Raw genomic sequence first — 144,179 nt, 5'->3', positions numbered from 1 at the left:
CTTCCTTTTGTTTGTTTTAAACCTGCTGCCTATTTATTTCATTAGGTGATCCCTAGTTTGTGTGTTATGAGAAGGAGTACTTTCTCCACACCAGTCATGATTTTATAGACCTCTATCATATCCCCCCTTAGTCGTCTCTTTTCCAAGCTGAAAAGTCCCAGTCTTATTAATCTCTCCTCATACGGAAGCCATTCCATACCCCTAATCCTTTTTGTTACCCTTTTCTGAACCTTTTCCAAGTCCAATATATCTTTTTTTAGATGGGGCGACCACATCTGCATGCAGTATTCAAGATGTGGGCATACCATGGATTTATATAGAGGCAATATGATATTTTCTGTCTTATTATTTATCCCTTTCTTAACAATTCCCAACATTCTGTTAGCTTTTTTTGACGGCCACTGAACACTGAGTGAATGTTTTCAGAGAACTATCCACAATGACTTCAAGATCTCTTTCTTGAGTGGTAACAGGTAATTTAGACCCCATCATTTTATATGTATAGTTGGGATTATGTTTTTCAATGTGCATTACTTTGCATTTATCAACATTGAATTTCATCTGCCATTTTGTTGCCCAGTTACCCAGTTTTGAGAGATCCTTTTTGTAGTTCTTCGGATTCTGCTTAGGCCTTAACTATCTTGAGTAGTTTTGTATCATCTGCAAATTTTGCCATCTAACTGTTTACCCCTTTTCCCAGATCATTTATGAATAGGACTGGGCCCAGCCCAGACCCCTTGGGGACACCACTATTTACCTCTCTCCTTTCTGAAAACTTGACCATTTATTCCTATCCTTTGTTTCCTATCTTTTAACCAGTTACCAGTCCATGAGAGGACCTTCCCTCTTATCCCATGACAGCTTAGAGCCTTGTAGGAAAAACACTATGAGAATGAAAAGTATAATTTACCTTGTGTACATGGTGCTTTCTAGAACACCTTAGACTTAAGCTCCTTGGGGCAGTCTACTACTCTGTGTTTGTACAGTACCAACCACAATGTGGCCCCCATCTTGGTTGGTCCCTAGGAACTACCATCATAAACATCAGTAACACAGCTGGTAGAAAAATTTCCGATGGAAGAGTTTTCCATCAGAAAATGCTGATTCAGCAAAATCAAAACATTTTGCAAGAATGTATCGATTTCGTCAACATTTTCATGGGAAATTACCAAAACGTTTTATTTTGACTATTATATCTAAAGTTGAAAAAGTCAAAGTGAAACGTCTCAGCCTTATTGAAACAAAATGTTTTGGCCTCATTGAAATTAATGTTTTCACTTTATTGCATTTCATGAAAAATTCTGAGATTTCGACTTTTCATCCCCATTTGAGAAGAAACCAAGTTCTGAAGGCTCGGAATTTCCCATGGGATGGAAACTGTGAATTTCAAACAGCTCTAGTCATTAATAATAATAATTTAACAATCAAGATCTCTGCCTGCCATGTGACCAAGACATGAGCAGTCAAGAGGAGTGGTTGAAGCAGAAGCTGGGTCTCATGGTCAGAGCAGGAGCCCATAGCCAGGAATTGGTGCCCAAGGTCTGAACTGGCGTCAGAGGACAGAGCTAAGGGTGAAAGCCGAAGTCAGAGGCCAGGAATCAGAGCTGAGCATCAAAACTGCATTACCTTGAGTGATACAAGGCTAGCACAGGGCTGGAACAAGGCTGGAGTCTAGCAGGCAAAGGATCTATCGCAAACATGGGCAAATGCTTGGCGCAGCCACTAAACGGCTGGTTGAAGAGCTGGTCTGCTGATCCTTCCAACCAGGAGGTGTAGCCCATTTGGAAGCTTACTACAGACCAGCTGAGCTTGTTAGGTTGTGCAGAAACTGGCTCTGCTGCAGATCCCCAATACCTGACATTGCCTGGAAGGATTTACAGTGTAACAGCCAAATCCAGCAGCTTCCCGGCTCTATCCTCCTATGTGTTGTCTCCTGGAAAACACAGAAGACCCTGAAGTCCAGACAACTTCAGTCGGAATAGAGAGCATTCGCTTGGCGTGCTGTAGGAAGCACTCAGCACCACACAGGATCAAATATCATAGAAACGGGACAACAGTGAGGCCACACGTAGATGAGATTATAGGAAGGCAGTAGGAATCCAAGACCTGATTTCCTGAACTCTTTCTCAGCTGTAGGGAGCACCTCAGGGCTGTGGTATTTCTGTCTCACAGGGTTAATGACAGGTCACCTTGAAGCAAATGGGAAGAGGTCGGTGCTGATATTTTTTTTGCGGCTGGAGGACATGATTGAAATTTTCTGCCAGTGAAGCAAGATAATTATCTTAACAAGATACTTTTTTTGTGCGTGTGTGCATGTGGGGGGGTGGGTAGGCTTTATTTTATAAACTGCATTTAGATCCTAATCTTATGGCAAACAAGCCACGGCAATTAAAAATAAGGTATTATGGGGAAATCAATATTGATTATTAGGAGCAAAAATGCTGTGTATGAGGCAGCGGAAGCCCTTTTAAGATCCAGGGGAAAAAATAGGATGCTTAAACACTAATAAAATAGGATAACATTGACGATAAAACACAATACTGTAGTTTAATCACTGAGTCAATAGAATGTTTGGGTGACATTTATAGCATTGTCCTATAAACAAACACATACCATTGACAGAACGTTTCCAGGACCTTAGCGAGGGACAGAGATTCAACTTTTTGAATCTGTGGCATCTAAGCCTTTGTAACAGCCTTGCGCATGAATCATCAGGGGTTCGAATCCCAGATTTTGAGCTCCATACTACAGCTCTCCATCCCTTGAGCAAAAGGAGTAACTCCATCAGCTGGTAGCAGCAGTAGACTGCTATCCCTGATATGGACCAACCACTGGTAGAAGACATCACATCACACACACTGCAGTTGTGTTACATCTGTTGAGCCAGATGCAAAAGTGATGAGCCAAACCCAGCCCTGGTTGTCATCTGACTGCAATAACTCAAGGGAGATGCAGCTTCCAATATCCCTATCTTTCAATATGCCACATCCCTTATAGGACATTCTCTCTGCAATCTGACAGTCCCATGTAGGTATGTAGTGGTTGGTGTAATCATGCTGGTCCCAGGATATTAGAGAGACCAGGTCGGTGAGGTAATATCTTTTATTGGACCAACTTCTGTTGGTCTGAACCTTGTCTCGCTAAGTCCCACGTAGGTGCATCCTAAACGAGCTACAGCAGAATTCTAACACCCCTTCCACTCCCCCCGAGCGGTGGAAGAATGGAGCGCCCTCTGCCTGCCCCCGACACTCATTACATTTGTATCAATGGCCTTCCACCTCCCCGCTATCCTGCGAAGATTCAAAGGCACGGACCTTTGCAGCACGAGCGAATGGGTTTTGTCACTATTCAGTGTGTTACAGGAGAAAGCATAATACATTCTGGCAGTCAATCGAATATGACATGATAATGAATGTTAACATCATGTGCGCCCCTTTGCCAACAGAGGGGAAAGTCATGTTAGATTACAGCTAAACACGGCGGCGGTGTGAATTCCATTTGCCTGCCTCTCTCTCTCGCCTCCTCTGCTGCTCCCCACCTCAGCATTTACTCACTTCTCAGTTTGAGATACAGTCACTGCTGTCAGGGAATCATAAACCCAGCACCCACCTGCAGGGAACCATTAGCGTTTGCTGAGCTGCTTTCTGTTGGGCCACTTGGTGCTCCAAGAAAACAAGAGATGGGCCAAAAACAGAACCTTGCAGTAGAGTTCCTCTGAATTTGGGGGGAAGAGGGGGAATCGAATCCCTGGTTTTGGGTCTGGGTTGGATCCAAATCTCTTTTCTGGTTCTGATGGGGCTGAAATCATGGAAGGAACTTTCCTTGACTCAGCTTGCTGCTTCCCTGATAAACCAATGCTACAGTTCTCTGCAGGAATGGCCCTAAAGTACCGGAGCACACGATACTGCCTCTATAGCATAAGAGGCTATTACAGAAAAATGCTGTGAGGTAGCATTTATAGGAAGGTTGGCAGTCTCCCCTCCTGGACCTGACCACGCCTGAACCTGCCTAGTTTAGGAGCTGTGAAGAAAGCATGGGAAGGTGATCTTATTTAAGAGAAAGGTGCCTGTTTACTGAAATAAGCACTAACCCTGAAAAGATGGCGGGGGGCGAGAGACCCTAGTGAGCCATCAGCTCCTGCATACGTTATGGAACATGGATGCTTTATGGGGTGATCTGCATAATATGATCTATTATTGGGGAGATAGGTTCAAAAGCCCTCTGGTAAAATACCCTGCACCCTGTATTTCAGACTTGTTTCTCTTCAAGCAATAAAGGAGAAAGGAAAGCAAAAAGTCCTTCCATCTGGTTAGAGCCAGGCATGTAAAAGTGTTTTATGTGACACTCCAGTTTACGAGGTAGCTGCAGAGACCCCCCAGATCTACTTCAGAAACCCACCAAATCCCCAGACTCGCTGCAGAGACACACTACTCCCATAGCAAAGCCCCTGTTGCAGGGACAACAGGCCCTCAACAGCGCATCTGGGTAGGATGGTCCCCAAACCCAACTCTGAACATTCCTATTGAGGCCGGGAGATTGAAATCCAAACCCAGATCTGAATTTTGCAACCAACCCTAACTGTAGAATGAATTAAACCAATCCCCCTCCCGTCCCTGTTCCTCTGACCCCACACTTTGGGATGTTTGAAATCCAGTTCCTCACTTGGCAGCTGGAGCCCATCTCTCTAAAAGCAGGAGTGTGGGCTCAAGAGGCGTTTAATGTTGGGAGCTTTCTCCAGCCCCATCCCAGCCACCGCTTGCAACTCAGAGCTGATTCACTGTGACAACTGAGTGCTCCAAACCTGTCCCTTTGCACCTGTGCAGCGCTGGGCGGGGACGGGGGGGGGAGGGGGACGCATGCTGGGCTGTGCAGTGCTGAGAGTGAGGAGAGCCAGGAGTCTCTTTGCACAGCCTGTCAGCCACACCTGTGCTTGCTTTATTTATCACTGTCTTGTTCTGGCCTCCTGCAGTTATATTTAGGGCACGTTAAAGAAGCAGCTGAGACAATACAACAAACAGCAGCAATCAAGTGGCTGTAATGCAAGCACTGTTCCAGGCTCTGAGCTGATGAGGCTCAGCACTTAACCACTAATCGGGGACGGTTGCTTTAAAGGATGGGATCACAGTCCACGATCACAATGAGACACTCCAGCACGGAAGCCGCAGGCCCGATTCTGATTGCACTCACCCTGGTGGGAACCAGGAGGTGTTCTGCCGACAGCCACCAAGTCACGACAGCTTAAAAGCAAGGCTAGCAAGAGCAGCAGCCGGCCCTAATTCACTCCTAGCAGCTGTAGAGATGCTCATGGTGTGGCTTGGTGCCTCACAGAGCTCGTTATGGTGTAAAAGGCCTGATCCAATGCCCACTGAGGTGAAGAGAAAGATGCCCCCCGAATTCAACATGCTTTGGATCAGGCCCTAAAAAAGGGCAAAATCCAACTGTGCTGTGATTGCATTAGGGCCTGCAAGCTAAGCAGAGCTGCGCAGGATCAAAAGGGAAACGGCCACCCAGGGAAAGATGTGCTGTCGATAGCAGAAACTCCCATGTTGGAAACCCTCCCTCATCTCCTCTTTGCTCTCTGTGCCCGCTCTCTTCTGCTTCCTGGGCCGCGATTCCCCCACCTGTAAAACGGAGTATATTATTTGTACGGTGGCAGCACTGGGAGGCCCGGTCACAGACCCCATTGTGCAAGGCACTCGTACAGATGCAGAACTGAGTGACAGGCTCCGCCTCAAAGAACTCACAATCTTCGGTGCGAGACAAGAGATAACAGGTGGAGACAGTTCGGGAGGAGCACAAGGAAGCAATGTGACACAAACCCAGCTCAACCCTACTTTGGAAGGGTCCGTTGAGATGTAAGCGCTTGTCTACCTGGGGAAATCTACCAGCATACTGATACCACTAGAGTTAGACCAGTACAGACCACTCTTATTCCAGAATAAAAGCGTCCACACGAGGAATTATAGCAGTTTAATTAGACCAGTATCATTATGCTGATATGTTTCCCCATGCAGGCAAGCCCTGATGCTGGCGGGTGAGAAGGAAGACTTCTCTGCTGGGGTCTCCTCCTGCTTCTCCATGGTTAGCATTAGCTCTTCCTACCGATTCCTCGTCTCCAGCTGGGTTATTTGTTTGGTGCCCAGGGTGGGGTCCAGGCAGCCCAGAGAGAGTACCGAGCCTTCTGTATAGTACAGATAAGTCCACCACTTGCTTCTTCACCAGCAGATCTCAAAGCGCGTCGTGCCCTTTTGAGTACTTGTCAACTGCCCTCTAGCATTCCCCAGACCCCCAAGCCTCAAGGGTAACATGTAGGAGAGACTTCCCCTAGGAGCACATCTGCTGGGCTGCCAGCCTGGGAGCAGCTGATGCCTCCCAGAGAACTCTGTCAGACGGCTGTGTTCGGGGACGGCCCACGCCAGATGTGTTGTGTACTGCCAGCTGCTCCTTCCTCTCATTTTTATGGATAGATAAATTTGCAAGATAACTAGAGATGGGCCTGAAGCAAAACCCCAACCACAAACAGCCTGAACTCCGCCGGTGAGCACACAGATTGCATCGCTCCCCATTCTCCACGCCTGGTGCAAAGACAAACGGGTCCCAGGGGGCACACTGCCACTGCAGGGGCCCATTAATAACCACTCGTAGGCAACCCACTCGTCTCACTGCAGACGCATTGATTGTGTTACAGACCCATTACAGAGACGTGCTGCTCACATTGCAGTGACGTCATCCGCACTGATCCCTTCGCAGAGACATACCAGTACGGTGCCGGATCTCAGGACAGTCAGCTAGTCTCATGAGGGCACTTTGCCCCCCACATCAAATTGGTGATCCCTCAGGCTTCCTCCAGCATTTTTTGGTGAGTGGGGTGGGTCTGGCCAGCTCCATCCTTCTTTATCCCTGGGTAGGGATCATGCCTGCAAAGGGCTACCTCAGCTAAGAGTAGCGACCCTGCTTAGCAGCAGGAGGCACTGAGCTCACTCTGGGCTCTTCTCCTGCCTTCCATGTGACATGGCACGTCCCTCCCCCTTCAGAAACCGAGACATGGATGGTCAGGTCTATGGTCAGAGGTTACAGCAGTGGAAGTCAGGCCTAGTGGTCAGCGAGGTGGCATTTGGGCCAGGAACCGGAGCCGGAGGTCAAAACCAGCATCAGGAGTCAAGAGTGGGATCAGAGCAAGGCAAGCACAGGGGTGGGAGGTAGGCTGGAGCTGCAGCAGGCTAAGGCTTGGGAAGTCTGTCGCTACCATCAGGCAGGAAAGAGTTCCCTGCCATGAAGTCACACTGGGCAAACTGAGCTGTTGCGTTGCCTGTGAGGCTTATATACCTGCCCTGAGAGTCACCAGACCAGCTCCTTGCTTGTGGATTGGCTGGAGCTCAGCACAGGAATGACTCATCACAGCATGGGGCTTAACCAGGCTCTAGTTCTGGGGTGACTCAATACCTCACACCCTGCCGAATTCGAGCAGCAGCAGCCACTGTGGTCCATGGGCCAGATTCTGCAGTAGAGTGACTCCATTCCAGCCAGTGCTCTCCCTGCATGCCATCTTGGGAGACTCCAGCCCAAAGCCCTTATCACCTTATCATTGTCTAAAGACAAATTAGCTCCTCCCATAAGTCCATCCACTTCTGTGCTACAGGAGAGACAACAGAAGGGCTCTGCATCTCCAAGGCTAGTTAATTAGACTGTGGGGACGAGGCTAGTATGAATCTTTAGGGAGCAAAGCTGAAGGTGACTTGGACCCGTTCTGGATGTGCGCTGGGACTTGGGCCCAGGTAGAATCATATGATCTCCTGGATCACTTTCCAACGTGCCCTAAGTTCCCAGACACCTAAATGCTCTCACAGGAGCTTGGGCAGGAGGTCACAGTCGGTCTTGATTGGCTCAGACCGCTCCAGGGTTGGACCCCAATAGCGTTGGTCCTGCTGTCCCAGGCCTAAACCCACCACCCTCCGACATCTCTGCCAATGCGCCTCAGTCCTGACCTGCAGCAAACTCTTTTATTCCTCTCCTGGCCCTGCCAATACATCCACGTCCCATCCTGTGGAACCCACTGCTGTTCCAGTCCCGAACCTCTGCCCCACGCCCTCACCAAGCTCTGCCAGTGTATTTAGTTCTGCCCTGCTGCACCACTTACGATTCCATCCCTGACACCCCCAGGGCTCTGTCCAGGCATCTCAATCCTGTCAGGTAGTTCTCTGCCCTCCCCCTTTTTGTTTTTTCAGTGAGCAACAATCCTGCCTGCTGCTATTGTAATCCAAAAGCAGTCCCCCGCCCACAGCCACCTTTCTCAATAGGCACACCTCAGCCCTGTCCTGCAGCACCTCCTGCTATCCTTCCCGGGCAGTGCACACAGCTCTGCTAATGCCTCTTAGTCCTGCCCAGTAGGATCTCCTGGGCTGTTTAGCTTTCTGCCCAAAGACCACCATGTTTTTCAGGGAACCTTGACCCTGACCTGCTTTTATTCTCGTCCTGAGACCACCCCCTTCCCCAACACACACACCTTCCTCCCGCCCATGTGTGCGCATGCACATCCTGTTCTTCCCACGTGCACCCACACAATCTGCTCCCCCACACGTGTGCGCATGCACATCCTGTTCTTCCCACGTGCACCCACACAATCTGCTCCCCCACACATGTGCGCATGCACATCCTGTTCTTCCCACGTGCACCAACACAATCTGCTCCCCCACACATGTGCGCATGCACATCCTGTTCTTCCCACGTGCACCCACACAATCTGCTCCCCCACACGTGTGCGCATGCACATCCTGTTCTTCCCACGTGCACCCACACAATCTGCTCCCCCACACATGTGCGCATGCACATCCTGTTCTTCCCACGTGCACCAACACAATCTGCTCCCCCACACATGTGCGCATGCACATCCTGTTCTTCCCACATGCACCAACACAATCTGCTCCCCCACACGTGTGCGCATGCACATCCTGTTCTTCCCACGTGCACCCACACAATCTGCTCCCCCACACGTGTGCGCATGCACATCCTGTTCTTCCCACGTGCACCCACACAATCTGCTCCCCCACACGTGTGCGCATGCACATCCTGTTCTTCCCATGTGCACCCACACAATCTGCTCCCCCACATGTGTGCGCATGCACATCCTGTTCTTCCCATGTGCACCCACACAATCTGCTCCCCCACACGTGTGCGCATGCACATCCTGTTCTTCCCATGTGCACCCACACAATCTGCTCCCCCACACGTGTGCGCATGCACATCCTGTTCTTCCCATGTGCTCCCACACAATCTGCTCCCCCACACATGTGCACACACACACACAAACATAACCTGGCCTCCCCACATCCAAAGAGACACCCCCACGCTGCTCCCCTTCATACACACACACTTCCGCTTTGAGACTCTGGACACGCCAGGCTACACCAAGGGAGTGGAAGATTAAGTTTTACTCAAGCTGCCATCAGACCACACATGACAACCCGCCTGCCCTGCCAGGCCAGCACTGGAGTCCACCTGTGCTTGCCGGCTCAGCCGGCGTGAAGGGGCCGCATGGAATATAAATGGACTCGTTCACTTAGCAGGAGGCAGGTAATTTCTTTTGTCCCCACTGATGCATTATTGATTGTGATGAATGTCAGAGCAGGAGCCTGTTCCAAAAGCCATTAAACAATAATTTCATCTCCGGAGGGTAATTGATTGTCAGAGGGAGCAGGGTTGCCAGTTACAGGGTGGCGGTGATGGGGAATGTTTGCGTTTGGGTGGGGATAGGGGGAGCACTGGGGAAACGTCATGATTTATTCATCACCTATCGAGAGCACTTTTCAGGAGGAAAGCACTGGTAATGAGAGGCTGACCTCTGCCGAGCCGCTGGGCAAGGCCAGGGCAGCCAGAATCAGCCTGGTCTAGGCTTGGGCTGGGTGATACACCTCAGTCGTGCCCTGCAGGACATCCCAGAGACTCCAATCTTGGGCACCACTCAGCTCTGCTGAGGCACATCAGTCCTGCCCTGCAGCTGCCCTTGTTATTCCAGTCCGTGGTCCACACACTAAATTGCTTTTCAGATACATCTTATATCCTGGGCTTCTGCTCTGTTAATGCGCCTCGCGCCTGACCTGCGGTAACATTTCTCGGCTAGTCCATTCTTAGTCTCCCCACACAGCTCTGACAGTGCACTTTATTCCTGACCTGCCACTGCTCTACAACTCCTGTCCGATGTGCTCCATGCTGCTCTGCTAATACATCTCCTGCTTGATCTATAACCCTTCTAGTTCTTGGCCTTCCCTTAGCGGAGACTGCTAGTTAATGCCAAATAGGGTGGTAGTTATTATCATCTCCATTTATAATTTGCATTGCGGTGGCTCCCACCAGCTCCAGCACTCTCCTGTGCTAGGCGCTGTACAAACACAGGACAAAAAGGTGCTCCCTACCCCAAGGAGTTTACAGTCTAAGCAAAGGACTGCGATGAAGTTTAACCATTACGACACTAACCGGCCTCTCCTTTTGGATCGCTCTGTTTTTGGGTGCCTAACTGGTGACACGTTGATTTGCAAAGGTGCTGAGCGCCCACAGATTTCAGTTAAAGCCGCCGGTGCTCAGCACCTCTGCAAAGAAGTCCCAAGATGCCAAAAATCGAGGCACCCAAATTACAGACCACTTGGATGCCATACATTAGATTTGAGGCCAGGACTCAGGGGCCTCCGGCTAGTGAATGAGCCCCTTAGTAGCCCCTTTTAAATGAGACGATCTAAAACAAATTGACCAGTACAGTGCTTGAAGGTTGATGTAGCCATTTTAACATATCCAAATATTTCCCCCGAATCACTGCCACTGCCTGCTTTGGAATGAACAGCTAGAGTCAGACGCACAGGGTTATCATGTATCCTGCAGTAGCACCCACACTGTGCGAGAGGCTGTCTAGATCTATACGAAGGCACAGTCCTTGCCTCAAAAGAGCTTACGGTCTAATGTCCTGACGCAAGATTCGGGAGAGCAACTGGTGCATGCACAGGATAAACTCAACTGAAAGAGATTGGATCTGGGGCGCCACGTCTGGAATATTGCGTTCAGTTTTGGGCCCCCCACTACAGAAGGGATGTGGACAAATTGGAGAGAGTCCAGCAGAGGGCGACGAAAATGATCAAGGGGCTGGGGCACATGACTTATGAGGAGAGGCTGAGGGAACTGGGCTTGTTTAGTCTGCAGAAGAGAAGAGTGAGGAGGGATTTGATAGCAGCCTTCAACTACCTGAAGGGGGGTTCCAAAGAGGATGGAGCTTGGCTGTTCTCAGGGGTGGCAGATGACAGAACAAGGAGCAATGGTCTCAAGTTGCAGTGGGGAAGGTCTGGGTTGGATATTAGGAAAAGCTATTTCACTAGGAGGGTGGTGAAGCACTGGAATGGGTTACCTAGGGAGGTGATGGAATCTCCATCCTTAGAGGTTTTTAATGCCTGGCTTGACAAAGCCCTGGCTGGGATGATTTAGTTGGGGTTGGTCCTGCTTTGAGCAGGGGGTTGCGCTAGATGGCCTCCTGAGGTCTCTTCCAACCCTAATCTTCTATGATTTTATGATTGGGCCCATCTCTAATCATTCATAATAAATAATCATCTTGAAGTCCTTCCTCTCTTTTGCCACAGGCTGAATTCCCACTGAGGTCAAAGGGATCACTGCCTAGGTGAGAAATTCAGCAACAAAGAGCATCAACTACATGAGCAATCTGGAGAGGATGCCCGCTGGGAGTAACTCCACCCACCAAAGCAAAGTAGCCATTTAAGAGTGTCACACCATCAGACCAAACTGCCATTGGCTGATCGATCGTGAGGGCTTGACATGGTTACTTAGCAACCTCGGAGAGATGATTAATCCTTTCATGGGATTCAGTACTGCGGGGGACTGATCAGCTTTCACTTTCCTGTTCATACTCTGTGACAGAGCATATAGGGGGCGGCGTGTATGCTGTGCAGAATGTGTGCGTGTGTGCACGTGTGCATGTGTGTACTGATGCCAGAAAAGGGCAGCAAAGAGCGAACTGGGGAATAAAGGCAGCCCGATGTCTTTTTCAATGAACTTGGAGAGAAACCCCCTCTGTCTGAGAGAGAGAGCAAGTTTATCTGTCCCTCTACACGGTGCGTGAAAGGTGGATTTATCATGGGTTTCTCTCTTTCTCCTTCTCTCTCCCTTTCTTTATTTGGCAGTTCATTATCTTGTCAGCTGGCTCCTCCAGAACTCTCCATCACTCCCCTCCTGTCATCTCCAGCACATACTGATGGATTCCAGAGCCGTCAGTAAACCATTGGGAGATCTGTGCCTGCCCATCTCCAGTATTTTACACACTGTCTCTGTCTGAAAGACACATCTAATAAGGATTCTGATGGGTGCCAGCTGCAGCCTCCCGCAATGGGGTCTATATGTTCCAGTTCCGAGGAGCCCCTTGTATAAGGGGTTTAACAATGCAACAATTGGGCCTTTGTCTTCTGTGTGCTGTTAGAGACAGGTGGCCATTTTGTGTGTAGTTCCGTGCAGATTGTTAGAGAAGGCATGAACTCACACACAGAAACGCAGTGCTCTTCAATGGAGACTTCACTTTGGTTCTTTCTTGAGTTGTCTGCTCTTTTAATCTAAATATAAGGTTGTTCTGGGTGAAAATTTTTGCTTGTTATTTGTGCATCGAAAACCCCCACAGTATTGCCAACACCAAGCATTCAAGAATCATGGATTTGGCTCCCAAAATCATGAGACTGGCTTCAAAATCATGAGAATTTTAAAAATAACATCGGGGTTGTTTTTATTTGCCTTTTGGCATGATAGCTTTTAGAGTTCACACTTTCAAGGTTCCCTCTGCAACTATGAGGCCTGGAAACCTACTTCTTTTTTTAAATGAAAGCCGAGCGAGTGTCTCCTAACCACATGACTCTGGGCGCTGGAGCTTTAAGAGATGCACCAGATATCAGGAGTCTCACAATTACATCAAGAGAGTTGGCAACTGTGACACTGGCAGACCAGGTGCCAGCTCATGCCAAGCATCACTGAACACTTACAACTGCATAGCTGGAAACCAGTCTCGCTTACCCGTGTGTTAGCATTCTCAAAATAAATATTAGATATTAAGTTGATAAGAATGTGCTTAGTGTTTTATAAAATGCCTGTAGGATGCTGCATGTATTGTTCTCACTCAACTCTACCCCAGGTTATCATATAAAAGCAAACATTTGCATTGTATATACCCCTTGCAACTAAGTAACCCATCAAACCAGAAAGAAGCCTTGTGTAGTGCACATGATGGTCTCGAACAAGAAGATGTTAAATCCTGTTAATTAAAAGCAAATAAGCCATTGTGCAAGATCTAGGATCAAAGATTTTAGGATCAAAGCATTCCTTCCCATGTACCCCCGTTCCCCAAGAAGCAGAGACCAGTGTAGGAACTGTTGCTGTCAGCTTGGTTTCTGTGAGAAGCTATAAATATGGACACAAGAAAAAAATCTTCATCTCTGGACCGTTTGGATTCTAACAGGCAGAATAACCAAACGAGAAGATGGAGATCCCCAGAGTTACTATGGGTAGCCCTAAAAGACTTCTGGGAAACTGGCAGATCACTTCATCTCTGTTACCTTGTGAAATTATAGACTGTGACCCACCTGTACATATATTTTACCTGCTTTAACTTCTCAATAACTCTCATTCCTTTTTCTTAGCGAATAAATCTTTCGTTAATTTACTATACAATTGGCTACCAACATTGTCTTTCGTATGAGATCTGGGCTGCAAACCAATCTGGGTGAGTGACTGGTCTCTTGGGACTGGGCGTAACCTGAATGTTTTGTGATTTTTGGTCTAAGTGACCATCTATCTAATAGTTCAGCTTGCCTGAGTGGCAAGATAAACTGGAGTGTCTAAGGGGACTGCCTATGATTCCATTACGAGACTATAGTCGTATTTTGAGAGTTCACATTTATTACTGGGTTGATGAACGCTAATTTGACCACACCACCAGTTGGGGTGTTTGCCCTGCTTTTTGACAGTCTGCCCTGAGGTCGGCACTCATGGTCACTTGCTGCCCAAGACAGCAGAACAGCAACGTTGAAAATATCTTTTAAAAAAATCACGATCCTTTGTTAAAATAGCCCAACAGTCAGCTGTAGTGGATTGGATCATTAACCAACACATGATACAGGAAATTTGGCTCAGATGTTTTAAAATAACTGTTATGTTATTTGCACTACAATCCAAATCAGGGCCCCATTGTGCCAGGCTCTGCATAGACACATGGGAGAAGACAGTCCCTGCCTGAAAGGGCTAACCATCTAACAAGGCTGGGGGATAGGGAGCATTATTATCCCCATTTTACACATGGGGAACTGAGACACAAATGGTGGAATCTTAGCTCCACTGGAGTCAAGAGCAACATTCGTCTTGATGTCAATGCAGCCAAGATTTCACCCAGCAAAATTAAGTGACTGTTCAAGGTCTGTGGCCTAGCCAGGAATCACGAGCTCTAGGCCATGTCTTTAACCACGAGATGCTCTGGTCTCTCTCCTATTTATCTTGCTAAACACCAAGAAGGTGCAGATTAGATCTTATGAAATGTCTTGGCTGCAGATGGACAGTTACTGGTTTTTAATTTAATTTTTCGTTACATTTCCAAGGATCAACATAGCCATTTGAATAAACGATACAATATGTAAAACAACGGACACCGTACAAAGAATACCAGTAGCAGAACATACGGTGCCTTGAAGCTACACCATCCATGCAGGAATGAGTAAACTAGGGGAGCAAGAGGTCATCAAAACCAGGATATAAACGCATTGCTAAGCCATACTCCATAAGGGTTGTGGAAAGCAACTTTCGAATAAAGAAAGAGGAAAAGAATCCCAACTTCAAAGCCTTTTCTGTTTTCAAAGCGCTGTATGAACAATAACCGATTCACCCCACAACACCCCCTTCCTGATAGGTCCCAGTATGATTTGTATTATAGTCACAACAGTATTACAGCAGGTTAAAGCTAGCTCCGCTATCTCAGCTCAAGCTGCCATCACACCCTGTGATTACAGGAGAGAAATGCCCAGAAAGAGAGGGAGATTTCTTTGACCCAAAGAACTTACAATCTCAATAGACAAGAAAAAGAGTGGGAGAAAGGAAGGATTATTATCCACCTGTCACAGATATGGAAACTGAGGCACAGAGTGATGCGGGACTCAGCGCACTAAACCGGGGCTTGATTTCCAAAAATCATGCATGGCCATAAGTGTTACAATTGGAGCTGCTGAGTACTTGAAACTCCAGCTCTGAATGACTTGCCCAAGGTCTCACGGGCACTCTGTGGCAGAGTCAGGCATCTAATCCAGATCTCCCGAGTCCAAGTCCAGAGCATTAACCACAAGGCCATGCTTCTATCCCCATTTTACAAAGCATGCGGATAATACCACAAACCAATGCCCCAATTCCCCACTACCTTGCATCGTTTACCCCCATGCAAGTGAATACCTGGCAATGGAAGCAAGTGGAGACTTCTGATCAGGTAGCACTTGGCATCCACTTTGCACAGGACTAACAGATCACACAAGGGAGTGGAAAGTAAAGACCCGAACCAAAGGCAAAGCTGAGAATACAACTCTTCAGTCACTGTCTGCCAGGCTGGTGCTCAGTCTATATACATTTCCTACGTACTCACCTCTCCAAGAATGGACACAGCCTGCTGCTTGGTTTAAGAAATCAAAGCTTGAGGTGTCGCTAGGGTGTAGCCTTCATGGGTGCTTCTAACAAACTATCTGATGTTGTTCTTTCTCTCTCCTCCTTTCTGCACCACTGGAGAGGTGTTTCTGAAATGAGTAAAGATCAAGCCAAGCGCCGGCTCCTTTCTAAAAGATGAGGAGATACATTCCCACCGACATTCGGCGCTATCAACATTTTATGAGCTTTGGAATCCAGTTAGTTACTCAATATTTTACTTAGCTCCGTGTTAGATTTAAAAACCTTGACCTTCTCTGACCATGTATCTGTGTTACATTTTATTCAGATCTAGTCGGCAGAGCGTGCCAAGCGCCGGGTTATTTATCTCCCTGTTTTTATTGTGAAACTATTCTTTCTCATCTGTACTATTCAAAATCAATGAGAAGATGGGGCTCCTTTAAATAGAAGCTCATGGGCATTAGTTCAGATCACTGAGAAGCAGCCACACATATATAAGGCAATAGAAAGCCTCTCTTACCCAGCAGAACTGCTGCAAATCAGGACAGGAAAATGAACCTGCTCCTGCTCCTGTTTAAATGTAATAGCAAAATTCCCTAAAGAATACTAAGTTGCTTTTCATTTGTATTATTATTGTAGCACTTACGAACCCCAATCTTGGACCTGTTGTGCTAGGAGCTGTACTCAAAACACTGTAGGAAGTAAGATCAGTATCATTGCGTTCATTTTACAGATGGGAAAACTGAGGCACATGGGGTGAAGTGACTTGCCCAAGGTCAGTGCTGGGAACTGAGATCTCCTGACTCTCATTCCAAAACCCTAGCCAGGAGCCCACACTATCTGCCAATATGCTTAGGTACTATGAACAGAACAAGGTTCTGAAGGGAGAGGGAGCTGTCAAATGAACCAGTTGAAATGGTTCAAGAGATATTTGGGGGAAAGAAGGGATGCTACCGGATGGGATAGTCCCATGGTCCTAGGGTCTGGTTCACAACCTGCAGGCCAGCTGTAGAGGCCTGAATCCATCGCATAGATTTTAAGGCCAGAAGGGATCAGTGTGATCATCTAGTCTGACCTCCTGTATAGCACAGGCCAGAGAACTTCCTGAAATAATTCCTAGAGCAGATTTTTTAAAAGAACATCCAAGCTTGATTTTAAAATTGCCAGTGATGGAGAATCCACCACAACCCTGAGCCACTATTCCCATAGTTAATTACTCTCACTGTTAAAAATGAACACTTTTCCCCAGTCTGAATTTGTCTAGCGTCAACTTCCAGCCATCGGACCATGTTATACCTCCTCTGCTGGACTGAAGAGCCCATTATTAAAGATGTGTTCCCCATGAAGGTACTTATAGACTATGATCAATCACTCCTTAACCTTCTCTTTGCTAAACTGAATAGATTGAACTTTTTGAGTCTATCACTGTAAGTCCTGTTTTCTAATCCCTTAATCATTCTCATGGCTCTTCTCTGAACCTTCTTCAATTTATCAACATCCTTCTTTAATTGCAGACACCAGAATTTGACACAGGATTCCAACAGCAGATGCACCAATGCCAAATATAGAGGTAAAATAACCTCTCTACTCCAACTCAAGATTCCCCTGTTCATGCATCCAAGGTTTGCATTAGCCCTCATGGCCACGGCATTACACTGGCAGCTCATGTTCAGCCACCGTGATCCCCAAATCTTTTTTGGAGTCATGGCTTCCCAGGATAAAGTCCCCCATCCTGTGAGCATGGCCTATATCCTTTGCTACCAAAGCATTCTCAGGCATCAGAACACTGCATCCATCAATGCACCGTGGCAACATAGTGAGATGGTGCATGAAGACACAGGGAGATGATTCTGCTACCCCCTCCATGCAGATACAAATATGATAGTAAACACTAATTAATCCTCCTTGACACTAAGAGAGTTGGCTGGGCGTGTGGTTTCCAAAACGAATGAGTTTCCGCTCTTCATTTGTTAGCGTCACACACACAACACATACAGCAACACACATCATTCACACACTCACCGTACACACACCCCCTCAACACACTCACAGTAGACAGCACTCACACACAAACAGAAGAACGGGGTTCTATTTCAATTCCCTCTTTGTGCTTATGTGCAGTTTCACACACAAACACCACACGCTACTCAAACAAAAGGCCTTCTTTGCACCTACACATAACTGTAAAGAAGGTGCAATTCTCTCCTATGCACAGGGCTAGCACACACCACCCCACAATGCTCACAAAAACACATACATAACTAGAGCTGGGTGAAATTTTTCAGCTAAAACTTTTTTCAGTGACACCAAAACCAAAACATTCACAAATTCATGTCGGTTTTGTCAAATTGTTTCAGTAAAAAAAGAAAACCACCCTAAAATAAACTTCCAAACAAAAATTTAAAAACATTTTGTTTTGACATTTTTTAAACACAAAGTTTCAAATTTTGGGTTCGAAATGCCTTTTTGTTCCAAATTCCCTTTAATTTAATTTTTTTTTAAATAAAAAAACATTAAAAATGGTCAAAATTGAAACAAAATGTTTGGATTTTGTTGAAACAAAATATTTCAGGCATTTCATTCACGCAGTTCGTTATATATATGTAGATATATATAATTTCGATTGGCCAAAAATTTCAAAACAAATTGTTTTTGGTTCGACCCAAAATGATGGTTTTTTAGCTTTCTCAGAACGGCTAGTGAACTGAAAAATCTGTTCTTTGCGCAACTCTCCACAGAAGTCCACACCACTCAGACCTACACCCACAAGAGTCGCGCAGTTCTACCATGGAGCTGCTTTGGAACATGATCTGAGCTGTTACAAGGCTTCCAGACCTGAGGCCCCAGTTAAATCTCTCAGTATTCCTCAGGCAAGCCCTGGGAAATACAGAGAATGCTCATCTTAGCCCCAACCTGCTTCCTCCCCTCTGCTCCTACTTAAAGTAGTAATAGCTAGAGTGACTGTGTTCTAATAAAGAAAATTGATTTACCTCTTTTTGTCCTTTAACAAACACACAGGCACACCTATCGCGAATGATTCATGCCCACAATTTGCAAAATTATTTCTCTATTGATTGCCATGGATGGGTTTGTTTTCTTGGAGGTTTCTAATTGAAAGACTACCACTCAGGTGGGCAAATTAATCAGTCTTGTAAGATTGGCTCCCCTACAAAGGGATGTCGGCTAATGCACAAGAACATACAGGGATCCTGGACTGGATTCAACCTCCTTCCCCCCATCTATGAACATTGAGTAACCTTCCCCAAGCATAGAATTCGCCTCTGAGCAGAAGGGCCATCACCTCTTCAGTGCCACTAAGCCCTAGAGGTTTGATTTTCAGAGTTTCTGAGCATGCACCAATCTGACTGACATCAATGCCATTTATGAGCAAACTCCTGCAAGATTTTGGTGCTGTAAATTCCAAACCCAGCTCATCTTCTCAAACCCTCTCTTGAACTCCAGCCTGGAACAAATCTAGACTCAAACAGCACATCCGCCACCCTTCCTAAGTCAGGATCTTTGGTTGTGTGTCTCATCTGAAAGATGGAACATCCAGCAAGGGTGACTTCAATGAAACAAAGGACAAGCTATACAAACAAACAAATAAATAAACACAGAGAGAGAGAGAGAGAGAGAGAGAGAGAGAGGCTTTAAAACATTTTCCTATCCTGAATCAGGATGAAAAATCGAAATCTGAAAACATTTTGCGAAACAAAAAGCCAATTTTTTTTATTTGGGTCAATCGAAATGTTTCATTGGATAATTTTGACACATTTCATTTCATGTTAGTCTCTAAGGTGCCACAAGTACTCCTTGTTCTTTTTGCTGCTACAGACTAACACGGCTACCACTCTGAAACATTTCATTTCAAGTTCAACCATTTCTTTTTACTCTAATTAGCTTAAATTTGGAAATGAAAAGTGGTATTTTTTTTGCTGAGAAAAGGGCAAAATGGGACATTTTAATACAGTCAACATTTTTTTTCTAAACAGAAATTCAATTTAATGGACCCTTTCCGGCAAAAATTCAGTTTTGATGAATAGACATTTTTCAGCTAAAAATGTTATGTCCAAAAATTTCCCAGTCAGCTCTACTTATAACACATAGGACAGCATCCTACCCTGTAATACTCGTGACACAAAATCATACACAGGACAGCAAGGATGTGGGACTCCTAACATAGGGTTGTGATCCTCTGAGTGGTTACTGCTGCAATATGGCACAAAGTGAGCCCTGTATGGACTGGACACAGGATGTGGGACATTAGGTACCAAATAAGGGATCATCCTCCAAATAAAGGACGTCTCAGCAATGTAAGCAGTAGGTTGTTACCCTTTACATTAAAGGAAATTGTCTTTGATCTCTATACCTGCAGCATTACAATGAAGATTTCAGTCCCTCTAACCACAACAAAACCCCTCATTTAAGCTCCAGACCTTCCCAGCCACCCCGCAGTCACATCCTTTCCAGCACCCATTGTGCTCTATATTGAATTCCCCTTCAGCAAAGGGGACGTTCTCCCCGAGACACAGATTGATCATCTGTCATCAGAAACAGGGACGTCTAAGGCACAGACCATCCAGAATCCAGATTTCATGGGCTCATGCCGTCCCTTAAACCCCTCCTTCCCATCCACCCCCTTGGGGTGCCATCAGGGTCAGAACCGGAGTTATGGGAGGAAAGTACAAGGGTCCTATTCTCCCTGGATGAAATTCCGCCTTGGGCAGAAGGGTTTGCACAAAGCCCAGCCTCACTTTGACCCAATTTTGAAGACAGAGGTGGCGCATCACAGGAATTGGTGGTACCAGAGGTAAAGTTCACCTCCTATGCAGGATAGGAACTCAGTGATGGCCTTCAAAGGGCCCCAGTGTTTTCCTTACTGAAGTCTTATGTGGCCAGTCTGAGATGTCCTGTATGTTTGTCCCAGGTCCCTGGGAGCCTGAAATAAATACTCTAAGCCAGTGGTTCTCAACCTTTTCCATATGGGAACACTCCTATCTAGCCAGAACACACACACACCGGCCTATTTAACAATATGGGAAGGGTAGGAAGGCCACAACCGCCTGAGACCTGCTCCTCTAGGAGTCATCGCCCCTGGGTAAGAACCCGTGCCCTAAATCTTATCAGTATAAAGCCACTAGTGGCTTCAGTGACCATATGGCATCCAACTGGGCATGTAGAACTGATTGAAGCACCCAAGGTGTAATGGTCTCAAGTTGCAGTGGGGGAGGTCTAGGTTGGATATTAGGGAAAACTTTTTCACTAGGAGGGTGGTGAAGCACTGGAATGGGTTACCTAGGGAGGTGGTGGAATCTCCATCCTTAGGGGTTTTTAAGGTCAGGCTTGACAAAGCCCTGGCTGGGATGATTTAGTTGGGGATTGGTCCTGCTTTGAGCAGGGGGTTGGACTAGATGACCTCCTGAGGTTCCTTCCAACCCTGATATTCTATGATTCTATGGTCCTGTCCCAGGATGATCGTGGGGCAGGTTATTCATGAGTGGCCTGTACTCACTGTGATTGTTTCTGAAGTCCTGGTCAGGCGTGCAGTGGGAGCAGGATCTTTATCTATAGAAGACACATTTGTTTGTCAGCAATTTAATTGATGAAACTCCTGCAGGTGTCCAGTGGTCCTAGCCCCGCACCCTGCCCCTCACACCCACAGATATTCACAGATTACACCTGTTAACACCCTGGACACCCTCTCCTCATCGCGGGTGTCTTTGGCTGCCACCAGATTGGGGCCCTTTGCTGGTAAAGCCGGAACGTGCCTCCATGGCTTGTAGCATGGGCTGCTGACCTACACTGGAGATGTCACCTTCGTGTGTGCCTCCCTGCAAATTGGGCTCATTCATGCACCAGCCTGGTTCCCACTGCTCCCTTGGAGAGCAGAAGGAGACAGATTGCCTTGGCTAATCCCGCTGGGGATAGCAGCCACTGGCAACGACACACACGCAGTTCTGCTTCTCACCGTGGGCAGCATGCCCTGTGACAGGCAGGCAGCCCCTGCTGTGGTGAAGGCCAGCATGGACATTCCTCTCCTTGCTAAGGGACTGGCCCGGCGCCCATCCAAGTCAGCGGAAAGACGGATGCTGGACGAGGTCTTAGAGCAGCTTTTAGAATCACAAAGGAGCTCTGCAACGGATTTAGGGCACCCAGTCTCTATTCACAGCCTGAGCAGTGTCTCCTGCTCTTGACCCCTCACCCCTACCCCTCATATGCCTAGGTATCTAGTGCTCTAGTAAGACGGGGACCCTAGGAGACACAGGGTGTGACCTTCCCCTTCAGCCTGCACACACGCTACCGACTCCCCGCCCCTTCCCTGAGGCCTTTTCTTTCTTGAATGAGATATGCACACAGCGATGAGATATTCAATTACAAAACAAATAATGGGATGGCTTTTATTTGAGCGCCAAACGCTGGCCGCTATCAGAGAGGAGACACCAGGCTCCATGGCCCATCGGGCTGTTCCGCTCCGGCAGTTCCTATCTAACCTGTAAAAATCCAGGAAATTGGATCGGTAATGGGATCAGGAGCCTTTCACCTTTAGAACAGCCGTTCAAATCCAGCCTGGGCTGGCAAGGGAAAGTCATTACCAATCCGATGGCTGTTTGGCAGCCCGTGTGAAATGAGTTGGTGGGTTCATGATGACAGGGTATGTGGGCAGCTGGTATGTAGGGACTCTAGGCAGCACAGCCGAGAGCGAGGGAGCCAGAGGGAAACCCAGGGTCTGCCTGAGTCCGGCAGCCTCACTACAGAATCTCCTTTAAATTCACGACAACTGAGTCCTGCCTCTTCTTCTGCTAGGACGGATGCTACAACGTGGCACTGTCAGCCCGAGGGGTCTGATTCTGACCTCACCTGTCAGGGTACAGGGCTAGCTGTTCGTCTCTGGGTGCACCGCCTTGTGCCTTTTGCGCTCCTCGAATGGAATTCTACAATTCTCTCTCTCTCTCGGACCAGGGCCTGGCCTACAGCACCCTGACTCAGCAGGTCCAACAGGGGTCAGCACCTGCCATTCTTCCCTATGGGAGTCAACTCTGACCTCTCTGGAAAGAGAAAGTCTGTTTTATCAAGGGCTGTCTTTTTGTTCTGTGTCCGTACAGTGCCTAGCACAATGGAGTGCTGGCCCCGGACTGGGGCTCCTAGGTGCTACGATAATATTATTAATATTAATATCCAGCCAGAGTTTGTTTGTTCTCATCTGTTCCTGGGCCCTGCTTGTCAAACCATCTGGCAAGTTACCCAAGTGGTCAAACCAGACTCCTCAGAGCCAACTCCTCAGTTGCCATTGTCCCATAACACCCCGCAAGAGTTGGCAGAGCGCTGGCTTACCTTGAGCTATTCTCCTTCCTTATTGCTTGTTAGCCCCCTGTTAAACTAGACCAACGTATTCATACAGTAAATGTCCAGATAACCAGATCAACATGCCGTATTTGTAAATGACTGCAGCGCAGCTCCACGGCCGTCACGCCACCTACACAAGTTTTACAAGTACTCCATTGAGTTCAGTGGTGCTAGCCATGGTTTCACCATTGGAATGGAGAGCAGAATCAGGCCCTATGCCTTCACTGCTGGATGAGAAGCGGGAAATGAGATGGTTTGAGCGGCAATGTCTCCTACGGGGAGTAGAGAATATTTTAACACTGGCAGAAAGGTGACTAGATTCATGGGAAATTCTGATGCACTTTACATTTTCCCTTAGGGCTTGTGTGCACAGGAAAGTTAATCCGAATTAACACAAGGTATGAATTTGTCCTCCCTCTGTGGATGCTATTATTCAGCATTAAAGTGGTCTTAATTCGGTTTGGCTTAACTCACTTTGGAAGAGAATTCAGATCAACCGAATTAAGGATATGTCTATGCGGCAATAAAAGACTCGCAGTGTGATTACGACTGGCCCAGATCAGCTGACTCAGGCTCGTGGGGCTCAGGCGAGGGGGCTATAAAATGGCAGAGTAGGTGTTTAGGCTTGGTCTGAAGCCCGGGCTCTGAAATGCCACAAGAGGGGAGAGTCCCATAGCCCGGGCTCCAGCCCGAGCCTGAACGGCTACACTGCAGTTTTATCGCCCCACAAGCCCAAGGCAGCCGACCTACGCTCTGCATCTCGGTGCCATGGGCTTTTGTATCACACTGCATACATACCCTAAGGCAACTTTAATTCAGAATGAGGGTGTTCATACAGGGGTTTAATGAGGCATAGCTAATCCATTTTAAATTCACACCTTCAGTTAATTCAGATTTACTCTATGTCTAGATGTAGACAAGCCCTCAGTGTGCAAATTCCAAGCATTTCAGTACATCAGATGCTTCCAGTGTGAACCTCTTTATGATCTGGAATTAAATATACTGGGTAGTCATATGGTCCCTGTCATCATGGTATCTGAGTGGCTCCCAGATATTTATGGATTTATCCATACCTTTATGCAAGTTCTGGAGTTCTGTAACCTTCTTCATTCTGCAGAGAGCACTGAGGCACATAGATATTAAGGGCAACTTTTCAAATGTAGCTAAGTGACTTAGGAGCCTACATCTGATTTTCAAAGGTGACTTAGACCAGTGATTCTACAACTTTTGTCCTTTCAAACAGCAAGCCTCTGAGTGCAAACCCCCTTATCAATTAAAAACACTTTTTAATAGATTTAACACCATTATAAATGCTGGAGGCAAAGCGGGGCTTGGGGTGGAGGCTGACAGCTCGCGACCCCCCATGTAATAACCTCATGACCCCCTAAGTTTGAGAACCCCTGATTTAGACACTCAGAAGCCTAAGTCTTATTGTCACAGGGAATTTGGCCTAAGGGCTAGTCTACACTAGAATCGCTACGGGGCGCAGCTGGACCGATGTAGCGGCGCTGTATGAAGCTAGGACAGACACTCTATGCCAAGGGGAGACAGCTCTCCCCGTTAGCATAATTACTCCACCTCCCCTAGCAGCAGTAGCTGTGTCGGCAGGAGAACTTTGCCCGCTGATCCAGCGCTGTCCACACCGGCGCTTAGATCGGTGTAACTTCCATCACTCAGGGGGTGGCTTTTTCACACCCCTGAGCGATTTTAAGTTATACTTAAGTAAGTGCTAATGTGTATAAGCCCTAAGTCACTTTTGAACAGGGAACCTGGGGTCACATTGAAAAACTGTCCCTAAATGAGTTGCCTAGTCACACAGGGAGTCTGTGGCAGAACCAGGAATTGAACCCAAAGCTCCCGAGCTCCAACCCAGGGCTTTGATCACAAGTCCAACCTCCTTCCTACACCTCTCTGTGCACACAAAGGGCTGAGGCGAATAATGACTAAGGTAATGGAGAAGAATGACAGTGTGGCCCTGACCGTGTTTCAATGAAGATGTAAATTGCGAGGAGCCAGCTCCGTGCCATTGTTCCTGTGCACAATACGGTAATCCACATAGCTCCTGTTCTGGCGCTCGCAGCTGCATGCTCTACTTCCAGTCTGTGAGGCTTATTTGTTAACAGCTTTGTTCTCCCTTGGGAATGGGGTCGTCGGTCACAGAAGATTGATTAAGCTCTAGGTGAATCAACATTAATGAAAATCAACACTGCCTAATGAGTGTTTTTTTTTATGGCAGCCCCATAAAAAAGCATTAGGAAAGACAAACAAACAAAAAATTAGCTGGGAGCCCAACATCTTTCCCCTCTCCTCACCCCACTCCTTGGCGGGAAGGTTGGTGGAGCAGCTGCTAGAGATGGGAGACCTTCCAAAGGTTCACTCCAAAAATCAGATGCTTCTCGAGGATGATCTGAACCTTTCCTTGAGTCTACAGAACCGGGCTGGGATTGCCATGGAGAGGGTCTGGTCTTGTGATATCTCCAGCACTTCTGCTTCAAGACCCACAAGGAGATACCCTCCTGCCGTATACTGACACAGAGACCACCTGAGTTCAGTTCTACACCTAGATGAAGTTTCTGGGGCGATGACTGCGATCCTGGCCCTTTAAAACTCCTTCTGCCCTGCAGGATGCATTCTATTGGATGAATTTTTTAAAAAAAGACACGTCCTTCTTGCAAAACAGAAGACATTTTAAAGGGACAGGACTGCATTTTCTTCCTGAACCTGTTCACTCAGTACTGGAGCCATATAACTTGCTGCTTCTGGCGGTGGTATCAGTGGTGCAGCCTCATGGCTTCAGGGCTGGAATTTCCCTGCCCCTAATATACTCATTTGTTTCCTCCCAGGGTACTTCAGCATTCCAATCCAGATTTTCTGATCAAGCCTCTAGAGGCCTGATCTAATGTGAATAGTTCTAGGTGGTTTCTGATTTCCTGCTATGAGATGTCATTAAAAATAATCTGTGTGACTGAGCTGCAGTCAGCAGGTGTGTCCTCATCAGGGCCAGGAAAGCGGGTCTGTGCAGGGGGAATGATCTCGGATAGCAAGACCATCCTATTAAAAATAATTTGCCCTCTCCTACAGAGCCATCAAATTGCAGGAAATCTTGGCACCTGTTTCTGGGCTTCCTCTTCCTCCTTATCCCTTAATCTGTGTTTGAATATTTGAGCATGAAAATCAGCTCTCATACCACTGTCCTATTAAAAAAACAGACATACCGCAGTGTTTCCAACTTTCATGATGTGATTATTAATCTTGTGATAGATTTTTTTTCTTAAAGCATCAGCTCCAGGATTCATGTTATTACAGAAGAACTTCAGTTGTTTTTTTTTTTTTAAGTAAGTTTCTAGCCCTCATGGTTGTGGAGAAAAACTTGAAAACGTGATTCCCTCAAGGATCAAAAAACAGAAGCAAATGAAAAGGGCCCAACATTTATTATGTAAAGTCTCATGATTTATAAGCCAATCTCATGATTTTGCAAGGGGGCTGACTCATGATTATTGAATGCTTGGCAATACTGTCTATAGATAGAGGTATTCCATAGGCACACCAGCTCCTTTTGTTCAGTCAATAAAGGCTAAGGAGATGCTTTTTCAGCCAATTAGAGTGTTTGGATGGAGTCATCTGCAGTTTTATTGGTTACTGCTGAGAGTGTTGTGTTAGCGTAGAGATCTTTCCTGCTTCATCTGCTTGAGTAGTTGAATCAATCTCCGAATGAAAACCAATGGTTATTTTTATTTCCCAGTTCTCCTCTCAGATATGTTTAATGCAAACGCAACAGGGCTGGGTCTCACTTGCTCCATTCTGCCTGTCTCTTCTCTACCACTAGGCCATCATCATCATTCCCTGTTGTCACTGAGAGCTGCCTGGTGGTCGAGCATGCAGCTCTCCAAAAGCGGCTTTGTCCATTCTCTGCAATTTCAGGGCTGGTGGTCTGCCCCATTTATTGCTGGAAATGATTCCCAGCCAAACCAGCAAGTCACAGAAAAGAGGGGACGGGGAATGCTATTTTGGCTAAAGAAATTAATCCCATGACAGTTCAAAGCAGGGTTAACATAACTGACATTTCCTGGGCTAATGCTCTGAGAACCCAGCTGGAGGGGGACACAGGGCTTCTGAATCTTATTCTCCTCTGTGCCACTGAGTCACTGTGGGACCTTAAACAACTCACTTTGTCTCTCTGTGACTCAGTTTCCTTATCTGCAGAAGGAAGGCTAGTAATAACTGCAGCACAGGTGTGTTATGGCTAATTAGTTAACTGAAGATGCCAAGCGATGTTATTTGAAGCTCTCTGTCCTACTGTTTTCTTGCATACCTGGTTTGGGGGGGTTATTCTCTTCCATCCTTGCTGGGAGAAGAGTAAGGGAAGATGCTTGTAGAGAACCAGGTGGCATCTGCATGGAAAGAGGAATGTTAGCAAAAAGAAAAAAAAATAAAGCAACACGTCGCAGACAATATAGAACAAAAAATATTCTAATACCCCAGAATACAATAGAAGCGAAATCTCCTGGCAGCAAACATTCATGCACTTGACTGCCAAGAAAAAAGGACCTTACAGAAGATGAGACATGAAAGGAATTTCTGCACAAAACTAAAGTCGAAACACAATAGTATATATTCCAGGCATATGAAAAGGAAGTGCGGCGGTAATACTAAGGAGACAAGATATCTAACAGAATGGGGAGCGTGGGGTGCTGGGGGTGGGGGAGAAGAAAAGCAGAAAGGGAACCAGCAGCTACTCAGGCTGCATAGAGAATGCAGCTCTTTGAACAGATCCAAGTCCTTTAAAAAATCCTGTTTATATATATATATAGAGAGAGAGAGAGAGAGAGAGGAATTAATCTTTATCAAGTTTCCTTTGCTTGTACGGGAACAAGAGAGCACATGAATAATACATTGCTAAGACCAAAAGATACAAGGGTCGGTCCTTATTGGGATCTGACAGTACTGATAGAATATTACACCACATAAGTATCCTACAGTTTACTTCCAGTGGTAATAAAGTTTGCATGGGATCGAATTAGAGGCAGGCCAACTTCTTAGCAGAACCCAGTAAGTTGTCTACTGTCCTGTGGACTGTTATGGGGGGAGTGCGTGCTCAGATAGGGTGAAATTAGTGCAGAAAGCGGGCCCATGGCCTAAATGCCATATAGGTCACACACAAAGGGCCCTGCTCTCCTCTCTGCCTACAAGCTCTGTCACTCTCCAGCTCCCATCTAGCTAGCTGGCGTCTGACAGTGAGTAACAGTTTCCTTTAGCAATGTCCTGCTGGAAGCATCTCCCATGGGGATGTTGCAGGATGGACCTTCCTACCGGGACATCCTTTGTTGCTTGTGCTGTGTTAATTTAAGGTGAGCTTTCTCATTCTGAAAGCAGGGGAGTGATTGCCCATTCTTGCTCCAGGCAGAAGGAATGCAGTCGGTTCTGTCAGAGCAGAGTCTTAACTCACAGATTCATTGTCTAGAGCTGGGCAAATTATGGATATTCTGGTTCACTGGCTATTCAAAACAAATTGCTTCAGGTGAAACCGAAAACAATTTTTTTTCAATTTTCAACAAATCAAAAGTTTTAAAAAATATATTTTTGGATCAAACTGAATGTTTAGTTCAACTGTTCAAAATGTTTAATTTTGGTTTGATTTTGAACATTTACAATTTTTATGATTATTATTTTTTTTAACAAAAAATCGTTTCCAACCAAAAAATCAAAACGTTTTGTTTCAAAAATGTCAACACTTGGGGCGGGAGGTAGATTTTTATTTTATTTTAGGGGCGTAGGGGTGGTGGTTGTTTTGGTTTTCTTTTTTTTTACCAAAACAACTGAGTGAAACCGATGTGAAATTTGCAAAAAGTTTTGGTGTCACTGAACCTGCATTTTTTGCCGAAAAAAGGGTCAGATGAACCATTTCACCAGCTCTAGGCTAAACTACACTGTGGCTTAATGGAGCATTGTGTTTTTCTCCTAGGTCTTCAAAGTCTGGTCATGCACTTCAGCTGGACCCTATTCCATCCCAGTCCCAACTCCTTCCCCTTCATGCCCCACAAACCCACAAATTTGCCCCCACACCTACATCCCTGCTATACCAGTTCTGAGCCAACGCACAGCTCTGCCAATACACCTCAGTCCTGTCCTGCATCGGCCACTACCTATCCAGCCCTGCACCCCAAATTCAATCATCAAATGCTCAGCGATCTTCTGATGCACACATCCTCCAAAGATGGATGCTGAGGTCACCAAACTTGCACCACTGGTGGCAATAAATATAACAGAGTGGGGAGGATCACAAAAAGTTGAATGGGTTTGTTTTCTCTTCCCTCCACCATCCCTGAGACATCTGAAATCATGCCCAGGTCCCCCGCTAACATGCTTCCTATCAGGCTTTCTGATCAGGATCAATATTCATTGAAAAATCTCTTTCTCCCTTTTCCCATTTGTTCTCTGGGCCCTTTTCTCTGCTCTTTGACTAATTACAGTTTATTAGTTGTTATGGCAACTATGGATTGCTCTCGGCCTCCAACTCTCGTGATATGGCTGCAAATTGAGACATTTGAAGAATACAGACTGGTATTAATCCCCCCCGCCCCCGAGTTAAAGCCCAAACAAAAAAGCCATCCAGTTCAGTTCTTCAAGTTCTTATTGTTCAATGAACCACAGAGACAGAAGCAAAGACTCTTCTGCCTTAGCATTTTCAGCTTCCATCCTTGGAGGACGTATGCATCAAGATCACCAAATGTTTGGCTCTGGGCTGGGGATGCTGCAGGACAGGACTGAGGAGCATTGGCTCAGAAATGGAAGAGCAGGAGGCGCTCCTGCTATTTGTTTCCAGCCTGGGGTGTCTCGTCCCTCCATGGGCAGCTATTGTGATTCAAAATAATAATGGGTAAAAGACCAAATAAGCCAAAATGGGACACTCTGGGCGATAATGGTCAATATTCTTCATCCTGTTCTTGCAGCTTCTGCGTAGGGCACTTTGCAGCCATTCACAGATTAAGTCTCAAAGTCCCCTGCTTCCACCCAGAGGGAGGCAAATATCACTCTCAGAGCTCTGCCCCTGACCTCCTACTATAAGTCACTGCAGCTCCCTGATCTGCAGGGACCATCTCTAGGGAAGGGATTCAAATTCACTGTGTCTTTGGGTCCTCTCTTGAGGCTGCCACTCAGCATGGAGACCCCTGTCCCATTGGAAGGTGGACCAAGAACCCACCAGATCATGTTACATAGGTCCACCAAGCAACCCAACAGATATTAGCCTCCCTGAATTGGGCTGGATTTGAACTGCTGGCTTAGGAGAGAAGGACCACGGTGCACAATGGGGTCCCGGACTGAAGCCTCTAGATGCTACCCTCTGCTAATTACAGCTGTAAAAGGTATCCATTGAATAAATGATGTGATGAATGCAGGTGAGACTTATTGAATAAGCTATGGACTTCATAGCATTCAACCAGCTTTACATTTCTAATTGTTGCCCAGACTCTCTCTCATCCATTCGGCATGGGAGATAGCTATGTATTTGTATCCCCATTTCACAGGGCGCCCGAGGCGAAGCGACTTGCCTGTGAGAGTAGCCTTTAGAATCAGCAGGTGCTGCCCCCTGTCATGTAAGGGGGGTATTGCCCTTCTGCAGTCTTGGCCCATGCCCTGTGGACAGCGGCAGCTCCGGGCACCAGCGCTCCAAGTGCGTGCCTGGGGCGGCAAGCCGCAGGGGGCGCCCTGCCGGTCCCTGCGAGGGCGGCAGTCAGGCAGCCTTCGGCGGCATGCCTGCGGGAGGTCCGCTGGTCCCACGGATTCGGCAGGAATTCGGCTGCGGGTACGCCGAAGCCGCGGGACCGGGGACCTCCCGCAGGCATGCCGCCGAAAGCAGCTTGCCTGCCGTGCTTGGGGTGGCAAAAAATCTAGAGCCGCCCCTGCCTGTGGATGAGGCCAGGGGGGAAAAATCAGTGGCTTACCAGCATGTCATACCCTTATCACGTTGCCCGAGGTAACATGGCAATCTAGGCATTGAACCCAGGAGTCCTGTCAAGGTCTGTGCAATCCTGACACTCGGGAAAGGTCTTGGGAGGCTTACAGCCCTTTTTAGCCAGTCCCAGGACTGAGGTTCAGGGAATTGGTTTGGCTCTTTAGAGACAGAGACAGCTGCGATCTTCCAACCTGATTCTGAATGTCCCCACTGCTGGGGTGCATCTGGATTTGGAGCATGGCAAACCCCAATAAACACCATGCTTGGCATTTCTAGTATAGAAAACCAATGAGCCAGCTAGCTCTGCAAAGGGCCAGCCAGGAAGAAGAGCTGCCTGCATCCCAGAGTACAGACCACCAAGGGGTCTAAATCCAGTGTATTGTTAATGTCATGAAAGCCAATACTGCCCCTCCCCATCTACCTGTTATCCATCTCCACTCTAGCTATGTGATGCAGTTCATGTAGGGTGCCCACCCGATCCCTTATTTTAAGGGACCATCCCTTATTTTCTGCAGAAATGGACCTAGAGGTTACAGTGGACAAGAAGCTGGATACGAGTCAACAGTGTGCCCTTGTTGCCAAGAAGGCTAATGGCATTTTGGGCTGTATAAGTAGGGCCATTGCCAGCAGATCAAGGGACGTGATCATTCCCCTCTATTCGGTATTGGTGAGGCCTCATCTGGAGAACTGTGTCCAGTTTTGGGCCCCACACTATAAGGAGGATATGGAAAAATTGGAAAGAGTCCAGCGGAGGGCAACAAAAATGATTAGCGGGCTGGAGCATATGACTTATGAGTAGAGGCTGAGGGAACTGGGATTCTTTAGTCTCCAGAAGAGAAGAATGAGGGGGGATTTGATAACTGCTTTCAACTACCTGAAAGGGGGTTCCAAAGAGGATGGAGCTAGGCCGTTCTCAGCGGTAGCAGATGATAGAACAAGGAGTTATGGTCTCAAGTTGCAGTGGGAGAGGGTTAGGTTGGATATTAGGAAAAACATTTTCACTAGGAGGGTGGTGAAGCACTGGAATGGGTTACCTAGGGAGGTGGTGGAATCTCCATCCTTAGAGGTTTTTAAGGTCAGGCTTGACAAAGCCCTGGCTGGGATGATTTAGTTGGGGATTGGTCCTGCTTTGAGCAGGGGGTTGGACTAGATGACCTCCTGAGGTCCCTTCCAACCCTGATATTCTATGATTCTATGATTTAATTGATTTGGCCCTTAGGGTGGTCACCCATCCCTTATTTCACAGGACAGCCCTTATTTCCTTGATTTGTCGAATGAGCAAGAGAAGGCTGAATCAAATCTTTGCAGAGCAGCTCTAAGCAATGCAGCAGTTGATTAAACCGTGTCTGCAGTATAGAATTCAGTGGCAAGAAACAAATCTTTTCACAAAAACTAACCTCAAAGCTTTCGAAACAATTTCTCTGTTTGTGTGGTCCTAGGACTGCACCAAATTGTCGCACCTGAAATGAAATTCATGGATGTGGCTTCTTGTTTGAACACCTGATATTAAATAAAAGTTTCTCCACCCCCAGGCCTGTTTTGCACTTGTAACGCAGGTAGGGAAATGTTGGGGAGAATTTAGAAAACTACTGGAAAGGGAAAGGTTCATTAATGGCTAAGTAAGCAGCAAATGCTTGCACATAGGGACACTGGGATGTCTGATGTCAAAGAAGGTTCAATGAGCACTGTGTGAAGGGGTCAGGTTTTCAAACGCAGTAGCCAGCTCTTCTTCCTCCCAATTTCTTAAAACTTGTGGGATTTCTTATGTCCACTCCTACCTCCAACGCAGCGAAAGGAACATTTTCCTTACGTCCACCGACTTGGACAGATTGCAGCGGCCTGCTAAATATTGATTCTATTAAGGCTGAGCTCCAAATTAAAGCTAATTTCAGTTGTACGTGTAAAGAGTTTTATGAATTGATTTCAGAGAAACAAAGATGTGTGGAAATGTATTAACACTGGTAAGTACCATTTTAAGCAACAACTTGAAGCTTATGATAATTGCACTGAATACATAAAAGCAGTAGAAACATACACTGGAAAGAAAAATACATGATATGCCAAGGGAAACAGTGTTTCCCTAAAATGCCCCTCAAAATTGCGTGTTGTCCCTTATTTTTCATGTGTTTTTCTCTTATTTCTATTCAACAAATGCCGTCCCCTTAAGTGCATGCCTCACCTGCTCAGTCACATGATCCTTTCAAACACTGGATGCTTCAGGAAGGAAACAAACCTTGCGATTGCTCTGTTTCTCAGTTAACAGGGAATTCATTGGACTCAGTTGCCTTGCAGCCTTACAAGGTGTGTTGCCTTCTGCTGGACAAAATCAGAACTGCATGCAGTGGCCATTCATTTCAGCCACTGCTTTAACATTCTGATTTGTGTTTATTTTTACCTCTGAGATGGCAGGAATGAGAGACTGGAGAGAATGACTTTGATTTCATCGGGGTGCATTCACTTAGATCCCCTCTGCTGTTGGAGGAAGGGGAGGGGCTCCCTAATTTCTCCACCTGGACGGGCATGGGAGCATTCTGCGCAGAGGTTGCAAATTCTTTCCCCCCTGCTGCCATTTTAAGTGCAGCTGATGTATCATGTGGCTGCGCATTATTACAGCCCTGTGCCTGGCTGTGGGTTCAAACCCCTGGTACCTTGCACTGATTTTATGATTGAGTGCCTGATTTCCCCCCTACCCAGGACACAGAGGGTTTTATGGGACGTACTAAGTGACTCACTAGAAATCACCTTTAAGTTCCTCCAAGAGAAGCCAGTTTGTGCAGCTGACTCATAAGGGTTCTATTCTCCACTCCCAGTGTGTACAATTGATACAGTAATTGGGCCTGTTTGTAGCACATGGGCTCTTTACACTCTGGACGGTGCAGGGAAGGGATGCACTGCTTGGAGTGGTACAGGACTGCTATCTGCTGGACAGAAGAGGTTAGATCCACTCACGTGTTGATCAGCAGGGCTTGTTTATGGAGCTGTTGTGGTAGCTCTGGGCATACAGAGACATGGATCTCAGTGTGTATATATGGGGGGGGTGATGTAATTGCATTTCCCCATCCTATAGCACACTTTAAGATGCCACCGGACTCCTCGTTGTTTTTGTGGATACAGACTAACACGGCTACCCCCTGATACTCTCTAAAAGGGGTGCATGTCCATTAAACAGCACATCAATTGCAATCCGGCCCCTATAATATGTAATGGCCCTTGATCCAATCCACTGATCTGCATCTAGATCCTCAGAAGGACCAGAATCGTCTATAGCCACAGGTGGCTAGAAGCCATTTGCACCCTCTCTCAGATCATTTGCAGAGACAATGCTGACCCGAGGAAAGGGGCATGCTAGGTGCAGGTCTGTCATCACTGCATCTGCATCCTGCTTTTGCCCTTGCATGGGTGGGGGTTTCTGCAGCTATGCTGGCTGGCTTTCCCAGGTGAGGCTGCTTTGCCTATATTCTGCCATGTGGTACAATCAGACTGTGCCTGCCTATAGTTTGTCCCTGTTGGCTGTGTGGGTGGTTCTTTTCAGGGCTGTGTTTTGAACTTCAGTACAAATTTAATGCAATGGAAATTACAAACTTTCAAAGCAATTGGGGGTGGGGGTGAACAAATCTGACTTTCAGTTGTTAGGAAAGGGGAAAACAGCTTTCCAATGGCCGCAGTAATCAATAAATCACCCACTCACTTACCTCTGCTCAGCATGGGCAACTAATGATGGTGAAAACACCCTTCGTGCAGCTGGTGACCCCTCCCCTGGAAGCATCTGCTCCACTGGCTCATTGAGGATCATGCTATGGGATCATCTAGTGATTTTCACAGGCAGCTCCTCAAATCACTTTGCGAAAGGGGGAGACCATTCTTAGCTCGTTGTACGGCTGAGGAACTATAGGCAGGGAGTCAACATGGTTTTAGAAGTGTCCATGTTTCAGATGTGTCAGTCTGTAGGGGTTTCACTGGGGATGCCGAGGGCCAGATTGCCAGACATGCTCAGTACTCCCCCTGGCTATAATTATTTTCACCCCCACAACCCCAGGGGGGCTGCAGGTGCTCAGCAGAGCTGAGGATCAGGCCCAGTGTAGCTTCAGCTGGGTACCCAAACTCCATTGGCATAAGCGACTTGCCCAAGGCCCCAGGGTGAATGAATGGCAGAGTTCAGAGCAGAACTCAGTGTCCCAGGCTCCCACTCTACTGCCTTAATCACTTGTCTGTTCGCTATGAACGCGCTTAAGAACAGCGTTGCTCAGTCACAAGCAAACCCACCCCCAGACGGCCGTGCAAGTGCCGCTTTGTAAGTACCTCATTGGAGCGTTTGGAAAGCAGAGCCTCGAGCACAGAGATTAGTCCAAACTGGAGCTGCTGAATTATGGGAGCGGGGATGAAGTTGAACCCAGATCTGAATGGCCTCTGTTTTCGGAAACACCAGTGACCCAAATGACTCTCAGACCCCCTGCCTTCCATATGCATTTTGAAGAAATGGCACAAAATCGGAGCCACTTCAACTCCTATCCTGGGGATGTGTAAATGAGAGAGGAATGGTGCAGCTTGGGTACTACTCCCCAAGGTTTTGGAGAAATACTTGCACTGGGGTTTTGCCATCTCCCCTTAGGCATAAAGGGCAGCATTTCCCCCAAAGCACCAATGATTTTAGGCTGCCCTCTTCAAACGCCTTGGGCCTGATTTTCACTGCTGAGCAGCCACAGCTCAAGAAGAAGCAGTGGGAGCAGCATTTCAGCACCTCTGAGAACGCAAGCTGAGTTCTTTAGGTTCTCCCCACCACTCAAAACTAGCAGCTGAAATCCTTACAGTACAGTACCTGGCAGAGGGATGTACAGCTGCCTAGATTTGTGTGGGGAAAGGCTGCCATCTTGTGGTTAGTGAGAAGAATCACAGGCTTGTCTAACCTCCACCCTGTGGATTCTCTTGGTGCTTATATATCCCATTATATAACCTAGGGCGTTTATCCCAAATCAGCGCGATAGCCGCTCCACAGTGCAGTCACCTCCCTTCAGGGCTCTAACCACTTGGTTATATATTTAAATGCATAATTTATAGGCCAGTATCAAATATTAAACAGCAGAGTTAGACACATTGTCGACGCAAGAATGTTTCCCTGGGGAAATTGCTCCCCCCTTTAAAAAAAAAAAATCTGTTTCCAAGGCAGCCTCAGGGCTTGCCTGTGCATCTTGCTGTTCAATGGAGCATCTCCACACACCTGTACTCCCTCTTCTGATGAGCAGGGAGAGACTCCTTGGTTTGGTTTGGTCACTGCTCTCAAAACTTCCTGCGGGGGGAGTGGGTTTAGGGTTTCTCCAGACTCACAACTTCTGTTCCACCTGTTACCACCTTTTTGCCTACGGTCCCTTCCCGGCCTGCTTGGCCTAGGCCCAGACTTTGGGAGACTCTCAAGGGCAGGGCCGGCTCCAGGCACCAGCCCACCAAGCATGTGCTTGGGGCGGCGCCTGGAGGGGGGCGGCGCCTGGAGCGGGGCAGCGCCTGGAGCGGGGCAGCGCGGCGGGGCGCTCTGGTCCGAGAGCGGGGCCGCGACTGGGCTCGCCGCCCTCCCCCCGGCGCTCCTGCCGGTCGGGGAGAGCGGGGCCCCGGGCTCGCCGCCCTCCCCCCGGCGCTCCGGCCGGTCGGGGAGAGCGGGGCCCCGGCTGGGCTCGCCGCCCTCCTCCCGGCCCTCTGGCCGCCAGGGGCTCTCCGCCCTCCCCCTGGTGCTCTGGCCGCCGGGGAGAGCGGAGAGCCCCGGCCGGGCTCTCCGCCCTCCTCCCAGCGCTCTGGCCGCCGAGGGGAGAGCGGAGAGTCCCGGCCAGGCTCGGCGCCCTCCCCCCGGTGCTCCGGCTGGTCGGGGATTGCGGGCCCGCGGCCGGGCTCGGCGCCCTCCCCCTGGCGCTCCGGCCGGTCGCGGATTGCGGGCCCGCGGCCGGGCTCGGCACCCTCCCCTGCCGCGCTGGGGGGGCGGGAGGCGGCGGGTGGCTTTTTTGCCTAGGGCGGCAAAAAAGCCAGAGCCGGCCCTGCTCAAGGGTCACTGGGCACCACAGGCTGCCAGCAAGTCTGGGGGCCGACAAGCCCGAGAGATTCGCAGATGGTGTCCAGCCGCCTCACTAGAGAATCCCCTTTATATTCCTTCTCACTGAGTCCATCCTCTTCTCTACATGAGAGACACTGCACTGCCTGGCAGCAGCTAGGTCCTCAGCCCCCACCGTCGCCCCACATGGAGGATCTGACTGTGGAAGTACCTGAGTACAGCCCAGCCTCCTCAAGCCTCTTCCAGGTGTAGCCCATTGGTCAGTGGATGTTATGCATCCTTCCTTCCCACGCCCTGTGCCCAGTCCACCAAGGATCCGAGGGTTACAGCCCCTACTGTGGTGCCTGGCTCTTCAGCTCAAGCCGTCGGGACTCACATTCCCAGCTCTGGAGGGCCCCACTTCAACCCCTGGTGCCATTTAAAATGGAAGCCCTACTGCTGCCAACTCAGGCTGTTTAGGGCTTCCTGTGTTTCCGCAGACTGGCGCTTGCCTCCTGCTTCTCCAGCCACCGGCTGAAGCTTCCAGAGAAGAGGAAGAAGAAAGGGAATACATGAAAACGCCAGGCATCATTTCCACGAGAATCTGCAATGCAGATGGGCTTGGGGAAGCTGGTTCTGTAGGAATATCCCCTGCTCTAGGCTCCGAGGCTGCGGATCCAGATGGCGGCATCTCTATTCCCACCAGGGCAGCCGGGGATGAGCTGCTGAGGCTGGGAAGAAAGAGGATGGAAGGATGCCAGAGGCACAGGCTGGCGCACAGCTTTCCTCCTGCACTGGAACAAAGGGAGAGTGGTTTCTCTGGGCCAAGGAAGAGGGAGGACCCAGGTCCTCCGAACTCACTCTTGGCCCACCTCTCTGCAGGGACTTCTCTGCCATGATCAGCATGATGTCTTCACTGGCGGGCAGCAGAAGAGATGAGACTTGGCTGTAATGAACATAAAGGGCCCTATTCTCATTTCATCTAGGGCCCTTTACACTGCCAGAGCAATATAAAGGGGGCCTGGGAGCAAAGGAATATAAGGCCCAGCGGGGTTCCTTGGCTGAGGTTGCCGGACTTGGGACAGACCCTGTGGTTCACTAGCACGCCAACTCCTGCACTAGGGGTATGTCTCCACTGCAAAGCCACACCCGAGTTATAGGGTGCTCGCTGATGCTGTGCTCACCCATGCATGTCACTAGGGCACCTGGAGCACGTCCCAGCCTTCTTTACACTGCAGTGAGCTGAGCCGCTCTAGGATTCGTCCCTAGCGAGTTAAGGGAGAATTGTCTGTCCTTCTGAGCACCCGGGGCGGTGGGGCACTGTGGGAAGGTAATGGAGGATTGGCAGCTGTCGGGTGGATGCGCCTGCATCCTCACCGCCACGAGGGCGGGTTCCAAGCAGTGTGAAAGCAGCACCCCTGGTCTAAGCCACAACCCCAGCTGTGGGGTTGTGGCTTAGACCGGGTTTAAAGCACCAACCTCGGCGGAGAGGCGCGGGAATGGGAAGGCCGGCTGGGGTACCACCAAGATCAGAGCCCCAGTTAATTCTACAGTGAAGACATTCCCTGACCAATCACGTTAGGGGAGGTCTACAAGATCTGCACAATGCCCTCACAATGGGGGTTACTGTCTGCACTGCTGACAGGGCTACTCTTTGTGGTGCACGGGTTCGAAGAAATATACAAGAAGAGGTGCTGTTACCATGTCATCAAGCCGCAGGGGTGCAGTACAACTTGGCCTCAGCTCACAAGCTAGAGCCCATGAGCAATTTACAGATTTCTTGACTATGTGCTGAATTTTTACAAGTAATTGTTGGTCCATAGCTAGTGAGTTGCAAAGCTTCACTAATAGAGCTGTTTCGATTGGATGCATTGATCACATGGCATCATATCTGCTCTTTGATTAGATGGGAATAAAAGGCAAGTTTCCTCCATGACCATTCTGTTCAAAGTTCACTGTCCAGCAAATAGGGCACTGGATTGGGAGCCAGGACTCCTGGGTTCCATTTCCAGCTCTGCCACTGACTCAACTGCAGAAGCTTGGGCAAGTCACTTCACCTCTATGCCTGTTTCCCCATTGGCAATGTGGGGATAACAACATCCACTCCTGCAAAGCGCCTGGATTTCTTCTGGCTTGAGAGCACTATACAAAAGCATTAAGGCTGCAATGGTCAGCGCGATTGGCCGAGATTTTCAATGCTCCCCTTGGGATATTTAACCACACAGCTCCCATTAATTTCAGTGGGAACAGGGGGTTTAAATCCTCCAATTGACTTTGAAAAATGTCAACCATTATTTTGATGCAATTGAATTTGTCTGTTTCTATGAGCCTTCCTTAAAGTGACCTGGCTTGCTAGAAGTACAGGAAAGGGCACCAATTCAACTACAGCGAGTTAGCTTCCGCATTTCAGATAGCAGGAAATGTTTGGCTGAATTCCTCTAGCTCTAACATTAAACTTACCTACTGCTCATTGGGCCATTCAGGCCCAGAAAATGCTCCATTATGGACGTGAGGCTGGGGCGGGTGGAGATGCAGCATTAAACCACTTATCAGAACATTAAAGTTCCCCCAAGCTCCCGAGTTAATCCCTCAAACACCCTTTCAAAGCGCAAGATAAACACAATCGAAGGCATCTCTGCTCCCCTGACTCCCACGTCTTTAGCCAGGCAAAGAGATAACATTTAATACAGATGGAGACAGTTTAAGCAAAGGTTGCAGACTAACCATTCAGCAAGGGCTGTTCTTTGGCAGCACAGCATCACGCTCCCACTTCATTCCCTGCGCCTGTTGGAAGGAAACAGGATGATAACCACGGGGAGACCTGATAGGCAAACACACTGCCAACCCAGGAAATGTACATAGGCTCCCCACAGATTATTACATGAAGATACACTACAAAACCTGTGTGCGGGGAGGTAAAAGACATCTGTTGTCATTTGCCCACCACTGTCAGCTGAAGCTGTTAGTCTGGGTCCAGAGCAAAAATATAGTTTGTGTATTTACAGTACTGAGGGCTCCCTGCTGGGAGGATGTTTATCAGCTCCAGGAAGGAGGCAGGGGAAAACTAGTCCTGACACTTGGAGATGTTCTTATTATCACTGTATGATCCCTACAAGGCCCATGTGAGGACAGGGCCCTACTGTGCTACCTCCACTTAGTCAGAGTGCCACCGATCTGAATGGACAAGACAGATGGAGAGTGGGAGGTAAGCGGTATTGCTACCCCTGTTTTACAGCGGGGAACCAAGGCATAGAGAGATGAAGGGACTTGCCCAAGGGCAAAATCCACTCTCAGCTCGCTCAGCACCCCCGGGGCCAATACTTCCCCTCCCAGCCTTAGTCTGGGTTGTCTGCTAAGAAGAGGGGCTATGTCTCTCTCTCTGTATGTACAGCACCTAGCACTAGGTGGCCCTGATCTCCGTGGAGCCCTCTAGGCACTGCTGTAATATAAGCGACAGGGAAGCTGTGGCCGAGCCAAAGTTGAATCCTGCTCTCTTGAATCACAGCCCACTGCCATAACCCCAAGACCAACCTCCCCTTTGTGGTTTGCAGGCCAGTCCCATAGCTGGGCCCACCCGCGGTGCGTCTCTCTCAAGGAGACTTGACTTTTGGTTTTTGCCTTAATCTAGCTGTGTGCCCAGGTGCCTTTTGGACCGAAGTGTTATAGCTGCTCTGTACCAGGGACCCACCCTGTCTGGTTTCAGACCCATCTGCTGCCTCAGTGTCCCCTCTCTCAGAAGGGTCCCCAACTCCAGCGCTGTCAGGTTACTGTGGTGACTCAGCCCTCCAGCCAAGTCAAAGAAATCCACCGCTTCAAGAATCCAAAGGAAAACAACAGTCTTCCAGCCCGGACCCTCGTTGGTTCCAGCCCTTCCCCCATGGGCCTGTCCTGGTTCCCAGCAGCCTTTAGCCTGTCTGTTAGGTCCAACTTCCAGCTCTCCTAGGCTCCAATCAGTTCCTTCCTCACTACCACCCTCAGGCTAGCCAGGAACCCACCCCCACCCTCCACTATGGGTTCCAGCCCTGGGAGCCTATCAGTCGGCACCCACGCCCTTTTAACAGGGCACTGGCTCCAGATCCGGTCTCCCTGGAGACTCGCCCCGAACTGATCACAGCTGCCCTTTATCTCCCCTCACCCCGGCACTCATTGCCTCCACCTGGGGAGGTGAGCCAGACCTGGCTCCCACCAACCCCTTGGAACCAGCTTCGATGAACCAGCTCCACCCTTTACCTCAGGGCACAAGACCCCTGTTCCGCTGACAGGAACCCACTGCTGTCCTCACCCCATCAGGAGTCTGAGGCTCATGGGAATGTTGTCCGAGCTGCTTCCCATGCCCTGAACTTCCCTGGGTGTTCCTGGTGCCCTGAATGCGCCTGCCGTCAGTCTCGGCCCAACCGGTGCAACCTGCTGCTGGGGAGCTCGCAAACCCCTCCAGTCGAGCAGCTCAGCATGTGGTGTCTCATGTCGTGGTGCATGCATGGCAGGATCTCCCCTACGGCGGAGCAGCACCTTTGAGAGGAAATAGTGTCCATAGGTTAAAGTCCAGGCCTGAGGGCCAGGACGCTGGGCTCCATCTCCAGCCCTGCTGCTGATTCGCTGTCTGACCCTGAGCAAGTCACTTTGCCTCAGCTGACGATAATACCCATCCACCTCCCAGGAGGGCATGTCGGGAGGTTGTCAGGATATGAGGGATGGGATTTTTTCAAAGGAGCATGAGGGAACCAGGCATTCAGCTCCTACTGGAAATCGATGGGAGTTGGGTGCTGAGCTCCCTTCGTCCTTGTCTTCACCAGGAGAAAAGGGCATCTGCTCAGTCTTCTCCACACGGGTTAGCTGACTTGGGGTGAGAAGTGAGTGACGACAAGACAGCTTGTAGTTTTAACATGAGAGCGGGTAATGGGGACAGGCAACATTCTGTATAACAATCCGCTCCCCTTCCTCTGCACCTCAGCTTAACCCCTTGCGGAAGCCAGAGTTCAGAAAACACTACACAGAGTTAAACCTCAGGACTATTGTATGTAAACCCCTGACAAATAGATGTTAAGAGCCCCCAGTCAATTTCAAAGAGAGACGCCATACACGTCCTCAGTAAAACAAACACGTCGTGCACCCAAAACACACTGTAAATAGTATAAAATATTGTAAACAGCGTTTGGAATGCTATGAATAACTTTTCGACAAAAGCAGCAAAACCAGTAAATCTCTGGTGTTCCTCGTGCAGATTTTCCCTTTTGTTTCTGTTACAAACATTCAAATAGAAGGTTTCAGCATCACATTTTCTATGCTTCAGCACACACATCTAAACACGTCCCCTCTGATCTTCTCTCAGAGGTGACTGCTCAGTCTTTATGGCCAGACCCTAGTACCTAGGGTGTGTCACCTGGACTTCTCAGTGCTTGAAGCAGCGTCTCAGTCCTTTCACACACCCCAGAACCCCGTCAGCAAACAAACAGGCTGGGATCCCCACAGCTAGCAGCATTCCAGCCTGTGGTTTAACAGCGCACCGTCCTCTCGGTTGATAGTGAAACAAAAATCTGCAGCTTGTATCCAAAGTGGTACAGGGATTGGGACCCAGATCTCAGCTGCCGAGTCCCGGGGCTGCCTGTCTTTAGCTCCTGTGATTAGAACCTTTCCCCTGCTAGCGCTCGGTTCAGCTGAGTTCTCAGAGCGTGACAAAGGTATCTCCTGCCAGGTGAGTTGCCCACAGTGAAAACTTCCCATAGGGCCTCAGAGCAGTTCAGGTAATGGGCACCCCCTGTTCTGGAAGCTTCTGGGTCTTTCAAAGTTACCCTGCCCTGTTCTCTGCAGACCTTTGCAAGCTAACCCAAACCCAACAAGACCCAACTACAAGTGTTGGGTTCAGGTCAGTTAATTTGCCCCATGCTGCCCGCTCTCCCCTGTGCAGATGGAGCTGGCCGTGGACGGGTCCACTGATGCTGCAGGGGCATGCCGCTTCTCTGTACGCTGGGTGGCTGGTTCTAGCAGGGAGGGGGCCTGGGAGTAGAGCAGCCGTGGCACAAGGAGGGGGCAGAGTGGACGACTCGTAGAAAGCACTAGGGAGTAGGGCTGAGCCCACAGGGGCTCCCAGCGCCCAGGCCATGAGAACTGGCTGAGCCCTAGGTACGGCCAGCGGCAGGTAGCTAATCCCAGGGGCACGAGCTCTGTGCACCAGGGAGAGGCGGCTCTCAACCCAACCCAAACCTGACAGGACACACTACAAGCGGCGGGTTTGGATTATCTGTGGTGGAGTCGGGTTCACATCAGGCTTTACAATTAGGCCCGAGCAGACCTCTAGCTTTCTGCACGTGGGCAGAGTATCCAGCTAAGCTCCAAGTCTCCTCCCTACTGCTTCTCTCTGGCTGGAGAAAAAGTCAATTGCTGCGCTATAAAGCATGGGGTTACCCTAGCAGGGCGAGGTCCACCCTAGGCTCCCCCATAGACTTTACCTCAACCTGCTAAGACATAAGAAAACAACAAGCTGATTTTCTTCACTAGGGCTTTCCTCCCTCACCCTATGGTAGCTGCCCCATGTTAGCTAGCACGAGGAAGGACACATCTTCTTTGCCCATAGTGAAGACAAGGCCTAAGGCTCTTCTGAACTCCTCAGCTTGCTCTCCGGCCTCGCTGGAAGTGACCAATAAATAAGGCTGCTCATTCTTCACCTCAGGACCAGAAATGGGCCCCAGTTGCAAATTGTCAAACCTAGATCAATCAACTCCCAGGGGATCTGTATGCTGGGATTTGGTCTGGCCCATTATGGGAACAAAGGCCCACTGGAGCGAGGCACCTAAATACTTTGAGGATCTGGGCTTAGCAGCCAACAGTGACGTTTGGATCCCTATCTGACCCTGGAGGGTTTGTCTGTGGAGGACTGTCTCTGGCCTCTCTCTACTTCAGTGGTTCTCAACCTATTTACCATTGTGGGCCACATCCAATACTACCTGTATGGCCCTGAGGATGTCACATGGGCCACAGTTGTCTGCTGATTGGGCCACAAGCAGCCCACGGGCCGCAGGCTGAGAACCACTGCTCTACTTAGTGGTGAGCGTCTACGATAGAATCCAACGCTGTCCAGCATAGGAGAAGGCTCCTGTCGCATCAGAACTAGATCCAGCCCCGATCTGCACAGCTCAGATCCAGATTTCAAGCCTTCCAAAGCTCAGAGTGGTTTGGGACAATGGCTGACAGGTCCCCTCCGTTGGCTGGTGAAAGATCAATCTGCAGCCTGTATCCAAAGTGGTGCAGGATTGGGACCCAGCTCCCACAGCGGACACATCTCTTGGTCCTGTGTGGATCAGCTGCTGAGTCCACAGTCCCATTAGAGAGGTCACTGAGCCCCCCTCTCTAATGCTCACCTTTCTTTTTCGCCTGGGGATAGCAGAAAGTGCAAAGCACCAATTTCCTACATTGCCGACCCTGCAAACACGCTTCTTTCCTTGGCCCCACAATCCTCGAAGGCAGCGTCAGCTCCTCAATGAAGTGGGGAATGGCTCAGAACCCATAGTTGCCAAAGGGACGGGGGGGAGGGGGGAATGCTGGCAAATGACAAGGCCCTTATCTTAATTACAGGCTTATTTGCATTTAAATGAAGGTTATTCTATAATTACCATCGAATGTTTTGTGTCGGAGCTGAAATACCTCTCCATGGGCTGTCAGTTCCTTTCCATTTTCATTTTCTCTCACCATTCTTCTGCTTTGTAATCGGCAGGCACACACAGAGAAAGGCATTTACACTCCATTCCTCCACCGCAGACAGAGCCAACTAATCGCTTTTCCTTATGGATGGAGGGCCCCATGGTGCCGGCATGGCTGTAGCGTCTCTCCTGGTGAAGAAGAGAAAGGACTTGGTTGTGACGAATATCAGTGGGATTCTTTCTAGAGGCTGCTGGGCATGGACGGAGGACCCACAAGGGCCCTCTCTGGCTCTCCAGCAACTGGACTAACAGTCTTGGCTGCCTTGCGTTTCATTAAGTCCTGTTTGTACTCTGGATGTGAACGCAGCTGATCAGAAGAGGATTGGGCTAAAACCAGGCCAACCATGGTACTTGCATTGAATGAAGCAGGGGTCCCATGGAGAAAAATAGTAGGTGATTGTGTCATTCATTAAAGACAGTCATAAAGCAAACGCACCGGGGGGTGAACTGCTGTGATTCTTCGTCCCCGCCCTGCCCCAGAATCTATAATAGCTATCAGTTTGCAATGTACCTTGAGCCCCATGTCCAGACAGCCATCTAGCAGGGTGCTATTCATGCTGCCTGATTGGCCAAGTAGCTTTGGAACACTCCCAGGAGTGCCAGAATTTAGGGACCCATTTTCCCTCCATACGACAGAGTAAAAATAAAACATCTGCTAAATACTGGTGGCATGAGACTGGACTGGTGAGGCTGTGCCAGAGAGTCATTTAAAGTCCTTCTGCTCTTACAACCCACATGGACAATCCAGCGATTTGTGCAGGGCTCAGCCAGGGTAGTTTAGAGATAGCAGAAGAGATCCAGCCAGCGACAATCCCCAAGAGAGCGTAGTGGCAAATCCAGACCCAGGCAGGGAATCAGCAGCAGGCAGGCCAATCTCAAAAGACTCAGATACAGATGCTTCTCCTAGCCAACCCAGAGTGCTTTGGCCTGCACGGATGCTTGGATAGCCTTAAGTCTATGCTACTCGCATCGCTGCACAAAGCCAGGTTATTCCGGGGGCCTCACAGCTGCACACCACACTCTCCAGCCACAGGCCAAGTTATAGTGGAGAAGCCACGCGGAGCCTGCGTTGTCTAGGGCCCTGAACAGCTAGCAGGAACAGGCTTCCTGACATGGATCCCGTGTTCCCACTCCTGGTGAGGAATCCAGAAAGACCAGGCTTCTTATGTAGTATTTGGGCATCTCAGCTGGGACTCAGAGCCCAGGGGCACTTGCTCCCTCAGCCTCTTACTCTCTCCTCCTTAGAGTTGCCATCTCTCCCCATTTTCCCAGCATTGTCCCATTATTAAGGACATCTGTAAGTCTTCCCGGGACATTAAAAGTCCTGGGTTTTGTCAGTCACGTCCATGCTGGCCCCCCAGCCCCTAATGTCTGCAGTGGGCGGGGCAGTGGGGCACAGGGAACAGGTCACAGGGGCACCACTGTGCAGATCCTAGCTGCGGAGGTCACTGCCAGGTGGGAGCTGGGTGGATGCGGCCAGTGCCATGTCCTGGCTTGGTAAGGTTGGTGGCTGTAGCAGCCCTGGGAGCCCATGGGGCTGGTGCCTTCTCCCAGTGTCCTGGGGACAGATTGTACCCAGGGGTGTATGTGGTAGGGTCTGGGGGACAAGCAGATGTCCCACTATTTTGTACCTCAGAAGTAGCAACCCTAACTTTCCTCCTTCCTTCCTGCTCTCCCTCACTATTCTCCATTGCTCTCCTCTGCCCACTTGTGTCTCTCTGTCTCGCTCTCTCAGCATCTCCGGCTCTGTCATTCTCTCTCACTATAGTCCTCCTTCGGGATGGCCTGTTGACCAGGAATGAGTCAGTATCACCAGGCTGGGGGAAGCAGCCTAACCAGGGCCATGCAAAATTGCAGAGAGAAGTCTGTGTGAACTTTGCTGCCGTTCCATCCCATGAGATGCTGCGGGGTTTGTTATTTATTTATTTATTATTATTATTTTTGCAAAATCTGCAAATGGAAACCAGCAAAAGCAGAGAATCTGAGAGAGTCTGGAGCAGGCAAACACTGAAAGAGATTCATCGCCCCACCTCCAGCAGCAAGCTGCATGTTTTCATAAATTCATAGATTCTTCTAGGACTGGAAGGGACCTCGAGGGACCTGCACTGCACTTCTCCTTGCTGCACTGGCAGAAGGCAACCCTATGGACTTCCTTATCTTCCTGGGAGCAGCACGCCCACTCCCCCCCCCCCCCACACACACACCTTGCCAGCGAAGCTGGAGGGGGATTCCACACAGATGTCGGGGAAGTTTCATTTAATGACTGCCTTGGATGCAGCCACAGGGCGCAGGGATCAGAGCCTTAATTAAGTAATAACATCCCCCTGGTGCAGCGTGGCCTCGGGAAGCTGGGACAACAGTGACCTGGAATTAAACGGAGAGCACTAATGGAGCAATTTGAGGGAGACAGGGCCTGCTTCAGAAGATATTACTGACATTGGAAAGCATAATGCGACTGAAACAAGATTTGTCCGTGATCCCTCACTGTGCCACGTTTGAGTACAGTCCTTGGGCATGTGCCGAGGAGCAAGTCCGAGAGCCCGGCATCGGCTCCCTGTCTAATTATTGCTAATTGAAAAGCAAACACCAAAGAGGAACAGAACAACCAGAGAAAGTAGCAGATTTCTCGTCTCCAGAGCCGGGATGGGTTCCCATCTCTCTCCCTTCCCATTCCCTTAAGCCTCCATCTCCCCTTTCCCTAATCCTGCCCTCCCCCCCCCCCACTCTGGTTTCAGGATCCCCTCTGAGCGTTTTCCTTACACATGTGCCTGAGATGCACAGTTCAAACCAGGGCTGGTTGGGTGGTGAAAAAGGGCGGCCAGCCAGCTGGGAAATCTGCATTCCGGCTTAGATTCCCAACCGGCCCCAAAGTTTGGAGGTGAAGTTGGACTGGTGAATTCCACATGGCTGGGGTTGCAATTGGTTTAATACTGGAGAGAACAGAAGAAAGACCCCCTTTCTGCCACACCCTTCCACCGGCCAATTCCTAGAGGATGGCCCAAAACATAATTCTAGACCCTAAGCTGGCTTTAAAGAAGTGTTTGTGCCAGGTTTATCACTCATTTGTAGCCTCTTCCATGGTGATCCTCCGCAAACTCTCAGAGCACCTCAAATACACAAAGTATAATTCCCATTTCACAGATGGGGAAACTGAGGCCAAGGGATGCAAAGCGACCTGCAGCCAGTCCACACTCTGGGGAACACCCACAGCATTCATTTCAATGGAACTATGACAATTCACACCAGCGGAGGATCTGCCCCTCCAGGTGTAAATCAGGAGCGTTCCATAGCGTAAAAGGGAGGAGAACTGATTACCAAGAGTCTATGGCACAGCTTGAGTTCCAGATTTGAACCTTAGCTGCAAGACCACGCTTCTTCCCTGAGTTGGATCCGGGCTTGCATTCAGGCCATCCTAGAGATAAGGGCTATTTACGGATTTCAGCTCCGGGTTCTGCCTCTGAGCTCCCTTCCTTCCAACGGCCAGGGATGTTCAGATCCGGGATTTTGCTTCTGACTCATCTCTACAATTTGCCATTTCCCCCATCCAGACCAATTTTGCATTTCAGTGGCTGTCTTTGAGTTCCGACACCTGGGTCTAGCGCTCCAGGACTGGCTCCATGTTTTGAGTTTGGAGATTTCCACTGTTGTGTTCTCCTGTTTTCTGGCCAGGGATTTAAACACAAAATGAAACTCTCCGCTGAGTTTCCAATCTAGTTAAAAATCTTTTCTGACTCTTCCCCGCGGCTCCCCTCCCATCCACTCCTTCAAGTGTTCCTTGGAGTGTCTCAGCAGAATAACGTTTCTCTGCAGAGAGTGCCGTCTTTAGTTAATAACGTCAAGACCATTGAGCGTCCCTAATGAAAGAGACACAACATAAACTGTCATTTTAAACAAACATGCAATCAGGGTACCAGCAGCTCTGAAAATATTATCTTCCCAATTTTACGGGACTCATGCAGGAAATAGGCAGCTTTCATGGAGATTCTGATGCAGAACTCAAATTCACAGGATTTGGAGCGGGGGGAGATGGGGGCTCACTAGAGCCAAGGAACTGGCAGGTCTGTGAAGAAGGAATTGTTTTAACAGCTGGAGCCGAGGAGGACAAATAACGGGGTGCTTATATCGTCACTGCTCATCATAACCAATGCACTAGGCAGGTTGTAATTATACTGTGAAGTTTTGAAAGTGAAGACTTTCCACATGGGATTAGACACAGTACATTCCCATTTGCTGCAAAGCTCCGGAGTGCTTGCGTCTAGCCAATCCCGAGGCTTTCAAGTACAGAAAACAAAACTCAGGCCAATCCCGTCCAAACAGGGAGGCCAACGTTCTAGCCAATCTCCTCTAAACACAGAAACCTATGGATTTGCAAGGAGGCCGTGGGAAACTTGGGTTCTTTCCAGTCCAAACTCTTTTGAATTTCCAGGCCTGCAAACCCATGTGAACTGAAATGGGCATCACTCCTTTGAAGTCCTTTATGTTCAAGTTAAGCAAACCCTTTGGTTTCCCTCAGAAGAGACAGACATCTGTTCTTATACTGAGCCCATCACCTCAATATCTGAGCTCACCAAAGGGGAGCGGGCTACAAGCACTAGTATGCAGGGAACCTGCCCAGTGGTTACTAGTGAAATTCCCTCTCCCTGACACAAGAGTAGTGTCCCTCTGTCTGTTCATATGCCAGGAACCTGCATGGGTTTTCTGTGCCTATCTGAAAGGAACTCCACATACAGACCCTTGGGAGAGAAAAACCTGGACTTTATCTCCATGTCTCCTAGAATGAACTTTGCGTGGAGCCTTTGGGATCACTAGGCCTACCTGGAATGGATGTTAGTTACCATCCCTGGGAGAAAAACATAGAATGGATTCAGCTTGCAGCCCTGAGGGACTGTAGAGGGGGTACTGTATTTACATACCTGTCTGGAATGCAGGAGTAGCCCTAGCCATTGTATCCACCAGGGCAGAAAACATGTTCCTCCCCTGACCTCCACCCAGTGGCCAAGCACAGCTGCCAATCAGAGCGGAGGGGAAGAAAAAAGCAGAATGGTGCAGCAACACGACTGACCTGTTCACCTGCCTCTAGAACTGACTTTGCTGCAATGACCTTAATTCCCAAAGAGAAGGAAATCATTTAATCCCCTTAGCTTTGGCAGCATGAATTCCTGCAAAGAGAATGGGACAACGGGTGGAGATGGAGCTCAGACTGCTTCTACTTGCTCTGACTCTGCCCTTTTTCGGTGCATCATTAGTGATCGCTCTAGGGAGTGCTGCTTTGAAGACAAACCCCGCCTTCTGTTCCACACCATGGAGTCACCGATATGGGAAATGGAGCAGAGCGCAGACTGGAAATGAAGAGAGTCCCCATGGTTAAATTAGTTTCATGTTGTTTGCAAGGACAGGGCTGGAGGGATTAGAAGGGGAGGAAGTTTCCCTTATGAAATAATATTTATTGTAAGCCTTGAGTTGAACTGAGGCCATCAAGAACAAACCCAGAGCTCCTTGCACCATCTTGAATGCTAACACCTTTCAGAACATACAGCAGGTCAGGTCACCTGTGCATCCCACAGCCTCTCAGCACTGCCAGACCTTGTACCATTGGAGGATTTCTACCAGTGTCTCCTCTGCCCAGGGGACTCAGCGGCACTGCCATGGAGCTGGTCATATTATTCCTTGTGAATAATAATAGTTGGGAATTCAGGCCACGATTTGGTCTTGCACTGTACTTGGTCCCTACAAACACCGCTGCCATATAGTTCTTGCACACAAATTTTGGCCTATGAGGTGTTCTCCCTGAGAGAAGTTCCTTCCAACTCCAGTTGGTGATTTATTCGTACCCTCAACTGATTCAGTGCATGGAAGTCTCAGAGACAGAAGAAGTTCTGGACAGGCCATGGAAACAGAATCCTCCAATCGCCAATTGGTCCCTGCAGGCTGAGTTTGAGGCACATTGACAGGTCATTAGGGGAGGCTTGTACCCTTGCTTCCCACACTGCCCTTATCCTCCAGTCTCTTCAGAACTATTCACTAGCATTAGGAAGGAAACCTTCTCCCCAGAGCCCAGTGCAAGTAGCTCAGCCAAGTGCTGGGGAGCAGCAGAGAGAGAATTAGTACAGGACTCAGGACAGCACCTGCAGAAGGGAGGCGAGGATTTGCTTTAAAAGTTTATATTATTTAACTAGAGAGAGATGCATTATTTGTATTACAGTAGCAGGTAGACACCCCAACCAACATCAGGTCCCCACTGTGCTAGGCGCTGTACATATGTTTAGTGGGAGGCAGCCCCTGCCCCAAAGAGCTTACAATGTAAATAGATAAGACTAAGAAGGGAAACAGAGGCACATAGGGGATAAGTGACTTGCCCAAGGTCGCACAGAAGGTCAGTGGCAGAGCCAGGAATACAGCGCGGGTCTCCTAATTCCCAGCCCAGCTGTCTATCCACTGGATCATACCTATTCTCCCATGTGTGCATTCAGGCCCACAGACAGACACCCTCAGCACTTTTTTGACAATCAGATCCTTGTAAGGCACCTCAATTCAAGCATCTGAAAAAAAAAATCAGGATTCCTCTCCTCACTGGTCCCTTTTGAAAACCGTGGCCATCACCGCAGTAAAGTGACAAGTGGTAAGGCAAGTCCCTCGCTAAACCTGAACTGAGCCATCCAGAACAGGAGCGCTGCTCTTCAGGAAGGGAAATCAAAGACAAAAGCTCCCTTGTAAATAAAACATAAAACAGAGGGATGGTTCACTCCCCCTTTTTAATAGACTAGTGAGTGTCAACAGAATGGCAGACAGATCTCATTGGAAAGGAGGGGAAGAGGTGACAGAGCTGTAAGGGGAGGCTTGGTAGGAGAATTCAAATGAAGTTTAAAAACTCTTTTGACATTTAAGAAAAATCAACAACATCTAAAGTGATGAGGGCCCCAGGAAGATAACTGGCTGAATGTCACATTGAAAGCTAGACAGATAGCAGCTGCTTTATCTCCTGGAGCAGGTGGTTTTTGAGCAGTAAATACGGCACCGTGGGCCGGACTCTGATCTGATTTAAACCTGTGTCACTTCACTGACTCTAATAGAGTTAGCCCTGTTTTACACCAGTGTGACAGAGAAGCAGAATCAGGCCTGCAGAGTCTATTAAACTTTAATACTTGGGAGAACAACAAAAAGAATGAGACCAGTACCTCTCCCATGAACCTAAATATCTCTCAGGCTGATCCTCAGCTGATGTAAATTGGTGTAGCTTCATTGATTTCAGTGGGGCAATTCCAGCTGGGGATCTGGCCCATACATAGATAGAAACAAACAACATTTTAAATGCTTACACTTTTGTTCTCCGTTCTTTGTGTTCTGACTTCATTACATTATCTTTCCCCATTATCTTGGCTTCTTTATGAAAATGACTCACAGTAACGAGTGGAAGAATCTAATGTAATTAATGACCTGGAAACTCTATAACAATCATTTCTACCCACAGACGGTCTTCCCCATCCTATGAATACACTAGAAATAAGCAATTTATTTCAACTCGTATAAGGACGAGACCAGTTTGACCTTTTGAGATTTTCCTTTATATTTTTAAAAGTTTTTTTGAGGGGAGGATTGGTTTTCTTTACAATCGTAATTACAAAAGATTAGGGTTTTTAAAAAAAAATTATAGAAGTTTAGGGAGGATCTTTTTAAATGTGATGTAGGAAATGAAAAATCATAATGAAAAGCTCTGGAAGAGACTGTTAACAAATGTACAGCTTGAGTCAATTAGGGGATAGAATTGAGGATTCCCAAGAAGTCTCTTTGATCTCTTATGACCATGGCCCCAATCCTCCAAACACATGTGTAACTTTACTCATGTGAGTAGCCCCTTTGAAGTTCTGCCTGTGCTTAAATGTTTGCTGGATTGGGGTCGGAAGTTCTAAATTAGAATGATCACAAAGGATCAGGGTGAACCCTTTACAGTGACTTCCCTGGACTACTTATGGGAGTAAATGCTCTCTGTTGCAAGTAAGGGGTTTATAATGTGGCCTAAAATAATACGTTGCAATACTGCAGCTTTCATCTAAGGATGTCAAAGCACCCTGCAAACAGCCTTTAATTACGCCTCCGTGCACCAATTTCACAGATGGCAGAATGGAGACACTGAGGATCTGTTTACACTGCAAAGAAAAACCCGTGGCACTTAGTCCCAGAGCCCAGGTCAATTGATTCAGGCTCATGGGGCTCAAGCCAGCGGTGCTGGAACTAGGGATGTTGGGGGTGCTGCCAAACCCCCTGGCATGAAGTAGTTTCCATCATACGCAGGATTTACAGTTTGGTTCCATGGCTCTTTGTTCCAGCATCCCTGACTCAAGCTGCAGGACTAAAAATAGCAATGTAGATGTTTGAGCTGGAGTCCCACGCTCTGAGACCCTCTCCCCTCACCAGGTTTTAGAGCTTTGCTCCAGCCCAAGCCCAAGCATCTACACTGCATTTTCAGCCCCACAGCCCAAGCCCTGCGAGTCCAAGTCAATTCACTGAGGCTTTGAGTCTCACTGCCACTGTTTTTTTCTTTGCAGTGTGGACATATCCTGAGAGAGGTTAATCTCTTGGGCATTTGTTGATGCCTGGGGGGCATTGTCTGGGGTACTGTTGAAAGCTGCTGAAAAATGCCACTAATTTTTCATGGGAAATTTAATTTAAAAAAAAAAATTCTTTTTAACTTTTCACTAAAAAAAAAAAAAAAAATCAGAATTTTAGATGAAAAATTGTGGGAAACTATGGTTTTGTAAAAAAAACATTTAGTGAAAATGTTCAGTTTTTTACTTTTAAAAAAAAAATTAGTTTTCACAATCTGAGAAACCAAAAATATTTACCCAAACTGAGTATTTTTACTGAAATATTTTTGGATCTTTAGTCTTTCTTTTATATTTTGGTCTAAGAGCCATTCCTTATCAAAAATGTTTCAGTGAAGTATTTTGACTGGCTGTAGTACAGATGGTAGAGGGCCAGATTCTGATACTCCTGCGGGCACTTAGCAGCCTCTTCAGTGGGCTATTTGTGATGTGAAGTACCTATCCACAATTATTATTTGAATTATGATAGCATCTGGAAGCTGTAACCAAGATCAGGGCCACTTTGTGCTAGGTGCTGTACATACACATAGCAAGTGACAATTCCTACCCCAAATAGCTTACAGTCTAATTGGGCAAGAGAGAGACCAAGGTCACCCAGCAAATCAATGGCAGAGCTGGGAATAGAAGCCAGATCTCCTGAGTTCCAGTCCAGTGCTCCACCCACTGGACCATACTGCCTCTCCAGTGAGTAGGTATCAGAATCTGGCCCTCCATTTTTGTAGACCCGACTGAAATCACCAGCCTCTACTGCCACGCTTCAAGCTTACAATGCACAGGGAAGTCATTAACACACTGTCACCCAGCTGCCTCTGATTTTGTCCTTGCTAGTTTGAACACGTCCCTTTATCTCTGCTCCTCAGCCAAGGTGAAGCTGCATAGACCCTTATATCAATGTGGCTCATATTCAGATTCAGGTAAAGAGTGATTTACTGCCAAGAGGCTATTGGTAAATTGTTAGTTTTATGTTCACTGTGATAGTTTCATATTTGCTTTTATCGTTTGCAGTAAAACCTTTATTCTTTCCATTTTCTGAGTGCATCTCGCCTGCCTCTGCATTCCCAGCTCGCCCCTTGTTTGCCATTTCTCATTTGATCTGGCCCATGCTTCCCCTTCAATATCTGTCAGTTCCCTGACTCAGTCACCAGGGGAATCAAACTGGAATCAGATTTAAGCTGCAGCTGGGTTCAAATTACTGGGGTTCTTTTCAAAGGCTTTAGAATACTCAGGACAGGTCTGGAATGGGATCAAGTTGCTTCACGTTGGGTTAGAAGTCACAAGGGTGCCTTCAGATTATGTAGCCCAGTGATAACCAGGCTTTGAAACAGCACAGACTGTTTTGATACCTTTCCAAGAGCTTCCACGATGCCCCTATGCAATGAAATGTGCCAAGTAAGTGAAGGGATAATCTGGCCCAGAAAGATAAAGCTGATCAGAAAAACTTTGATGGCACCATTTTCCACTGGAGAATGCAGATCCATCCAAATCAGAATGCTTTGCAAAACTGCAATGATTTCATCAAAATTTCACGTAAGGGAAAATCTGGGAGGAAATAGTTCTGACAATGTTGAAATGTTTTGACATTTCCAGAATGAAATGTATGGATTTTTTCTTCATTTTGAAATGACTTTTCACTTTGAAATTGTTTACATTTTGTATTATGAGTGATAACATATAACAGAACACAGAATCATTTAAAAAAAAAAAGTTGAAATGGAAACAAAATGAAATCATCTGCAAAAAGCACTTCCAAAAAAAAATAGTTTGGGATCAAAATGTTTTATTTAGACAAAATAAAAATAAAACATTGATAGAGCCAAAACTATATATTGTTTTTATTTTCCTGCAGAAAAAAAATTAAAGTGGAGGGAGGGGTATTCTGATTATGAACATCAAATTTTGAAATATTTAATTAAATGGAATTTCCATCCTCCCTGCAGTTCTGCTTAAATGACTTGACCAATGCTGCACAGTCAATCAGTGGCAAAACTGGGAGTGGAATTTGGTAGTTCCTAGTTCATCCTGGCTCCATTAGATCAATGGCTCTCAACCTTTCCAGATGACTGTACCCCTTTCAGGAGCCTGATTTGTCTTGCGTACCCAAGTTTCACCTCATTTAAAAACGACTTGCTTACAAAATCAGACATAAAAATACAAAAAAGTGTCCCAGCGCACTATTACTGAAAAATTGCTTCCTTTCTCATTTTTACCATCTAACTATAAAATAAATCAATTGGAATATAAATATTGTACTTGCGTTTCAGTGTATGATATATAGAGCAGTATAAACAATTCATTGTCTGTATGAAATTTTAGTTCGTACTGACTTCGCTAGTGCTTTTTATGTAGCCTGCTGTAAAACTAGGTAAATATCTAGATGAGTGGACATATGCCCTGGAAGACCTCTGAGTATCCCCAGCGGTACACCTACCCCTGGTTGAAAACCACTCTTAGATCACGAGGCCTCTCTGCTTTACATCCAGATTCCATTTTTAATCAAAAATAAATGTGTGCAGCCATCATATTTTCTTGCCTCTTTATCTTAATTGATAGATGACACGAGCATCTGTGAATTTGAAGTTCACTGGCAAAGAAAAATCCAACCATAATTCTTGCATTTCATCAGCTCTTCCTTCACCCTCCAATATCTCTGTGAGGGTCGGACGCGTTAGGCTGGGTTTGTAGAGGGGGGAACTGAGAAACAGAAATCTCGTCTATGCGGAGTCCTGAAATTCTCCCACCAGTGCTCTACCATTGGGGCAGCTCTGCTGGCAACAGAAACAGTGGTAGTGTTAGCACAGAATGGGCTTGGCTTTTTATCACCTGATCATCTAGTCTTGCTCATTGACAATGAATCCAGAGAGGTCAAGTGACATGTTCAAGGTCACCCAGCCACTGTTGGATCCCGGAAGAGTCAGTCCTGTAATTTAACCCCAAGACTAGCCATCGTGAGAGGAGCCTTGCATTTTGTTAGCAGTAACATGCGGGAGGAGTTTGGAAACTCTCCATCTCTCTCTGGCTTGCTGCTGCCAGCGGGTCCCCCAAACTGTCTGAAAGTCTGACTGGCTCGGCACACACCACAGTTGGTTTCTACTGCTCAGCTGCCACATCTACCATCCATTCTCCAAGCTGCCACAGCGAAAGCTGTGATGCTGATGTTACACTGTGAGGGTAACACAAGGTACAGTCGGATGGGCCAACCTGGCTGATTGAAAAAATGCCTTGGAGATACAGCTGAGAGGAACTCAGGTCATGGGGAATCAGTGCAAACCTGTCTCCTCCTCCCAGGAGTTCACTCCACCAGGGCTGTGCTTGGAGCTCCATGGGGAAACTGGAAGGGGAAATCAGGTGGAACAAGTTCTTCTTCCATCTACATAGGTTACTCATTTGCTCCCCATTACTGTAGTATCTTAGGCCTGGTCCACACTAACCCCCCACTTCGAACTAAGGTACGCAAATTCAGCTACGTTAATAACGTAGCTGAATTCGAAGTACCTTAGTTCGAACTTACCGCGGGTCCAGACGCGGCAGGCAGGCTCCCCCGTCGATGCCGCGTACTCCTCTCGCCGAGCTGGAGTACCGGCGTCGACGGCGAGCACTTCCGGGATCGATCCGGGATCGATTTATCGCGTCTAGACAAGATGCGATAAATCGATCCCAGAAGATCGATTGCTTACATCCGGACCAGGAAGTAAGTATAGACCTACCCTCAGTGTCTCACCATCTTTAATGTATTGTCCTCACAACACCCCTGTGAAGCAAGCAAGTGCCATTCCCATTTTATTATCCTCATTTTACAGTTAAGTGACTTGCCCAAGGTCACAGAGGAAGTCTGTGGCAGAGCAGAGAAGTGAAGCCAGGTCCCTAGCTACAACCCTAACCACTGGACCATCTTTCCCCCGATCCATCTGGAATATCATTCTGTGTAATGGATAGATTTGCACAGAAAGACCTCAATCCTTGGGTCTGGCTGAACTATGCTTGGCACTGAACATGTAAGGAGACCTAATCCCACTTTTGCTGTGTCTTCCCCTTCTAGACATGTGCCAGGCACAGCTCTACCAGGCCGGGCAATCTGGGCCATTCCATGTAATATTCTTTTCCTAGAGGGCTGGCCTCCCACCTTCTTACTCTCTGGAGAATCTCTCCGTTTCCTGGAGCCACTTCAGCCGTTCCTGGAATTTATTTGCGCCTTCGCATTTGGAACAATTTTAAAACTGCTGGTGACTGAGATGAAAGTTGACTAAGAGCCTTCAGAGTAGCAGCCGTGTTAGTCTGTATCCACAGAAAGAACTGGAGTACTTGTGGCACCTTAGAGACTAACAAATTTATTTGAGCATAATCTTTTGTGGGCTACAGCCCACTTCATCAGATGCATAGAATGGAACATATAGTAGGAAGATATATACACATACAGAGAACATGAAAAGGTGGGAGTTGCCATGCCAACTCTAAGAGGCTAATTAATTAAGATGCGCTATTATCAGCAGGAGAAAAAAAAGTTTTGTAGTGATAATCAAGATGGCCCATTTCAGACAGTTGACAAAAAGGTGTGAGGATACTTAACATGGGGAAATAGATTCAATTTGTATAATGACGGCAGCTCTTAGGTCCAGCTCTGATCCTGAACACTGCCGCGGCTCTCCAAACACTAACTCGTCGGGTGCCTGGCAGGGAAGTGGAGTGGGGAAGAGAGTACCTGCGCCCTAGCCCTTGTTCCATCCATTGGCCTAAGTAGCTGTTCAGGTGTGAAGGAAGCTGCCCCCTTTCAACTGCTGCATTAAGTTATGCCCTCCCCTCCTGTCCCCATAGAACCAGGAAGCAGCTGTGCTCTTCCTCCCTGAGTCATCACACATCTTAGCTGCTCCTGGGAGAGTGCAATTTACACACGGCCCCTTGTCCCTGGCTGTGCCTAGAGGCACCGTCCACCCCGAAGGGTAGAGCCAAATCCATCCCTGAAGGCCTGGGTCTCTCATTCCATTTTGCTGCCTGGCAGCATCCCTGTCCTCCCTCTTCCCATGGGAGCCGGAGCTGAGCCCCCAGCTCATTGACATCCGCAGCATCTGAGCGTCCAATTCAAACGCATGCCTTTCTGCAGCCACAGGAGAGAATCGCCAAGTCAGGTTCTCCTGCAGCATGTAGCTGGCAGCACGTCCGGGAAAGAAGAGGGCTGTCTCACCAGCCCTTAACATGATCACCTAAAGCTACGGCATAAACTATGCATTGGTGATAGAGGCACTGGGCGTCTGCAGTCACATGCATGGGCAGCACCACGTATTTCTTTATATCCTCCGCTGCTGAACTTTGCCATGGGCACTGCCAGCTCTTTCTTCTGAGCATCTGGGCTCTTGCTGCACCTTGCTAAACGACAGATGTGAAGATTGGAAGAACCACTGAAACGCAAGGCGTCTTGTGGAAAGCAGGCGCTGCTAAACCAGAACACACCATTAAATCTGGCAGTAGCCAAGATCTTAATGTTCAGAGTGTTGCCGGCACAGAGTGCCCGAGGACAGCAACAGCGGGGTTCGTTGCCCGGTGTGCTTCGCGCCAATAAACACACCAGGGGTTGAGGAGCAAACAAAGTTTATTTGAGATCTCAAAGTGGTGCAAGGAGACAGGCAAGTCTCAGATCAAGCACACCAACAGAAACAGCTTTTCTTCTTTTATACATTTTTGCAGTTAAGCCTCACCCCCCCTTCCCCCTCTAGCCCTCCCTTTCTCCCTCCCCCCCCCCATCCCTGGTAATAGTTACTAAGCAAATAGCAATTACATTTAAGCAGTTAGATTATTTTGGCAGCTATAAGTTTAGCTCATTAGTAACACTTCTTGAATTATTATCTTGTCCCTTTCCTTTGATTCATTATCTTCCCTTTTAGCCAGAGGTATGCAGGCCTCATTATTACCGCTTGGTACCGGTAAGGGGGGTTACCACTGATAGCTGGCTGCTTACACATTCCAATTGCACCTGGCTTTTGAGGTCGATTAGAGTTTAAACATGGAAGGATAGAGTTTGGTTCACTTAGGCCTAGTGCAGGAAGGCTTCATTGACACTTGTGGTCGTCTACCCTCCCGAGTTACCTAGGGTGATGCCTAGTGACGTCAACAAGAGGAAGACAGAAGAATGTGACAGTGTCCATAGTGCTCCTGGCTATTAGTGCAATGCTGTACATGGGATACTATATCATTCCTGGCTGTAAATTGTATATTGTGTCTGGCCACACCGTTCCGAATCCTTACATAGCACCCATAGCCCTAGCATGTGCGACTCCTCAAGGTCTTAATGAGACCAGCTGTCTGTTAAGTTCAGAAGGGGCTACACTTTGTTTACACCAATATATTTCCATTGGGTTATTCTACGGTTCAGCACCTTCTTCTTTTTCTTATCTATTTCTATTGCAGTAGAGCCTAGACTAGACTAGAGCAGTCATTTGTGCTGTACAAACACAGAATAAAAAGCCTTGTAAGATATGTTTTGACATCAGCCTTATCACATATAAAGTGCATATAAGCAGGCACAGCACTACCTAATGCTTTAATGCTCATGGGTATTCAGTAGAGCTAGTTAGAAAATGGAATATCCAACCTCTGGGAAATGCCAACCGTTCAACATTTGTTTTCTCCCTGAATCAGGACAAAAAGTCAAAATTGTTCATGATATAGACATTACAAAAAACCTTGATGTGGAAACATCAAAAAGACCGCAGTGACTCAAAATATTTTGTTTCAATGATGCTAAACGCTATACTATAATGTAAAATGTTAAGTATAATGATTATAAAATGCTAAATATCTATAAATGTAATACAATATGGACCGTCATTTTATTCTGTTTGTACAGCAGCTAGTACAATGGGGTCCTGATCCGGGAGAGGGGCTCCTACATGCTATCACAATACAAAAAAACAACAGCAGCAAGGTACTGAAGCATAGCCTAACATTGTGAAAACATATTAGTGCAAACAAGATGTGACAGATATTGCAACTGCATACGGTACCTTTGGGGGAACATTCGTGTATTAAGTTTATGTATCGCTGCGGGCCAGGGATTGTATGAATGATTGTGTTCTACACCATGGGGGAAGAGTTATTCCAACTCCTCCAGGAGCTAGAAACAGTGAGGGGTGAGTAAGGTGAATCGCTCAAGTTTTAAACACCACCGGAGATGTATCACCCCCTGGGAAGGTTCAGATATACTAGTTCAAACAGTTTCCAGAGACTACGAAAACAAAGAAAGGGCTTTTGGCTTAAAGTGGCTACGTTTAAACGGACTCAGGGCCTTCCTTCTGTTCCAGCAAATGGACTGGACCTTCTGTCCAAGATCTGCAGCCCTTGCAGAAAGATTGGACAGAGTTTGGCTTATCAGAGTCCCGTAAGACTGAGGGGTGACCTCTGGTAAGCTTTTAGCACATGCATAGGGACTTTTATTGTTTTTTGTTTTCTCTCTAGTGTTTTTGCCTTAAGAATAAAGGAGCATGCCTAGAAAGAGGTAACTTGTAACTGCTGGCAATACACCGGTCTTAACCCAGGGAGAGAAAGCAAAGCACAGACACTGGCCTTCAGGTGGGGATATTGCAGCCTTAAAACCCGGTTAGGGGGAAATGAGACATCTAGAAGGGATGGCTGGGAGCCAGAAACCTTTAAGTGGGTGCCCTTGAGGGATCATGGAGGGGGAAATACAGGTGCAGTAACCCTGAAATCATGACTCAAGGTGCTATGATAACACACAAAAATAAATCTATAAAGAAACAAACAACAGCAACACAGACTGTAATAGAGGAAGCTGAAACAAAAGAATCCACTTTCAATTGCGAATCATTTCAACTTCTGACCGTTGAAAATGTTGTCCAAACCAACACAACACTTCACTTTCCGTTTTGACAAAACAGCATTTGCCGACAGAAGACTATCCACATTTTTCGACCAGTTCTAGTATCCAGTGACTCCCTGACCACCTCGGTAACTATTACCATTAGAGCCCACATTAAAAATTAAGCCTATCGAGCAATGGTGAAATATCCAGCGATTTGTTTTATAGCTTCTTGTCAGAGCTAGCTATATATGTCCATTATCGCAGCACTATCAATGGCACACAATGGATCGGAGCATGCATCATAAATAACACTTTCATTCAGCACAGTCATTCTCAGAGGAACGGGCATAAATTAACGCCTGGCTACGTAACTCTAAATAATACATTAGCTCTTTCCACAGAACAATTATGCAAAATATTATGCTTGCAAAAATGGGCTCATGATGCCGCAAAGTGTTATCTAGTTTCAACAAAAGTGAAGTGAATAATATCTCGTGTTCGTACAGTGCCTTTTAGCCATAGATCTTAAAGTGCTTTACAAAGGATCATTGTCGCCATTTTACTGGTGGGTAAACTGAGGCACGGGAAAGGGCCATGACTTGTCCAAGGTCACGGCCAGGAATAAAACCCTGACTCCCAGGCTAGTAGCCAGTATCCTAGCCACTAGGCCACACTGGCATAGTAAGCAAACTCAGCAGAACTAAGTTTACCCAGGAGGTGCTCAGCACGTTGCAGGATCAGAGCCTCTAAGGCCATCCCACTACTGCCACGTGAAAGAAGGTACCCAGTCAAATTATTTTTATTCTCGTTTCTAGCCAAAAGGCCTTAGCCCAGATCAGGGCCCTTTTTTGCTGGGTTTTGTACATGGCAAGAGTTTGTACATTCTTTAGGGAAGTGACTATCTAAACAGACAAGACAGACTATTATCCCCATCTGGGAGCGGAGGCATAGGGAGATTAAGTGACTTGGCCAAGGTCACAGGGGGGAGTTAGTGGCAGAGCTAGAAAATGAACCTAGATCTCTAGTCCAGTGTCTTAACCCGCAGACCATCAACGTGAAGTGTCCCCAGTACAATCCCAAGTATAACAAGGCCTATAGCAAACAGCATGATACAGCACTGTGCGGGGAGTCAGCATACATGGGTTTTAGCCCCAGCTCTGCCACTGATCTGCTCTGTGACCTTGGGTTAATGATGCTGCGACGCTATTCGAGGTACTGGAGGTGTGCGGGGTGAATCACTACCACTTGTTTATAGTGTGAGTGAGCCTTGTCTGTGTCCACCAGGGGAAATCTTCCCTGGCTGCTGGCAGCACAAACACCCAGCTCCAGACTCCACGAGCCCCACTCTTTCCCAATGCTGGCTAGCTAGCAATTTCCACACACCCCTTAGCTACACGCGAGCACCCAGTCCCTTACCTTCTGGGCACTCATGATGTACACTAATCTGCTGCCTGCGTGGAAGCAGGGTACCCCAGTTCACTGCTTAGCATAAAGCTCTTAGATGTGTCTATAGTAAAACCAACTGGGGTTTATTTAGCAGAGCTTGAGCAAGAGATTCAAATAAAAGCAAGCACAAGAGATTGGAAACATAAGGTTACAAGTAAAAGAAAAACATCGAACACGCTCCATAGCCTACAGTTATTAACAGGTAACGTTCCTGTCTAGTAAGGTAGTTCTCACCTAATGGTCAGCCCTTGTCCATTTCAGAAAGCTGGGATTCACCTTTTATGAGACATCCCCTCTGGCAGAGTCTCTGTTCTGTAATGGATAACCATTTGTGCTCCCTCTTGGTCTCCAGTACAGTCACAGACTATTGCCTCTTACCCCATGTGGTCCCCTAATCAGATAATTTTCTTTGACTCTTGTCTTTGCAAATCCTCAAGCCTCTCCCTGGCCCAGATAGTAAACTTAGGGCTAGCTCCAAGGATGTGCCTGGTTCTCAGCACTGATTGAGTTAACCCTGAGCCCTGTGTCACCGCTGATGACAAGCTTCACGCTTCAGCAGTTCCGAAGCCCAATACCCTACACATTGCATCGCTCTAACATTACTTCCCATTCAAACATCCTGCAATAGCCAGGGCAATCAGCCGGTTCGTCACTTTTGGAAGAGACCCCAGGCAACCCCCTTTTGTGAAACGCTGAGCAGATGGTCGGACACCTGCCTGGGCGTGTCTGCGTCACAGATCCCCACCCTCCTTTGGCAAGCGCTTTGAGGTGTATTGCTGAAAAGTCCTAGAGAAGAGCCCAGGGTTACATTTACTTCTGGGATAGCACTCGTCACAGGCCAACCCTGCAAGTCCCACTGCGGCTGCTCAGGACTGGGATTTTAATGCCTGGCCCAGCCTGCAAACGAGATGAGCATTGCCGGCTATTTAGAGAAGTGTCATCCTGTTAGCCCTAAAGTGTTAGCTGCCAGAAGAGCCTAGGCCCCCATGGGTGTGCATCTGCTCCACCCCATGGTCACTCAGGACTTCACAAGAGCCACGGGATTGAATTCAACGGCGCATAACCCTGCCATTTGGGCTAAAGGAGAATGAGCCTTAGTTATTAGCAGTACTGGGCCTATGACACACAGTTAAGCTATTCTAATTCTTTCTTAGGTACTTATATGGTCCCCATTAGCATCATACCTGAGCATCTCACAATCTTTAAGGTATTTATCCTCACAACAAACAGCCCTGTGAAGTGCTGTTATTCCCATTTTACAGACGGGGAGCTGAGGCACAACTAGACTAACTGACAAGCCCAAGGTCACACAGGAAGCCTGTGGTACAGCAAGTCTGAACTCAGGTCTCTGAAATCCTCAACTACTCCGTTAACCACTAGACCACTGTTCCTTTCACTTCCATTCACTACAGGGGCAGCAATGAAGATATATACCAGGCCATTAAAATGCCCAGAAATTCTGCCTCCGGCTGATGTCAGAACGGGATGCCCCCCTCTCCCCCCGTGGCTTTGGGGGACTCACCAAAGAGAGTTGGCCTGAGAATTTCTAACTATATCCTCCATCCCTAACGTGCTGTAGCAACAAACGCTCACTGATGCGCATCCAGCTTCCTGGTGGCAGTTGACAATTTAATACCGTGTAAGGCCAGAAGGGATTATTGTGATCATCTAGTCTGACCTCCTGCATAACACTGGCCACAGACTTCCCTGAACTAACTCCTGTTTGAACATAGGGGAAGCTCAGCACCTTGCAGGATTGGGCCCAGAGTGAAGTGATTACCTTGCATTCCAATGCTAATCAGGATTGTTGGGCTGCCAATATTCTACTGGTTTTTATTAAGATGATGCAGGCAAGACTCACGGGAATATGGAGCTGGCAGACTAATGGCTTTGCAGGGTCAGGAGAGGAAAGTAGGCCCACGGAAACTTTTTCAAACTCTCAAACAACATTTATAAAACTTTGTCTTTTCTGTAAAGTATGTGGCCTCCGCTGAGTACAGGATGTGATCGTATAAAGAGTCTATTGGCATTTCCTTGGAGTGACCTGGGTAATTCATTTGTTGTCTTGTCACACGAGTAATATCACCATTCCAAGCACATCTTTTACACCAGATCACACCTTCATTTGTTCCATAGCCATCTATTAACACACACACAGAGTTTGGGATTTCCAAATCTACCTCGGGGATTTAGACACATTGTGGCAAAGAATTTCAAAAATGACTAGTGATTTTGGATATCTCCATTTTTTAGGCCTAACCTGAGACACATTAAAAGGGCCTGATTTTCATAAAGGGATGTGCACCTGCCCATGCAGATTAGGAATCTAAAAATAAAATCACTCAAAATCACCAGTCACTTGTGAACATCTTGGCCATACCTTCTATTAATTTTAAACAGAGATGGATGTGCAAATCCCCTGGGCTCCTTTGAAAAGCTCAGCCTGATCCTCTGGTGACTAAGACTTTTATCATTCCTAGGATTCAGACCATAAGAATTCAATAGAGTCTGATGTCCTTTGTCTCTCGGGTAATATGTTCCAATCTCACCTAACATTTACTTTGAGAAGGACAATAAAATCCAAAAGGTTCCCCCTTGGACTCCAATCCCTGCATGACTTTGCTTTGCAAAACTGCATTTTCTGAGTTGAGGCAAGTCTAATTATTACTTCTGAACATGCAAGTGAAATATCCTCATATTGTTTTATCTTTATCATGCTAACAACACGGGCCAGAGTAGATTTGCTGCCTGGGTTGGGGAATTTCCTTGTCAACTTTGCAAGGCTCATTTGCAAGCACCTATGTCAAAACTACAGGGCTTAAAAGACAAACGCAGCTGGTCTGCAAGTACTTCCTCTAGCCAACGGATGTCATTTCCTTTTGTAGCTATCAGTTCCCCACAGTGCTTGTGCTTCATTCGACTTGCAAGAGTTTGCTGCAAGTCTGAGAACAGATGTGATTTCCAGCTGTGTATTTATACCAACCACAGAGGGTACATTAATAACAATTATTAAGTGCTTTATGTTACAAATTAAGCCTGTAGCAACAGCAAAAATATCTAGCTGGTTTGTTTAAGGTCTCTTGTCAAAGCAAGCCATAAATTCCCATTATCACAACACTATCACCGCTGCAAAACAGGTCTAAGCACTCATCATAAATAATGCTTTAAAACAGTGAAATCATCTTTGGACACAGGAGCATACATTAGTGCTTGACTTTGTAGTGCCATGTATGCCTTAACTCTTAAATAATAGTTTCAGCCCATCAGCCAGCTATAGATTGTGATTTTTGAAAGCTGCATTCAGAACTTCTTCCACTGCTTATCTCAGACACTTATATTACATTCATACCTAGAGGCGCCTCTCCAAAATTATGGCCCCATTATGCTAGGCACTGTACATACACAGTATAAATGACAGCCTGGGCCCCAAAGCACTGACAAGCTAAATAGTCAGGCCAGACAAACAGTGGGAGGGGTGACTTTCCCAAAATAGGTTAGTGGCCACATTGAGAACAAAACTCAGGTCTTTTCATCCCCAAGGCTGTAGCCCATCTACTGGTCCACACTGCTAGCGCCGAAGATAAACTGGCTTAGAGGGTTGGCTGTCTATCAATAGGTTGGCTGTCTATCAACATGCACTTCTTGAGCACGTGAGGAATGGAGAGTACCAGGGAAAGTGAGATTGTGGTCTAGTCTGCTTTGGAAGAACAAGAAGAATGCAGCTTCCCTTGATTTTTCAGATTCATGCCTACAAACCTTGCTGAGATACCTTGAGAGCATTCACACCCAAGTGTTACATGGAAACCGCTTTGAGGCTCTGACAGAGCTGGAGAAGATCAGAGGTGTACACATGTCCCACCCCTGCCCCCACAAAGCAAACCAATGACTCTGGTTCTCCAGCACAGTACATGGCATGTTGTCACAAAGGAAGATGGTGAAACCCTACAGAAATTCTACGCATCTCAGACCCGGTTTCGAAGATACTTGTGTGGATATTTTTGCTGGTGAGTTTCCAGTTTGATAGCTGTGGAGTGAAAAACTCTGGTCACAAAACAGGCAGAGCAAGGTCAGTGGCGTTGCAAGCTTTCCCCTCTTCTGCTCTGCCCTGCAGGGACCATCTCTCCCTTTTCCATGGAGCAGTCACTCCTTGGCCTCTCTGTCGAGAATGCCAACAAAGTTTCATCTGGTTGACGAAATAGACACCTGTGCACCAAAAACCGGGCTGAGATCACAAACTAATTCCATATAGGCCACCGAAGAATCCTTAGAGGTCACCTTCCAGCCTCTACCATCTTGGACTGGATGCAGGCTGGTGATAGAAGAGGGAAATTCTTAATTCCATTACTTTGTCGTCTTCCCCACGATGAAGATTTTAATAAAGATGATGAATCAACTTTAAATTAGAGGGCTTTTAAACAGTTCATTTTCATCTATTTGTTTCACAGTAACACAGATCCTCAGGGGACAACAGCCCCTTTTCAGACCGTCTGCAAACAAAGAGAACATTAATTGAAACCACCTTCAATTAGTGCTTTGGATTTTTTCATGACATGTTCATCACTGCAGCTATTCCGATTCTAGTACGTTCAGGCCTTCGCTATCTGCACATCATATTAGCTCTCAGCATTACCCTGAAAAGAACAAATTTATTTGCTAATGAGTTGCTAGCTGGGTTAGAGGAACCAAGAGCTGCAGTAACAGACTACAGTATTGAAGTCCAGAGATTGCAAAGGGAGCAATTCTGGCCCCTTCCCTCATTTCTGTCCTCACTCCGAGGAGGGGGAGATGTTAAGCAATTCTCTGCATATTTCTTCCTGACAGATCAGTCTCTCTGGAGAGTGAATCCCTCCTTCAAATCACAGAGCATATGCAGGCTTCCCTCATGCCAGTATGACCCATGGCATAAGCCTTCAGTCTCCACGGCCCATTCAGCCCTCAACCTCCCTATTAAGAGAACGAGTAAGTGTCAGCCACTGTGGTAGGTTTTGCAACAGGGACACCTGGCCCCAGAATCTGGACTGAGAACATCTTCCCCATAAAGGGCTGTGACACTGCACCCCATATTTTTCATAGTCTTATTATTAGAATATGATTATGGCATAATTATGATGCATTTTGTATTAGATGTGTCATGTAAGGTGTAATTGAAAAAGTTATGATTTGCTGAATATGATTATCCTAGTTGTGTGCATGGATCATTTTTGTATATGAAGTTATGAATATTGACTATGTATCTGTATTTCAAATGTGGTTACACCTGGGTGATACCCACTAGGCAAAAGGGTTCCAGCCTAGGCAGCTGGTTGGGAAGGGCCTATTCAGGGTAATGGGCCATTAGGGAAAACAATAGGCCTTTGGAGAAGCTTATCCCCCCACCTGGTGAGCCTTCCTGAGAATGCTCCAGACAGCCTATGAATAGGACTGGGCTCTACTTCTGGCTCAGTCACTGGCCTGGTGGGGACCTTGGGGAAGGCACATCACTCCTCTGTACCTCAGTTTCCCCATGTGTAAAATGGTGATAATGACACTGACCTCCTTTGCAAAGTACTTTCACATAGACTGCTGAAAAGCTCTATATAAGAGCTGGGTATTATTACTGTTGCCTTTCCCACCACTGATTTCAGACAACAAGGTACTTTAAAAGTCTGATTTTTTTAAAGTGGGTGCGCACCTAATTTTCATGTGAAATTAACATAAGAACAACAGCCATATTGGATCAGACCAAAGGTCCATCTAGCCCAGTAGCCTGTCTTCCGACAGTGGCCAATGCCAGTGCCCCAGAGGGAATGAACAGAACACGTAATCATCAAGTGATCCATCCCCTGTCACCCATTCCCTGCTTCTGACAAACAGAGGCTAGGAATACCATCACTGCCCATCCTGGCTAATAGCCATTGATGGACCTGTCCTCCATGAATTTATCTAGTTCTATTTTGAACCCTGTTGTAGTATTGGCCTTCACAACATCCTCTGGCAAGGAGTTCCACAGGTTGACTGTGTGTTGTGAGAAGAAATACTTCCTTTTGTTTGTTTTAAACCTGTTGCCTATTAATTTCATTTGGTGACGCTTAGTTCTTGTGTTATGAGGAGTAAACAACACTTCCTTATTTCCTTTCTTCACATCAGTCATGATTTTATGTCATATCACCCCTTAGTCGTCTCTTTTCCAAGCTGCAACATCCCAGTCTCATTAATCTCACCTCATATGGAAGCTGTTCCATACCCCAATCATTTTTGTTGCCCCTTTCTGTACTTTTTCCAATTCCAATATATCTTTTTTGATATGGGGCAACCATATCTGCACACAGTATTCAAGGCATGGGCGTACCATGGATTTATATAGTGGCAATATGATATTTTCTGTCTTATTATCTATCCCTTTCCTAATGATTCCCAACATTGTTAACTTTTTGACTGCCACTGAACATTGAGTGTAATTACCACAATTATGCCTGCAAACTATATAACATGCACAAATGAACATCATTCGGAGTTTGCCTGAACAGTTACCAAAGCTATGCCCACAACTGCAGTGACTGCTCACACAAATTAGGCTCACACTCAGTTGTGTGACCATGGCATGAAATTCATCCCAATGCACAGAACCAGCACAAAAATACTTATGTCCTGACTATTTCTTGAGGGTTTTGTGGTGCAAAAAGCACTGTGCCACCCCCCTGCAAAGGGATGAATTCCACTCGTGCATAAAAAATTGTGGACCGGGCTTTCTAAAGTGCTCAGAGTTGGTCTAATGAGTCCCACTGAAGTCAATGGTAAAAATCTCACTGACTTCAATAGGAGAAGAGTTAAGGTAACTGTGAGAGTGCTTTTGAAAATCCCATCTTAAAATAATAAAAATATCAATCCTTAACTTTGTATCTCCAGATCTGCAATGCACTCTAATATAATCAGCTCCTCTGTAAATGGGATTAGCAGTATGATAGACCTTTCTGATTGGATTCACAGGCTATCAGCAAGACGTTCTAATGTTGATACAGCAATTAAAATCTGCATAATTCTTCTTAGTTCACAGAGTTAATGGATAACAAACAGTCATTGTGGCGAACTTACATCCTTCAGATCTCTATGACCATTCGCTGCAGTGGTTTTTATTATTCATCATTTTAGTTATTGATTTGGGGGGAGGGAAAAGATACCTGCATTTAAGCACCATAAAAGCAGGGAAGGAAAACAAATTGCTTCATTCCAAGATTAATACTTAATAAAGTTATAATAAAAGAATGAATGTCATATTGCACAGGATTTAACTGATGTAGTCCTAACAAATTCAGTGCAAAATGGCTGGGTTTCTTAAAAAACTTGTTAAATCATTTAGAGGTAAGTTTTGCCAAAGGAAGGAAAGTTCTCTCTCAATTCCACTGTGCTAGATTTATGTGCTAGGAATGCGTTAATAAACCATTGCACAAAAATTTACCTGGGATCTTTTCTTCCAGCTAGACATGGTACTCCTTTAGGGAACAATTAACAGCATGCCTAACTAGACAAGTGTGGATCAGAACTTGGAGTAAGAGAATATAAACTGGGATTCCTGGGTTCTGCTTTGTGATTTTGGACAAGCCCCTGGACTTTGGAGTGGGTCCGTTTACACATTTGTAAAATGGGGGTAACGCTTGCTGCAGTTTTGTGAGTCTTCATCGACAAATACCTGTAAAGCACTAGGAATGCCCAAAGGAAACTTACTGCATCAATACGGAGGGTTATGACTGATAAGAAATTGGCGAATGGGGGTCTAAAGAAAGAAGTTAAGCATATACTTAACTGTAGGCACGTGTAATTCCATTCCTCTTCAGCCATATATTTAGCTATCAGCACGTGTTTAAGAGCCACTGTCTCCAGTGGGACTGGACATGTGCTTAAAGTTAAGCGGGTGCAAATGCTTGGCTGCATTGGTGCCTCCTTGCAAACCTGGTAAAGAACTATTTCAGCACCAAGGAGAGCTCCCATGCTACAGTGGGTTATTCCAGGATGATGCACCGGAATGTAGTGGCGTGGTAAATCAGAACGACTGTATCTGTCTGGCTGCATAGCAATCGGGGAGACAGGGAGCACTGGCCTCACCTTGGTTTTCACCTGGTTCACACCTTGAGGTGACTCAGTGAGGAGCTGCCCACGTGGATTTTAATGAAGAGAGCTGGTCTCCAGTTTCACTCTTTAAATCCCACTCTGGCCTGGCAGGGAGGCATGCTGTTCTTCCTGCTGCAATGCCCACAGCAACTGCCCAGTTTGCATCACCAGAGACCCCCTAGGACTCCTGAACTGCTTGCCAGGGACACGGCAGAGCTCTTCAGTCAGCTTCAGCCCATGTCCTGATGGAATCAACAGGAGGCGCTAGTGTAGCAAGGCAAAGCCTCCCCAGTGGATACAAGCATAACCTGTGACCTTCCTGACCCCTTCCACTGGGTAGTAAAGACCCAGTCCTGGGAGGGGCTGGGCAACAATGGCCATTGGAACCCTTGGGAATTGAAGGCCCTCAGCACCATGCAGGTCCAAGCCCTCATAGGCTACGAGCCTAAGACTTTAACTCCCCTGGATGGCCATACATTGTGCTAACATTGGTCCAGACAAGCACAACCCTGATCTACAGAGCCTGATGCCCACCCCAGGCAGGAAGAAGCCACAGCTCTGGGTGAGGTGGATATTAAAGTGCCCAAGTGTCTATTTATTAAAAAACATGATGCTGACCAGAGTGGAACAAGAAAGCCTCAAACCCATGCACAGGGACCCCTCATCGGCAGTGCTACAATGCTATTTACTCACCACATGGTTCAGGTGGGGCCTGGGCTGATCGCCACCACCCTGGCAACTAGCTCACTTCTTATTAATAGTGTTATTGTGGCCCCTAGAGGCTCCAGCTGGGTGAGGGCCACACTGCGCTCAGTGCTGTACAGCCAGAGACAGCCCCTGCACTGATGAGTTTACCATCTAAAACAGCCCAGGAAAAGGCCAGGAGAAAATTGGTACTGTAACCCCTTCCTCCCTTTAATAGAGAGGGAAGTGAGGCCCAGAGAGACTAAGGGCCAGATCTTTAAGATATTTTGGCTCCTTAGTCTGCACAGAGGAGCCTAACTGGATTTACCTGGGCACCTAACATCTCCTGAGATCTGTGGGAGTTAGGTGCTTGGGTGCCCAGTGGGATTCTCATATCAGCATCTTTAGGTGCTTAAATGCCTTTACAAATCTGTCCCGCAGTGAGTTGCCCAAGGGAACCTGTGGCAATGCAGGGACTTGAACCCAGCTCAGTGCCTTAGCCACACGATCATCCTGCCTCAGCAGTGCCAACATCCCTGCTCTGGAGCCACCAAGCCCAAGGGAAAGCACTGGGGAATCCTGGGAGTACCGGCAGCCGAACATCTCCCATCGTTCCCACTTGGAAAGGAGCTGACCTATGATACTGACATGGCCCCATTACCATAGTATCTGAGCACCTCAAAACCGTCCATGTATTTATTCCCACTAGGCCCCCGTGAGGTAGGCATTCGTCCCGTTTTACAGATGGGGAAGTGAGGCACAGCGAGACTAAGTGACTTGCCAAAGGTCACACAGGGAGTCTATGGCAGAGCAGGGAATTGAAGCCAGGTCTCTGGTATCCCAGGTTAGTGGCCTAACCACTAGATCATCCTTCCTCTCTGACAGGAAAGACTGTGGCATACAAGCCATTGACAAAATGAGGGGTGATGAGGCAAAGTTTTACTGCTCAGGCGTGGGAGCTCTTGCAGATAGCACGCAAGAGTCAGTTCAGTCACCTACATTCTACCACCACAAAGCTTCCAGACCACTGTACCTCCCAAAGTATTTCCCAAAACCTTCGCAGAGATGACAACCCTTCGCAAAGAAAACCCCTCCAAACAAAGCAGTGCTAAGATGGGTGTAAGCACTTAAGAACCCTGGCAATTCCCCCGACGGAGGCAGATTGTCTGATCCACGTCACCATCGAGCAAGCCGGGGGACTCATCAGGTTGCTTTTTATCTCCTGCTGAGTTGATGCATCTTGGCTTTGGATTCCCACTAGCTGTTTTCAGCGGTCCCTACAATGTTACATCAAGGAGCTTCTGTTTTCATTCATACTCAAACTTATTGCCTCATTTCAAAAGGAAAATAAAAAGCATAGTTCCTGCTGAGGAAAAAATTTTGTGTCGGTGATCCAAGGGCTTCAGGAAGGGGCCTGTCATCTCAATTTATAAGCTAGCTTTAGAAATCAAATCAGCCCTAATTTGGAAGTGCCGATGATCTAAAAAGCAGTAAGTAGCTAGTTCATACACACAGTCCCTCCTGCTCAGATCAACATGATGCTTTGCTCCTAACACGCTTTACGCTCTTCCAAACAGCCTGCATTTATACAACTGTCAGATTCATGTTTTGTACTGGTTATAAATTAATCCCTTTTAATTGGCCTGCTTTCCAGGCCAACAATTGCAATGTAGGAACAATGGCTCTTTTACACCACTCTGTTATAGAATACTGAAGAGTTACAGTCTGATAAAACACGCCACCCTCTTCCCCCTGCACACCCTCTGCCCATCTAGCGATAAAAATTCCATTCTCCGCATGGGCATGAAGTCATTTGTCAGGTCTGGTGTCAAGATCAAAATGTATTTCCAGCTCTCCTGCCATTTACTTCAACAGCTCTTCATTCGTCAACTGAAATAACTTAACATAAGAAATGGCTGCTCATTCAATGTAAAACTTGCAGGAACTCCAGTCTCTGCAAGATTTATTTTTTTAACACAAAATAATAATAATGGATCCGGAGGGGTTTATGGCTCAGACAGTCAATCCATCTCAAGTCTCTGGTGGGATGCTAATCCACTTGAGCAGTTTCTGACGCAGTCAGAATCTCTCTGCGAGATGGATAACTCCAGCGCCGTAGCCCCCTTGTTCCCCCTCAGCTCTATCCATTATCATTACTCTAATCACTGTAGTTTCTCTGTAAACAACCTCAGATTCTTCTCTCACTCACATCATCCTTCCACCCCAGACAACTCCATTGGATTCTGGGGAGTTACTCCCAATCGACATGGGTAAAAGCTAGATCAGCATTGGGCTCCAAAGCTTCATCATCTTTCCACCATAAGTCGGAGGCTTTAGAGGCAGCAGTAGCCTTGCATTTAAATCCCTTTATAGGAAGAGACATCAGGAGAAATTAAGACTAATGACAGGATTTCTACCCCAGAAGGAAAAAATTCAGATTAGAGACAGCTGCAGCCTGCAATTCTTGTTCTTAGAGGACAGGTGGCCACATCAAGACTCACTCCCATTAATGGTTCAGTGCTTTGGAGTTATTTCACTGGATTTTTTGGGGGCGGGGGTAAGAAGAGATGTTCTCAGGTATGTTCACAATGTACCTGCCTATTCAGGGACTGTTATGGCCCCAGTCTCACGCCATAAAGAATTTGTCCTGACAACACCCCTGTGTGAGGTACTTAAGGATTATCTTCCCCATTTTATATATGGGGAAACTGAGACATGGAGAGATTGAGGGACAGATTTGCAAAATTGCTTCAAATGCAATGACTCCCAGGCTTTCAGAAGAGCAGTGGGAATTGTTGGGGACTGGTCACTTCTTTTAGACACCAAAATGGGAGCTGAACTGGCTCCAACCCTGGCTGCTGAGTGCTTGAAAGAGCCCAGCCCCAACTTGGCCAAGGTCACACACAAAGTCTCTGGCAAAGCGAGGAATTGAACGTGCATCTCCCGAATCCCTGTCACAAAGGCATCCTTCCTCTGACTGCTGGCTAGCCAATCAGACCACTGCAGGGACCACGCCTCTGTCTCTTATAAAAATCTGAGATTTAGCTTATGTATGATTGCCTGTTCTGGAGGCACTTAACTCGTGAGGTCCCGAATTATCACCGTTAGAATGGTTACAAAGAGGAAGCTGTCACATGAGACCGCCTTGCCTGGATCACGGTAAATCGGCAGAAGAGCTGGCTATAAAACCATTCACTGAATAATTGAACTGACGAATTTCATAGTCAGTTTTTAGATAAGTGATTCAACAACTTTTTATGATGTTATTTGACCAGCACAGTAACCCCCACTAACATTATTTCAGGTTTATAGTGGTGTAACCAAGCCCAGAATCTGGCACTAAACACTGCTAGAATTAATGAAGTTAACTCTGGTTTGCTTTATTGTAAGTGAGTACAATCTGTTTGTCCTTATAGACAGGATTCAGGCATCTACCTCTGAAAAGCAGCCAGTTCTGGGGTAGAACTCGATCACCATTTTGTGCCAATAAAAACAGATTTCAGGCCTGATTGTCCTCACCCTTACAATGATGTAGCACTGTCTGCTGCAGTACAGTTACACCTCATTTATACCATGTAAACCGGGAGCAGAACCGGGACTGTAGCTGAGTAAAATATTTCATGGAAAAAAATAATTGTTTCATTGAAAAAGAGACACAGATTTGGGGTCACCCAAAACAATTTGAGAATTCACATCAATTTTGGCCAGGTTTTTTCATTGAATAATAAATATTTCCGAAGTGTTGAAGTGGTTCATTTCGGCATTTCCAAACCAAAGCTTTGACTTTTCATTTCAGAAAGGTGTTTTATTTCAGAATTTCAACTAGATTTTATTTTAAAAATATATATATATTAAAACCTTCAAAACAAAACCACCCAAAACAAAGTATTTTTGACGTCTTCATTTGGAAAAATGTAAAAAAAGTTTTGTTTTGGGTCAATCCGAGCCAATTTTGGTTTCCCCCCCCCCCCGCCGCCAATTGTTCAGTCTGTTGCCCGAATGGAACAACAGTTATTCACCCTGTTCTACTCAGGACTTTCACTTCATGTCCTAATAGACACACTCCATAAGCATGTCAAGCAGTGTCAACCACATGATGTACCCCAGCTACAGCTGCAGGCAGGTGTTTCCATACTTAACAAGCTATGGTCCCAACTCTGTTCTCACTTACACTAGTATGAATCAGGAGTGACCTGCTGAAATCACTGGGGTTATATGGATGTAGAACTGGTGTGAAATTAGCATCAGGACCAATGGGCTTGTCACTGCACTCCCAAGGTTACCTTTGTGGGGTTCCTCTGGATTTTCACCAGCATAAATGCAAGAAGTATCAGGTCCATGTTCTGAAAATCCCTTGGGATCTATCCAAATAAAAGGTGCTCTCTACGTGGTGGTTGTCGTAGAATTATAAATGGAAAATCTTACCAGGATATTTTGCTAGTTTGTGGGGCTGCATCTCTGTCTGGTGCTATTAGGACTGGTCAAAAGTTCGCTCCTGACGTTTGATAGAAAGGTGGATTTTTTTATAGACAAAAAGTTTATTTTCTATGGAAATTTTTTACTTTTTTGTCAAACCTCCCCCTTCCCCCCACAAAACCCCCCATTTCAGTCTAATACCAAAAACTTTGAGTAAAAGTGGAACATTTTGTTTTTTGATGAAGAATCAAAATTTTGCACAGAAGAGGGAAGAAAACCCCCAAACATTTTCCAACCAGCTTTAGTGATTATCCGGGGGACTTTGCACCTACGTTCAAAAAGAACTAAATGCAAATTTTAATAAGGCTTCTCCCAGCTGCTAATTCCTCAGCAAAGACACAGATATACATATCTAGAAACACACACACACACACAAATACAAATAGGCTTACACAATCACAGTCTACACCTACGCAAATAGAAATATACGTGCATCTGTAATCCACTGTCGAGTGGACAGATCCCCCTGTGTCCCATTTGCACAGAACATGAATCTTTTACAGTCCCAGCTACGGAAAGTTGGCACTTGAGTTCCAGCTGCAGCTACTCATGCTTTTAGCTCTAGAGGTCCCCAGTTCAAACCCAGGTTTGCCAGCCTGGGTGGCAGCCATCACACCTACACACAAACTTACACCCACATGTGTTTCTTACCTTTTGTTTTCCCCTCAGCTGCACAGGTCTCCTGCAAGTTGCAGTGACTGGTCAGAACGAGAGCAACGGGGCTTGTTTCTCAGTAAGGGCCAATGCTACCAGGCAAGGAGCTACTTCATTTCACACCCCTAACATGAGTAGCATTAACACTTTCTGGCAAGAGGAGAGAATCTTCAGCATGTCTGGCCCAGATAGAGCTAACAGACGCAGGTCTGTGGAGCTTTTTTATTCCTAAAGCTGTAAGAGAGATTGAAGTTTGGGACACTAGATCCCTTTCTCCCACCCTGCCCTGTACCACGCCCCCTCGCTGGCCTTTTCCAACTCACTTCGCAAGAGAAGCAGTGACCTCAAGTACAGCATATGTTGAGAGTGAAAAAAGCACCTTCTTATCTAAGTGTGATATTTGGATTGCTACAGGCACGCTGCAGTTCAGGTCCTCAGCTAATGCAAATCAGCCTGGCTCTATTCCCGGAGCCATGTGGATTTACACCAGCTGGGGATCTGGCTCTCTGACTTCAGGGAGTTTAAATCCACAGGTCAAATTTTGCACCAATACAGGTTTTTGCATATTTCAAGTTAATGGTAAAGGGCAGGGGGGTCCCCAACCTCACCTTGTAACCTGAAATTCTGCTGCTCACTGGGTTTAGTTTTCCTCCCCATGTCACCCCCTGCTTCACAGTCACCCCTCTGGCTTCACTGTCAGTTTCTATTCAGTTCTCATAGGCTCTTTAGGCCTGACAACCATATTAAGAGATCATTTTGCAGCCATGCAAAATGATCATGTTACAGAGCGACGAGCCAGATCTCTCTCTCACATAGCCATTTAACTCTGGAGTAACGCCGTTTGTGTCAATGGAGTTACACCAGCTTTACACCTGTGCAGTTCAGATCAGACTCTGGCCCTAGGGCTCTGTCTAGCATACAAACAGTAGTGGGTCAGATCCCCTGGCCTACTCTATGGCCCAAAGGGAAAGGAACCTGAGCAACTTCCCTGCTGCAGCTCCTCAGTGGGTGAGGAGCCTCATGGCTTCCACATACCACCCGCTGCAGGGCATGGTTTAGGGGTCACATCAGGGTGAGCTGGGGAGGAAATATGGACAAAACACACTGTGCTCCAGCAATCCTCAAAAGGTGAATGCTCCCAAGGGAGGGAATAACCAACTAGCATAAATTGGAGTTGCCCCCAGGTTGAGGCAGTGTCTACTCTCACACTAGTTTCTTGGAGGCTGCTTAGCATAAGAAAGGTTAGTAATACAAAGATCTCTTTTGTATAGTGCTCCTAGGGGAGAGAGCATTTAATGCTTGCATGTCACTATTGCAATTCATGTAAAACAAAGGACCACAGAGAATACTGCCATGGCCTTGCCTGCCACTCTGCCATGTGATCAGCAGCCCTTGTGTCGCTCAGCTGTCATTTAGAAGAAGGCTTGACACAGAGCAAATAACATGGGGTTAGTAGATTTAATCCTTTTAGTTGGGCCTGCAGCCTGACCCCCAAGCCTCCCTCACTACTCTGGTTTCTAAGCCTCAGTGCAATAGGCTGCATGACTGAAAGTCTCTAGGTGAGGACAAATCTGACCCCCAGTCACAGACCAAAGCAGGGTCTGAGCCCAGCACCGACCTCCGCTAACTCCACTAGTCAGGAGCAACAGCTCTGTGGATCACAGTAGGTTACACTACCTTGCACAGACTGATCCTCCCGTGCGACCTAATCAGAATCTAGACAGGGCTGTGTGGGACCCATGGCATGGAGCACCATGCAGGAATGCACACCTCCGTCAGTGTCCCTTTAAAAGCCAGCATTACCTTGTCACTGAGGAAATGACCTCTCCTTGTTTCCTTCCGCTCCCCATGAATCCCGTCGGACACATCTACCTTGCTGGAAGTTCTTGCTTTGAGTGAGAGTCAAGAGTCAGCAGCTCATTTAAGAGCAGGCTTTTCTGAGGTGGGGATCTGGGAACCTCAGGAGAGATTTATTCTGAAGAAACCAATTTTAAAAAAAAAAATCCCATGGAAAGTCCTTTCATTTCCCTGAGCATCAAAAGTCCCTCCTGGTTTCCCCCACTCCGTGGGAGGTGGCTGTCCCTGGAGATGTCTTCTCAGAGACCACAGGGCCCGACGGGGGATTTGGCCATCCTCTGGGGGATATAGTTGCCTTTTTGATCTGTCATGTTTTCTGACCTTTGCTTTCAGTCTGATGCCCCCCTCAGAAAGCACAGGTGGGGGCTAAGACAAGCAGGGTTCCACATCATATCACGTAGCACATTCTACTTGGGGTTACTCAGGAAACCCACTTGGGCAGGCTGCTGCAAGCTTGGCACAGCATAAGCACTTCACGCTGCTCCGTGCGCCACCTGGGCTGCCTATCTGTGCCTAACTGCCAGGGCCGGCTCCAGGCACCAGCAAAACAAGCAGGTGCTTGGGGCAGCACATTTCTAGGGGCGGCATTCTGGCGCCGGCCATCATAGGCGCCGACTCCGGGCATGGGGAAAAAGTGCCCCCGCCGCCCCAGCTCGCCGCCCCAGCTCGCCTCCGCTCTGCCGCCGCCTGCTCCCCTGAGCGCGCTGCCACTTCGCTTCTCCCCCCTCCCTCCCAGGCTTGCCGGACGCAAAACAGCGCTTGGGGGAGGCGGTGGGTCTGGGGATTTGGGGAAGGGGTTCGGAAGGGGTGGAGTTGGAGCAGGGCTGGGGGGCACGAAAAAAAAAGGGGGGACAGCCAAAAAAATTTTTGCTTGGGGCGGCAAAAATCCTAGAGCCGGCCCTGCTAGCTGCCATCACAGGGGTGGGTTTTAGTCTGCTGGTGAGGTCAAGCCATCCTGAGCACTGAATAAATGAGGATATGACATGGTCAGGATCTCTCTCTCACCCCCTATTCACCCTCACAATAACTAAGCTCACTCAAGTCACCTTTGCTAATCGCTCAGACTCTGCACTGCTGTCCTGAGGCCCTGCGTTCTGCTCTCAGCTGTGGAGCTCCACCATTCTCCTCGTGCACAGAAACCCCCAGCAGACCAGGGATCCAGTCAGGCTTCCCCCTGGCCAGCTGTAGCTGCTGGTGCCTGTCTGCAGCATGCTAGAGCCATGCCTGAGCTAACTGGCCTCTGATGAACACGTCAGGCCTGCTGTGCAGCCTGGCTCATCGCTTACAGCTGTGCAAGGCAGGGGAGAATCAAGTTTTTTGCCCTGCTGTGGCAACTTGTATCTAGGACTCCCTTGTTCCTCTCCAAAGTGGGTAGGGGGTGCAGAGCTGTGGGGCTCTGTGTACTGCAGGGAACATGCTGTACAACAGTGGTTCTCAACCAGGGGCCTGGGGGCAACGAGCAGGTTTCAGGAGGTCCACCAAACAGGGCCAGCATTAGACTTGCTGGGACCCAGGGCAGAAAGCCAAAGCCCAAGCCCGAGCAACTTAGCTTCATAGAGCCCCCTGTAGAGTGGGGCCCCTGGCAATTGCCCTGCTTGCTACCCCCTAATGCTGGCCTTGGCTTTTATATGCAGAAAAACAGCTTTTGTGGCACAGGTGGGCTGTGGAATTTTTATAGCATGTTGTGGGGGCTCAGAAAGGGAAAAGGTTGAGAACCCCTGCCGTCTAGCACTCCTTACACTTGCTGGGGAAAGCTACAACCCTGCTCTAGGACCTGCTTTATTAAAGGCCTAACCCCTCAGGCTTGAGAGCCCAAAGCAGCTAACAGCAGTGTGGCTGTTCCTATCTGGAGCCCTGCTAGCACAAGTGTGTCCATCCCATATTGGGAGGCTTGCTCCCAGCTGCAGTGTAGACACACCCACAGGGAGCCTGTGGGAGAGGGAGGCACTGACCCCAGAGGAAGTATGGGGTAGTGGTTAGAGTGCTAATCTAGACTCAGGAGATCTTGGTTTCATTCCCTGCTCTGCTACAGACTTTCTGTGTGACCTTGGGCAAGTCACCTAAGCCCAGAGCCTCAAAGATACTTAGGCTCCTAAATACCAGGTACAATAGAAATGGGAATTAAGCACCTAAATACTTTCAAGGATCTGGGCCTTAGTCTCTCTGTGCTACAGGAATGGGGGCAATATAAGTACCTAAGGCTATGTAAGAACCTAAATGCACATCAAGTTGTTCCTGATTAACTCCATGTGTGGATCTTTTATGCCAGAATAAGTGGAGAGGATTAAGCTAAACAGGAACACTGCGCTCTTATTCCGGAGTAAGAGTGTCCACACATGGAGTAAATCAGGAATAACTCCATGTGAAGTCAGGCCCTAAGACAGGTAGATCTCCTGAGTCACAGCCCAGTATCTTTAACCACAGGATCAAGTGAGAGGCAAGGGCTGTAAGGTAGAGATGGTCTATTTTTCTATTTTCTCAGTCGTTGAGCACTTAACAAGTGATACCTAAAAATGATAACTGCTAATGAAGCTTGGTTGTTTAATACTAGAGTCGGGATCACACTGTAAAGCAGGGGTCGGCAACGTTCGGCACGCGGCTCGCCAGGGTAAGCACCCTAGAGGGCCAGGTCAGTTTATTTACCTGCTGACGCGGCAGGTTCGGCCGATCGCGGCCCCCACTCGCCGTGGTTCGCCGTCCCGGGCCAATGGGGGTGGCGGGAAGCCACGGCCAGCACATCCTTGGCCCGCACCGCTTCCCGCCGCCCCCATTGGCCCAGGACGGCGAACCGCGGCGAGTGGGGGCAGCGATCGGCCGAACCTGCTGCGTCAGCAGGTAAATAAACTGGCCCGGCCCGCTAGGGTGCTTACCCTGGCGAGCCGCGTGCCGAACGTTGCCGACCCCTGCTGTAAAGTTTGGACCTCACCTGGATCCAAATCTGAATTTCCCAAAGCTCAGCGGTGCTTGGTTCTGATGCTCTGATTCAAGCGGATTACAGAGACCAGATCTGCTTCCAGTTATGAGCTTTCCTGGGGAATGTCGGATTGGGAAATCCCATTCACTCATCTCCATGTCAGTCAGGTTTCACTGTAATTACCTGAGTCAGCCATGATAGTTACGTGGTTAGGTAATTGTAGCCAGATGCTTTTGTAACACTGCATTTCTAACATCTCGTTCCCGCCTTGCTGATCCAGGATGCAAGTTCTCAGGAGCACCCAGCCTCTTCCATGATGGTATAAAATCAGAAAGAGAGCAATCTCATGTTCAGAATAAGGGACTGTGAGCTAGGGAACACCTAGGTTCTATTACCGACTCTTTATGGGAAGTCACTTCACTGTGCCTCAGTTTCCCCATCTGCCAGCAGGCAGCAGGGAGGTGAGGTGTAATTCACTAATGCACTTCAGGCTGTAACTTGAAACCACTGGAATGGGTTTCTGGGTTGCAGGTGGGCTTGGTTTGAGAGAGATCCGGTAGGGGAATGGGAATTGAAACAAGGGGTGCTTGGGAGGTTTGTGGCCAGCGCTGGCTGGGAGTAGGGTGACCAGACAGCAAGTGAGACAAAATCAGGATGGGGGTGGGGGGTAATAGGAGCCTATATAAGAAAAAGACCCCAAAATCGGGACTGTCCCTATAAAATCGGGACATCTGGTCACCCTAGTTGGGAGGGCAGATACTGCTCTAGCTACTTTAGTGTTTGTGGGATTTTTACACCACGTGGGCTCGTGTCTTTCCTTTGGCTGCCCCAGATGTTACACTGTTGATTATTATTTGCTAGTAAAAGCCACCTCAAGTCCCCAGGATGTGCTAGTGGCTGCATGAGCAGAGACCATGTTTTGAACTGCCGCAGTATTTTCTGTGCTGCTGCTTCCCTTTCACTAGATGGCACTGAGAAAAGCCTCTCTGTGCTGCTTTGGGCCTTTCCCTTTCCCCTTTCGCTCGCATCTCCTTGGCAGAGGCAGATCCGGCAGCTCTCAGACAACAGCCCTGAGCCACCAGCCCCAGGTCCATTTCCTGGCAGGAGAGGGGCCAGCAGCAGGCAGGGGAGCAGCTGCTGAGCCAGCCACAGATGCCAAGCAGAGCTGGGAGAGAGCGAAGGAGCCAAGCACCAGCAATGCCTGGCAATGCAGCACTCAGACAAACCCGTGACGTATTCCAGCGAGCACCCAGTTAAGGCCCTGTGGGTGGCAGCACGATTTGAGAGCCCACTGGCTTGGCAGGGGGGTTATAGGGCAAGTTGGGGTGCAGATGTGGGGGGAGGAGAGGCGAGGGTCGCTCTGCCCCTGTGATCTGAAAAGCAGGAAGCTTTTCACCCAGCTGTAGTTTTTAAAGCAACTCATGTCGTTCCAGGAGCCAGTGGTTTTAAAGGGGGCTGGTTGGCCTGGCTGGTTTGGTCTTACCTGGGGCTGTGACAGAGAGAGAGGCAAAGGTGCCTTTGCAAAGCGCCTCCTCGCTTGTAATCCGTGGCTCTGTGGGGCTGTCTGGGTGCTGGGGTTTGGCAGTCAGCAGAGAGTAGTTTGCGTTTGCCTCTCCTGTGTCCCAGCTGGTTGGATGTGATGTTTACAAGGTGCTGATCTGCCTGGGCTGGGGAAATAGGCTTTCAGACTTGCAAGCCCAGCACCAAGCTCCCTGGTTCTTTCGATGGAAAACCAGAGGATGCTAAAGACGCAGGAGTCCTGCGCTAGCCTAGGCAGCGGGCTGAGCGACCTGGTAGGGAACAGGAAGCTGATGGTTTTGGGGGCCCTGTTAGCCTGGTTATTAGTCGTCCACTTGCTGGTTAATGTCTGGCTGCTTTGCCTCCTCTCCGGCTTGCTGGCAGTGTTGGGGGGATGGCTGGGGTCCCAGGCCGTCATCGGCACCCGCAGCCGGCTCCACTTGGAACGGTTTGTCCTGCTGGAGAGCTGCCCGCAGAGCCCCGAGGCGGAGAGGCAGCTGGACGAGGAGATTGACCGCATGATCCAGAAGATCATCCGGGACTTTGTATCCTCGTGGTACCGGACGGTCAGCAGTGAGCAGGGCTTTGAGGATGAGGTGAGGAAGGCCATGACAGGCCTGGCCCTAGAGCTCAAAAGGAGGATGGCACTGGTGGACAAGCAAGCCTTGACCCATAAGATTCTCTTGCTTTGTGGTTGCCACCTGCAAAGCTACATGAAAGCAAGGGAGAGCATGGAGACTGCAAGGAGCCCGGCAGGACCAACTCAGCTGGCAGACCAGCTCTGGCGAGCGTACAGCGAGCTCTCTGCCCCGCACCCAGCCGTCCAGAGCCCAGCCATGGAAGTGAACTATGCCCGAAGCATTGTGGACCTGTTGCTCCGGGTGATGGTGCCCAAGCCTCACCTGGAAACTAGGACTGGGCGCTTTGTGGTGGTGGAGCTGATCACCTGCAATGTTCTTCTGCCTATGATCAAGAAGATGTCTGATCCTGACTGGATCAACCTGTTGCTAATTGGGATTTTCTCCAAGATGGGCAGCAAAGGGGTGAGACGGGGAAAGGGGGAGGAGCCTCCGTTGTCCGCCTCCCCCTGCCAGCCCACAGTGCCGAATTCTTTGCCACTGAAAGTTGTGGCACCATCTCTAAGGCCTTCAGAGCTCCCCAGTTACGATGTGGTGGACAGTCTGGAGTGCAACCCCCAGGAAGCGGAAGAGGGGAAGGATGTGACGAGCGGAGAGCCTGGTGCTGATGTTGACGGTAGGAAAGCCGGGAGCACGCCCGTGCACTACCCCCATCCAGATACTCTGGGCTCCCTCTTCCTGTGTGAGGACTCAGAGCTGGAGTCCCCTATGTCTGACCTCGGCAAGGACTCTGATTCCGTGGTGCTCTTGTCCACGGAGGAATTCCTCACTGACACATTCCAGGATTCCTTTGGGGTGCTGGAGGGGCCGAACGGCCTGGACCAAGAGGACGGTGTGGTTGCCAAGGATGGGTATCTGGAGGAGAACACCGCCTCTAGCTCTGAAACGAGCGTCCTCCCCTCTGCGCTGGGCCAGTGCCCTGACATACAAATCGACCCCGCGGTGGAGAAGGAAGAAAGCTTGGCCTCTGTCACCACCCTGCTGGCCGATCCAGAGAAGCCTTTCTCGAGGCGACCGTCCTTTCTGGAGAACCCAGCGAAGAGTCCCCTGGACCCCAGCCAGCCGCCTCTCCCACTTTACTCCTCCCATACCTTCAGCTTTGAGCCGCTCAGTAGCCCTGACAGCCCAGTCATCATCCAGAACCTGCGGATAACCGGAACCATCACTGCCCGGGAACACAGCGGGACAGGGTTCCATCCCTACACACTCTACACCGTCAAGGTGATACAGTCACTCCTCTGTTCTTGTTGGAGGGGGGGCATTGCAGGAAGGCCAATGCTCTGGAAGAGAGGATCAGCAAGCTGTTTTAGGCCAAGCTAATTGCCCCCTCCGCTGAGAGCTTTGCCCATAGCAGGGCAGGTTGATTTAAATCTGTGATTTCAATGACCAAGTGGAAAACCTTGATTCGAAATCCTCAGTTTCAATCAACTTTTCCATTTGTACTTCAGTTCTTTTCTAAAGAAAGATGTATTCTCCTTGGCTGAGATGATCATAAAAATCATGTTGATTTACAACTAAAGAGAGCCTTCACATGAGATTTGGTACCTAGGAAGGTACACTATAACTAGCTATATTTATTTAAGCAACTGTATAGCTTAATATTTTCAGACTTTTATTAATTGTACATTTTTTTTTTTTTTAGTATGGAAGAAAATGGTGAATGATCTATTGCAGGGGTAGGAAACCTATGGCACGCGTGCCGAAGGTGGCACGCGAACTGATTTTCAATGTTACTCTCACTGCCCGGGTCCTGGTCACTGGTCTGGGGAACTCTGCATTTTAATTTAATTGAAGCTTCTTAAACATTTTAAAAACCTTATTTACTTTACATACAACAATAGTTTAGTTATATATTATAGACTTATAGAAAGAGACCTTCTAAAAACGTTAAAATATATTACTGGCACTCGAAACCTTAAATTAGAGTGAATAAATGAAGACTCAGCACACCAGTTCTGAAAGGTTGCCGACCCCTGATCTATTGCTTATTTACCACTATTGTGCCATATTTATTAAGCTTCACCTCACAGGGTAGATGGGTTTTCCCCCGATTCTTTCTTTTTATAGAAAAGCAGCCTTTAACTCAAAGGTTTTGATAGAGGCTCATGGATTCAGCATATTTATTGTTTGTTCAAATGTTTTAAGAGATTATAATAAGTTTAGGCCTTAACATATTTTGTATTAAATTCAGATTTCATTTTAAATAGGTTTATTTTTAAAAACAAAAAATGTATTCGAATTTTAAATAACAAAAATCAAATCCCATTTAAATTATTAAAAAAAAAAAAATCCTCCACTTTTATCCACCCCGGGGGGTAGTGTGGGCCCAGTGGTTAGAGCGAGAGATTGAGAGTGGGGATTCCTGGGTCCCATCCCCTGGCCCAGGGAGGGATCTTTGTCCCTGAGGTGTGTCTGGTCTCCACAAGTTAACGACTGACTAATGGCCTGCCCTCTTTCCCCGCAGTATGAGACTGCGCTGGAGAGTGAGAACGCCAACAGCCTCCAGCAAGTGGCCTACCACACGGTGAACCGGCGCTATCGCGAGTTCCTGAACCTGCAGACCAGGCTGGAGGAGAAACCCGAGCTGCGGAAATTCGTTAAAAGTCAGCACTCAAGCTGGTTCCCTGTAAAAGCCCTAGCTGCCTTCCCCACCTCCCTGCCCCTCCTTGCCACCTCTGCAAGGCACTGCTTGGCTAAATATAATGGGTGCCCCATTGAGAAGGCCCGGTGAGCGTCCATAGGCCAGCATACGGTGGGTTACCAGGAGGCTAGGATGACCTCAGTATACCCCCTGCCTCTCTCTGAACTTCATCTGAGTTCCCAAGTGCCCCCTTCTGGCCACAGTGAGATATATCCTGCCCCCCACCTCCCCCAATGCATATCAGCCATTCTCCCTGCTGTAGGAGCCTCTGCAGCACTGCCCAGTCCATCCTCTTCCTGATATCCCTGCCTGCTGTGCACTGTGATGCACAACAGCAGAGAGGGGTGTGGGTCAGCCAGCAACACTGGGCTAGCTCCCCCGGGATGGGAACGGGGCTCTCAGAGTGGTGGGCGGGAGCTGGTCACCCCATCCTGATTGCTGATGGGTGGGTGCTTCAAGGAGCATCACTGTAGGTTCCAGGAGCAAGCCCTGTGGTAGAGGTGACCAACATGCAGCGCAAGCACCAAATATGGCTCAACTGAGTGTAGCTCGTGGCTTCCCTAATCCAAATCACTGCAGGGGTTAACTGCTGGGGGACTCAAACGACAAGCAATTCCCGTTCCTCTGCCAAGCTAGTTAGAAGAGAGGACGCCGGGGAGGAGTGTCCATGTCTGGTAACTGGTGCACATCAAAGTGCAGAGCAGGGCTGGCTGCTAGATTCCTCCTAAGGTCTTAACATAGCCCTTGCTGCAGCCCAGGTTAGGATGTCCCTTTCCTAACATAATGGGGGGCCCTTGACTAAGCAGTGGAGAGCTGGTCAGACAACAGAATTTCCATACCATAGGAGCCTCTGGTTTTGAGAATTATTTTCATTCTGATTTTGGAATGAAAAGTCGGGGTTTTGAAATCTCCAGCACACTGGAAAGTCCATTGTTTGGATAATGTTGAAACATTGTAATATAACAACTTATTACAGATAATAAATTCTCTCGGGTTGTCTATTATCTCTTAACCAACACCTCCAGTCCTTTGGCATTGCAGAGTCCTGTGTCTTTAAAGACTTGGGATGAAAGCTCTGTATATATTTGAGGCCAGATCATTTCACCCTAGTTCATGCAGAGCATTAACGTACTCTGCCATTGGCCTATGGGTGTAGTAAGTTACTCCTCAGCATGAGTCGGGATTTAACCCTTTATTAACATTACTGATGCGTCTTATTTTTACTTATGCATGTGTTTTGTTTTGAAGATGTCAAAGGTCCAAAGAAACTTTTTCCTGATCTTCCGTTCGGAAACATGGACAGTGACAAGGTGGAAGCCAGAAAAAGTCTCCTGGAATCGTTCTTGAAGGTGAGATGTTCTCTCAGGTCCCTATCATTAAACAGACTCAGCCGCCTCTCTCTTCCTTATGACTGTGATCTGTTTGGGCAGGATCCATCTGTGTGACTGAACAGAGCAGAGTAGTGATGGACTGGTTAGAGCAGGGGACTGGGCTTTTATCCTGGCTTTGCCACATGTGTATGTGACCTTGGGCAAGTCAAACGTTCAGAAATGGCCTCTAATTTTTTTGGGGGGAGGGTGGAGGGAGGGAGGAGGCAAGAAGAGAAGCCTTGGTCTGCTTTTTTCCCCCTACTGACTCCAAATCATCCATACAAGGCATGACTTTGCCCTCTTGCATTTTATGGAGGAGGGAAGAAATTCAGGGTGGATAGCTCAACAAATACCCTGTCGGAGGGTGGGAGAATTTTCCCTGGGGAGTGGTGGTCGTGCAGTCTCTTGGACCATCTGGAGACTATAGCATAAAAGACAATCTGGTACTGATCACCAGGAGAGATGGACAACAGGCTTTACCAGGACTCATCTGTCTCTGAGGACCCAACCCTGTGTTTTCCTTTGCAGCAACTGTGCAGCATTCCCGAGATTGCCAATAGTGAGCAGGTGCAGGAGTTCCTCGCCCTGAACACGGACGCCAGGATCGCGTTTGTCAAGAAACCCTTCGTGGTCTCCAGAATAGACAAGGTACCTTCATGCCCCTGTGTAGCTGCCATCTGCTGAGCTCCATTTGTGTGAATGCTCTCATCCTAACGCATTAAAATACTTTCTCCTCCTAGGCTTTTGTCTGCCTGTTGTTATTTATTAGCATCTAGAGGCCCCAGCTGAGCTCTGGGACCCCACTGTGCTAGGTGCTGTACATACCCCTGGTTGGAGACAGTCCCTGCCCCAGAGAGCTTGCAATCTGCATGGCCACAGAAGTGGAGAAATGAAGTATTCTAATCCCCCTGTCACAGCGGGGGAAACCAAGGCATAGAAATATCGAATGACTTGCCTAGGGAATCTGGGTCACTGGAGTCACAGTCACGTGCTTTAACCATAAGACCACCCTTGCTTGCTTTGTGCAAATGGCGTCTGTGACCCAAATTGCTACCCTTCCCATCAAAAGCATAGGACTTTGTAGGTAACAGAAGGGGAAAGAAGAGGAGACAGAGGGATGGTTCATTCGTTTCAATGACCACTTTTCCCACCCCATCTTGCAAGTGCCCAGCTCAGTTGATGAGCTCAAGTGTTGGTGATTCAGAAAGGTACTAACTCTTATGTGCCTGGTGCACCTTTGGGTACTCTTCCCCAGATCTCCTCCTGGATTGTGAGCTCTCTGAACAAATCTCCTGAGTGGTAACATGTGTTACCTGATCTCAGGTTATAGGAGGGGTGTAAGATACCTACAACCTACACATTGTGTTTTTCCTAGGAAACCTTGCTGCATAGATATTTTAATAATTAGATAAAGATGCATAGTCTAGTAGTTAGAATTGGGGATTGGTACTCATGGGTTACTGTATTTACATCAGCTGGCCAATCAGCTGATTGTTAATGGGCAGTTTTTTATTTATTTATTTATTTAATGAGAGCAATACAAAGTTTTCAAACCTGTCCTTTACAGATCGGTTTCTGCTTGGACACCTGGGTGCACGACTGCTTGTTAAAACCACTTGGGTTAAAGCTTAGCTGAATGCCTGGATGCGCGGTGTATTTGGCTCTGAATGAATGAGAGTGATGCTTTTTATAGCTTTCCCTTTTTCGTTCTTCCAGTTTCCAGAGTGCTGAAATATACACAGCCCAGCGCAACAGCCATCCCCCCAAACAGGGTCCTGCCCCTCCTCCCTCTGCAACAGTCACACTGAAAGTTCCCTTGATTTATCCAAAGTCTCAATTTTCCAAATTTACTCTGTCCCCTGTGATGTTCACACAATCCAGGCTGTCCTGCCCTTGTTCAGACAGCGTCCCTGCATTGAAGATATTACAGTCTAATTTAAACACACTTGACATGCTGGCCAACACTTCCTCTCGTGGTGCACCTGGTGCCCATAAACAAAATCAAAGTGAAATCAGTCTCTCTTCCTTTTGCTGTTGCATTAAAATTCTACCACGTGCCTCTCCCAGATGGAATCTTGCCAGAGCAGTAGCTGCTCCCATGCCCTGAACACCCCAAGCGAGGGCTCTATCCACAGATGGATCACTTTCAGCGCCTGCCACTCCACTGAACCCCCGGCAGCTCCAGTAGGGGCACTTTAAGAAGTGTCCTTTACAAGCATATGAGCAGTTCAGACGGTTTAACAGGCCTCCATCTAAAATGTTACCTGGAGAGGCCCTGTGACTCTCAGGTTACGTCTACCCTGCGGTCAGAGGCGTGACTGCAGCGCATGTAGGCATCCCTGAGCTAACTTTGATTTAGCTAGCTCGAATAATGATTGCTAGCAGCAGCACGGACTGTACAAGCCCACCCAGCACCTGGGTACGTACTTGCCACGGCTTCACTGCTATTGTTATTCCAGCTAGCTAGATCAACCCTAGCGTTGAGTCTGTCTCCACAAGCTGTGATCACCCGCCTGCGATTGCAGTGTAGGCCTGGTCTAAAGGGGAGCGCCTGTCAGCCATGGGAGCTGGAGAGACTGAAGCTAAGTGAAGGTTTGAGCTGCCCATCAGTTCTTGTCCGTTTCTCTGGGCATCTTGGCTACCCCTTTGCCCCTAATAGCAAGAGATAGCTCAGTGGTTTGAGCATTGACCTGCTAAACCTCGGGTTGTAAGTTCAATCCTTGAGGGGGCCATTTAGGGATCTGGGACCAAAAAAAAAAAAATCTGTCAGGGATGGTACTTGGTCCTGTTGTGAAGGCAGGGGACTGGACTCAGATGACCTTTCAAGGTCCTTTCTAGTTCTATGAGATCGGTATGTCTCCATATTAAAAAAAAAAAAAAGCTGTTAAGGGGCATTATGGGCCCATGCCTTGTCCCACTGGCTTCCCCAATAAACTCCCGTTGACTCTGCTGACAGCAGGACCTGACCCTAAAGGAGCATGGATGACATTTTTTGGTGCAGCACTGAGCTCTTTTAATCCCAAAGTGAAGGTTGTTCTGGCCGTGCCACATTCTTCTTCCTCCTTAGTAGCGGTCGATAGACAGTTACCGGCTGAGTTGGAAGCCAGAGGACACCTCTTTCTGGAACATGTTATCTTCCTCTTTCACAAGGAGCTAACCACCTTGCTTTTCCCACCCCTGGCAGATTGTGCTCAATGCCATTGTGGACACTTTGAAGACGGCGTTTCCCAGGTCGGAACCTCAGAGCCCAACGGAAGAGCTCAGCGAGGCAGAGGTGGATGGGAAATCCCAGACGGATGGGAAGAAGGCTAATAAGTAAGGACTCTTTTTTCAGGTTATGCGCAGCATGTTGACAGTATCAGTGGGCTGAACATAGGATAGTGCTTCAAGGCAGCGCCAAATACCAGGCTTGAAGTTGGGTGCTTTGAAATGGTGAGTAATATGCAGCCGTCCTACCTTGTGCTGTGACTCCATTACATTTTACAAATTAAGCAGGGTCAACTTGGGTCAGTATGTGAAGAGGAGACCCCAAGGGGAACACTCAGATATTCCAGGAATTGGTGCTGGCTGATGATAGGTGGCACTCTTCCCATGGGATCCGCACTGAAACATTGTATTTTGTGCTGTTGGAGGTGCAGTGCATTGGAGGACATGCTTATGTTATTGAAGGATTGCATTATAATCTTTAAAGATTGCACAAGCTGTACCAGTGAAATGTGGCTTCCTCTGGGGTGGAGCGCAGCTGATGTTTAAACAGCAATTGTGGCAACCATCCACAATACTTTGGGACACAATCCCAAATCCAGCTGAAACTGCAAGGGAGTTTGGGGGAGGAAGAATGTAATTTCAATACCTGAGTTTTGATTTGGTCCAGACTTGGGGGTTAACCCCCACTCCCCTTACCAAAAGTTCCACAAGCTCTTTGCGGTGGCCAGTGGAATGGCCAGTGAATGCTGGAGTGTTTATCCTGTGGCATAAGCCGAGGATACTGCATGTACTTTGCTACATAAGTGTTTACTATCTGCTGTTGCTAAAGTCAACAGAAGCTGCTGGTCAACTTGGTTGGAATGCATGTGTGTGTATACATATGTATTTTCCCGAAAGGGGATGTTTTGCTTCAAAAAGTTGCTCCGAACAGTTTTTTTTTTAAAATCAGATTTGGGGCAATCTTGGCTGCAAAGAACATTCCTTAGCAATAAACAGACTTTTTAATTGATCCAAAAAGCAAACAGCCCTTCCAGATCCTTCAGACCTTTCTGTGTCTGCACATTTAATAGTTGGGTTACACAATCCTACTTAGGGCGTTTGATAGCAAAAGGTTTTATGAACATATGTTATGTTACTGTATATGCTTGTGTATAAGTGACTACCGCTCACTGAACAGAAATCTCTATTTAAAAAAGAAATATTGACCGGTATAGGAGGGCCTGTGTGTGTGTGTTAGCCAGTGGATAAGAGAAGAGCTATGCACATGGATATATATGGCGGGAATTCCATTCTATTTATTGTATTGTTAATCATAGAAATCTGGGGCTGGAAGGGACCTCGAGAAGTCATCAAGTCCAGCCCCCTGCTGTGGCAGGACCAAGTAACCCTAGACCAACAACCTCCCTTGGAAGCCTATTCCAGAGCTTAACTACCCTTATTGTTAGACAGTTTTTCCTAATATCTAACCTAAATCTCCCTTGCTGCAGATTAAGTCCATTCTTCTTGTCTTGCCTTCAGAGAACAATTGATCACCATCCTCTTTATAACAGCCCTTAACACATTGGAAGCCTGTTATCAGGTCCCCTCTCAGTCTTCTTTCCTCAAGACTAAAGCATGCTCAGTTCTTTTAACTTTCCTCATAGGTCAGGTTTTCTAAACCTTTTATCGTTCGTGTTGCTCTTCTCTGGACTCTTTCCAATTTGTCCACATCTTTCCTAAATTGTGGTGCCCACAAGTTGACACAGTACTCCTGCTGGAGCCTCACGAGTGCCAAGTAGAAAGGGACAATTACCTCCAGTGTCTTACGTACAACACACCCCAAAATTATATTGGTCTTTTTTTTTTTTTTTGGCAACTGCATCACTTTGTTGGCTTATATTCAGTTCATGATCCACCATAACCCCTAATTCCTTTTCAGCACTACTATTGCCTAGCCTCATTTTGTAGTTTTACATTTGATTTTTCATCCTTCCTAAGTGTAAAACTTTGCACTAGTCTTTATTGAATTTCATCTTGTTGGATTCAGAGAAATTCTCCAATTTGTCATTCTAATCCTGCCCTCCAAAATGCTTGTAATCCCTCCCAGCTTGGTGTCATCTGCACATTTTATAAGCATCATCTCCACTCCGTTATCCAAGTCATGGTGGTTGATTAGGGCACCCAGAGCTTTGAATTGGCATGTTGAGTTCTTTTTATTATTATTTTAAATCTGAATTAGAAAAATGGTAACCAGTGTATAAGAAGTGGGCACATACGTGTATACGGGGGGGAAGGATAGCTCAGTGGTTTGAGCATTGGCCTGCTAAACCCAGGGTTGTGAGTTCAATCCTTGAGGGGGTAATTTAGGGATCTGGGGCAAAAATCTGTCTGGGGATTGGTCCTGCTTTGAGCAGCGGGTTGGACTAGATGACCTCCTGAGGTCCCTTCCAACCCTGATATTCTATGTATCTAGAACCACAACCACAGTAATATAAGGCTGCAATGGACCTTAACAGGTTATCTAGTCCATGCTCCCCATGCAAAGGCAAGATTAAGGCAACCCTAGACCGTGTGTGTGTGTGTGTGTGTGTGTGTGTATGTATGTATGTATGTATATATATATGGTAGCCAGAGCCGCACTGTCACTGTTGTGCAATATCCTGTCAGTGCTTCCCTGGGCCCAAAGCACCAGCCAGGGCTGCAGTCTCCTCAGGAGGTGGGCGAGGCAGCATGGTGCTTGCAGGGCCCATGGCTATCACTGACTCCTGCATGCTGTGCTCTCCCTGAAATATCCCTGTTCTGGGTCAGAAATTCCAGCCGCAGAAGCTGAGCTCCTCCATCAATATCTAAGGCACCCCCGTCCCAAACACTTGGCATGGGGAAATAGAGGCATAGAGAAGCGAAGTGAGTTGCCCAATGTTGCACGTAGGTCAATGGAATTGCTGGGAATAGAGCCCAGGAGCCCTGGCTGCTGCTGTTAACCACTAGACCATGACTGTGTTGCAGACACCTGGAGTGTGTATTCTGGGTACCCACGTGGTCTGTAAGCCCTTATGGAGACTCCCTTTGCAGGACCCCCCCTTTTATAGCATGATACAAGCGCTTCTTTGACAGGGCTTATCGTGGCATGTACAGGGCCATTCACGGTATGTATCCGATGCTGCTATACATTCAAAAATTGCATAGGACCTTTGGAAATTATACCTACCGAGTGGTTTGCCTAGGGCCACTGGGGGTTACAGGCAAGGCCGGCCCTAGACCAAATGGCGCCCCAGGCGAGGAGCATCTTTGGCGCCCCCCTCTCTCCCATTTGTTACCTTATTTTTTTATTGCATTTGTAATTCATTCATTTTTCACTAACCTCCTAGAATGTTCTGGACCTTGGTAGAATCTCGTGGAACCTTCCAGACTTTCTGAGAACGACATTTCCCAGAATGTTGTCAGCCATGTGAACACGGTTCACAATATCGCAGCTGGGCTCTTACTTCACTTCACTCCGTTCTTATACCTCACTGACTGACTTGCGACGTCCTACCCAGCGAGGGCCTGGCTGACAACATTCTAGAAGGTTTGAGGAAAATACAGTTCTCAGAAAGTCTGGAAGGTTCCACGAGATTCTACAAAGGTCCAGAATGTTCTAGGAGGCTAGTGAAAAATGAATCTGCATACAGAATGCCTGAAACATGTCACTTCAAATGTTCTACTTTCCCTTTTGTCACTAACAACAAAAACAGCACCCCAAGCCCAGTGCCTCCCAAGCTTGGCACCCCAGGCAGTCGCCTGCCCCTTTATCTGGCCCTGGTTACAGGACAGCTCAGAGCTGGTTTCCTTTCACAGCAGGGTGGCTTTCTGTGTTCTTAGCTGAAGCTTTAGCAACTCCTCACATCAGATTAAGGACAAGGCATTAAACTCCGCTCTGTCTCTCTTCCCCAGGACCAGGCTGAGGTTCCCGTCCAGTAAAATTGCTCCAGTGCTGAGCGTGGCCGAAGCACATGAGAGGATCCTGTACGGCCTGAGGGAGGGCAGCACTGTGAGTGCGGATCCTGCCGAGGATGCTGGTCAGGTGGCCAGGACCATGGGTCTTTGGGAGACTGTTTGATGGCTGAACTGGAAAAATCTAGGTGTACAAGGGATGTGGTGCAGTGGGGACCCCATGTAGCGTATTCACTGCTTGCTGCTGCTGGACACAGTCACCAGTGCAACGAGTTTGGTTGTCTGAGCCAACATGAAGCTAGTTGCATGGTTAGTTCAAGAGAGGCCCAGTGCCTAGCAGGATTCTTGCCAGCCAAGCAGGAAGAGCATTCACAGAGCTATTGGGGAGACCAGGGCTGCAGTAGTAAAGGGGGGCTGCAGGTGAGGAAAGGCCTTGGTGGCAGGAACCATCTCTTTGTTGTATCTTTGTGCAGCGCCTAGTACACAGGGCCCTGGCCTCTGGGCACTACCGCAGTCCAAATAATAAATGGGCAGAGCTGGTTGGGGTAGGAGGGTTGTTGGAGATGAAGGCAGGTGAGTTGGGCATCTAGGGCTGGAATAACAAAGGGTGTTGCAAGACAAGAATGAGCTGCATTGGCACAGCTGGGGCATGGTTCTGGAGCCCAGAAGCAGGAACTGGTGTTGCAGGTTGAAATAGAAAATGAATGGCAGCAACAGTGACTCCCTGTGACCTAATTTTTATGCTTGCGGAGCTAATGGACAAGCCAGTGTTCCCTGATGGGAGCCACTGGATTCAGCAGGGCTACGCAGGGTGGAAGCCGGGAGAGGCTATGGTTCAGGGCAGTGGCTAGTTGTTCGTATGATGCAGAGTAGTTGGATGGGATGGGTTGCCAGTTATAGCCACCTGCTTCCCAGTGCTGTGGCCCTGACACATGGCTGTTTCCTCAGGTCTCTGACGCCTTGTCCCTGGCTGGGATGGAGTCCTTCATTCAGAAGCAGGAGAAGTTGCTGGAGGCGACGTCCAGCGAGGCCCCGGAAACTGAGGGGTCAGGCCCCACGCACGTTCCGCAGCAGACGGTGCGCCAGAAGGATGACCCTGGTAAGCTCCTGCCTGCCAATGCCCCTCCACCCCACCCCATCACTTGGCTTTTATGTTACATGCCTCCCTCATCTTCGTCAGTCTGCTTATCTCATAAGGCCTTTGGGGTCTCCTTGCCTGTCATGCTTTTGGCACTCTGATTAATGATTGAAACAACCAGACCTCTCTGGTGCCATGCTGGGAAGCAGCTGTGTGCTGGATTGTCGTTGGAAGCAAAGGGAAGAATCAGAGCCATGTGGGTACGGAGTGCATGGCTCAGTCATCTCTTTGACGCTGTCCTGTGGCAAGAGAGCAAGGGCTCTCTCAAAACTCCTCACTTGCTCCAAGCTACTTAGATGTAACCTCTTTGGGTTTCTGAGCATGTCCAGCACCCATCACAATGGGGCCCCACTCCCAGGTTGAGGTCTCCAGGCACCACTGCGATACCAGTGATAATTAATAGCTAGTGGCCAACAGTCTGCAAACCAATGAAAACAAACACTGCTCCACCCAGCATAGAACAGGCTTGGGGAATTTGCTACCCAGGAGCTGGAGAGAGAAAGCCATTGCATGGTATGAAAAGGGCCTGAACAGTCTTGCACACAGTAATATTTTTAGTTGTACATGCTGAAAGGGAGTGATCCAGTCTCACGCTTTGTCCCGCCACCATGCCCAGCACTGTCTCGTTTGCCTTTCTCTAAAATAACCTGTTGGAGGTACGGTGCAGGAGCCGATGGCTCACTTGTTCGTATATCTACATCTCTTTTACACCCCGTCTGCAATAAAAAATCTGAATGACTCTCAACATTAGCACCACAATGATCTTTATGAGGCCGCACCCTTGAAAATTCCCACCTGGGCAGATACATGCTGCTGCTCTGCATGACAGAACGTATCCAAGAGAAAGTAACAAAGGCAGTTTGCAGAGAACAGGGTTGTCTAATACTTTGGGAGTATGAGTCTGGACTCCCGTTTGCTTGGTTTTTCCCTGATGGACCCTGGGCAAGTTATTCCACCTGTGTGGCCCTTGTTCCCTGTTTTCCAGGCAACCAGGGAGGGAATAACACTTCTGTACCCTACAGGTTGAGATGTGAAAAATGTTTATGGAGAGCTTGGAGTTCCTCTGCTGAACGTTACTATAGAGATGCATTTCCTAGAAGCTGGAGAGGGAGACATTTAATACATTTTAGTTTCAATATTGCATTAAAAAAAAACCTCCATTAAAAGAACATTAAAGTTGCAAAGTCAAGAACTCAAAAGTTAGGAAACGCCAGAATTAAGGTTGCCTGTGCAGCTGTCATTCAGTCCCCTTGCGTTTATGTGATATAATACACAGTCTTTCAGAGGTTTGTAACTTGGCCAAATTTGGATGGCTTTAATGGGACCAGCAAAAGGCACATCTGTGACACTAGGGTGATCTCTGCCAAATTTCAAGTCACTGCTCCAAGCATGGGGACACTAGAGCGTCTCAACAAAACAGTTGCAAGAATATTTTTAACATGGGCAAAACAATGTATTTTTCCCTAGTCTGTTCTTGGATGCGGCTGAACTGTTTAAGCTGAAACTTTCCAAAAAAGTTCATCTTGAGGCAGATACCCAGCCTGGAAGATTACAAACCAAATGGTTAAAGTCTGGTTAAGTTATAATCAACTGCAAACACGGTCTCATAATAGGAAGTGTGGGGCATCCTTATGTATAGGTAGCGGTGCCTGCCCTGCCTCTAATGAATGTGACTACATAGCGCCGCAGGGCTGTCAGGTCTGAGGTCACTGGTCTGTACAGAACAAGTGAGACGCGAAGGAGTCGTGTTTAGCTGAACTCTCATGGAAGTCTTGCGTAAATGATGCTGACTTATCTGAGCCATCACCAGACCTGGAAGCAGTGAAGGGACGGAATGGTCTGGGAGGAGAAGGGGAATGTCTGCGAAATGGCTTGCCAAGGACAACCAGAGTAGATATTTGTTGAGTAAGTGACCTGTCAGAAGAGGGGGGCGCAGTGAGGTTGGCCAGCCAGTGACCTAGGGTTGGGGGAATGGACGTGAAGGGAGTAAACAAGGTTAATTCATGATCATCTGTCCTGTAGTGCTGCCTTGGTTTTTGCGCGTGGTGACAGCCTGCTTTGGCCCTTCTAGAGCAAATCCAAGCCCCAGAGGAATGTAATGCATGAGAGGAAATGATTCCCAGAAGGACCAGGCGGCCAAATGTGAGCCGCCGATCTTACTAGACGGTCATGTGAAAACAATTAGCGTCCAGTCTGATGGGAGCAAGGGGTCAGCTCACTGACAGCAAGGAATGAAAGCAAAACCCCTGTCCGCTCTCCTTTTGTGCAGTAACTTGAGCACGAGCAGGAGCAGGAGGACTCTGAAAGGTGCTCCAGCTTCAGGAGAGGATGAAGGGTCTGTGACTGGGACAGTGAGGGGAACAGGAGATCAGCACATGGAACCTGTGCTTCAGTTTGGCCACCCGTAATATGGGGAAAGTAAAGCCTCCCACCTGTGTCGCGTACCCTGAGATCTAGGGGTGCGAAAGTTCTCTAGACGGGCTAACTGCAATTAAGATCTGAAGCTTGCACAATTTGGTTAGAGAGTCCAAGGACCCTGAGGAACAGACCCAGTTACCCTGTCGAGGTCTGACAGTGGCACCTCCCTGCTGATGTGTTGGTGTTTTGAACCGTTCCATTCTGTGCTGGGATACTGTCGATGCTGGGACCAGAGCCTGCCACAAGATGGCAGCCCAGCAATGCTAACCAGAAAGCCAAACCACCCGGAAACCTCAGGTTGGGAGCAGTGAGGGGCATGCCTGGGAAAAGCCCAGCTCCCTCCCCCTACACCCACCTTCTCTCCACACTCAATCAGTCCAAACTCTAGTTGCTGAAATTGGCTTCCTCCCCACCTGTTCCAACCATGCTGCCATCCCTGAACTCCCCCCATTGATTCCTCCCTCTTACCTGTAACCCCCACCAGTACCCACCCGGTGGTATCCCCCGCCTACGTCTTTGTTCTCGTTTCCTCTCCTGATCCCCATACCTCTCCTTCTGCCTCCTTTCCCCATTCTCGTCTTCATGCTTTTTTTTTGTCCTATTGGCTGTCTCCGAGTCTGAGATCCTTCCAATCCCTCCTTCAGCACCCACCCCTCCAAGCAATCTCTTCTCCTCATCCCAGGTTCCCTCCTCTGGAAACCTCTGCCCCATGTCTTGTCTCCCCTTTGATCTTGTCTTATTCTGCTTGCAAGCTCTTTGCAGGGTCCGTGTCTCCTCTGCGTTTGTAAAGCACCATGTCCGCTTAGGGGCTGTATGGAGACGGGCAATGAGGGCACCGACTGGGAGCCTTAATCCTATCATACGTTCGTGTTCTGCTACTCTCCTCACTGGGGATGCCCAGCCACTTAGCCAACGCCTCCTCACACTCGGACTGGGAATGCGTGACTAAGGAATTGGCCATATGCACCATACGATGTGGCTTTATTTGTCACCAGGTCTTTCCTACAAACCACACCGATTGTGCCAGGTGCTATACCCCTGTATTGTAAATGACACCCCCAACCCCACACCCGCAGTTGGGGGTGCAGTCAGTGGGGCAGCGAGTGACAGCAGCTGGAGATCTGGTCTACTCTGTATTATCCTATCCTATCCTATGTCCTAGAGCTGGAAGGGACCTTGAAAGGTCATCGAGTCCAGCCCCCTGCCTTCACTAGCAGGACCAAGTACCAATTTTGCCCCAGATCCCTAGGTGGCCCCCTCAAGGATTGAACTCACAACCCTGGGTTTAGCAGGCCAATGCTCAAACCACTGAGCTATCCCTCCCCCCAAGGAGAAGGGGGCTGTTTGGGGTTGGATTGGAGGTGAGAGAGGCCAAGGGGTGTTTTGGAAGGCAGGTGCTGCAGAGGAGAGCGCACTTGTGTCCGGGCTGGAGTTGGGACTAAATGCAGATGTCAGGGGAACTGGCTGTGGGTGGGGGTGTTGTGGCATGTCCCTAGGCAAGGAGCAGCATTTTGCATGTGCCGGAGTCTAGAGAGCTGGTAATTGGGGTCCTGTAAGGAAGGGAATCTGTGCCTCAGGAGTGCAGTGTTCCTGCTGTGACTGCAGAGCCGTGGTCTCACTCTGATGCAGCAAGCGACGTGGGGGTGAGCCAGCTTTCTCACATGCCCCCCCTACCTCCCGGCAGGTTCTGAGACGCCCCTGGCAGACATGGCTCTGGACCTGCTGCATCTGCTGCTGATGGATCGCTGGAGCTGGCTCTGCACTGAGAACATGCAGAAGGTGCTGCACCTGCTCTTTGGGTCCCTGATCCAAAGGTAAGATCTCTGCAGCACTCCACATCCCCAGGGAGGAGAGAGCTGAGCCGGTCTCCGTTGGCACATGCAGCCCTGGGTCGTTTCCCTTTAGAGACAGGAAGGACTGATCCATAGCACCAGGTGCCCGGCTCTTGGAGTGGGAGGTTTTGTCCCTGGCGGGAAGGGCAGCATGTCCAGTGAAGGCTGCTTCCTGGCTCTCCAGTGGGTGCTCTCAAAGGGTCATGGATCCATTTGGGTTGGTAAGAGCAGCAGCCACCCCAGTAGGAATACGAGGGAAGTTAGGTTAGTGGAGGATAGTCGCTACTAATCTCCCCAAGCATTAATGAATTTAGACTTCCAATACCCCAGGGAAGTAGGACTCCCAGCCTCCACTGACACGGGCTCCCTCTCAGTAAGGGGCAGGTCACAGCTGTGCCTTGTCTGATGTTCCAAAAAGGAATGCACGCACTGTCCCTGAGCAGGGTGTGTTTGTAAACCTCCCTCCTGCAATGCCACGTGTGCGTGGCTGGTTCGGGATGTGCCAAACCTTCCCTAGTCTGGCTGGCTCAGAGCCCCGTCCTTGGCTGGCGTATGCATTGAGCGAGCGCTCACTTTTCTTGTGCAGTGGTAACAGCTTGGCTGGACCTGCCGCATGTCCTGCAACCTTGTGTCCTTAAAAACATGGCTCCTGCTGTGTGAGCTGGGAAAAAGGGGGTCATTTGCTTGGCTATTAGCTTGGTTATATGGAGTGTCTCTTCTCGTACCATCTCCCTTTCCCAGGAGGGATGCCTAGGGCCAAATCCTCAGCTGATGTCAATCAGTTAACGCAGCTGCACTGATTTACACCAGCTGAGGATCTGGTCTTTGGAGGTAAACGGCAAAGCTTTTCTAAAGAGCCAAAGCTCAGAGCCCGGAAGCATTTCCTCTCATGCAACAGCTGATCCCCAAGGACCGCATCAGGGGAGTTTGTCAAAGCCCTTTCAAGCTGGGGATTCTAGCAGCCACTAGAAAGTTGGCTCCTTTTGGGGGAAAGGGGAGAAATGCTACAGCTTCTCCACAGTCGGCTTTTCTAGCTGAGCAATGTGCTGGAACCTGATCCCTGTGTGTGTGAGCACAGAGGCACCGGGTCCTGACACTGCACGTTATCACCTCCTACTACGCTGCGTCCCAGTTACCCAGGGAGCCTGCAGCGCCGACTCCTTTTCTACTAGAGAAGTGTTCACACTCTAAGCACCTGACTGGCTCTGTGACTCGTGCCTAAACTGGGGATCTCTGAAAATATCCCGAGCAGAGCTGTGTTAGGAAGGCTGGGTGTGCAGCCCCTCCATGCAGTCTGTGTTAGAGATTCGGGGTCAGACAAACCTAATGTCTCCATGGGCCTTTGCCTAGTGCCAGGGACCTGTTTTAGTGCCCAGATCAGAGTGTTCTGCGATGTTTTCCCCTGGAAATAGACCTAAAGCAGAGCTTCCAGTCCAGTACTCAGCACCCTTGAATTGTAGGGTGAGGAAGGAGGTTTTTGAGTTAGAACCCACGGAGCCGAACCCCCACCCTCTGCAGTTTGTGTCTGGATCAGATCCAAAACTGGAAGGGGCCTATACTTCCAATCCATGTCTGATGCGACCCAGAAGGCTGGGGTCAGGGGGGTTGTTTTGCAAGGTCAGCTGATCTGTTACCAGGATACTGGTGCTATCGATTAATTGCTCGGACTTCTCTCTCCTTTGCTGTTCTGGTTGACGTAATGGGCATCACGAGCAATAGGATGGGGTTTGGGCCTCTCAGCACCATTCAGCTCCGGTGTGGGATGAGAGCTGGGGTAGAGTCAGAGAAGGCGCATGGATGTTCTGCTCTGGGAGGTCAGCGCTGGTGTTTCTGCGGGAGCAGCGCAAGTTGCTTGGTGGCTCTGACTGTGACGGAGCGCTACGGTGGGAATCTCCATTTCTCTGTGTTCTTGGCATTGCTACCTGCCGCACAGCTGAGAGCAGCCTGTGTTTGCCTCGGGGTACGTCTCTCCTGCGGACAGTAGTGTGATATGCCCAGGTATACCTGCATTAGCTCTCATCTAGCTAGCATAGCTCAAAATAGTGGTGAAGACGTGGCATGGCGCAGACCCTGGCATGGGCTGTACAAGCCCGCTCAGAAACCTGGGCATGGACTGGTATTGCTGATCCGCATCGGTGTCCATGCGGTTGCATCTTCACTGCTATTTTTATCCACGTTCGCTAGAGTGAAGCTAGGGTGGGTATGCAGACACGAGCTGCATCGCTCAATTGCAGTGTAGATGTACCCTCGTTAGAGGAGTGATAAGAACAGGTGCTAGCCACGCCCACTCAGTGTGGCACTCTGTCCCCCTCTAGTGGTGGCTGGGCCACATATAGAGCTTTGGCTAACCAATGTGGGTCTTGCTTCCACATCTCTCGGGCCGTAGAAGCTCAGGGTTTAAGACCCAGGTTGGGTCCCTGATGACGATGATTCAGGAGCTTTGCGTTACACAGACTCGGGTTGGAGGCATTTCGCCTAACTTGATTGAACAGGTCAAACCTAAATACAGCCGCAGCCCTGGCACCCTGACTCTGGTGCCGACTGCTGCTGGGTAGCCCTAAGAGGGAGGAGAAGATGTTAGATGCTGTTTCTGTGGCATGGACTATTCGATCCTTGGCAGCCCCTTTCTCTGCTAGTGTAGACCAAGCACAGGAATAGCCTTAGCAAATTAATGCTCCATCTAGTCTGGCATCCTGTTTCCAACAGTGGCCAGTATGAGCTACTCGAGAGGAAGGTGCAAGTACCTTTTTTTAGGCAGTTATGGAATAACCTGTCCATTGGGGGGGGGGGAGGGATATCTTCCTTCCTGACCCCTATTAGTTGGATTATGCCCTGAAGCATGAAGGTTTATATAGAGTCAGATGTACAGCCTGTTGTGCTGCTTCTGATGCCCCCAGAGGGTTCCTTTCCTGCTTCACAAGATTCCCCATTGGGGTCTTAGCGCTTGAGAGGGTGTTGGCGGGCGCTGCTGCTTCAGAACTGCCTCCCACTGCTGTACACTCCTCTTACAGCTCTTGTATGGCGAGGAACATGCTGTTCCTGGTGTCTTGATGCAAATACCCACATGGGCATTCCAGCTTCTCTCCAGCAAGTACCAGAATTCCTCCTTTGCAGAAGCTGTGCAGCTGAATGATCCAGATGCAACGGGCCAGATCCCCCTGCCTGGTGCAATAGTATTGAAATCAGTGGAATTGCACTAGGGATGCCTTTGCCCCCCTCTTTACACCCACATTCTTCCATCCTTTGGTGACTTGCAGCGGTTTCTCATTCCTCCCCGGTTCCCTCTCTCTCTCTCGGTCTGTTCCCTGGCACCAATTGCCATAGCATCCTCCAGTTTACACCTGAAATTACAACAAGTGTCCTCTGCCAGATGCTGTTGCTAACTAGTAACGAGTCCCCTCCTTCCCCCCACTGAAATATCCCACCCCACCCTTCTTTCCCTCCTCTCCCTGGCTGGAATAGTTGCAGCTGGAGCCAGGGGCTATAAATCTCCCCTGATTGTCAGTTTCATGGCAACAGGAGGCTGGAGGAGAAAAGCTGGATGACCGAAAAAGGTATTGTTAAGTAAAAGGGAGCACAGGCGTGCATGTCTGCAGCGGTGCCGAGCACATCCAATTGTGTAACATGGAGTGGTCCTTTTTTGGAGCCGCAGGGAGAAGCGGGGTGGGGGTGGGGGGCAGCTGGGAGTTGAGACGACCCCGAGCCAAGAAAAGATTCCAGTTTGTACAGCCCTCTCTGCTCGCTCAGCTTGCGTCTGTAAACAAACCCTCAGCCCCTCTCCGAATCCGTGCCCCTCATTTATTAAACTGTCTCTTTCCTCCCTTGGGTCAGCAAAAAATGTTCCTAGCCCTAGGGGAGGAAACAGGGCTGTGGTCCTCCCTGTCTGAGTGAATTCAGAGTCTGCATAGGGGCCTGTCTGCAAACGGAGATGGGGCTATTCTTGGCTTCTGGGGTATCGCTGCAGGAACTAGAAGCATTTAGACAGTCCAAGTCCCTTTTTGAGTGGGTGAGTCAGTGCAGTGATATAAATACAGGCCGAACACACAGTGGCTGCATCCCCGCATCCTGCCCTCAAGCTGTCCCCTTTGGCAGCGGTTGCCACTGTGTCAAAGGGACAGGCACCCCGGTGCCATGGTGATGGGCACAGCGAGACAACCTAGATCCGGGGCGCTCCCAGGGTTCCATCTTAGGTTCTTAGCCAGTGGGAGAAGAGATGGGGGAGCCTGGCTTCGGGTCTTTCAGAACCAAGTGCCCATCCATGTGCCCTGGGTTCGAGAGCCAGCTCCACGGGGCATCCAGGAATGGAGCCACCTTTGGGTGCCAGAAGATTAAAACAAATGAATCAAACAGGCAAAGTGTGGGGGGAGGGGGCGGTGTTTGTAGAACCTTTTGAAGACCAGGGCGAGGTGGGAGCTTGGCTTGGCCTGGCCTGAGCTGGCCACCATCAAGGCCTAACCTGGCACGAGCCCCTTGCTGAGGCAGTGGTGGTTCCTGCAAATGAGCCACTTAAATAGATTTCCTGGTTCATTTATGCTTAGGCCTCAATGAGGGGCACTCGGTGCTAGTAGTGGTAGATTCTGGGCTGTGGGCATCTGCCCCAGGGTGCTGGCTAGTGGCCATGAATGTTGGAGACCCACCATCTCACGTCCTACAGAACAGCCACTGGGAGTGAGCTCCAGTCACCGCCAACCTGACTCTCCTCACCTCCCTCTGATTCCTCTTTGTGATAATGTCTCTGCTTTGCCTCTAAAAACGCCCGTGCTCTCTGCCTGTGGAGTTTGCTGGCATCGCCTCTTGTGTTTCCCAGGCTCTGTGGTGCTGTGATGATCAGGGGAGGCTGAAAGATTATCGGTGGCGGTGAAGGTGGCCCAAGTATAAAACGTGTGGCGATTAGCCGCAACAAGAGCCTGGCGCTCGCGTGAAAGAGGGGTGGCGCGCGGCTGCGCAAGAGATCACGCAGCGTGGGTGTGGCAGGGGCTGCCGGCGTGGGTGCAACAAGTGTGTGTGATCAGAGCAGCGGGTTTGGGATGCAGGAGTAATGGGCTCCTAGCATGGGTGCTGCAGGACCAGTAAAGGGTGCTGTAGTCTGTGGTCCAGGACAAATAGGGCTGCAGCGTGGTTATTGGGGTGGACATGATTGGTGCAGCAGGCCTGTGCCGTGTGCTCCCAGCATGCAGAGTTCATGTGTGCCGATTGTACCGCTGTATCTGTAGTGTGCAGACTGTCTCTGTGTGTTACTGCGATGGCAAAAGGGCTACGGGTGGAGGGAGCAGAAACCCTAGAGCAATGCCCTGAAACCCTGCTGATGAAGCTAGAGAATCCCGAAATCTGGTGGCCACCTAGGGTAGGTTCTAATGGAGCCAAGACTGCCTGAATTCTGATGGCCCGTGAGCTATGTCCCATTGCCAGTAGCACAGGTATCAGGAAGCCCTGATGACTGGATCAATAAGTCAGTACTCGATGGCTGTTCTGTGTCATGTGTCCCATGGCCAGTTCCTTGGTCAACCTGCTCAGCTCCTCGCCAGCCACCACTGCAACCCTTTGTATCGGGTCAGTGAGCTTCCTGGGGTCTCTCTTGATGACACCACAGGGTGTCTGGTGGCCACAAGCACTCTGCTGCCGTGATAATTTTAACCATCTGGGTTTTTTTGCTCTGATTTTTCCCTCTCTGGTGGGTTTGCTCCTTTCAGCCCGAGCGAAAGAAGTGCTCGCTTTCTCTTGCAGAGCATGTGTACTTCCAAGTAGATGACTCTGGGTGAGGAGGGGAATCTAGAGACGAAGCCAAATCTGGATGGATTCAACTCCATTCTCAAGGCGAGCCTAAACCTTTGACTGCCAGAAGCTGGGAGGGGAAGACGGGTCAATCTCTCCGTAATTGCCCTGTTCTGCACACTCCACCTGAAGCTCTGGTACTGGCCACTGTTGGAGACGGGGTACTGGGCTAGATGGACCATTGGTCTGACCCAGTCTGGCCATTCTTATGTTCTAAGCCTCTGGATCTAAACACCCCCAGTTTGGGGAGAATTCTGGATCCAGGTCTGAACATTCCCCACTGCCTTCTATCTCTAGCACGTTTTTTGCAATAAGCTGTTCTAGTAAGTCGTCCCCCACCCCTTCCTGAACATCACAAGAGAGGCGTGCATTTTATACGACCCATTAATCCAAAGATCAAAGAGATTGTGTCTCATCACATCCTGGCTGTCTGCACTTGGTAACCCGAGCGGGGTTGCCGTGCTGAGGCTCGGAAGCGCATGTGTATATAAGGGAAGCGTGGGCATATGCAGTCAGCTTTGATGGTGTCAGGTTCCACGTGGCTTTATAGGGGACACGGAGCAGGAGTTAAAATAAATGAAAAGCATCCCTGGCTTGGATGACCGATCAGCATCTCCTGTCCTGAGGCTCCCTCGGTCATATGCTCACATGGTTCTTCCAGATCTCTCCCCTGGCCTTTGTTCCCCTCCTTCAGCACCTTTATAGTGAGCACTGGATGCAAAGGGACCACCTTGCCATCCCTGGGGAATCACCATCCCCTGTTTGTCCATAGCGGAGGAGCAGAGCGAGTGAAAAATGAGCTGTGCTAGGAGCTAGCCTAGCTAGATAGTTGATGAGTGGGACCAGCCAGGTGGTCTTCAGGTCTGCATGAGGTTTAGACTGGGAATCGAGGTTCAAGCTAGAGGCTGACCCAGGGCAAGGGTCTGGGTTCACCAGCACTGAAATCTTCCGAGCTGCCCCAGTGATGTTTAGGCTCCGTGTGGCAGGAATCTCATGAGATCGCTGCCCTTGCCAACTTTCCACCATTTTGGATATTGGCAGCCTCGTGGGCTCGGTTATTCTGGGATGGATTCTATCCATTGCTGGTTCTCCCAAAATTCCAGCTGGCCTCTGAGCCAGGATTGGGAAACAGGGTCCTTGTGGGGATGGATCCACCCTAGAACCAGACCTTAAGGGAGACTGAGATCCCAGGGCTGCTTCTCTGAGCCTCTGAGAAATCTGGGTTCTGAGTTGGGGGACCCTGGCATTGTGGGGAAGGGGGGAATGAGGGGTCACACCAAGCCCCTGGCATGAGGGAGGAGCTGGAGGTGTCTCAGGGAGGCCCTGAAATAGAGGGGGAGGGGAGAGTGATACACAGCATTCGAGGGGGGGTGGAATAGAGGAATACAAGGAGCCCCTGGTGTGAGCCCACAGAAGCAATGAAGTGTGCAGCCCTCTAGTTATTTCACCTGCCACAAAATTGCAACCTCACGTGCTTTGACTGAAAAGTTCCCTGCAGATCCTGGAATTTTCAGTGAGGGGTGTCCACCCCCCAGGTGGGCGGTAGGCAGCTTTTATAATTATATTCCAGCAGCATAAAGAGGCCCCAACTGAAGTTGAGGCCCCACTGTGCTAGGTGTTGAACAGAAACATCGAACGAGGCTGCCACTGCCCCAAGGAGCTTAGTCTATGTGCAGAAGACAGACAAAGGGCAGGAGGGAAAATGGGCACAGAGAGAGTAAGTGAGATGCCCATGATCAGTGGCCAAGCAAGGAATAGAACTTTGGTCTCCTGAGTCCCAGTCTAGTGCACTGTCCGATGGGACTACATCTTGCCCACCACATTTGAATTGAGAGGCATTATGATTTTTACCCATTGTGGAGTGGCTCAGAAAACTACAAAGCCGTTCACTCGTTTGAGTCCAGGCCAGGCTGATGGTGACAAAAAGCTGTTGCCATCTGATGGCTTTTTGGATAAACTTTTATGAAACGAGTTTGATGGGTCTCAGTCTAGATCTCAGCCATCTCTGTAGAGGGGTGAGAGAGTTGAATGGCCCCTCTTACCCCGGGAGGTAGTCGGAGCCAAGGGGCGTTGGTGAAGGATAGAGGAAGATTGTTCTGCTGCTGCCTGTGGGGTACCTATTGTATGGATAGATGGAGGGCACTGGCACAAAATTTTTTTTTTTTTTTGCTAGTGAAAAGTGCAAGAGAGAAACCCCCAGGACATGCACACACACATGTGTGTGCTGTAATCCTGTCGCAATATTTATCCCTTTTATTTTCCTGGATGGGGGTGACAATTTCTAGCCAGTAGTGAGTTTGCCCAGTTATAGGTTTGTTTCTTGGCTTCAGGTTTGTTCTCTAGATGCCATCTCTCTCGCCTTGGCAGGGTGAAGAGGGGTCACTGGCTTTGCATTTCTCACTGTGGGCACAAGGGGGAGCTGCCGGCCAACCTGCGATTCTCTCTGGACCGTTAAAATTCGGAAGGACCTGGCAGCTGTGCAGCTGAGGGGCTCTTGTCACTAAAAGGGGCTGTAGCTGGGATGGCGCTGAGGGAGCATGCCCCGTGGTGATCAAGGCTGGGTGGGTACATAGAGGTGACAGCTGAGAATGGATGGAATAAGAAGAGAACGGGGGTGCGTGGACACACTGAGCAAAGGGATGGTTAGATTCACACTAATGGGGCTCCAGATCCCAACACCGCAGACCTTCTGCAGGAGTTCGGGTCCAAACTTTGTAATTTGGGCCAGTTCCCTGTCGATATAATGGATTCCTGGAACTACACTGCTTCAGGTTCAAAAGAGCCACACGACACTCGCCTAGAAAAACATTCTCTTGACCCAGGCGTACGATGCCTACTGGCCCCAATGGGTATTAAACAAGACCTATCTAGAGAGTTAGTAGCCCGGGGGTGGAGGGGAAGCATTGCCCATTTCTTAAGACTGAGGCCTGTGCCCTCCCCCTTCTCTGCCTAATGCAGCTCAGGTATATATATCATAGCCTTGCTCTTGTCTCACTGGCCTGCTGCTTTCTGTCTCTGCTGTGGCCTGGGATATCACGAGTGACCAGTGATTTAAAGTCACCATCCTCACCTTTAATTGTCCATGTGGAGGGGCGGGGGCTGAATCAGTGTGTGGGGTCAGACGTTTGTGTGTGGAAGATAGGAGCAGAATTAAATAAAGAGCTGGAGCGAGAGACACATGCACACCTGGATCCCTGATCTTTGGAGTGACAGATCTGCTAGAGATACCCGGGCTGTTGGATGTAGCACCAAGATGAGGCCTGTGGTTGTTTGGGGGTGGATGAACAATCTGAGGGCGTGTGGCTGGTAACAGGTGAAGCGCTGCTTTGATGATGCTGTCGTGTCTCTATCTCTACCCTCCTGTGAGCTGGAAGAAGTTTAACCTAACACTGTTCTACCCTTAAATCTCCATATTTCACCCATGGAAGTTAGCGAGGGAATCCAGCCTATTGCTGTCGGCCATCTTAGCCATTCTCTTTGGCCAGGTCCATATTATACCTTATACTCTATTCTCTAGCATTTTGTCCAGTGCTAAATCTCCCAAATAATGGGATGGATCCTGCTTCCTGTCGGGGAAACTAATCAGAGTCTTTCTCCATCCCCATGTCCAGAAACCTCACCTGCTGTTCACTGGTTGAGTCTCCCCTTATCACTCCTAATTTTACCCCGTTGGGCCACCCTTGACCATGCCCCTTGCTCCTTAGTGCTAGTGACACCCACTACTGTGTCCTCACTAATCCAGAGATGCGATAGGGGTACCCAGACACAAAGCCTGGCTCTTTAGCTCAAGCTGTAGAGGCTCGTGCTTTGAGTCCAAGATCTTTCTTGTGTTATGCACCCTGGGCCAAATTCTGCCCTTCCTCCTACTGATCTCAGTGGGGTGTAAGTGCAGGGAACCAGGCCCCACCTGTGTGTCACCACTGCCCTCTGCTGGCTAGAAGGCCTGTATGTGCACATGGCCACATCCCCTTCCAATGGTGTGAGGCCCGGAGAGGTTAAAAACCCGGCCTTTAGTGCTGCTCATGAAAACGCTCCCTTAGGTCAGACAGTGAAGGCATGCGGCTCTGGAGCAGGTGATCCTGAGTTCTGTCCCTGCAGATGGCCATGAAGCTGTCACAGTGGATGCAACCAAGGATGAAGCTTTTGTCCTTCAGTTGTTTTTCTTCCTAGCAGTGCCCTTAAAATAATTTGCTTTGGGGAAATCTCCCTCCCTGTCACAAAGCGTCTTATGCTCTAGCACTCCATTGCTGCCCCCCCTCCACTCCCCATCTCCTGAATCTATTGGATATCTGTTTTTTCTAGGCAAGGGTCTCTTAGGGCAACTTTAATGTCACCCCCACGCCCCACAAACACACATACACACGTTACCTGCTTCACATGTCTCTTCCTCCTCACTGAGGTGGGCTCCTCTGGGCCGCCAGTGATAGCTGCAGTGTCTTGGGACCCTGCCTGGTTCCAGGTTATTCCAGCTTTTATTATTCTCCTTTCAAACGATGGCCCGAGGGCTCATTATACCTGCAGCCTGGGATGAATATGTGGCCGGGGGGGGGGAGTAGGAATTCCCCCCCCCCCCCCAACCTGCACAGAGGCCTTGCCCTGGGGCTGTCCATTCCCACCCAGGCTCTGTTCCATTCCCTTCCTGGCCCTCCGATCAGCCTTGGAGCTGACCACGATGGAGGTCGCTCCCCACTGAGGTAAAGTCACCGTGAACAATGAGGCCCCTGGTTGCCAAGACAACCATTAAATTGCCATCACCTCCCTGGCCCGTCTACCCCATCAGGCTTCACCTCCGTGCCTTATCTCAGATTGGGTTTTTAGCTCAGCTGGGTGGCCGGTTTAATTAGCCCTCCCCCCGGGGGCTCTGCATTGGGAAAGCCGGCACCCCGGTACTGGTCGAATGAGAATGGGGCCAGGCAGCCGTTCACACGAGAGTGGGTAAACCTGGTGGGAGGGGAGGAGAGGATGCACCACTAAAATAGGCCAGGCAAAGCACCAGGGAGTTGTCTGGAGACAATCCACACAGCAGCTTTGTTCCCATCATAACCAGATGCCTGTCAAGCGTGCATGTCCACACCTCCCTCCGTACTGGTGCATTCTGGGAAAATCTGGATAGCTATCCCACAGTGCCTCAGCAGGGGATAGAGCCTGAAGGGTGCATGCACAGAGCCACAGTGAGTGCCCCAGGGGGGCAGTGCGTCCTGGGATGTCCCACTACTCACGGAGCTGGGAGGAAGACAAACTGGTTACACAGTTAGGGGAGCCCATCGACACTGCAAACCAGCCCGTGTGTGTTACTGGACAACAACCTTGTGCCAGGATGGGCTGCTGACGAGGGTGAGCGGCCACGCTGCGAAATAGAGCTGTGCAGAACACCGGCCGTAGCAGCTGCTGAGTTGTGCTAACTCGAACTGTGCCCTGTCTCCTTCCTCAGGCCAGCCAACATGAGTGAAAAGCACCAGCGCGCTGGAGGGAAGGGGTTTTATTCGCACGGGGGACTCAAGTACCTCTGCAGGGAAGACAAGCCCTCAGAAGACAGGACTTAGTGCAGATACCATCCCTGTGTGGACCAGGTGGAGGGGAGAAACTTGCTCAGAGCTGTTGGGGTGACAGATATCTGCCAGTCGCACCCTGAAATAAAGGGAGGGTTTCACAGAGTGCCCAAAGGAGGTGGGATAGGAGAGGGCTGTATCCTCCATCTCATCTCCTTTGAGCCTCTTCCTCATCCCATTCCCTCTTCTCATCTTGGTGACCAACAGGGGGCAGTGGTTAGTGCACTGACCTGGGACTTCAATTCCCTGCTCTCCCCGACAAGACTTCCTGCATGACCTTGGGTAAGGTACTTAGCCTCTCTGTGCCACAGCTCCCCAGCTGTACGATGGGGATAATAGCACTGGGCTGTCTCCCGGGGGGGTTGTGAGGGTAGGTACATTAAAGACGGAGAGGCACTCAGATACTGTAGTGATGGAGGGGGGTGGTAATGTAAGTAATCTATCTAGATAGAGGAGAGCAGTGCTGGATGGTCTCTGCTGTGTCCAGCACCCACAGCCTGGGAGAGGAAGTGCTGCAGTATCTTGGCTCAGTGGGAGGCTTTCTCCTCTTCTGTGTGGGCTGGTGATCGATCCTTCTGACACCGGGGGCCATGCGAGGGCTTTTTGTGAGCAAGTCAGGCTGTTCTGGGTTGGCTCAGTGACTGTCCACACCCATCTCCCTGCATCTGGGATAGGACCCAGCCTCAGTCCGTCTAAGTCAAAGCGCCATCCAGCTTCACTGTGCCATGTCTGAGCTTCTCAGTCAGACCCCAGACTGGTTTTGAGCCAACTTGGGATCAGCCTGTGGTCTTGTGCCAAAACCTTGGGACTTTCCCAGTTTCCTGCTCTAACCACTAGAAATGCTGCCTCCTTTTACATGACCACTGAGAGCTCGGACATCACTATGGCTACATAACGTCCTGAGTACAGTATTATAATAGCTCTTCTGGCTTAGGGACATAGGTGGATTTAAGGTGTGAGATCTCTCAAACCATTAGGGCCGGAAAGGATTGCTGCATGCCGCTGGAAATGAAAATCCCAGCCCCAACTTGTCCCAGGGGCTGCAGGTCAGGAGTGAGGTGCATCAGCAGAGCTGTGAGTGGGTTCAGGACTAGACCAGCAAAGGGTGCCACTGGTAAGAGTTGAGGCCAGTGGCCAGAGCTGTGAGGTGGCCCGCAGAACTAGAGCCATTAAACTTCAAGCCGCTGCAATCGAAAGGACCCCATCGCTTATTCTGATATCAAAGCCTCTTTGCTGATCATCCTCCCCTCGTTCGGTGGGGAACACGACATGCAGCTGTGATGATCTCCCGCGGTGATTACGGACTGGCTGTCCCTTGGACAGCCGCTTGGGCTCTCTCGACTTGGTGTGCTGACAGGGGCTGCTATATCTTCTCCCTGCCCCCTTGGCTTTGGGAACTGGGGCTGGAATGGGTTGATGTCAGTCTAGCCATCCTGGGCACTTCTGAAAATATGAGTGTGATTCAAGGAGCTCATAACTTTGGGGGTTTGTTTTGTTTTTCAGTCTCTCTCGCTAGCTCTTTCTGCCAGCACAGCTGGTGAAAACAAATCACTTGGCAGCCTCCTTGCTCCCCTTGACTTTATACAGGACCACAGATGCACAGCATTGCCTGACCCTCTCAAACACTCGGCGCAAACCGGCTTGCTCACACTGCCAGGCTTTTTGGATGGGCCTAAATTCTTGGAGCACCTGCACTTTGTAGTTCCTTGAAGGCTGGGAACAGATGGCCTGAGGCAGGTGATTCAGCAGCTTGTCTGCCAGAGCCATCTGGAACACAGGGAAAGAGAGCGGAAGCGAATATCCAGCTGTGGAGACTGCAGTGTAGGCCTCCCCAAGGATCCCTGCCTGCCCTCCTCAGATGAGACACAAAACCAAGGTGCTTCCCTGTTATGACCATTTAAGACCCTGTGGCATTTTTAGAGGGTTTTGTCCTGGCTTGTGTCCTGCCCAGATTGCTAGATGGGTAAGTAACATTCCTCCCCCTGGTGAAGCGACTGGAGACGTTTGTCACTGCCTGACCTAAAAAACAATGATGTTTGCTCTGCTGACACAGAATAGCTTCCGTGTCCCACCGCAGAGAGGCCTGTGTGATGGTGGGTGAGTGATTTTTTCCCCCTTCCCTTGCACCACACACAAGAGCTGCTAGGGGAAGGCATTGCCTCTATTATAATTGCCTCCCTTCTGGTGAGGAGACTGGGAACACGGGCTCTTGGGTTCTCTTCCTGCTTCTGTTCTGCAGCCTGGGACAAGACACTGTCATGAGTCAGAAAACAAGCTGTAACTCCCACCCCCACAAGGTGAATGCTGCTGATTGCTAGTGGCTGAAACCCATGAAAACTGATCAGGTGAAAGCCTTGATTCAGACTGATGCCATTCCTGCAAAGCAAAGCCACTGGGAAACCTGGATCGAGGTTGGAACGGGTGGGACTGAGCAGTGCCAGTAGCAGGCTGCTGGCTATGGCATCTCTTCCCACCACCAGAGACTGGGATGAACCTGAGTCTTGCTGCCTTTAGGATGTAACGCAAGCGACCCAAGTGACTGCACAATTCTTTTCACAATGAGGACACCTGCAACACGACTGGCCACTCTTTCCCCACGAAAGAAGCAAGAACTTCCCTGCTTCAAAAGCTGCACAACTACTTGTGCCCATGTTGCTCTTCCTAACTCGTGTGCGTGGCCCCAGGATGCCACAGCGCTGGGTGCCCTGAATAGATTCAATTGGCTCCTCCCTGTTCTGAGAGCAACCATCTCCCTAAGACAGCGCTGGCTCTGTAATTGCTTTGGGAGGACCCAACAGGACACTAGCTCCCAGTCAGCTGCCGCTCCTGGGAGCATGGCTGGTTATCACAGCCAGGCTCTCACCTCTAGTTCAGCAGTGATAACTCTTTTGATTTAGTTGGGGATTGGTCCTGCTTTGAGCAGGGGCTTGGACTAGATGACCTCCTGAGGTCCCTTCCAACCCTGATCTTCTATGATTCTACTTAGCATGAAAACAGCTCCCTCGCCATCCTTCCCCAGCCGGGAGGGATGCAAATAGAGCCCAGTTGACTGGTGTTACAATCTGACTTGGTTACTCCCGCTGGCCGTTCAGCAGCGGGTAGGAGCTAGAGGCATTTATCCATGCCCACATAAGCAATCGATGCTACTGCAGCCTGTTTGTGGAAGGACGGTGTCGCGTGGAGCGGAGAGTGCTGAGGAGGACTCCAGACGACAGCTCCGCAGAGGCCTGTCTCCTAGTTTTGTCTCTCGCTCCATAAAGTGTGTTGAGATCCCGTCAAATTGGATTCGAGGAGGCAGGGAGAGGTTTTGTGCTGGTCTTGAATAGCTCTGAATGGGAAATGTGACTGTTTCACTTCCTTCCTGTCCCACAAAACATGGAGAGAAAGCAACTAAACCGTGCAGCAGTCCCAACAGGTGAACCTTACACACTAGCTGGTGCCCAGCTTCATTTCCAATTGACTTTAACCTCTGGGAAGGGCTCTGCAATAACAGCCCAGAGGCCATCTGATCATCAGGATGCTGGAGTTTTCATTGTGATGTGGCCACCTCTGCACAAAGAGCTAAACCAGGGGTTGGCAACCTATGGCACGCGAGCTGATTTTTAATGGCACGCTGCTGCCTGCCCGAGTCCCGAGGACACGCAGCCAGTGAGGGGCAGAGCCTGCGCCGCCCCAGAGAGGAGCCGCCTCAGCGGCCTGCCCGTGGGCTCCCGCGTTCCCTCACTCAGCAAGGAGCCCGCTCACCTGGGCTGCCTTGGTATAGCTGGCCATGGTGGATTGGCGGCGCGCCGGGGGAGCGGGTTCGCTGCCAGACCCGGTCCCGACTCCCGGCGGCAGTAAGCGCCGGCTGCTGAGCGTCCCCGGGAGGAGGCGCCCGGCCACGGCCATGGATCAGTACTTGCTGGGAGGAGTGGAGAGCCCCGCGGCCCGGCGGCGCTGAGCGCACAGCAGGTGCGGGCGAGCGGGAATCGGTGGTGGTCAGAGAGCCCTGGGACGAGGAGCTTGCATACCGCGGGGTCATGCGCCGCCCGGAGCGACTCCTCCAGACACAGCCAGAGGGGACTCTCTCGCCGGGGGGTGCTAGTTGTGCTCGTGCGGTGCGCCGTGGGGCCCCGAGTGGGTGAACCTACTGGGGGCCGCAGGAGTGGGGGAAGCCCTCTGCCATGACCGCCCCCTCACATACCCCCAGCCCTCTGCCCTGAGCCCTGACCCCCCTCACACACCCCCAGCCCTCTGACCTGAGCCCTGACCCCCACACACACACACCCAGCCCTCTGCCTTGACCCCCCCCACCCAACCCTCTGCCCTGAGCCCCACAGCCTCGCACGTCCCCCAAGCCCATGCCCTGAGCCCTGCACACACCCCAGGCCCCTGCCCTGAGCCCTGTACCCCCCTCACACACACCCAGCCCTCTGCTTGACTCCTTCACCCCCCCCCACCACCCCAGCCCTGACTCTGGCACCCCCACACATACCCAGCCCCCCCTGCCCTGACACCTGCACCCCCTCACATGCCCCCAGCCCTCTGCCCTGACTCTTGCACCCCCCACATACCCAGCGCCCCCACACCCCATGCACCCCCCACCCTGAGCACCAAACGGGAGCTCCTGCACACACACACACCCCACACACATTTCCACCTGCACCCCTCGCACCAAATGGGAGCTGCCCAGGTAAGTGCCCCACACCCAAATCTCCTGCCCCAACCCTGAGCCCCCTCCCTCATTCTAGCTCCTGGCCAGACCCTTCACCCCCAGCCCTGTGCTCAGTGCACTTCCACCCTCAGCTCAGGGCAGAGAGAGGAAGAGAATGGGCCAGAACCAGGGAGAAGGTAGGTACCCACTGTATGTGGGCAGGGCCGGGACCCCAGACCGGCAGCGGGCTGAGCGGGTCTGCTAGCTGGCATCCCGGCTGGCAGGAGCAGGCGGATGGAACCCCTGAGCGGCAGTGGGCTGTGGGGTCCCGGCCACCAGCCCTGCACAGCCCGCTGCCGGTCTGGGGTTCTGGCTGCTGGACCCTTGCCAGACGGGGTCCCGGCCGCAGGCCCCGCTCAGCCCACTGCCGGCCTAGGTGAACAGAACCCCAGACCAGCAGCGGGCTGAGCGGGCCGGCAGCGTAAGATCAACATTTTAATTTAATTTTAAATGAAGCTTCTTAAACATTTTGAAAACCTTGTTTATTTTACAATACAACAATAGTTTAGTTATATAATATATAGACTTATAGAGAGACCTTCTAAAAAACATTAAAATGTATTACCGGCACGCGAAACCTTAAATCAGAGTGAATAAATGAAGACTTGGCACACCACTTCTGAAAGGTTGCCGACCCCTGAGCTAAACTGAGAACCCGCCAACCTTTCCCTCCTGCCCAAACTCCAAGGAATTTGGATGCGGAACTCCATCACTGAACCCTCTCTCGTATAAAATCACTTGCTGTCCATGAATGGTGCAGAAGTGCCTGCGTCTGACTGGATGGAGGCCGGGTTCTGGGCCTCAAGTCTCCTGTTCTTGCACATTAACCCAATGAGTCCAGGATTCTGAATTCAGAGAGGAGTCTGAGAAAGTCTGGAAGGAGTCTAGATTGCTTATACCCGTGCAGATGTGCTGCGCCAATGTAATATGGGGCTTGCACTGGCTTGAAACTGGGGTCAGCCACACTGGTACAGTGCATCTGCACAGGGGCGGAAACACAGGCACAGATACATTGGTATGGCTTTTAAATTACACGATCTTAGACTTTTGTGCAGACTGGGGGCTTGTGGTGGAATCTGTGTGTAAGGGAGTCTACCTTACACCATCTTCCCTCTCAATTTGGCCCAGGTACATATTTCTGTTTCCCAGGATGAGCTCTGTATGACAACACGAGTGTGTGTGTGTGAGAGAGAGAGAGAGAGAAATCACATTGGATATTGACATAATTCAGTCCTCCCCAAAACCCAGGAATTTTGGATCCACTCTTTGTGTCTCCATCTCAAACAACTTTTCCTTCAGAAACTGTTCTTCCAAATTCAGCCGCTAGAAACAAGCAAACTCTGTGCTTTGATAGTAGTTACTGCATTGTTTTAACCATATCCTTTGTCCTTGGTTTGACGCTTCAAGAGTCAGCACCTTAGAAAGGGATGATTTATCTCTTCTGCATGGGGTGGGAGATCAGCTATCATTTGGGAAGATAGAGAAGAAAAGGGTTTTGGGGGAACAATGCTTCTCTCTTGTGGAAAAGAGTATTTAATTTCTTTTTTTCTTTACTGGCTTGCGAAGGGTTAACAGTGCTTTTCTGTAGTTTATTTCTGAACTGGGCTAATGAAGCAATCCATGGCTCACAGAGACCAGCCTCTCCCTGGGGCGCTGTTAAGAGCTTCATTGGCTCAATAAACACTTGATGAAGACCTTATCGAAAGCAGGGGAACTTTCTGATGTCATTAAAAATGAAGGGCCTGGGCCTTTTTTTTTTTTTTTTTTTTATCCTCGGGTTTCTTTCCCCTTCTCCCGCCTCCCGTGGCTTGGGGAGTGATTCAGTTGCAGCTTTGGTGCTTTTATTCCTGGGGAAAGATAGAGCCCTAGAGGAATGAATCCTTCTGGCTGCATATCGGGTGCACCCCAGACAGCAGCGGGGCAGTATTGCCCCCTCATACACACACTGCCCCCAATGTCTCAAACCTGTGATCAAAGGCTGCTCCTGGTGGGGTCAGAGGGGGGAAAGAAATTCTCATTACCAGTGTGTGTAAAGCCTTACCATTCTGACTCACTTGGTGTAAAGGACACTGCTGTATTTGGATAAACTCACAAGGCTCGATTCACTCTGGGCATAGCTCTACTCTGCCGCCTTCAGCGGAGCTGCTCCAGGTTTGCACCACGGCACGAGGGAGAGCGGTGTGTGCGCTGTGGGCTTAGCAGGTGTGAAATTGGCAAGACAGTCTGTTCATCAGGAAAGCGCTGAGCCCTGAAGGATGGAAGCTGCTGCGCTGCTGAACAAACACTTCATCATATTGTCCTCGGGCTGGGGGTACGGAACACATTGTTCGCAGTTTAAACCACTGTAAACTTTTTACGGGGCAGCGAGAGACGAACGTTTCCAGTAATTCAAGGAGATGGTTTACTTCTTTTCCTCTATTCTTGGCCAGCTCTTTAAAAGGGCTCCGGGTGCTTCATGTTCTTTGATTTATGGAGGGCTCTTTTTTTCTGTCTGTCCTCTGCAAACAATTCAGCAAACTGGACGAAGGCTGGTTTGCTCTGCAGGCGTCGGATCCAAGTTTTCCAGCTCTGAGCTCCGTGCGTTTCTTTTGACAGCATGAGGGAGAAGCAAACACATAAATTCTGGTGATTGCAGCATCAGCAGGTGCTGAAAGTGGAGGCTGGCGGGAGGGGGGGGTGGAATATCTTCCTTCTTTATTTTCCATTCCTCTAACTGTTCCTGAAGCAATTGTTTCCTTGGCTATGCATCCTCATTTCTTTCCCCCACTCCCGCCCCCAGTGGCTTTGGGAGTGATTCAGTTGCAGCTTTGGTGACTTTAGTCATTTTTTAAAAAATCATTTTTATTGTGAGTGAACTTATTCCTGGGGAAGGATCCAGAGCCCTGGAGGAATGCACCCCAGAGAGCAGCAAGGCAGGATTACCCCTCCCCCCACCTCCCCAAACACACACAAACCAAAAATTCTCATTAAAAAAATTCTGCAAAGTCATGAATGCTACAACGTTCTGCAGCTTTGTGCTTATGTTTTGGGCCATTGTTCCATTTGGATACCTTGAGTTAAGGATGGGCTTGTGGTTTAAGGCACTGGACTGGCATTTAGGAGACAGACATTGAGAGAGGAAGGATTGTTCAGTGCTTATGGCACTAGCCTAGTACTTGGGAGACCTGGCATCAATTTCCTGTCCTCCACAGGCTTCCTGCATGACCTTGGGCAAGTCACTTAATCTCTCTCTGTGTCTCAGTTCCCCACCTGTGAAATGGGAGTAACAGCCCTGCCCAGCCTCACAGGGCTGATGTTAGGATTAACATGTTAAAGATTGTGAGATGCTCAGATCCTAGGGGCTATGGTAATACAAATAACAATAATACTATCATAAGATGCTTATCTAGATGGACAAGTTCAATACAGCCGCCTTCTGTGGCCTTGGGTGAAGTGTCCGGGTAAATGCCTTAATGGTTGGGAGACGCTCACATATACTATGGTGAAGTATGTAGACACAGGTGTCCCCTCCTGACTAGGAAATTGGGTCAACAAAGGAAGTCTCTTCTCCAAAGAGGCCTTCTGAGGCTTTTCTTTGAGCTAGGGCAAGCTCAGGCAGGATTTTGGGGGGTTAGTGAGGGCTGTTAGGGTACCCATGAGGCACAGGTGTGATCAATCAAGCTCATATGTCCCTCGCTGTCATGGCGTGGCACCTGGATTTAAATAACCTGGAGCATATAGATGAAGAATACTGTTGTAGGTACTGAGACCCAGCGGTAGTGCACTGGTGTAAGAAATAGAATAGAATTGTCCAGGTGCCTCTCTCTTACTGAGGAGGAGTGTGTATATTTTTAAAAAGGGAATCTACATACTTAGTGCTACAAAGGAAGAGAGGATGCTAGATAAAACATGAGACAGAGAGGTCTAAGACCATAAGAACAGCCATACTGGGTCAGACCAAAGGTCCATCTAGCCCAGTATCCTGCCTTCTGACAGTGGCCAATGCCATATACCCCAGAAGAAATGAACAGAACAGGTAACCATCAAGTGATCCATCCCCTGTTGCCCATTCCCAGCTTCTGGCAAACAGAGGCTAGGGACACCATCCCTGCCCATCCTGGCTAATAGCCATTGATGGACCTATCTTCCATGAACTTATCTAGTTCTTTTTTAATCCTCTTATAGTCTTGGCCTTCACAACATCCTCTGGCAAGGAGTTCCACAGGTTGACTGTGCATTTTGTGAAAAAATACTTCCTTTTGTTTGTTTTAAACCTGCTGCCTATTAATTTCATTTGGTGGCCCCTAGTTCTTGTGTTATGAGAAGGAATAAATAAAACTTCCTTATTTACTTACTCCACACCAGTCATGATTTTATAGACCTCTGTCATATCTCCCTTAGTCGTCTCTTTTCCAAGCTGAAAAGTCCCAGTCTTATTAATCTTTCCTCATATGGCAGCCATTCCATACCCCTAATTATTTTTGTTGCCCTTTTCTGAACCTTTTCCAATTCCAATATATCGTTTTTGAGATGGGGCGACCACATCTGCACGCAGTATCCAAGATGTGGGCGTACCATGGATTTATATAGCAGTAATATGATATTTTCTGTTTTATTATTTATCCCTTTCTTAATTATTCCCAACATTCTGTTCTCTTTTTTGACTACCACTGCATATTGAGTGGATGATTTCAGAGAACTATCCACAATGACTCCAAGATCTCTTTCTTGAGTGGTAACAGCTAATTTAGATCCCATAATTTTATATGTGTAGTTGAGATTATGTTTTCCAATGTGCATTACTTTGCATTTATCAACATTGAATTTCATCTGCCATTTTGTTGTCCAGTCACCCAGTTCTGAGAGATCCTTTTGTAGCTCTTCGCAGTCTTCCTGGGACTTAACTATCTTGAGTAGTTTTGTATCATCTGCAAATTTTGCCACCTCCCTGTTTACCCCTTTTCCCAGATTATTTATGAATATGTTAAATAGGACTGGGCCCAATACAGACCCCTGCGGGACACCACTATTTACTTCTCTCCTTTCTGAAAACTGGAATAAAAAACATTTATTCCTACCCTTTGTTTCCTATCTTTTAACCAGTTACCAATCCATGAGAGAACCTTCCCTCTTATCCCATGACTGCTTACTTTGCTTAAGAGCCTTTGGTGAGGGACCTTGTCAAAAGCTTTCTGAAATCTAAATACACTATATCCACTGGATCCCCCTTGTGCACATGCTTGTTGACCCCCTCAAAGAATTCTAGTAGATTGGTGGGGTATGATTTCCCTTTACAAAAACCATGTTGACTAGTCCCCAACAAATTATGTTCATCTATGTGTCTGACAATTTTGTTCTTTACTATAGTTTCAACCAGTTTGCCAGGTACTGAAGTCAAGCTTACTGGTCTGTAATTGCCAGGGTCACCTCTGGAGCCCTTTTTAAAAATTGGCATCACATTAGCTATCCTCCAGTCATTTGGTACAGAAGCTGATTTAAATGATAGGTTACAGACTACAGTTAGTAGTCCTGCAGTTTCCCATTTTAGTTCCTTCAGAACTCTTGGGTGAATACCATCTGGTCCTGGTGACTTATTACTGTTTAGTTTATCAGTTTGTTCCAAAACCTCCTCTAATGACACCTCAATCTGGGACAGTTCCTCAGATTTGTCACCTAAAAAAATGGCTCAGGTTTGGGAATCTCCCTCACATCCTCAACTGTGAAGACCGATGCAAAGAATTAATTTTTTGCCTAGTCAAAATAACCCTGGCAATACATTTGTCATGCTGAGTTTGGAGTAACAATGCACTCTCATTTCCCTCTGGAGTTTCAGATGGACGTAGTATTCCCTCACTTCCTGTCTCAAGCTGTTGTAGAGTGTTAATGTTGAACACCTAAGGGCTCTTGCAGTGATGCTGTACATGGGACAAGGATTCCATCCTGGACCTGCAGATGAGCTGTTTTTGTTCCTACAGAATTCTCAGAACCTTTTGCCAGGTGGCATGGATATATTTGCATCTCTCCTCGTGCGTCTCTATGTGTCACCATTCTCTTCAGCATATTGTACTACCTTGGTCTTAAGAACAGAAGTACTTGTGGCACCTTAGAGACTAACAAATTTATTTGAGCATAAGCTTTTGTGGGCTACAGCCCACTTCATGGGATGCATGTAGTGGAAAATACAGTAGGAAGATATATATATACACAGAGAACATGAAACAATGGGTGTTACCATACACACTATAAGGAGAGTGATCAGTTAAGGTGAGCTATTATCAGCAGGAGAGAAAAAGAACTGTTTGTAGTGGTAATGAAAATGGCCCATTTCCAGCAATTGACAAGGAGATATGAGGAACTGTAGGGGGAGGGAAATAAGCATGGGGAAATAGTTTTACTTTGTGTAATGGCCCTTGGTCTTGTGTGCCTTGCTTTTTACCTTCCTGTTGCCTGGGAGGTGCATTAATTGGTCTCAAGGAATTCAAGTCTCTGTTCCTGAGCAGCTGTTCAGTCACTGATCGTGGGAGGAGGGGGCAAGATGCTGCTCTGGGATTAATACACTCTTCTTTCACCTTTTGCAAACATGGGTTTGAATCCTGCTGGAGATTGTGGCCTCAGGGCTTGTCTAGGTGAGGGGCTTCAATGGTTTACCTTAAGGGATATTGAACTGATTTAGCTAACTTGGTGCAAAAAACGGCACGGGCACTCGTATTTCGGTTTAAACCAGGCTTACTTCAGTTTAGTTTACCTCCATTAGGAACAGGTTTAAGCTACTTGTAAATTAAAATAAGTGTGTCCACACAAGGGTTTGCAGTGCGTTAGCTAAATTGTTTTAAAAACAGGTTTAAGTTAAACTGGCACAACTCCTGTGTGTAGACAAAGCCTGGGTGACTCCCCTTCGAACCTGCAGGGAAGCTTGACTGATTCACCATACTCAGCCTTTTCCATCTGCAAGGAATCCAGCGGATGGTCAGCCACGCTCCCTCCGAGGCACGGCAGCCCATCTTGCATTCAAGAGTCAAACAAGATTTCAGTCCACACACAGCTACTTACCCTCGTCTGCTGACTCCCAGGGCGGTGCCTTCACCACAAGACCTTCCCGTCTCAGCAGCACCCATTGCCTTTTGCTGGGGAATAGGGCCACTGTATATGCTCATCCCCAAGCCCATGTTCCCCACCTATGGGGCTTTCATGTTTATCCTGTCTTGATGGGGCCCCTTCAGTTGACCTTGGAGTTCCATCCTAAGCCCTGGTATTAAACCAGCTCTTTTTTAGCAGCCACTTCATTCCTCCATCGGAAGCTATTTTAAACAGAGGATCCTTACAGCATGGGCAAGTTATGTGCCTCCAGACAAGAGGCCACGACCCATTGCCTCTGCATTCTGTCTCTTGACACTGGGCATTTTCAGAGCTTTTTGGTGTCTGATGCTCAGAGGTCACTTGCTGTCTATTTCAGGTCTCCTCTGCAACACAAGGAGATGGTTCAGTGATGGGTTTGTTTTAATTTCTTTTGGGGCCCTATTTCTGTGTAAAATACCAGAGTGGAAATAGCAACTTATCAGCCATCCAAAATAAAGCCAGCTCTATTTGTGTTTGTCAGCGGGTTTATTTCTACCTGATTTCCTCTGTGTGTGTCTCGTCTGGGTGTCTACCTCAAAATATTAGTGCTTTAATAGCACAAAAAAATTACTTGTGAATTTAGCGCTGGTGAAAGGTGCCAGATTGGCAGCTTTACACATTTAAGTTCATGCATGAGAAATATTAACCCTTAATTAGTGTGTGGCCTTGGTGTATCTCTGAGTACTGGATTTTAGCGCAATAGGTCTGCTTGATGGTAATGTCAGCTTGCCACAGCAGTTTGGGTTTGAGTCATCTGGGGTTTTCCATTAATTGATCCAACCTGCCTCATGCAGCAAATAAAATGGCTAAAGCAGAGGCATTTTTGCTCATGAACCTTTAATGATCTAAGATATTGCTCCTGTCTGCCCATAAGAACGGCCATACTGGGTCAGACCAAAGGTCCATCTAGCCCAGTATCCTGTCTTCCGACAGTGGCCAATGCCAGGTGCCTCAGAGGGAATGAACAGAACAGATAATCATCAAGTGATCCATCGCCTGTCGCCCATTCCCAGCTTCTGGCAAACAGAGGCTAGGGACACAATCCCTGCCTATCTTGGCTAATAGCCATTAATAGACCTATCCTTCATGAACTTATCTAGTTCTTTTTTAAACCATGTTATACTCTTGGCCTTCACAACATCCTCTGGCAATGAGTTCCACAGGTTGACTGTGCATTGTGTGAAGAAATACTTCCTTTTGTTTAATATCATTTGGTGACCCCTAGTTCTTATATTATGAGAAGGAGTAAATAACACTTCCTTATTTACTTTCTCCACACTAGTCATGATTTTATAGACCTCTATCATATACCCTCTTAGTCATCTCTTTTCCAAGGTGAAAAGTCTGTATTATTAATCTCTCTTCATACAGAAGCTGTTCCACACCACTAATCATTTTTGTTGCCCTTTTCTGTACCTTTCCAATTCCAATATATCTTTTTTGAGATGAGGCAACCAGATCTGCACACAGTGTTCAAGTTGTGAGCGTACCATGGATTTATATAGAGGCAATATGATATTTTCTGTCTTATTATCTATCCCTTTCCTAATGATTCCCAACATTCTGTTCTCCTTTTTGACTACCACTGCACATTGAGTGGTTGTTTTCAGAGAACTATCCACAATGACTCCAAGATCTCTTTCTTGAGTGGTAACAGCTAATTTAGACCCCATCATTTTATATGTATAATTGGGATTATGTTTTCCAATGTGCATTACTTTGCATTTATCAACATTGAATTTCATGTGCCGTTTTGTCGATCAGTCACCTAGTTTTGTGAGATCCTTTTATAGCTCTTCGCAGTCTGCTTGGGACTTAACTATCTTGAGTAGTTTTGTATCATCTGCAAATTTTGCCACCTCACTGTTTCCCCCTTTTTCCAGATCATTTATGAATATGTTGAATAGGACTGGTCCCAGTACAGACTCCTGGGGGACACCACTATTTACCTCTCTCCATTCTGAAAACTGACCATTTATTCCTACCCTTTGTTTCCTATCTTTTAACCAGTTACTGATCCATGAGAGGACCTTCCCTCTTATCCCATGACAGCCACTCTCAGGGAAGGAATGCGCTGGGTTAGATGGAACCCATGTCCAATTTTGTCTAGCAATTCCTACCTTCCCAGCCTTTTTTTGGTAGATCCACCCTTGAATGGGATGGTAGAAGGGAGCCCCCATTGGCTGTGCCACAATTGTCCCTTCATTTTCTTTTTCTCCTCAACCTGTGTGGCTCCTTTCTTTCTTTTTCTCATCTCGCTTTCTAATGTTGATTCTTTTCAGTTCTCCCTCTGTGGGGCTTCCCCATCTTTCTGGTCCCCAGCCCACCGGAGCCAACAGATTGTTTGGAACAGTGGAGCCCACTGGGGATCAAAAGGAGCCAGGACATGTGTGCTCGTGCAGCTGAGCACAACTGGGACAGCAGGCTGCATCCCTACCCATATGAGCTGCTCCTGAAACTGGCTGCATTAGGGGCTGCCTTAGGAGCAGGGTGGAAACTTGGGCACCTTTTGAAGAGCTATCTGCTGCTTTGCCCACTGCAGCAGGAGCACACGGGGAGCGAATCTGGATCAGCCCTCTCCTCTGTTCCTGCACCCAGTCCCCAATTTGGGAAGCACGGAGCTAGACTGAAAATAGAAAATCAAAGCGTGTACAAAATAACCCCCTCCCCATCCTGGGCTTTATAATCACAAGATCTATGGCCTGTAACCATTTGCACATCCTGTCCTCTAACTGGATGAGAGTAAGTCTTCAGAGTCAGGCTTATGCTGCTGATACTGACTATCCCACATTCAAAATTAACTTTCTGCAACATTTGCTTTAAAATTTCCCTTTCGATGATGTTCCAGCCAGGAAACATGTTTGCTCTTTGTAGGAAGCAAGCACATAAAAGTTATTGAATGTAGTGGAGATTAATCCAAATGAAGAATTTGATCTAACATCCCCGGAAAGATCCTTGGCCTGAATCCTGAGCTTTAACCCGACATCCCCGAAGTTCTGTGACCCTCTCAGACACTGGAAATCTATTAATTAACTTGATTTTAAGCATGGCATTGCCCCTAAAGTAGGTGCAGTTCCACGCCTTGAAAACCATGTGTGTTGGTTGTGGTTGACCCTACAGTGTACCATTACCAACTAAGCATGGCTAGCAAGTTTTTAAAGATGTTAAAGTGTGCTGATACTGGGGCAAAGTTGGGTTTAAGCCAACGCACTTTCAAACAGTGCTGTTGCCCTAGACGATGCTCTTGTTACCTTGCTCTCTAAGGCTGGTGCAAACTAGCCTATTGATCCCAAGGGCATGCTCGGATAGCATAAGAAGGCTCTGATCCTGGTTGGAATCACAAGGCACTGTGGCAATACGCACAGAAGCACGGCTGATGGTATCTTTTCCCCAGCTGCCCCAAGTCTCTGGGATAACCATCCAGCTGCCGCAGAGGAGTGCCAGGAACAGGGCTGTTTTGAGCGGGATTACAAAGACCTTACAGCCCTGTGGAACCAAGATGGTTTTATTTTCTTGTCTTCTTTACTTTTATTCGTAGCATGTGCGCATATGTATACCTGTGCGCGTGGGTGCCTGGAAGCCGGTTGGTAGGGAGATGTATTCCTTAGGGCATAAGGCAGGGGCACATGAGGAATGATATCACTGTAGCCCTGCCCCTTGACAACCATTGGTACTACCCAGAGTTTTCTCCCTCAGTTACCTTCGGGTGTTTCTATTCTTAGTGCCGCTCTTGTTCTGTCCACTTGCGTTTGGAAGCCGGGAAAGAAGCCCTTGGCCAGCATGCCCAGGCTGAGAAGAATGCAGACAGTCTGGCAGAGCGCAGGTTAAATAAAGTTTGTCTTGGCAGGGCCCGGCTCTTGGATGTACTACAAGCCACTGGAGCATAGTGATGATGGAATTACGAACACCAGCACAGGCTGCCAAATGGGACAGGTCTCCCGACGCTGCTCATGGGCTGCTATCTGCTGGGACTCTGTGGGTACGTCTACACAGCAACTAGACACCCACGGCTTCCCATGCCAGCCAGCTCGGGCTTGCAAGGCTTGGGCTGCTGGGCTGTTTCATTGCTGTGTAGACTTCCAGGCTCGGGCTGAATCCCAGACTCTAGAACCATAGGAGGTGGGAAACGGAAGGCCTGGAGAAATTGCAAGCTTTCCCCATAGTCAACACTCCACTGTTTCCTGTAGAGCCCTCTGCTGGCACAGACTGAGGAGAGAGGGGCTGCAAGTTTCCCACAGCCGGCGGTATTGCACTGGTCTTTTCAGTGCCTTGGAGCTGCGTCCTGGTTCTGCTGAAGTCAGTGGGAGTCATGGCATTGACATGAGCAGCATCAGGATTAAGATCATGCTTCCCCAGGAGGCCTAAAGGGTTCCACCCTGCATGGCTGATTTTTGCGGGCAGGGAGAGCTCCGAAGCTGATGGCTGGCTGACTGCAGAGGCATTTTTCTGGTACTTGGGAGAGTGCTGTAATGTCTTGGAGTCTGGGGATCCAAACTTGATTTAGTAACATTTTCTGGCCAGCATGGGTGGTGTCAATGAACCTTTCCTGCACTGGCTGCACATGCCTCCCGGCTCCTATCCGGAATGATATTCCCGTGGCTGTAGCCTCAGGATTTGCAGGTTGTTACCATATAAAGGGCACAGTCCTGTCCCAGCAGGAGGTCCAGTGCGAAGTTTTTTTGGAGGGTACATAACTTTCCTTTTAATAGATGTACGGCATAGATTTTTGGATGCAAGTTGCAATGATTTCACTGCCCTCCAGAGATGGAGAGGAGCAGAACTGAAGAGGAGGGGAGGGAAAGCCGGCAAAGGAGATGAGTACAAAACACAAGGACAGTTTCACCTCCCTGCCCTAGGAAGTTATAGCTTTGGTCTTAAGAACTAGCATTACTAAAGACCTTCAGTTGTCTCCTTAGAGTCCTCCAGCCCCTTCTATTCCCAAGCATCTCCCCTTAGCCTTTACTCACTCTCCCCCAACCCAAATGGGGGCTGGCTTTTGGCACAAGCAATGGCAAAGCACCACATGGGGTCCTGCGTTGACTTTCTCTACTAGCAGAGGGACAGGACGAGGAAGGCACTCAACACCAGACCAGATTCCCTCGCCAGGCTGTGCTGGCAATGGGATCAGGGAGGGGAGGAAAACTGGTAATACAGCATACTCCCCTCTGCTACCACAGCTTAGGGGATGCTGCTGCTTGGGGGCTTCCAGATCCCCAGGGAGCTGTCTTATCTTTACAGTGAAGCATCAAGAATGCCTGTTTTTGGCTTTGGCTGAGGGGGGGGGGGGTCTCTGAGCTGGGTTGATTCTGAAACCAAAAGCGTTAAAGATGCTCTTGGCGATAAGGCACCAGACGTGGAGCAAGGAGCCCTGGGCTCTACTCCCATCTGTGCCATAATCTGCCCTCAAGCCATTCGTTAAGAGCTAGAGCAATCCACAGGCTTCAAGGGCTAGTCTGACCTGTATAGCACAGGCCAGGGTCCCATCGGGGGCCAGTTCCATGAGTAGCTCTATTGACATCATGTGAGTAACTCCTCCGCAGTGGAAGCAAGAGCGTCCCTAATCTGGCCCTTGTGCTCTGTGCCTGCGTTTTCCCATCTGTAGAATGGGGGTATCCATCTCTACCTGCCTCGCAGGTGAGTGAGGAGGAGCAGCTAATTAATGGCTGTGAAGTGGCTGCGATACCCTGTGGGCCGTTGCTGTGAAGGGGGTAGCATTTTATAAAGCCCATCAGCCCTTCTCCAGGAGACCCAGATCAGCGGGAGGCTCACGAGCTAATTCCCACTGTAGCCGTCTTTCACCTTTCTCTCTCTCTCTCCCCCTGTCTGCCTGCAGATGGCTGGAAGTGCAGGTGACTAACCTGACCTGCACTCAGCGCTGGGTCCAGTACCTCCGATTGCTGCAGGAATCCATATGGCCCGGGGGAGTCTTACCAGCGGTGCCTAAACCTTTCAGGACGCAGGAGCAGAAGGAGGCGACGGCACAGCAGGCCTTGCAGAGCCTGATGGGACTCCTTCCTGGTGAGTTTGCCACGCGATAAACACCCAACGGCCTCTAGCTGTGGTATCTGGCTAACGGGCCTTGGCTCTTTAGGGATCAGGCTCTGAAATCCATTCCACCGCGCAGGTGCGATAGTGACACCTGGAACCAGTGCTTAATGTGAGCACTGCAAACGAACGGGAGTTTGTCATAGGCTCATTGGCCACCCCTGAGAACAGGGCAAGGCAGAGAGCTGGGGAGCCCCACAAGTGAACGCATTGCATTGTCACCTCTAGAGATCTGGTTTCAGAGCATGAGAGAGCCTGCTTGTGTTTACCCACACGTGATATCGGAGGCATGGACTTGAAGCCGTCCCTTCTTTGCCCCCCTTTGGTGTGTTTAGTGTGAAACACTTTGGAAAATAGCAATTCTCGCTCTCTAAACTCTGTGCAGTTTTGACACCATTTTCAGCCGCGGTAAGATCCAAGACCTGGCAAATTCACATCACCTCAGGAGTTAAATGACCCATCAATAAGGCTCCCACTACTTCCAAGTGAACAGCCACCGTGCTGCCCCAGAGTTACTTGAGATAATTCACACAGTTGTCTCAGCAAAGTCCAGGGCTCTGAGGGAGAGAGGGCCTGCCATTTGGTGACTTCTAAATACAGGCCTCCTCATCTCCCGCCTTTAGTACTGGCCAATCAGTAGGTGATGCTCTTCCTTCAGAGCCACTCGCTAGGGAGCCAGCGCCCCAGCACAGCAAGAAGGTGCTGTTCCGCTGAAGGTACTATCTTTCAGAGGAGGTATAAAACAGAATTCTTTCTGCTATCATTTAAAAAAAATTGGGGCGCTTTTCCACACGACTACAATCATTAGCCCTGATATGCTGGCCAGATGGTGTTCATTTACATTTCCCTCTGTTTTAAAACAGCTGCTGTGTGGTCCACCCCAGAGGTGGCTGCATTTCAGGAGTGGGTGAAGTAATCCATCTGTGGATAATTTGTAAAGCATGTTAAGATTCTTTTCCATCTGCTGTTTATTATAATTAGCCGGAGGTTGTCTCTTTGGTCCGGAAGCTCTCTTCTACATTTGGTTCTAGAGCTGTACGTTATGGCTGGTATTAAGATTGGGCTTTAAGATGTGTGTTTTCCTGGTATTTCTCCAAGTGGGGGGAGGGGGAGCATTACTTTTTGGGACATCTAATCAGGTAGAAAAGCCCTTTAACATCCACTGAGTTCCTGAACAAGTGCAATGTGCCCTGTATTGTAATGTAGACATGGGTTTTTAAAGACAAAGTGTCTCTCTGATGTTAACAGACTTAATTCTGGAAATCCTTGGGACAAGCAGATGTCGACTGAGCTGGAACCTGGTCCTTGAGTCACTACGGCAACCCATCATAAACAGGTAGCCTTGACAACGGGGCCTTCTTAGCCTCCATAAGCCACGGTCATTGCTATGCAATAACCAAGTAGTGCATCGCACGGTGGACTCCCTTGAAAAACCCCACTGGTTAGAAAGTTTCCAATGATGAAAAATCTCAGTGGAATGAGTAGACTCTTTCAGACCAAGGGGGCTCACGGCAAAAATTCATCTCCTGAGGCTTTGACATGAGGTGACGATTAGAAAATATCAACCTAAACAGGCTATGAATTATCTCAGCCGATCTGCTGATTTCATTGATACAAATAGTGCGGCAGGAGACGAAGCCAGATCCAATCTGGGGTTGTCCCATTATTTGGAAAGGCTTTAAGTTTGGCTGTGTCTACACTACAGGTGTGATTTCCGCTGCTTGTGTACACATGCTCACACTAGCTCTCATCAAGCTAGCGTGAATATAAACAATCGTGTGGCCGCAGTAGCACGGGTCATAGTAGCGGAGGCATGGCTGAGCTGTGCCGGGTACATACTCACCAGTTTCTGGCAGGTTTGCACTCTGGATGGCTCAGAATACCTCTGCTACCGCTGGCTACGTTGCCACAGTTACACTGCTCTTTATACTTTATAGCTCGATCAGAATCAAAATCGTCCCCATGGGCAGAGCCGGTCAGGAAGTCATATTCAGGGCTTTTGTGGGCATGCAGTGGATGTGTTGCATACACAGATGGCACGCCACTGAGCATTATGTAAAAATATATTATGCATCTCTGAGCCCCTCCGTTGCATTCTGCGTACTAATCCTTCTTCCTGGGACTGATTCTAACCTTCCAAACTTCTCAGCAGCATCAGGCAACCAATGTTTGGGGGGAAAAATCACCCACCCATTGAAGCATTTCCTCCTCCTCTTCTAGTGTGTGGGATTTCCCCGCACCCCAGCCTGGGGCTCGGCAGTGAATTTGGCCTCTAATGGCTGCCTTGTACACAGGTGCACACCCTGCTTGAGTGAGTGCAGACTTCCCTCTATTAGCAGACATGTCAGACTTCTGTCTCTTTGCATTGACAAGCCTATGTTTTCTCCTCTGTCTCTTTCAGGCACTTGGTTTACTGCCTCTCAGACGTTCTGCTGGAGTTTTTGATACTTAATAACTCCAATGATCATCCCAAAACAACAACTGTAACTTCATCTGTCTCTAACAGCCTCGAGACAGCAAGCATTTCCCCACATTAACCAGGGCTGCTGTTGCCAGCAGCAAAGAAGAATGGGCAGCAGAGAAAAGAATTCATAGGCATCAGGTGACTGGCATTCAGTGTTTGCTGGACAGGGCTGGAAGTTTCTTAATTAACTACCCCAGCCGGTCCGACGTGAGGCTTCTTTCAGGCTTCTCCTTGTTGGCGGGGTGACTGACTATGCCCAGTGTGAGCAGATGGAGATGTTTGTGTGTAACATTAGTGTCCATTCCATAGCTTATGTGATGGAGAGCAAGGAGCTCATGGCGGGAAAGCACCTGATCTCTCTTGGGGCAAGCAGGCTGCTAAGTGAGGCCAGGCCAGCCACAAATCCTACTTGGATGTAATTTCATGCCCTGCATGTCTCTTGAATCTGAGTAGTCCTGACCCAGAATGGTCGGTGGCACATCAGGGTTGGTTCGAGGCCTTCGGGCCCTGGCACTGATGTGCAGAGACATGACCCCAGGACGTCCCATCATCTGAACTCCCATCGACTCGCATGCCATATAAGGCAAAGAGAAGAAGGATTAGCTCTTATCCCCAGTAAATGAATTCACCACTTAGCTCCTCATTGAACGAAGGCTGACGGTGCTGAGATTCCTGCCTGACCTTCTCCCGTTCAGGGCGGATGTCTGTGCGTGGAGAAATCCTCATCCCACCCCTGTTCCTCCCCGGAAAGATGAGATGGAGACAAGAAGACATCCCCAGGGGGAGTTCCTGCCTTTGGTGCTGTCCATACAAATCTGTGGGAACTCCGGAGTGATGGGTAACTCCTGCCTTGCCTTAGGGGCAGGGGAAGGTGCCTCACACCATCGCAACTCCAAGATCATCTTGTTTCAAGATCCCTCGTTGTCCAGGCTGAGGAGAGGGATCTGGGGTGAAACAGAACTGGAGGGCACCACATCCATCCCCAAGTCATCTGCCTGTGCAGGGAAAATTGAAGATGATGGGGCAATGGCTCCCCCACCCCATGTTGTCTTGTAAGTGGGGATTGTTAAGGGTCCCAGGGTTATGATGCAGGCACCGCACCACAGACGAGCAGCAGCTTCTTTAGCATGGAGGACGGGTGCTGTTTGGAATGTGAGACTGTCCCTGATCTCAGCTTCACCAGAGGATCTCTACCATTGACTCGTGGCCGGGCTACTCTGTGGAGGAAAGGAACTGACTCATCTGAGGCACATGGGCAATAAAATAGTTTCTATAACCATTGACTGCCTCTTGCAGCAAGTTCTTGGAGATCCATCACCTCACTGGTGCTCAAAGGAGTTTATCATACAGCTCTCGTTGGTAGCTAAGTGGGAGGGTGGTTAAAGCAGGCAGTGGGTGTCCGGACTCCAGGGTTCCATCCCCAGCTCTGCCCTGGCTTGCTGTGTGACCATGAGCATGTCACTTTAACCTGGTTGTGCCTCAGTTTCCCTAGCTGTCAAATCGGGAGGGGTGTTGTTAGGGTTGACCTGTTGTTTGCACAGTGCTTTAGAGACCAGGTATGTTGTAGAAGCAGCACATGGTGGTATTCTATATCTATTGCCCATCACTGTACGATGCCCCTGGGTCACAATCTCTACAGCATACCAAAGGCTTCAAGTGGCATCATGGGCTTATGGTGCCCCGCTGTTGAATTAATGTTAAAGCAGGTGAACAGGGTGCATGAGCATCAACAAAAGTATTTGCATTTTCTCCAGCACATGGGCCACATTTCACCAGGTCCCGAACCACAGTCTGGCTGGCATTGGACTTTTTCATCCAAGAGGACCCTGCCTCCTGTGATTCTCGACAGTTTAAAATAGATAATGGGGGAGAGCTGGCATGAGAGAGGCCTGCAAGGTCATGGCGATCATTTCCATTCTACACTACATCCCGATGTGCTTGTCCTCTCTTACAAGGGTTATACTCAATTACCCACGAACTGAAAGGGAAGAGCATTAGCCTATCACACGAGCCCACTAGTCCCCAATCATTGTGCTGGATTTGGGTGTGCATCATTTTCACTGTAGAGGACATTTAGCCGGAAGGGTGAGTAAACTAGTGCAGGTAGCCTTGAAGACACAGACCCTGCTCTTTCCATAGGGAGACACTAAGGGAGGGGGGTCATTTAGGATGGTCTGAGGGAGCCCAAAAGCTAAGGAGGACTCAGATGAAATTGAGCAAAAGGAAATGTTAGGCTGCCTATGAGCGAAAACTTCCTAACAATACCATGATCTCTTAGGGGAAGGAATAGCCTCGCAAGTGGAAAGGGAGAAAGTCCTTGTTTGAGTCATTTAAGACTGAATTTGGGTAAAGAATTGGAGAACATACCATAGGGGACAATCCATCCCACAATGGCAGAAAGTGTGGAGTAGAAGGTGGGACCCAATAGGTTTTTCCATCTCCAATTTCTCTTTGTTATTCTTAGGCCACAGATTGCCCTTCAGCATCCCATTTCACTTCTTCCTCCTCACTCCTTGGCTTGCTATTTTGCTCCTCTGTCCCATAATTTTGGTTTACAGCATATCCTGACCTGCCTTGCCCTAAAGGAGTCTAGAAGAGGCCCTAAGAGAAGAGGCCATCAGCCACAATCTGATGTAACATTATTGAGCCCTGTTGCAGGTCTGGCTAGGGGCTTCCCTGTTTGTTTGTTTGGTTTTTTTTGGTCTGCTGCATGGCCGTAACCTCATGTTTTGGATGTCTCAGGTCGTACCCAATGTAAACCAGAGAGGACAAAATAAAAAGACTGGTTGGTGGGAAGGTGGGTTAGTCCCTCACCTATAAATCAGATCCTGCAGTGTCGGAGGGGAGAAAGGGGGTGATATTTGCAATCCTTAAAGCCATGGAATATAGGATTGGGCAGTAGAGAGGGTGAGCCTAGGGTTCTCACCTGTCGAGAGGGTTTGAATATCCTGTCTTGAACTCTGAAGTTACTTGAGGGCAGCTTTTCATGAATATATAGAATCATAGAATATCAGGGTTGGAAGGGATCTTATCTAGTCCAACCCCTGCTCAAAGCAGGACCAATCCCCAGACAGATTTTTGCCCCAGATCCCTAAATGGCCCCCTCAAGGACTGAGCTCACAACCCTGGGTTTAGGAGGCCAATGCTCAAACCACTGAGCTATCCCTCCCCAAAAATCTGTTGCTATATCTGTTGCCATTCATCATATGGGGCCTGTGGGGTGAGTTCCTCTTGCAGACTATTAAGGACATAGCCAGAGACCGGGAACTTTGGTGGGAGACTAGTGTCAAGGAGTTGCAGTTGTAATGCACTATTGCTTTGTGCTTGCGCTGTGCTACCCCTTTGTCCATGGATCTCCGAGCATCTTTCCACACCTACCATTTGCCTTTGGGGCAGGGACTGTCTCTCACTATGTGTATGTACAGTACCTAGCGCAACAGGGCCCTAATCTTTGTTGGGGCTTCTAGACTATACCATAATATAAATAACTATTATACCTAGAAAGGTAACAACCTCTCATGTATATACAGCAAAAATAACAGCGGCATACTTAACCAAGAATTGTAATTCTGCACCAAATCCCCATGTCTTCACCTGGGTACAAAAACTGACCACCAACTATATGTGGACTTACTATAGCGCATACTTGTGTATATCAGTACTGTCCCAAGAACCTGTATATATCAATGTAGACAAATATTGTACCATGTGACCTGTGCTCTTATTGTAATCTGTATATAATAATACCCTACCTAAAAATGCATACCTGCTTGTGGATTTAAAATGTGTATTTACTGGGAAATATCCCTATAAACCACACACTATGAAGAAAGAAGAGAATAAAGCAGAGAGGATGACAAGCAAAGACTGAGGAGAGATGGGGGAGTGGGTTAATAGCGTGTCCCAGAATGTAGAAGGCAAATTCTTGCATAGAAGAGAGTGCAGTAGTTTGGAATTGTAAAGAACCACCAGCTTTTGCTGTGCAAACATTGGCCAGTTTGACTAGAGAGAAGAATGCTGCCGTTTTCACCAGCTCACATGCCTTTATGTGATGGTGATTGATAATTAAAAGCAAAAAGGAGGAGAGAGCTAGAAAAGAAAAATTCCAACTAAGAACTAAAATATTAGGTTGAAAAAAAGGGGAGAAATTGTATACAACTAAGCGCTTGGGTCATATATTATTGCAGATTAGCTTTGCCACAGAAAGATCCCATATGCTCTATGAAATCCCATTACCTATGAGTAAGAGAACATTTGCACAGCACATGTGGCAGGGAGAGCTGCTGGAGCCAAGTTCCCTTCCATAATATCCACCCCAGGGTAGATTGGTCCATTTCCAGTGTCAACAGCTCGAGGATTAAGTACTTATCTCTCTGCAGAACGCTGGATAATTAATACCAGATCCAACTGGGGGCTACACTCCACAGAACCTGCGTGGAGCTATATCCCTGGCTGAATGTTAATCTAACGCACCCGAAGGACTATGCACAGTGGGGCGAGGTTTCTCACTGCACCAGATGTGCAGGCATGGCCTTGCTGGAATAGACAAGTGATGTACCTGCCTGCTAGGGTGAATAACCAGCAGCTGCACCACTTTGTGCTGGGATAGTGTCAGAGCACTGCAGTCGTCACCTAGGGCTGCAGGACATGGGGATGATGATGACTTATTAGGAGGTCTTTCCCTCCACCTGAGTACTGGAATGATGGTGCTCGTGGGTGCGGGTATTGATTTGCCATCTGTGGGGTGAGATGTGAAACCCAGGCCTTTACCACTTCTGGCCAGGAAAGATTTAATAGTGTATTTATGTATTTATCTTATTTAATAATACTGTTATCCTGGACAAAATCCAACTCAGGTAGTTATATTCTTCTTACCTTAATGCCACCCCATCTTCCAATCTCAGCTGGATATGTTAGTTCATGTCTGAACTTTGCCCATACTGTTACATTTTAGTACAACTTCTCGAGCCTCTCTACCACCAGCACCTACTTACACCACTCTGCGGTATTGGATCATACAGAAACCTCTGTCTACTGAACTGTCTACATCACTTTCTGCAGCCCCCTGGAGTTTCTTTAGGAGTCTCCCGCAATTATCAACCCTGCTTAACTAAGGAAAGTTGATGAGATCATAGCTCTAGGGATGGGGATGGCAGCAGGCTATAGATAAGGAAGTTGTCTCATTCAAAGCTGGGCAGAAAACAAATGTCGGCCATAACTGTGCACTGTGATTAGCTCTTTAAACAGAATCTGATTTATACTATCTTGTATTAACTCACTTCTGCTTCTACAATCAGCGGAAGGGCATAGGAAAGCTGCTTGCTGAGAGGTAGTGTTGTCTAGTGGATGGGGCAATACACGGGGAGTCTCTTTCCACCTCTGACCTGCTGTGTGCTGTCACTTCACCTTGCTGTGCCTCCATTTCCCCTTTGAAGACTTAAGTGCATGCTTCACTTGATGCAGTGTGAATAGTCCCCGTGCCTTTAATGGGATGACTGACAGTGCCTACAATAAGCCTTTGCAAGATCAGGAGTAGACTGTGTGCCTTTGGCAGCAAGGATTGTCCCTTACTATGAGCATCCAGCACCTAGCACAAAGGGGTCTCCCTTGTAGGAATACAGGTCAGTAAACTGGAGTGCAAATAATAAGGTACGTTTTGTGGCCAGCTCTGAGCACCCATGCTCCCTTTTAGATGCAGCTTGCTTACAGTCTTTGTGGCCCATGCTGCCCTGCGTCTCAGGCCTTTACATCTTCATCAAGGAACTGTTTTTTTCAAATGTATTTAAAGTCTTCTTCCTTCCTTTAACCTTTTCATTCCACTCACTTCACCTCATCGAGCCGCTCAAAAGGCTGCTCAAGCATCCCTTGACCGAATCCTCCCAGAATGCAGCACATTCCCTTCCTGTTCCCAGACCCCTTTCTTCCCCTAATGTCCTCAAGTGTGGGGCGCATTTGACTGCCATTCCCGAGGAGGGACAAAAGTGGTGAGGATCAAAGACCATAAATCAATCTTTAAAAATAATACCCACCAATTCTCTCGAGTGCTGAGTCGGGCAGAAACTCATTAACGATCTGTTTCCCCCTCCCACTCCTTTGCCGTTGGAAATCAACAGAGCCAAACAAAACAGGCTGTCTTGATTGAAGACAGCTGAAGTGCGTGTGCTTAGTGTGAAAACCAAAAGCAAAGCCATTTGCTAAGGCCCCTTTTCCGTGCAGGCCACTTCACATTTATTATGCCAGGGGACAGAGCTCCTTAAATCCTGATGCTCTTTATTTCTGGGTTTTTAACCTGCCCCTTACCTCCCCCTCCTCTTCCGCTTCTGCTCCTTTCTTTTCTTTCTGCTCCTGTGAGAATGGGCTTTTTAATCCCCTTGTACTGCAGATTAAGGCTATTATAGCCTCCCCAACCTGACATTTTCTCAGAGAGGCTCACAGCCAGAACCTTGTGAGCACTCTCTGTCTTTCTGCTCCTGCCTTTCTTCTCGGAACACTAAAACGCCATGGCTGACCTTTCCCTGAAGAGGAAAGGACTATAATGTGTGATCACACGTAGGCAGAGGCCAATCTGTGCAGGTCTCAGGGTGAGGGAAATTAAGACCCAGATGGAAATTAACAAGTAAAAAGGGGAAGGAGAAAAGTGATGGGAATTAGATTGATCCAAAGCAAAACCCTGGGAGCCGGCCTCTGGTGTGTTTGAAAACTGAACCCAGAGCTGGAGCAAACTTGGTAAATGGCTGTCTCTTTACTGAGAACCAACCCAAAACTCTGGGCCTGAATGTATAGGTGGTAGATGGGGGAACAACAGACACTCAAACCAGGATCCTGATCCAACCTTTACAGCTATATGGTGGGTCACAGAACAATGAATACAAAGACCCTGGAAATATGCAGGGTTCTGTTTAGATTCTGAGCACTTACAGGGACGGACTGGATCGAGCACAACAGGTTCTGATCCTGTTTGGGGTCTGTAATTACTATTAGCATACACATTCCTTACACTTTTAATCTGGATCTCGACGCACTCTACAGAGGTGGGTAAATATTTGTGTCCCACTTTTACCGCTGGTGATATGGAAATACAAATAAGCAAAGTGGCCCAAGGTCACACAATTCACCAGTGGCCGAACCAGGATTAATACCCAGGTCTCCTGGCTCTAACCCAGGGGTAGGCAACCTATGGCACGCGTGCCAAAGGCGGCACGCGAGCTGATTTTCAGTGGCACTCACGCTGCCCAGATCCTGGCCACCGGGTCCAGGGGGGCTCTGCATTTTAATTTTAAATGAAGCGTCTTAAACATTTTAAAAACCTTATTTACTTTACATACAACAATAGTTTAGTTATATATTATAGACTTATAGAAAGAGACCTTCTAAAAACGTTAATGTATTACTGGCACGCAAAACCTTAAATTGGAGTGAATAAATGAAGACTCGGCACACCACTTCTGAAAGGTTGCCGACCCCTGCTCTAACCACTAGATATACTGGCTCACATGTGAACTTTTCTTCAGATGACCCTGTGTTTGCATAGCGTGCTTGCTGATCTAGAGTGTGTAGCCAGGGGCAATGGGATGAAATTACTAAAAGTAGGGGACTTGCTTCCTTACCTAGTACACCCAAGAATGAAGTGGAGAATGGGACAGTAGTCATGAAGGCTGGTCCAGTGGTTAAAGTATTAGCCTAGCACTGAAGAGACAGTTTCAACTTCCTACTCTGTCAATGAATCAGAAATGTAGAGCTGGCAGAGACCTTGAGATATCATCAATCCAGCCCCCTGGAGAGAGGCAGGATCAAGTAAACCTAAGACTATTGCTGACAGGTGTTTGTTTAACCTGCTTTTAAAAACCTCCAGTGATGTGGATTCCACAACCTCCCTGGGAAAACTATTCTAGTGCCTAACTATCCTTAGAGTTATAAAGATTTTTATAATATCTAAACTACATCTCCCTTGCTGCAGATTAAGTCCATTACATCTTGTCCTACCTTCTGGAGAACAATTGATCATCATCCTCTTTATAACATATTTAATGACAGATATCAGCTCCCCCTCCACCCCAGTCTTCTTTTCTCTCTAGTTTCAGAGTAGCAGCCGTGTTAGTCTGTATCCGCAAAAATAACAGGAGTACTTGTGGCACCTTAGAGACTAACAAATTTATTAGAGCATAAGCTTTCGTGGGCTACAACCCACTTCTTCGGATGGGTTGTAGCCCACGAAAGCTTATGCTCTAATAAATTTGTTAGTCTCTAAGGTGCCACAAGTACTCCTGTTATTTTTTCTCTCTAGAAGTGTATGCTCTATGCCATTGTCTTCATGGGGGGGGAGGGGATAGCTAAACAACAAAGTATTTTCTCCTTTTTAATGTTCCACAATAGTCTGTCTGGTGTTGATGGGTCTTCCCTATTGGCCAGGATGTAACACCTTCTGTTGGAGATCAGCACTTTACACTAGTTAATCACTCTCTCCTGTCTGGTGATTTAAAATGTCACAGAAGCTTACAATATAAATGCTTAAATATTACCTTATAATGCATGATACAGAGGCTATACGTGAGATTAATGCAGGCAGCAACTCACAAGCATTCAATACAGTCTAAACATTAAACACATTATAATTCAAATACCTATTTGACTATACTAATGCACAGGGGAGCCAGACTGATTCCAGCGGTGTATTTGTCAGTGTTCAGTTGAGGCATGAGGACCTTGGCATCAACTGGCACCTGGTCTGCCAACATCACAGGCACTGTGTTTGCCCTTCTCAGTCCTCTGGGACCTCACCCGTCCTCCATGAGTTCTCAAAGATAATTGTCCATATTCTGCTGCTCTCCCACACTTCCTGTGTGCTGTTGGACAAATCAGTCAGCCTCGGTGTCTCCATCTCTAAAATGGGAGTCGTGGTGTAAAGTATACTAAAGATTGTGAGGTGTTCAGTTATAATGGTAATGGGGCAATGTAAGTACTAAAATTGATGGATTGAAGAAACTCATGCAATGCATACACAACTGGGTGTAGCTAAGAGGTGACATTCTATTTCCACTCAGAGTTTGGCCCAAGGCATTAAATTCAGATACAGCTATGTATTCATTATAATTGTTATGGTAGCAGGGCGGGTGGAAACTTCTTATAATGAACAACGCATTTGCTTTAGCAGATGATATGCTGGGTTGGGCAGATCTTACAAGCTACGGAGGTTTGATTCAGCACCCATTTGGCAATTATTGGAACCTCTTGGGTTTTCTAGAATGGGCTGGAAATGCCTCCAGCGAGAGAACAAGAACTCTGTTGAGTTTTCAGACGCTTACTGCTTCCATCTTGGCTACAGGAACAATACCCTGTCTTGTTGTATTTTAGCCCTTCCATCATGGAAGCAGAGAGCACAGAGGCTGTTGGGAGAGGGAAGGATCAAAGTTAGTCAAGCTTTTGTTAAAATTAAAAAAAATCCCCCAAACCACTTGGGAGCTCAGTGTTTTGGGGGCCAACGTTCTCTTGCATCCCAGCCGCCGGTAATGAAATAAAAACAAGCGCTGACCCTCGGAGGGGCTGTGCATGTGAAACACTGCCATGTCCAATTCGTAGGAATCCCTTCAGCTCTTTGCAAGGCAAGTCAGAGCCCCTGTAATTATCGGTTCTATAACGAGTGGCCTTTTCCTTCTCTTTGTGTGGCCCATTCACCCCTCCTCGCCTCTCCCCACGCACACACTATAAGAGGATATTTGTAATGAAAATCACTCAGCAAAAGTGGAGAACAAAAGCGGATGAGGAGCGAGCTCGCTCTCTGGTAGGGATATTAGAAGCATTAGGCTCCCACCTCCGTCAGGTCTGGGCTCCGCTGTGAGTCTACTGCCAGCATAGAAGGTAGGGGGAGGCTGTTATTAACTTTAATCTGAAGAAAAGCAGCCATTAAAGCCAACTGAGGCCTGGTTTCATAGATACAGCAGCTCTCCTTCAAACTTGCAACCTGATGAAGGGCCTGTCTCCCCAGCAACCAGTTAGGCCTCGGCTCTAATGCATTTGGAGACGTACTGTCTAATCTGAGGTAAAAATGTCACCACAAGCAGGCCCCAGGCTGGCAGCTCCCAGCTACAGCCTATCTAGTAAGCACATATCCAGCTTGAACCTTCTGGTTGCTGGGGTGAAAGGGCCTCTTTATCTCCACGGGGAGAGGCAGATGAATCCTGGGCTCAAACAAGGGACCTGCTTTTTTCCCCTACCCGACGCTCCCCCTCCTGTTAAAGGGTCCTTTATTGTCTCTCTAATTCTAAACTTGAAGTGGGAGGGAGCAATAAGGCTGGAGAAATTGGAAAAAGCCTCTCCCAGTGGGGAAAAGCCTCAGTCACTGGTGTGTGAAAAGAGAAGGCAATGAGGGGATTAGAAATGTCAGCTTCATGGGAAGTACTTGATATTTAATAGCTGTAATTGATTACTGGGAATCACTCACTCACTCACACACAAAGCCATAGGAATTTCCCCCACACCTTTACCTACTATACCAGAGATCCCACAGAGCTAAAGAGGCGGGGGCCGGGTCAATATTCACTTGGGGCAGCAGTAGTGGTTGCCACCATAGCACCAACATTTTCTAAAGGCTTGTCCACACTTGGAATTAAATTCACGCTTTAAATTCACATCCTGCCTTAATCCAAATTAACTTTCAAGTCTAGACAAGCCCTAAGTATTACCCCACCACAGAATCAAAGTGTTGCAGTTGCTGCCTGGTCTGGAATCACTAGGGTGTCTCAGATATTGCACCGTGGCCATGTCATATTGTTGATGGCAACCACTGTAGGTGCTGCAGGAAGGGGCATGGATCAGTCACTGGGCTTCTGAGTCAGTCCTGAGCCAGCCTTGCTGCTGAAGGTGCTTTACATCTCATCCTTCAGATGAGATGTAAAGTACTGACCAATTGGCTATTAAATGTCCCATGGTACTTTTTGAAAGAGCAGATGCCAATTTCTGACTTGACTAATTTCATTCTCTCCAGCCTGCATTTCCTTTTCAATTAGATAAATAACACTTCTTCACTTCTTGTCCTAATCTGCTGGGCCCACTATTTATGTTTGTTCACTAGCAGCATTCCACCCCAGGTGAGCGTCCGGTGCTGTATGTGGTTGTGAAGCAATTCTACTTCAGGCTGTTACGCATTTGGATCTGTTAATCCTCTGCCATTGCACTTAGCAAAAAATAAATTAAATAAAAAATCAGCCAGCCAACGATGGGCAGGGTTGCACATCTTATGGGAATGCTGATGTTGATATCAATAATTAATTGTACAGAATTAAAAATAGCGCCTTCCCTCCCGTTTTTTGTTACACTCACGTATCTCAAATTAGACTGTGTGCCCGCCGATATGTGTAGTTCTTAAAGCAATAGGGATCTGATCTTGAACCTGAACTTGAACCTAATCCCCACCTGATCCCGCAGGGAGCCTTTGGCTGCTACCACAACACAAATAATAATAAATGAAAGGCTGTATATAGGGTCAGGTTAATGGCCCAGCCTGTGTAGTACGCTGTCTCTCATAATGGCCACAAAGCCTCAGAGAAAATGATAAAACATTGAGTGTGAATTTCTCCGTGATCCCACCTGGTGCCCAATTATTGCCATGAAGCATGGAGATCAATAGTTCTTGTAATTTTCCTCTAGCCAGTGTCACTACTGATGCTATTGTATTGTAGATCTGCCATCTGTTCTCACAAGCATATGGCCATTAGAGAAGCGGTTTTCCCCCTCCAACCCGGATGCCTATATGCTGTACCTCATACAACGAGTTAAGCTTTATTTAAAGAATTTCTTTGCGCTAACAGAGTGTGCTTCTCAGTCTTTAGAGAGTCTCTGAATCTTTAGAGATCTTGCCAGCATTTTTGTCTTATGGGGCCAATAAAAGTTGGTAGATTCCTCCCTCCATGAACATGTGTGCAAGTGCGCACACACACAAGGCCACCAAGAAGAAATGGAAACACCATGTGCTGTGTCTGAACCAACTCACACTACTTTGGCTCTGTTGATGTGGCCTTGAAAGAGAACATTCCTCATTTAGAGAAGGGGATTTTGGAACAATTGAATAATACAGACAGTTTTTGCCTACCATGCAGCAAAATGCTGAACACGAAGTTGAGCAATGCTTCCCGTTGTCTGACTGGCAAGTGAAAGCATCCCAAACTCCCCAGCTCATCTCTACGCCAAAAGATAATATCCTCTTAAGATGGCCTTTCTGCTTTATCCAATGAGTCTGATCTTGGACCAAATCTTCCACATGCCCCAGACCATTCAAGCAACGGGTTTTTTTTTTTTTCTTGCAAATGAGCTCTAATAAACTTTCTTATCATGAGTACGTCTCTTGTAACAAACTCCTCCCACAAATATACACCATTGCCTATTTCAGGAAAAGATCTCCATCTCTGATTTGTGTGCATCTTTAATGCAGCCACAATGGTGCACAGAATGGTCATTCTCTCCAAGGACACCAACTCTTACAAAGACCTTTGGCAATGCTTTTGGTCTCTTCCTCCCACTACCTGTGTCTGGAAGATTCAAAGCCTCACCATCAGGTGACTATTCTAGCTTGTGGGAAATTGTGTGCAGATTATATATAGGCATGAAGCTTTGTGATCCTTTTATGGGCTGTACACAACATGATACATTCCACCAACAAAAATAACTTACTGGTGCCCCATCTGCAAGGTTCACCTGAAGCCG

General features: G+C 48.3%; 1 protein-coding gene across 1 annotated transcript; it reads left to right on the top strand.

Annotated features, from left to right (window-relative positions):
* Positions 1 to 82,915: 82,915 nt before the first annotated feature.
* On the top strand, positions 82,916 to 131,556 carry SNX19 (sorting nexin 19). The gene is made up of 11 exons (XM_065417197.1): positions 82,916 to 84,568; positions 85,812 to 85,950; positions 87,237 to 87,337; positions 87,887 to 88,006; positions 90,543 to 90,673; positions 94,478 to 94,574; positions 95,426 to 95,576; positions 99,718 to 99,847; positions 128,808 to 128,992; positions 130,268 to 130,355; positions 131,421 to 131,556. Exons 1-11 carry the CDS (start codon positions 82,916 to 82,918, stop codon positions 131,554 to 131,556), a joined length of 2,931 nt encoding a protein of 976 aa, XP_065273269.1.
* Positions 131,557 to 144,179: the final 12,623 nt, after the last annotated feature.

The sequence above is a fragment of the Emys orbicularis genome, chromosome 15, assembly GCF_028017835.1.
Source record: "Emys orbicularis isolate rEmyOrb1 chromosome 15, rEmyOrb1.hap1, whole genome shotgun sequence".
Lineage (NCBI taxonomy): Eukaryota > Metazoa > Chordata > Testudines > Emydidae > Emys > Emys orbicularis.
The sequence above is the reverse complement of the archived record's forward strand: the minus strand, read 5'-3'. Positions and strand labels throughout refer to the sequence as shown.

Coding starts and splice junctions, on each gene's coding strand:
- SNX19 (XM_065417197.1), top strand. CDS start 82,916: ATGGAAAACCAGAGGATGCTAAAGACGCAGGAGTCCTGCGCTAGCCTA. Junction 84,569..85,811: donor ACACACTCTACACCGTCAAG/GTGATACAGTCA, acceptor CTTTCCCCGCAG/TATGAGACTGCGCTGGAGAG. Junction 85,951..87,236: donor GCTGCGGAAATTCGTTAAAA/GTCAGCACTCAA, acceptor TTTGTTTTGAAG/ATGTCAAAGGTCCAAAGAAA.